Source organism: Xyrauchen texanus, chromosome 3 (genome assembly GCF_025860055.1).
Source record: "Xyrauchen texanus isolate HMW12.3.18 chromosome 3, RBS_HiC_50CHRs, whole genome shotgun sequence".
NCBI classification, from domain to species: domain Eukaryota; kingdom Metazoa; phylum Chordata; class Actinopteri; order Cypriniformes; family Catostomidae; genus Xyrauchen; species Xyrauchen texanus.
Window position 1 is genome coordinate 52,995,941 of NC_068278.1, and position 144,179 is coordinate 53,140,119.

At 37.2% G+C, this 144,179-nt stretch overlaps 4 protein-coding genes across 4 annotated transcripts in view; 1 reads left to right on the plus strand and 3 right to left on the minus strand.

Moving 5' to 3' along the window:
• Positions 1-18,140: 18,140 nt before the first annotated feature.
• Positions 18,141-77,347, minus strand: ppil2 (peptidylprolyl isomerase (cyclophilin)-like 2). The gene is given in 21 exon segments (XM_052100057.1): positions 18,141-18,240; positions 21,021-21,163; positions 21,282-21,338; positions 21,770-21,848; positions 26,402-26,458; positions 30,871-30,950; positions 39,545-39,634; positions 49,418-49,524; positions 51,732-51,819; positions 54,321-54,351; positions 54,353-54,476; positions 63,583-63,697; positions 65,231-65,322; positions 65,481-65,532; positions 71,837-71,888; positions 72,110-72,191; positions 72,266-72,304; positions 72,849-72,887; positions 73,245-73,471; positions 75,744-75,891; positions 77,284-77,347. Coding segments are annotated over 21 exon segments (1,866 nt in total).
• A 3,302-nt stretch (positions 77,348-80,649) lies between these two features.
• pes (pescadillo) lies at positions 80,650-110,045 on the minus strand. Its single transcript, XM_052097848.1, has 15 exons — positions 109,910-110,045; positions 108,851-108,930; positions 102,448-102,601; positions 98,513-98,622; positions 95,963-96,134; positions 93,382-93,471; positions 89,973-90,089; positions 88,862-88,939; positions 88,662-88,751; positions 85,557-85,687; positions 82,279-82,404; positions 81,880-82,064; positions 81,665-81,801; positions 81,327-81,494; positions 80,650-80,982 (listed from the first exon to the last, which is right to left on the minus strand). Exons 1-15 carry the CDS (start codon positions 109,931-109,933, stop codon positions 80,902-80,904), a joined length of 1,743 nt encoding a protein of 580 aa, XP_051953808.1. The 5' UTR covers positions 109,934-110,045; the 3' UTR covers positions 80,650-80,901.
• A 1,269-nt stretch (positions 110,046-111,314) lies between these two features.
• Positions 111,315-120,596, plus strand: p2rx2 (purinergic receptor P2X, ligand-gated ion channel, 2). Its single transcript, XM_052097859.1, has 11 exons — positions 111,315-111,454; positions 112,875-113,010; positions 113,232-113,303; positions 113,396-113,471; positions 113,590-113,686; positions 113,767-113,986; positions 114,087-114,217; positions 115,281-115,371; positions 115,464-115,529; positions 116,533-116,610; positions 120,501-120,596. The coding sequence occupies exons 1-11, from the start codon at positions 111,315-111,317 to the stop codon at positions 120,594-120,596; spliced, it is 1,203 nt and encodes a 400-aa protein (XP_051953819.1).
• Positions 120,597-125,368: 4,772 nt separating this feature from the next.
• Positions 125,369-144,179, minus strand: part of pole (polymerase (DNA directed), epsilon) — a 24,362-nt gene continuing 5,551 nt past the window's right edge. The window contains exons 14-49 of the mRNA XM_052097882.1: positions 143,877-143,990; positions 143,586-143,798; positions 143,372-143,479; positions 143,073-143,201; positions 142,838-142,940; positions 142,505-142,651; positions 142,156-142,301; positions 141,835-141,983; positions 141,467-141,559; positions 141,235-141,379; positions 140,896-141,053; positions 140,332-140,527; positions 139,943-140,157; positions 138,047-138,149; positions 137,821-137,901; positions 137,583-137,705; positions 136,673-136,882; positions 136,369-136,581; positions 136,078-136,221; positions 135,381-135,521; positions 135,059-135,212; positions 134,834-134,940; positions 134,259-134,435; positions 133,924-134,147; positions 133,476-133,696; positions 133,155-133,359; positions 132,857-133,030; positions 132,356-132,481; positions 130,901-131,033; positions 129,841-130,048; positions 129,202-129,333; positions 128,699-128,892; positions 128,366-128,566; positions 126,260-126,385; positions 125,735-125,824; positions 125,369-125,603 (exon numbers count right to left, since the gene is read on the minus strand). Coding sequence (XP_051953842.1) covers positions 125,502-125,603; positions 125,735-125,824; positions 126,260-126,385; positions 128,366-128,566; positions 128,699-128,892; positions 129,202-129,333; positions 129,841-130,048; positions 130,901-131,033; positions 132,356-132,481; positions 132,857-133,030; positions 133,155-133,359; positions 133,476-133,696; positions 133,924-134,147; positions 134,259-134,435; positions 134,834-134,940; positions 135,059-135,212; positions 135,381-135,521; positions 136,078-136,221; positions 136,369-136,581; positions 136,673-136,882; positions 137,583-137,705; positions 137,821-137,901; positions 138,047-138,149; positions 139,943-140,157; positions 140,332-140,527; positions 140,896-141,053; positions 141,235-141,379; positions 141,467-141,559; positions 141,835-141,983; positions 142,156-142,301; positions 142,505-142,651; positions 142,838-142,940; positions 143,073-143,201; positions 143,372-143,479; positions 143,586-143,798; positions 143,877-143,990 — 5,505 coding nt within the window. The 3' untranslated portion in view covers positions 125,369-125,501. The remainder of the gene's footprint in view (positions 125,604-125,734; positions 125,825-126,259; positions 126,386-128,365; positions 128,567-128,698; positions 128,893-129,201; positions 129,334-129,840; positions 130,049-130,900; positions 131,034-132,355; positions 132,482-132,856; positions 133,031-133,154; positions 133,360-133,475; positions 133,697-133,923; positions 134,148-134,258; positions 134,436-134,833; positions 134,941-135,058; positions 135,213-135,380; positions 135,522-136,077; positions 136,222-136,368; positions 136,582-136,672; positions 136,883-137,582; positions 137,706-137,820; positions 137,902-138,046; positions 138,150-139,942; positions 140,158-140,331; positions 140,528-140,895; positions 141,054-141,234; positions 141,380-141,466; positions 141,560-141,834; positions 141,984-142,155; positions 142,302-142,504; positions 142,652-142,837; positions 142,941-143,072; positions 143,202-143,371; positions 143,480-143,585; positions 143,799-143,876; positions 143,991-144,179) is intronic.

Below are 144,179 nucleotides of genomic sequence, written 5' to 3' on the forward strand. Positions count from 1 at the left end.
TATAACAACTAAACACTTTTAATACAGCGCATGACTTGTAAAGTGATACATTTTAATGTTTGTATTACATAACCAACTACATTTACGTGCTTGTTCTGGCCCAATTCAGGCATAGTATCTCAACTGACAGAGCGTTAAATTGATGCAAAGGTCTGGGGTATGAGTCCAGAACAGCACACGAGTTGACAGTCGAAAGAGTCATAGAAGCACCGCAAAATGACATTTTCTTCAGCAATTGCGTTTTTTTACCAAACATTTGCATTTATGACATTATTAGTTATGTTTAGAGTAAGGAGGTAGGGTTTGTTGATTTAAAATTCTGTTTAGGAGACATTTTTACTCGCTTTTAGTGCCACCTAGTGGACATCGCATCTGCAAACTGTAGTACAGCAACAACAGTAAAAAGTAAAGGGAAAAGTAAAAAAAAAAACTTAAAAGTGACTACAGAACCATCAAGGAAAATTGGAAGTGGTTCGACCCAATGGATGAGCTAAACCGGTGGGCAATGGGAGGGAGAGTGCCCTGGACGCAGCCACGATGGAGGATGGTACGTGTTGTTACGTTAACTCTATACTCTGCTTGAAAGCTTCACTTTATTTAGTTGACATCTACTGGAAGCTTGCTCCTAAAACAACCAGGCCAATTTAACTGTTACGCTTGTGTAAAATCACCATGCAACAACTGCTTTATGCAGCACAATGAGCTAGTAGCTAACAGCTAGCGGTTATGTTATTGTTTTTGTCTGTTTGTGTTGTGTTGTGTTTAAGATGATGTCACGGCAGTAGAGGCGGCACAACTATGACGATCAGCCTATAATCCCACCCACGTTGAGGTGGCACTAAACTGCAGTGGAAATGCAAGCTCAGAAAAGTAAAGCGAGTAGAGTTGAGGTGAGTCGAACCATAACGTGCAATGGAAAAGTGCCATAAGACTTTTCCTCCGCCACCCGGATTGAGGTGAACAACTGCGCCACCATGTGGACCTAATAAGTAGTGGGAATTGGGTATTCCGAATTGGGAGAAAAGGGGATAAAAAAGAACAAATAAACATAACCGTATAATGTACTTTAAAAGTAATTAAATTAATTGAAAGTCAATAACTTTAATATAATTTCAAGAATTTTAAATGTAATGAATTACACTACTATTTGACAAACAGTAACTACACCCAACACTGCTTGTAACCAATTCGCTTACTTTGACTATGTAAAAGTGTGAATGAGATTTGAAAGCCATGGCAGAGGGGAAGATTTTCAGTGAATAACAACTTAAATTCCAAATGGACCAGACTTTATGCCAATAGTCAAAAGTCCTTCTCTGTAAGACACCGAACATCATCATGCACTTATAATTGCAGAGCACATAATATAGAACAGAACGCAGGTGTTTTAACAGTTATTTTTAACTAGACACGGCCTCTAAACAAATTTGCACTCCTGTGCGAGACACTGATAAAACAGCGAGATATTGTGTAACGGTCAAAGATGGCCATTTGCATGTTTACATAGAAAATAACAGTGGCCCAGGGGTGCACAACAGAACAAAATTATCAAAGTAAACACAATGGACATAACCACCACATAACAAATCTAAGCCGCAATACAAGGAAACTCAGCAACATAACTTTGGAAATGTTGATAAAGTTATGTGCAATTAGAGTTCTGGTAAAAACTCAATCAGGTATGCATTTTCCAGAGCACTTCACATAAGTACAATACGTATTTGTTGATATTTATTTTCTAAAAATGTTGTTGTGTTGTGGCTTATTTCTGTTGTGGTTTATTTTCCTGTTGTGTTGCAACAAAATCTTGTTTTGCTGCGGTTTATTTCCATTGTGTTTTCAGCTTTTATTTGGTTTGCTAGTTGTGTTGTGTTGCGCCTTTAGTACCACTGCTATTCTGGGCTGCCCATGACATCATAAGGAGGCTCGGCAACAATGCCATGACTGGTAACCTGACAAACAAACACACATACTTTAAAACAATTAACAAGACTTTATTGCCCTGGCAACTCAACAAAACAAACACATTGGCTGATTCTTCAGTTAGTTCACCAAAAAATATAGATATAGTAATTTACTCACCCTCATATCATTCCAAACCATATGACTTTAAGGAGATGCTTTAAAGAATATTCAAGCTGCTCTTTTCCATACAATAAAAGCATGTGTTTCCTGGGAATCAAACCCACAATCTTAGGGCCAAGCATTAACAGTTGAGCTAAAGGAAGTCCAAAATAACAATGCTAAAATTTTTAAGAAAATCAGTAATTAGCACAAATTTCTCAGATATTACAAATGAATAGACATTAGTACAAGGATGTAGCTCCAAAACGTTTATATCATCTTACAACTTATATAACCCACAAGAGCTACAAAACTGTAATTAGATTTGTGTGTCATTGATTCTGACCTGTGTTTGGACAGAAAGTTGTCTTCCTCTAAGATGTCAGAGCACTTCAGCATCCTACGCACTTCAACATCTATTGTTACCATGGTGACAGTGCTGACACATGTCTCACATACTTTCTGTATCATTTAATACTTGATTCAGGCTTATGTCCTCAAGCCTTATTGTTAACTAAAAAACAGGGACAGAACTTTAATGCGGTTTGTGGAGTTATTGAATGAGAGAGAAGCAGGGCTGGTGTCAAAATTATGCTGGGAAAGTGAAAAGCTCTTTCATTCTGAAAGCAGCTGGTGGCATCGCTTCTCTTATCCATCCACCCACCCACAGACCCCCCCCCCCCCCCACACACACACACGAGATATATACACGGACAACACCTTCTACCATATCTGTTTTGTTAACTTTACTTGCTTACATTTAACCATATTGTTCTTTCTTTGCTTCTCTTTTTTATTTTTCATAATTAAAAGATTTGACTTCTGTTTTGATGTTTTTTGGAGGGACCATTAGCATTAACCATGCTAATACCATGTTTATTGGACATGTATCATGCTAGTGCCATGTTTATTAGACATGTTCTATGGTAGTATCGTGTTTTATTTTTTATTTTCACATGTTTTATGGTAATACTATATGTATTTTTTAGACTAGTACCATGATAAAACTATGGTTTTTGGACATGGCAATACCATGTTTTTGTTGTTGATGTTGTTTTTTTGGAAATGTTCCATGGTTATACTGTGTTTTTTTTGTTTCTTTCTTTTTTGGACATGTACCATGCTAATAATATGTTTGTTTGGACATGTATCATGATACTATCATGTTTATTGGACATGTTCCAAGGCAGTACCATGTCTTTTAGACATGTTTCATGATAATACTATCAATCAATGAATCAATCTCATTTATTTCTATAGCACATTTAAAAACAACACATGTCGACAATACAAATACCATGTTTGTTTGGACATGTTCCAAGATATTACCATGTTTTTGAGCATGTACCATGATAATACTATAGTTTTTTATACATGTTTTGAGGTAATACCATGTTTTTTTAACATGTGCCATGATATTACTCTGTTTCTGGAAATGTACCATGCTAATACAATGTTTGTTTGGACATGTACCATGATTTTACCATGATAATACTGTAGTTATGTTGGATATGTTTCATGGTAATACCATGTGTGTGTGGACATGTACCAAGATATTACCATGATTTTTGAACATCTACCATGCTAATACCATGTAATAGACATGAACCATGATATTACCATGTGTTTTGGACATGTACCTTTCTAATACCATGTTTAATGGTCATGGTATTACCATGTTTTTTTGTAATATATATATATAACTACCAAATCCAAAGAATAATCTATTGATAAACACTTCAACAGGTATCATTATTTTACAACAGTAACCATAGTTTAACCATGGCATTTGTAGTAAAATCATAGTAACCACAATATAAACATGGTTACTGTCATGGTTACAACACGTAGTAAAATCATGATTACTAAATAGAAATACTGTAGGTATTACTGTTATAAAACCATGGTTAATTGTATCAAAACCATGATTTCTGCTCAGAAAACCATGGTGACAGCAGTCATGGTTTCTACAATATTACTATAGTAAAACCATGGCAAATTTTTTTTAACCAAAAACCAAAACATTTTCTCTAATTACTAAATCAACATTTTAACTTAATACCTGCACTAATACGCTACATGCCTCAACATAAAGTGCACTTCAAACTCAACATAATATTCGGAAGCTGTATCACTATAAAAGGAATAACCTTGCTATTAGAATGCAAACAAGAAGGGATGTTGAGTATTTTAATCATACATGGAAATCCCACATGAACACCCCAAGTGCTTTAGTTATTGTTTCATGTCTGTCCTAATTAGCACTGAGTGCCTGATTAAAATTGGAAGGGAGTGTGTGCAGTTTCGGCTCATCTGTGTCTCTTTCCATGGGTGTTGTTGGCGTAAATGATAAATCGTATCAATGTATTACTATAACTGCATCTTAATGCCATTAATCAAAGCGCATAATTGACGCTTGTGATAGATTGCAGCCACGCAAAGAAACAGGAAGAACTTGTGTGCGCATTTTAAATAAACCCTAAACATGCATTATTGACATATATTACCAGTATATATCTGCAAATAGTAAATATAAAGGAGAAACGCAGGGGGCTTCTTTATCAGCATTTCATTTTCTACACTTGTCATTTTCAACTACACACAACGCTTGCAGAACAGTGATGTCATTAAGTTGACCCACGTGAAACACAGCTGGAGCGTATCCATTTACAGATCCGTACAGGTTCATTAGCGGAGGTTGTAACTGTGCCTGTCTGTTTGACGCTTTGTTTTCTTGACCAAAACTTGTGTTCCAGATGCGTCATTAAACGTGAAGTAAACCGACCGCGGTGTTGCCAATGCTTCCCAAACCAAGGGTGGCGAACCCTGCTTTTTTTTTTTTACCGAGAACTGTTACACCCCTAATGAATATATTCATCTTTCTGAACCATATATCAGTTGCTCAGTGTACATCAAAATATCACCATATTGCAATCAGATACCATAACTGTACCATGGTACCAACACAGAACGTTTTTGCTGGACCCACTCGGTGACATAAAGACAACAGTCATACACTCACATTACACCCCCATTTACCTTAGCTTCAGGAAAGAGGCCTTTGCTCCAGTCAAAACCAAGATACTGGAATTTTTCCAGCTACACACTCATACGCACACACTCACACGCACACACTTTCACTGCATTAGCTGATGGACCAGACTGAAAGAGAGAGATAGAAATGAAAGGGGGAGTTAAAACGAGTAGCTTAACAAACATCCAGCAACTCCCTCTGCTCTGCTCCACAGATCTGCATCACATGCAGTGCAGTCGGTGTGTCAATGCTGCATTAGTGATCCATTAGAAGTCACTGCCTCTTGGGTCAGCGCTAAGGCTAAATTTAGCAGAGTGTTTATTTCAGGAGCAGCATGCAGCCTGCACACACATGCACACACATAAAGAGACTTACTGTTGTATCTCTGCTGTAGCAGTAAAGAAAATATATAATTTGGCTGTGTAACCGAGCCTCTGCTATAACGCAGAGGGCCGTTGAGGGGCCTCCCACTCCTTGTGTAGATAAACAGAGGAAAAACAGTCCCAGTAGACTCTCAGGGACCTCTTGCCAGGACTCCAAACCCAACTTTAAGTCTTTTAGGCCTCATAGATTTAAATCATGTCCACACAGTGGACTGAACACTGAGAAATATCTTTTAAATGAAAGTAAAGAACCAAAACTGAATGGCCCATATATCTTTACATTGTAAGTGGTGCTTGCTAGGGCTCATTTGAGCAAACCCCTTACCCTAAGTTGCATTACTTGTCCCACACCATTTATTACTGGTCATAAATGGTAGCTCAGATTGTGCGGCATGTTGAGGAAAGGTGAGCTATTACTTTTCTAAGCAATCAGATAAAACAGGTAAAAAATCCAATAGACTTGCATTGAAAGAGGGACCCATGTGTAGAGACTTGGGGGTGTGGTCTTAGGACTTGAAAACAGTTAGCAATCACCTACCAACCACTTCAAACACCACAGCAATCACCTAACTACGAGCTTAAAACCATAAAAACATAGCAATGCCCTGACAACCACTCAAAACACCCCAGAATGGTGGTTGCGAGTTGTCCACTGGTAAGCAACACTTCAGAAACTGTAAAAAAAAATGTTTTTTTGTCAAGCCAACATACTACTGGCTTGTAGTTGTTTTTTCTCTCAAAAATCCCTTAACCAAGACCAAAAATATCAATTGAAACTCCAATTCTCAAGCTAAATTCACCAAACTCAGCACAGACCTTTTGGCTGTTCTGACTAAGTATGCAATATCTTGTCGAACTTATTGGATTTACAATTTTCATGTAGCTGAAAATCAAAAATTCCAAAAATCCAATAAAAGAATGTTTAAACAGGCCAATAGCCTGTCATAGTAGTCTTAAACAAACCAACAAACAAACCAACCAACCAACAAAACAACTAATCAACCAACAAACAATCCTACCACCTAGCAAACCAATCAACCAACCAACAAACCAACAAACAAACCAACCAACCAACAAAACAACTAATCAACCAACCAACAAACAAATCAACAGATCAACTCAAGCCTTGCTCACTTTACAACTAGGTGTGAAATTCTGAAGGATTGAATTCTCAACTCTTATTGGGTGAAACGCATGACAGAACGAGTCCCTCAACAATGATGCCATCGAGAGTATAAACCCCGGAGATTCCTCCAAAGCCTTGCTTCCAACGACAGTATTCGCCGCATATAGTTCCAGCCCTGCAGTTCCCAAGTGTAGCCTCGCTGCCCAAGGAACCTGAACTTTGGCCATACAATCCTGTGTTCTCTGTGTTCCACCAAGCACACTAACGGACCCAAAGGAGACCGCTGAGCAATCTGCGTCTCACCCATTTGAATGCAGAAGTGAATTTAGAAGTAGATTTCTCTTCCTTCCTCAACCAAGTCGACTTGACTTGGTTGAAGTGACATTGATTTCTCTGCCAACCCACCAAAAATCAGCCGCCATACCGCCCACCGACAGAATGAGGAAACCGCCTCCCGTCATCACCCGAGCTTCGAGGAACCGAGTCAGAGTCAAACGACAGACGAACACGCATTCTACCCGCATCCTCACGCGACTCAAGTAAGAGGTTTACATCTGGGAAGAGATAGATTATTATAGTGTGTAATTCTTGTATATCAAGGTTATTGCTTGTACAGTTTACGGACCACTGAGTCCGCTCATTGCTAATAACACTCATGGTATTACTGTACCATGAATGAGATTTGCTGTGTTGTTGTCCAGCCACGTTGGGCTGTTTGTGCATTTCCACCATTGGGGGTGAGTTTATCCATTAAAGAACCAACAACCGAGGCGGACGTATTATGAGCCATTCACCGTGTCTCTGAGTGTTAAAACTAATGGTTTCCGTCTCTCCCACGATCGCTAAACCGGCTTTGGGGCCATCACCCTGTTCTCTCTCTCGTATACACACGACTCCTCACAAACATATCCGCACACACATTTAGTGAACAGATAACTTGGCGATAGAGCCCAGCTTTGTTGTACCAGTGGAGACACCTGTTAAACGGGCAGACACCATTAACCAGTCTCTCCACCCACATTCGTTGCCACATTCTCTGGCCAGAAACCTCACATGACACACTCACCATGAGAGCCACACCCGCAATATTGTGCACTCATTCTCTCCTTACACACACACACACCTCTACCATCCTCTCATGTATTATAGGCTCATCTGTTACCATATCTAATCATGTTACGGTTTAGTTTGTAGTTGGCAGTTGGAAGTTTATCGACTGCATTTTATTGATTATTAATTGATATTGCTGCATCAATAAACTTTGTTATACTTTAATGAGATGTGTTTTGGTATTGTTCTGCATCCACCTGTGCCAAGGGCTTGCAGGGGATGTCAGTGCTCGGATTCAAGTCTTCATTGTTCCTCTTTTGAATGTCGATGTTCTCCAGATGTCGACTTTCCTAAGAGAACAGTCCTATATTGAGACTTCTACTGTCTGGTTATTAGTCCTTTATTCCAGGGTGGAGCCCCGACAACATTAATTCTTATTCACATTCTATTGATTTTTATATTTGATAGTTATCTTTGATGACAGTGGATTTGAAGGATTAATAAGCTAATGTTGATTCTAATCAATGTTCTATTGATTTTAATAATTATCTTTGATCATTATTAATTATTGTTAATAACCAAAGCAGCTCCTGAATGAAGCCCCAACACAATAAACAAACCAACCAACGAAACAACTAATCAACCAATCAAGAAACAAACCAACCAACAAACCAACTTACCAACCAACCATTCAACCAACAAGCAAACCAACAAACAAACCAACCAGCAAAGAAGCCAACTAACAAAGCAACCAGCATACCAACCAACAAACAAATTAATCCTGTTCAGTGACACAGGATTAATTCCACCTATGCTGCTAATTCAAACGGGATAATTGATTGATTCACTGCTCTTCCTCCTCTGTCCATGCATGGCCACATGGTTGGGAGGGCAGTTTGACCAGAATAGATACCCTACCGCCAAAACCAACAGATTACTTCAAATGTCTACTGTACGAGTCAATAAAATTATTAGATATTTGACAATTTCACAAAAGTGGTCCAGACTGTAATACAATTTAGAGGCCATTATACAAAAATATTTGACCAGATACAGCCACGTTTGAACAATCAGATTCAATGATTCAAGAGAGCTGTGTAATAGCTCAAGACAGTCACTGCACAACACTCAGATGGACTCATTGCAGTGACCTCAGTTCCTCCCTTAAGTCTTTGTATAAAGCAAGAGCTGCATGCTGGCAGTTGTGTGGTTGCGTTGCTGATGTTTATGGAGGGAAAGACACATAAACAGAAAGGGACGCAGACAGACAGATTGTGATAGCATCAGCGGTGAGTCATCCCTTCAGCAGGGTAATAACAGCTGAAGGAGGGGGACACTCAAAGAATCGAGTGGAAGTGGCCGATACCTTTACCAGCTCTAGTTTTATGGAACAGGATGTTCTATGTCTTTCTATTTTTTCAAAGTTCAATATCTGACTTATTTACGCTCATAACAACATCACACAGTTGAATGAACTTGTAATAGGTCTAAAGACTTCAGGGTTGGTAGCTTGGATTAATGGATAAGTTGATAAGTGTGTCTGAGCCAGGAATTGAGTCAACAAGATCATAGACCTTTACATATGTTGGGTTTTTGAGCAAGAGACTGAATCCAGGTTGCTTCAGACCAATCAAAAGTGCACCGTTAACCTATTATTACTTAATAACAACATGAAACAACGCATTTAACCTCCACAATGTGACATCTTACCAGGTGAAACGTATGGTGGGACTTGATTTTATCCATCAGGATTTGATTGCAACATAGAAAGTAAAACATAATTTTTCCCACCCACACGTCCTTGGTTCAGAACATCAACAGAAATAAAAAGTTGCTTCAGAGGGGGGCCTGGGTAGCTCAGCGAGTATTGACACTGACTACCACCCCTGGCGAGTTTGAATCCAGGGTGTGCTGAGTGACTCCAGCCAGGTCTGCTAAGCAACCAAATTGGCCTGGTTGCTAGGGAGGGTACAGTCACACGGGGTAACCTCCTTGTGGTCACGATTAGTGGTTCTCGCTCTCAATGGGGCGTGTAATAAGTTGTGTGTGGATTGCGGAGAGTAGCATGAGCCTCCGCATGCTGTGAGTCTCTGCGGTGTCATGCACAACGAGCCACGTGATAAGATACGTAAATTGACTATCTCAGAAGTGGAGGCAACTGAGACTTGTCCTCCACCACCCGGATTGAGGTGAGTAACCGCGCCACCACGAGGACCAAGTAAGTAGAGGGAATCGGGCATTCTAAATTGGGAAGAAAAGGGGAAGAGAAAAAAAAGAAGAAAAAAAAAGCTGCTTCAGAAGCAAAGAAACGCGTTTCATTTTTTCATTTAAAATAAACAACTGTTTCTTTATAATGATATGCACTAATGAATAATACCCTTAATGATGTTTCATTGACCAGGAATATTTACTGAAGTGAATAATGCAAATTTAGATTTTATGTTTTTTTTACTCATTGATATCTGAATAAAGAAGAGCAATTGGCAAATTATTTTTGCCAAATAAACTTTAAAGATGTGTTTAATAAATATTAATTTTGTTTAACTAATTGAAATAATACATTTTTACAGTAACTTAACTTAATATTAATTTAATAGAATTTCTTAGATTAGTTTATGAACTAAAAAATTACAATATTTTTTACAGCATTTAATTACAATCTTGGATACTATTAATTTTTAAATATACTAATACATTTTTAACATTCACATTTGTATACACTAACATTAGTTAATGCATTATGAAATAACATGAACAAAGAATAATGTAACAAAATGTACAAACCAAAATGAATAAATACTGTAACTAAATACTGTGTTTTTGGTAACACTTACAACAGGATTGTATTTGTTAACATTAATTAACAATAAGCAATACTTTTACAGCATTTATTAATCTTAGTTCATTTCAACATATAGGAAAACATTTTTAACAATAAAAGATGTATACATTAATATTAGTTAATGCATTATGAACTGATATGAACTACAGTGTACAATTGTACAAAGATTTATCCAAGATGAATAAATACTATACAAGGATATTGTTCATTGCTAGTTCATGATACCTAATGCATTTAATAATGATAACAAAGAACCTTAATTTATAGTGTTACCGTATTTTTTTTTACCATGAATTTGATATTATAATTTGAATTTGTTATGTAAGCTAATGCATAAGATAAGCCTTACTGTAAAGAGTTTTATTATTACACAACTTTTAATTGAATCATTTTGAATTATTAAAATTATTCTTGACATTTAAATGTATTTCATTTAAATTATTTAAACAAAAATTGTCATTTTGAAAAGGGTATTATTTAGATATAGTTGAATTAATGAAATTGATTGATTTTGCACTCTTCATCATAGTGTTTTTAATCAGTGTTGGTTTGGGGATGCAGATTTTTGCTGTTGATTTATGACCAAGTGATTCAAAATCAGATTGTTATAGATGATTGGACATATATTTCAGTCTAAGAGTGGCAGAGAGTCACAATAAATACACAATATGTTTAGGCTTTTTAATTTATTTATTTATTATACACCTGATCCCCAAACACCAGCTGAGCCTTCATAACCAATTCTACATCGCCTCCCTCTTTCCAATAGACACTCTCCCCTATTTAATTTACTGTGTACGTGAGAATAATCACTCACACGATCACTCAGGCCCCTCCCACCTCTGATTCATATTCTGTAAAATACAGTGGCTGTGTGTTGTCTACCTTGACAGCATTTTTGTGAATCATAAGAATGTCTGGATTTGAAAGTTCAAACATGCCTAGAATCTTTGGGCGTTATGCATATGTAGGCAGTTCACTAGATTTTGGAACACAGCCATTTAAATTCATTTTCATTTAGTGTGCTTTTTTGGAATGATAAAAACAGTTTATTTGTATTTCCAGCACAAATTAAGTACTGTAGAAGAAAGGTGAAATAAACTAGTGCAAATTGAGCAAACAATTAGAGAATGATAGAATGTGTAATTTACATGGCTCTAGTGTCATCAAATTGCTAAATAATTACTGTTTTGAAAACGGGCTTTCGGAACATTATCATTGTCTGCTATTGGTCACCAAAAAGAACCAAACTTATGCCATTGGTTAAGTCAGTGTTGCTGTGCAGGATTGGTTGGGCTGCTCAAACAGAGCAATGTTTTGATAGCGCCACAGTTTTTAAACTTTTCTGGGAAATCAACATAAGAGGGCTTACTTTAGCTGTCACCACATTTATAATAGGAAATGAGAAAGTATTTTAACAAATAAAACAAAAAGAAGACATTTTGTTTTATGACATTCTATCTTCTTTGTAACACAAAAGATGATGTTTAGCAGATTGTTCTGGGTGCTATTAAAAACAAATTTATGTGAATGGGGACTGAGACTGTCAAGCTGCAAAAAGGACAAATAAGTACCATAAAAATAATCTATATGATTTATGCACTATATTCAGAGGCAAAGATTGAGGTTTGGCCAAGATTTTTAGGGAATAACAACTTCAATTTTGTCCTGTTTTCTCTAGAAACTCATCAGTTAATCATTGTTTTGAGAAATGAAGGCTATACAGTGCTTGAAATTGCCAAAAAACTGAAGATTTCATACAAAGTTTACACTAAATTCAAAGGACAACTGGCTCTAAAAAGGACAGAAAGAGATGTGGAAGGCCAGATGTACAACTATACAAGAGGAGAAGTACATCAGAGTCTCTAGTTTGAGAAATAGACGCCTCACATGTCTTCAGCTGACAGCTTCATTGAATTCTACCCGCTCAACACCAGTTTCATGTACAACAGTATAGAGAAGACTCAGGCGTGCAGGCATTATGGGAAGAATTGCAAAGAAAAAGCCACATTTGAAACAGAAAAACAAAAAGAAAAGTTTAGAGTGGGCAAAGAAACACAGACATTGGACAACAGATAATTGGAAAAGAGTGTTATGGATCTTAACCCCATTGAGCTTTTGTGGGATCAGCTAGACTGTAAGGTGCGTGAGAAGTGACTGACAAGACAGTCACATCTATGGCAAGTGCTACAGGAAGTGTGGGGTGAAATGTCACCTGAGTATCTGGACAAACTGACAGCTAGAATGCCAAGGATCTGCAAAGCTCTCATTGATGCACGTGGATGTTTTTTTGATGAGAACCTTTTGTAGTTTTGTAGTCCTGAATATACATTGTGATCAGTTGAATGCCACTTTAGTGAATAAAAGTACCAATCTTTCCATAAGAGCAAAATCTGTATATTATTCCAAACTTTTGTCCACCAGTGTATATATATACATATATATATATATATATATATATATATATATATATATATATATATATATATATATATATTTATTTTGTTTAAAAACAACTAAAACATTTTTGAAATAACCTCATACTTGAGAAGACTTGAGAAGTTAACACCACCTTTAAAACTACAGTTCAACACATTAAGGATAATCTCAGTTTAACATAGGAGACTGTATAATTCAAAACACTGAAAAGCTGCTCAGGACTTAAAGAAAAAGCTACAAAAATGAAATAATAATAATGTTAAATGATAATTATTTGCCACCCTTTTAAATTTAAGCAAGATCATATATTTCAGAAACATGATCATCTTAATCCTCAAAGATTAATCAAAGATAAGGATTTATGTTCTGTGCTAGAAACATATTTATGATGGTCAGGTCTACTGCTTAAAGCTGCGACTGATCTGACTAAGAAAATGAAAAACTGTGCAGCCAGAGAGGATAAAGGTGAAGTTCTTTCCTCCCTCACTGACTCACCAGTTTAAAAGACAACAAAAAACTAATTAGACATGCTGAAAGGCACCTGAAAAAGAGCTGCAGAATCTCTGTAGCTGCCTCTCTGGAAACAGGGTGTTTTTATACAAAAGTTATTTGACTTCTTGGCAGTCTGTCTGTCTGTCTGTCTGTCTGTCTATCTATCTATCTATCTATATATCTATCTATCGTTCACTGATATGTTGGTTTTACAGATTAAGTGGTGACAAAAGTTGCTTTTTGGAATTATCGGTTATTGGAAAAAATCAATGCCTATAGTTGCTGATTTTTTTTATTCCTCCATGTTCCTATAAATATATATACATACAAAATCCTTTATCTGGTGAATATATAGGCTTTAAAGGGCTTAATTTGTTGAATACTTATAAAGCATTGTAACAGAGCAAGTCTCTATCACGTCACAGGACTTTCGACAATTGAGTAATGTACAATTATTAATGAGAGATGTTTCTAAAAACAACACATACACATTAATTGAGTGTTTATTATAAACATTTATTGATTGTTGAGCTCATGTTAAATTTGACTGACAGTGTCCTTGGAGGAAAGGTGGGAAAAAAATATTTTTTATATAGCAGATTACTGGAATGCCGGACAATTATGACAAGCAGTTTCTGCTATTGATTACTATTGATCTTCAGTTGAGAATTACATCTCATAAAGTAGTTATAAGCCTATATGACCATTTAAATTTACAGTTCATTATGTACTTTTGTAGTAAGAAAAGACTACAAAAATGTATTAACACTCAATAAATAAAATTAAAACAACATTTTTTCACCACATTGGTTATCATATAGGCAAAATCCACTATCGGTTGACATCTATAAACTAAACCAACAGATTATGAAAATAAGTCAGAGGAGCATGTGGAGGTCAGAACATTGAATTCTTTGAACAGGAATATGTTTGTAAATTGGACCATTTGGTACACAGTGACAGATTTTGGCAATTACTTTCTTCCTGCACTGTGACACTAAAGATATGAGTGCTGCCTAATTGCTGTGCAATGCAGTATTCTCACCATCTGTGCCATGTGAGACTGAGTTTGTGATACACACAACACATCAAACAGAGAAAATGTGTCTCTGATCGCTCCTAAATACTTCTGCCATCACTAGAGCAGGTCAGCCAATAGATAGACAGCGCTACTTAAGGGCTGGAGACATGGTTCTGAGCTACCCACAAGTTGTTTACCTAACAATGCTTACATCACCTGCCTGTATCACTTACACCAGAAACCTCATCTGCACTCCAGTACACACTGCTCTTCATATCAACTGACTTTCAGAAAGTTTATGGGCAGCAGATTGAGAGTGAGAAAGTGGCAAAAATAAGTGACAACATCTGTTAAAATGTGCAGTATAACACTGCAGGCCTAGCTGCCCATTCTACTGACTCTGAAATACACCAAATCAGAGGGTGAAAGCTAGGGTCATTCCCCCCAGAAATGTCTGGGAACTTGCAAGTGCCTTGGTGGAAGAGTGGGGTAACATCTCACAGCAAGAACTGGCAAATCTGGTGCAGTCCATGAGGAGGAGATGCACTGAAGTACTTAATGCAGCTGAGGCCACACCAGATACTGACTGTTACTTTTGATTTTGACACCAGACTGACTCTTTTGGATTAACTCGGTTGCGTCATGAACATGCCAGTTTTAGGTCACTGTGTCAAGTTAAATGAAGTTTCTTCTTGAAACATCTTGAGATCCCTGCCTTCGGATTTGCGATCCTTTTATGTCTATCAGGAGGACTTGCAGACTTGAGTGAAATTTAAGATGACATTTATTTGATGAATATAAAACAGAAAAGTAATGTCTCTCTTTGGCGTAGGCCCCGTCTGGCAGTCCGAAGAAGTTGTACTCAGAACCATCATATCCTGCCGGAGATAGGAGGCAGGGGCGAGGAGCCTACCCCTGTGCAGGACGGGACTCAACTGGTGGTGGTGGGGTGGTGGAGGTTGCCGTGTTAGCACACTGAAACAGCAATGTGATAGATTGTGAGCAGACAAAGCAACAGCTTACATGTGATTGGCTGGGAATTACCCAGCTAATGGTGCGATGATGTACAGCTGCTAGACTTCCCGCTAGAACTACACTGCGCTTACATATCTTTCATCGCATTCCAAGTGGGTCTGAAGTTTACATACAATTTGTTAGTATTTGGTAGCATTGCTTTTAAATTGTTTAACTTGATTGAAAAGTTTTGGGTTGCCTTCCACAAACTTCTCACAATAAGTTGCTTTAATTTTGGCCCATTCCTCCAGACAGAACTAGTGTAACTGAGTCAGGTTTGTAGGTCTCCTTGCTTGCACATGCTTTTTCATTTCTGCCCGCAAACTTTCTATCAAACTGAGGTCAGGGATTTGAGATGGCCACTCCGATACCTTGACTTTTTTGTCATTAAGCCATTTTGCCACAAATTTGGAGGTTGTTTTGGGGTCATTATCCATTTGGAAGAGCCATTTGCAATCAAGCTTTAACTTCCTGGCTGATGTCTTGAGATGTTGCTTCAATATATCCACATAATTTTCCTTCTCATGATGCCATCTATTTTGTGAAGTGCACCAGTCCCTCCTGCAGCAAAGTACCCCCACAACATGATGCTGCCATCGCCATGCTTCACAGTTGGGATGGTGTTCTTCGGCTTGCAAGCCACACCCTTTTTCCTCCAAACATAACAATGGTCATTATGGCCAAACACTTAAATTTTTGTTTCATTAGACCAGAGGACATACCTCCAAAAAGATATTTGTCCACACATGCACTTGCAAACTTTTTTATGGCAGTTTTGAAGCAGTGGCTTCTTCCTTGCTGAGCAACATTTCAGGTTATGTCGATATAGGACTTGTTTTACTGTGGATATAGATACTTGTCTACCTGTTTCCTCCAGCATCTTCACAAGGTCCTTAGCTGTTGTTCAGGGATTGATTGCACTTTTTGCACCAAACTACATTCATCTCTAGGAGACAGAATGTGTCTACTTCTTGAGCGGTATGAGGTCTTGGCTGATTTCTTTTGATTTTCCCAGTCAAGCAAAGGGGCACTGAGTTTGAAGGTAGGCCTTAAAATACATCCACAGGTACACCTCCAATTCAGTACACCTCCTATCAGAAGCTAATCGGCTAATAGTCTAAAGACTGGAATTGATATAGTCAATTAAATGTGAAACAATCTGTCTGTAAACAATTGTTGGGAAAATTACTTGTGTCATGCACTATAGTTTGCTAATATAAAATCTGTGTTAAAAGTGGTACTGAGTGGTTAAAAAATTTGTTTTAATGAATTCAAAATAAGTGTATGAAAAATTCTGACTTCAAATATATATAATATATATATTGTTAGATGTTTATTTTTTTATGTACATAATTTTATCTATTAACAAGCATTTAAACTGATTTGTGGAGCAAGTGCAAAATGGAAAGCTTGTCTAATCACAAAAAGTTCAGTTACATAGCATAAAATGTGGTCACATATGCTAGTCACGTACTTGCATTGTAGAGGGCTGCACGTAAAGATCTATCTTGTGATTTAAGACTCAATATCAAAATCATCCAAATGATTAATCAGATTAATTTGTATCGAACCCTGGTATATACTGCATACTATTCAGAAAGCCAGTAATCCATTCTGAACATAGCCAAAGTGAAAGAGAGTGATAATGATGCAAACTGGAGGAAGTGAATTAGGCAATAACTTTCAGAAACAGTGAGTGAGTGTAATTGGCCCTCAGCACAGAATGGACCATATTTGGTTCATATCTGTATAAAAATAAAACTACCCACTCAGCAAGAACAGCCAAGGACGAAGCTAGCAAGCACAGGAAAACCCCTAGGAAAAGGCATTGAAAACCACAGACACAATGACCACAAGCAGAGAAATATTGTCAAATACAAAGAATGGTGTTTTTTCAATGCAGCATACTGGACATTGTGCGATGAATCAGAGCGCAAAGGAAAAAATAACTGATTCAAAGGAAATAGCAAATTTTGCCTTTTTAGAAAATGTCAAATTTGTATTGCCTCAGTAAGGTCCCTTATTGAGTAAGACTGATATTTAAAAATGAGGGTTCACCCAAAAATGAAAATTATATTATATACTGACCCTCATGTACACCAAACCTGAAGTGTAAAAGTTGACATGGCTGAAGAAAAGAAAAAAACACTGAATCATGAACAAGCCAGACTTTTAGCAAAACCCGTTTATTACCGCATAGATGACATAATTTCATATGACCAAAAATAAAAAAATAATTATTAACAGGGCTTAGTTTTCACTGTAAAGAAACATGTAGAACTAAACTACATGTCAACTGAAGAATCTCTGCCACTAGTTCACCCAAAAATGCTGTCATCGTTTACTCACCCTCATGTTATTCCAAAACTGTGTGACTTTCCTTCTTCTGTGGAACACCTCAGTCATTCACTTTCATTGTATAGAATAAATTAATGAATGTGACTGGTGACTGAGACTAAAACTGTGTTCTACAAATGAAACTCATACAGGTTTGGAACAACATGAGGGTGAGTAAACAATGACAGAATTACAAATTTTTGGGTGAACTATACCATTAAAATACAAAAACGTTCATCATTCCTTTACAAAATAGCAAAATAAAAATAATTCAAACATGTACAGAGACAGAATCTGCCACTATTAAGCAGGACAGTACAGCACAGCATATCAAGCTTCTACCAGGAACTGAAGTCTCCAAATCCTATTCTACCATTGGGTTTCTTGGCAGGCGCTTCACTAGTGGAGGGTTTGTCACCATCTGGATGGGAATGTTTCCTTATAAAGCAGAGTGAATAAGACATTTCAAGTTAATTATGTTTGTGTAATTGATTCAATAGTGATGGTTTGAGTTTGACTTGAACCGTTTGTTTGGCACATTTCAGCGCAGTTATTGAATGATGGAGCAGCGCCAACTTCAGTGACCCCAAAACAAATTTGGACACTTAAGCAATGCTAGATAATGATTAACTTTTGCCCATTAATTATTTACTGATTCAACTGAGACCCTGTGCATCCTTAAAGGGTCTTTATTTCTTATCTTTTTTGAAGCAAAAAAATGTGTTAATTGCTTCTGTTTTTTACTATATTTTGACTGGGGTAAAATAAAATAGTTTGTATTCTAGATATATTAGTTTATATGTAGAGTACATGTATATGTTTAAGTTATTAATGCCACCCTAGTTGTTTGATGCTGTCCTAAATAAATATATAACTCTTAAATTATGTCATTTCATTTTGAAGTTAATTCAACCTGGAAGTATACGATACACAAAGAGGTTAGCCAATCATCACAGAGATCATGAAACCTTGAGTAACATTATAAGAGGACTTATGGGAAAAAATACAGTACAACATGGGCAACAAGTCAATAATTACCAGACTTGATTTATTGAATAAAACCCAAACACAGGCAGTTGTATGTGTGAGAGATGGAGCTGTGGTGAACTGTGGGTGTGTTTGTGATCCAGAACTCTGGTGTGAGCATTAGTCCTTCTCTTTCAGTCAGTGGGTTAAGGTGTGTGTGTGTGTGTGTGTGTGTAAGAGAGAGAGAGAAACAGTGGGGTTGTGAAGAATAAGAATGATCTCCTGCTGTTCTCAGTTATCTCTGCTCATATCCTGAGACCTACTGTGCCGTGGGACAAACCCATCACCACAGACACCCACAAACACCCTCAATTAACATGATTAGACCTTAAGCTTAAGTATATAACGATTCTGCGTATTTATGCATGTGCAGAGAAATACTTTTTTTGTTAATGAGAGCAGCTAAGACAAGATCAAATTTGCCCTTTATACATAAAGAGGAATATCCTCTATCATTAAAGGACATTTTTAATGGATATCGTAAACTAGAGTGCAAAGGATCAAATCAAGATATCCTACAATAAAGAAAACTTTATCCTCGTGCAACCCCACATACACATGCATGGACATTGTATTTTAGATTTGCTATACGAAAGGCACACTATTTGTTATTAACAGTTTTTATTGACTCCACAAGACAGAAAAACACAACATAAAATACAGAATCAATTATACTGTATATATTAAACGCCTCCCCTTGAACATCCCCCTCCCCACCAACCACAAACACGCACTACAGAGGTCATGTAAAATTAGAACATAAATATTACAAATATTTAATAGTTATGTCATTTACTAAATAAAGAGCAAGGGAGCATCCTACTTTAATCTGACCAAAAGTTCAGTTTCAGGGTGCAGATGATGTTTGGACCACTCAACATGTTTGGCAGACATGGGACAATGGTAATCAGTACATAGATTCAGAATTTAATAATGCTTAATTTTATTTGAACATGTTTGACAGTGATTGGATGATTCTGGCCATTACTTTGAATCAGAATTAATTATGCTAATTTATGATGTAATGTCGTTAACGTCTCAAAAACGTGAATAACTAACACTCCGGAAACATAATAAACAATTTGATTAAATAAATCTGAAATTCTATAGCTGGGAATTATTAAAAATTTCACAACTTATGCTGCGTTCAATTCAACTTGGAAAGTGGGATTTTCCAGCTTCCTATTAGGAAAAGTGCAATGGAACACCACCTGAAGTCGGAATTGCAACTTGGAAACTTGTGTGGAAATTTTGAACCACGATTTACCGAGGTACAGGTGCGTGATGTCACACAAACATGTCGGCACCGGGGGTGTATACAAAGTATATTGTAATTCAAAACTGTGGAGACTGTGAATGTAAGTGTAATTGAACAGGGGCGGCTGGGGCTCAGGAGGTAGTGCGGGTTGGCCACTCTACCACCGTGTTGGTGGTTCAATTCCTGGCCCACATGACTTGAAATGTCCTTGGGCAAGACACTGATCCCAATGTCAGGCTAGCACCTTGCATGGCAGCTCTGCCTTCATTGGTGTGTGAGTGTGTGTGTGAATGAGTAACAGTGTAAAGCGCTTTGAAAACCGCTAAGGTTAAAAAAAGCGCTATAAAAGTGCAGACCATTTACCATTTGAACAGAACTGCTCAGAACATGCAGAGAGCCACAGCATTACAATTTTAGGTGAAATCAACTAACAAATGGCTTACTTATACAGTAGTACAAATATTAAGCTGGAATATGATAAATAATTTCAACTGAAAACATTACACATATCAGCTTTAATTTCATTTCAAAATACTTCATACAGTCAACAGACTTAATGTATACAGTATGAATCACTTCGGTGTTAGAAGCAGAGGAAAAACCCTGAATAATCACTCAATTATGCAATATCCTGTAAACTAACAAGGTCTGTAAATTCTTGCCATATTTGAGACTGAATGCATTCTTGCATTAAGAAAAATAATAGATGCAGTGCAACAAACAGGATGCAGGACTCGAGACGCTTTTATACGTTTATTTTGACACAATGTCTTAAAAATGTGACGCTCCTGTGTAAAAACAGAGGAATGTGGCATAAAGGTCAAAGAAGTCAATCTAGCACATTTACAGCGCAGATAGGCGCAAAAACATGTTTAGTGTGAACGGCCTCCTATAAGGCTCTCATATTCAAAAACATGAATGAATGTGAACTCACTTGGCAGCCATGTTAATGTATTTGCCCACTCTTGGTCTGAAGGTTTTATGCTGCAATTCTGTTTTTGTCTTGGTAACTGAAGCAGAAGTTTGCACTGTCTCATCCTCTTGTTTCTGTATTTCCTTCTCATGCTCGGCTGCAATCTAAAAACACACAGTATCACACTGACATTAACCATGCATGTACTGGGCGCTATGAAAACAATATGAAGTATGACATTGACTGTGTGTGTGTGTGTGTACAAAAAACACAAATACTGACCAGTGCATCTGCTTCCTCATAAGGGTCCACAAATACTGTAGCGCTCAGCACCTTTATCTCTGACTGAGAATGTGAAAGAAACAGACTGAACGTTTGAGTGACAGCCCATGTGCCTGGTGCTACCTTTGCAATTTGAAATCTTTGAAAGCACAGGGAAAAATGGAAAGCACCAATCCTAGATGTCAAAAAATCTGCTGCACTAAGCTAAAATGCAGTTTTATTTGGGTAACAAGACATGAAGCATAGAAACATGCTTGATAACCCAAACAAATAAACAATAAAGGAAAGAGAACAAAGTGAAATAATTAAATCAATATTCTCAACACGGCTCTTTTAAATGGGAGTATTCTCAGAGGAAACATTCTCAAGCATTTGGGGATGACAGCAGATAAGCTGGAGTCAACGAAAAAACACTACGGTGCAGAAATGCGTTTGTCCCATAAGATTCTACATTTCTGATGTTACAGAGAAAGAAATTGCTTCAGCACCTTGGGTTTGGGTTTATCTGTCTTAGGATCACTTTCAACATTCTCCATCGCGGTGAGAGTCTCAAAACCACCAACCACCCTAAGAAAGAAAGATTAAATTCCCTGTTTAAATCCAGCCGCAAACAGTACATGAGATATTATGATAATATATCCAATGAGACTGAATCGAACTCTTTCACCCAAAAATGAAAATCCGGTTATCGTTTTCTTATCAACATCCATCTATTCATTCATTTATCATCCATATATGGTAAATGGTCTGCACTTATATAGCGCTTCTTTTATCCTTAGAGTTTACCAAAGCACTGTACACTGTGTCCCAATCACCCACTTCTAAATGAGATATGTTTACGGTGATGTACCAGTAGTCATGTGTACTCGCCGGTCATATATTTAAATGTCTGCGAAAGTCAAATTTGGCAATATTTGTGCTGACCTCAGACCTGAATATACCTTTCCTGTGACTTGGCATGGAAGTATTTTTTGAGTTTTATTCTTGATATCGTTTTATGAGTGTTTGTCCATTCACTGCCATTATTTAGTTCAGCTGATGGTCACAAATATGGTAGCTGCAAGGAAAAAGTGACATCACAGAAACAGGTCAATATCCATCCATCTATCAATCAATCACTCTTTTTCTATGATGTAAAAACATCCATCAATCCATCCATATCTCTGCCATCTATCTATCTATCTATCTATCTATCTATCTATCTATCTATCTATCTATCTATCTATCTATCTATCTATCTATCTATCTATCTATCTATCTATCTATCCTTTTATACATCCATATACCCAACTATCACTTTTTTCTATCCATCCTTCCATCTCTTTTTTCTTCCATCCATAACTAACTAAATCCATCTCATCTATCCATATACCACATATCCATCTATCACTCCTTTTCTATCTATCTATCTACACTACCGTTCAAAAGTTTGGGGTCACTTGGCTGAAATGTTTCTCACGATCTTAAAAACCTTTTGATATGAAGAGGTATGCTTAAATGTTTGAAATTAGTTTTGTTAAAAAAATATATAATTGTGACAACATATTCATTTATTTCATTAATTACAAAACTAAAATGTTATTATTTTTTTTATTTTTTTTAAATGGATGACTTGGACTGAATAATTATGAAAAGCATCCACTGTGCCCGGCATATAGATGGGAACTCCTTCAATACTGTTTAAAAAGTATCCCAGGGTGATACCTCAAGAATTTGGTTGAGAAAATACTCAATCTTTTTTCTATCCATCCATCACTCTTTTTAATATTTATCTAACCATATATCCATCCATCCATCTATCTGCCATCCATCCATTCATCATTCTTTTTTCTGTCTATCTATCCATCCATCCATCCATCTTTCCATGAATCTTCCTTCCATCCATCCATCATCACACTTTTTTCTATCCATCTATCATCCATATATCAATCTATCACACATTTTTCTATTTATCTATCATCTACCTATCTATCCATTTATCCATCCATATACCCAACTATCACTTTTTTCTTCATTCATCCATCTATCATCTAGATATCCATATATGATCTATCATTTGTTTCTATCTATCTATCTATCTATCTATCTATCTATGATGAATAGATGATCCCTCTATCCATCCATCAATCTCTCGATCATTTATCCATCCATCACATCTTCAAAATCGTTGGCTACAGTAAACAAAACAATGACAGGATTTTTATTTTGAGGTGAACTATTCCTTTATCACGATGCGCCGATTCTGAATATGCAGAAGCATGAATGAGATTTTCAGAGAATAATGACATCGGTTTTGCTCTGTTCCTCACACAAGGCTATTGTATGTCTTCAGAGGACATGGAAAACAGCGCCCAAGTTGTATGGACTACTTTTTGAAGCAGTCCCTGGTCACCATTTGTTTTAATTTTATGGAAAAGATCAGCATGACATATTCTTCTAAAATCATCCTTTTTTTGTCCCACCGAGCACATAAAATTATGAGTTTGGAAGAACATGAAGGTGAGTAAATAATGACAGAATTTTCTATTTTGAGTGAACCAATCCTCTAACTATGGAGGACTGCAACCAACTCTTTATTGTGCACATGGCCAGTAAATTATGGCCCATTTCTCGTCTGTTTTGTTAGATCTATATGCACACATACTGTGTACTTTCTTTCTTTATACAGCAGTTCCTGAGGGGCCTCTTGTTACCATGGGAGATTTGCTCTTTTAAGAGGTGCTCAGGTTTCTAGGTGCCCCATAGGCTGAGGGTCAAGGGGTGTGTGCATGTAGTTTCCCTACACGTGCTCAGTAAGTACACAGAGTTTCTGTTGATGTGGGGTGGATGTGAGTGTGTTTGATGAGTGTGAGTTTGTGAGTGTGTGTACACAAGAGTTTGGTTCAGGCTTATGTTGACAAGCCTCTGAATTCCACAGCTAGAGCCCAAGGATTTCAACTCAGTGCCAAATGGGCAAGACTTTTCCATAGATTGTGTGAGTTGAGTGTTCTGGAATGTTCTGATTCAACAGAAGACATGCTTTACCCCAGAAAGACATTTACACAGAAATGTTCAATTGAATTTATACATGAACTGTCCAAAATACACATCCTCTTAGGGTGCAGACTAAATACATAAACTTTGCACAAAATTACAATCATCACACCTGGCATGGTGAATAAATTAACTGGCCGTGAAATTATTTTCATGTATTTTGCATTATTTTTAAAATATATATAATCATTTGCACAATAGACAAGTATTTATGTGTAGAGTCATGAAAATTCCCACCACTGCGTAATTTCCACCACATCTCAACTTCATTACAGTGTAAAATAAAATGATGTGGTGGAAATAACAGTTTTGGAAATGACATTAACATTTTTAAATAAAAGCCTTTATAGCCTAATAATATTTTCACACTTTTTGCATAATTTGGCAAAATGACAGCTTGATTGGAAATGATGCCCCATAAAAATACTTTGCTCACAAGTGCTATTCATCTTCAATTTTCTTTGTTTTCTTTAAACATCACTTGTGTCATATTTCATCTCAACTTTTGAAAAACTTTGTTAGGGGCTAAATTGTTTGGTGTGATGGAAATGACACCAAAACTGTGGGACAGGCATCATTTTTGAAAAACTGATCGAATAATTTTCATGCAATAAATAATGAAATGGTTTGTTTATTTTACTTTCTGGTTAGATTATCATAGTTTAAAACATGTAATAATTTGTATTTTTAGCGTGGATTTCATAGTTTAATACATAAAGTCTTGGTCTGGGACAAGGCTAAAACAGTAAAATGTGTACATAAAAAGGCATATATTTAAATTTTATCTTCATATAACAAAAGAAAAAAGTTGAAATCTGTTATTTATTTATTTTTTAATTTGATCCCCTTTTTCTCCCAATTTGGAATGCCCAATTCCCACTACTTAGTAGGTCGGCGCGGTTACTCACCTCAATCCGGCTGGCGGTGGATAAGTCTTAGTTGTCTCCGCTTCTGAGACCATCAATCCACACATCTCATCACATGGCTCGTTGTGCATGACACCGCTGAGACTCACAGCATGGGAGGCTCATGTTACTCTCCGCGATCCACGCATAACTTACCAAGCGCCCCATTGAGAGCGAGAACCACAAATCACAACCACGAGGAAGTTACCCCATGTGACTGTACCCTCCCTAGCAACCGGGCCAATCTGGTTGCTTAGGAGACCTGGCTGGAGTCACTCAGCACACCCTGGATTCGAACTCGCAGCTCCAGGGGTGGTAGTCAGTGTCAATACTCGCTGAGCTACACAGGCTAGTCTTAATGAAAATTAATCAGTCTGACAGGAAATTGTTGAAAACGTTGAAAAAACACTCTATATGCTGCAGTTACCAGCCACTTATGATTAACAGATTTATTTTCTCATAAAAACCCATTTTATTTGCATTTGTTACTAAATGTTTATTTTTTAGAGTGTTAAAGGTTTGTACATTTATACAAATATAGACACACACACACACACAGACACACACACGCTGTATATTCTTTAAGAGGAATTCACATGCCGACCCTAATGCAAGCACACACATACAGATACACAAACACATTCAGAGCTCCAGCAGTGACACAGGTAAAGCTACTGTCTATGTTTACTGATCCATTGCTGACCTTTAGCAGAGAGCAGCTCATTTTAGAAACCAAATAAACTTCCTTTCAAACAAACACTATGTAACGACCTCCTCCGAGGGATGACACTTGACACAGCGGCTCAGAGGTGAGGTTCTTTATTCTTTTCAATCACAACGTGCACAGAGCACTTTTAAACAGTCAGCTTTTATCACACACAACCACAGTCATTCTTATGTCCCTCTCATGGAGGCCCTCTGGCTGCCTTTTATGCCGCTCTCCCCGTGCTCACTGAAATTAGAGACAGGTGTTAGACATAATCTAGCTCAGGTGTAAACGCCCTTACCGCTTTTCTCTCCCGGACGGGCGCTTGACCACGCCCCCGCTGCCACACACTATTATACACTTTACAAAGTCTTTCTATAGCCAAACCAACAGAGTACTCTTAAGCCTTAGCAATGGGAATGTAAATGACAAGTAGAGATGTCAAAAGGCACAAATAAACCTATAAATGATTTTACCTTCCAAATACAGTATGCTTCCTGTCCAGGTATGCGCATGAGCGAAACGTGATGAAGCTGAACAAAAAAGAAACAGCAAAGGAGTCAAAGACATGATTTTATTGTGTCTGGATCGATTAAGTTATTCAAAAATACATAAAAAGTCCAGTTCACAAAAGAATTACTTAAATACACCTCTTCTACAGTTGTGGCCAAAAATATTGGCACCCTTGGTAAATATGAGCGAAGAAGGCTGTGGAAAATATGTCTTAATTGTTTATCCTTTTGATTTTTCATTCAAAATATTAACAAAAATCGAACCTTTAATTGAAGTAAACTAATTGAAAGGGGGAAAATATCTAATTAATTAAATACATATTTTTCTCCAAAACACATTTGCCACAATTATTGGCACCCCTAGAAATTGTTATGAGTAAAATACATCTGAAGTATATTCAGATATATAGAGAGCTGTTATCTTGGCAAAGGGAGGTTGCACAAAGTAAGACAACTAGGTTGTCAAATATCCCAAATAGTATAACCCAAAGAAAACTTCAATATATGATTAAAAATAATTAATATGAAAAATACTTTTTACCTTTTACCCATATATAATTTTTATTTTGAAATAACGATCACATGCATTCAAGGCAAATATTTAAGTACTTTACCCTTCAGGGATGTACCATTTTCCATTGTTACAGTCATTAAATCAAAACTTTTGTTGAGGAATGGTGTTAAAGTTTCTAAAAACTTGGCACCTTTCATCATCTTTGACATTCTTGTGTTGTTTTGACATAAATATGGATAACCTAAATGCTGTCTTAAAATCTCTCGGTTCTTTTTGTAATTAACATTCACACAACAAACAAAGAAAAACAAAACAGAAAAATACATTTAACCCCTACTACCACCCCTACCTCTCCCAATCCCCTGTGGTCACACATGAGCACACACACACACACACACACACACACACACACACACACACACACACACACACAAACACATCTCTCTCCACTGCCCCACCCAGAGCCCACCAAGAACGCCAAATATTTCTAGTCTTCTAGATGACCCTTCTTCGAAAGCCGCCACCCTCCCCATCTCTGAGCACCACTCCTGAAATGGGGGCACTCCAGCCAACTTCCATCCCCTTAAAACAATTGTCTGGTGATCATGACACTGGTGATTATATAGGTCACAGAGTATATTAACCTCACTCACAATCCACTCTGTCTGTCAGAAAGGAGACTTATTAATACCTAATTTTGTGTTCAGCCATACACTCGAGGCAACATTTAAATAAATGTCTGAATTAAACACTCTGCACACTTTTGTCAATATTGAGTGCAAATGTGAGTTAACGGGGTGTAACTTAACTTCACCGATTAGTTTGATAGAAAGGCTTTGCAATGGCGAAATAGGGGCAAGGACTTCCTGTTCAATACAAAACCAGGAAGGGGCTCTCTCTCATTTGGAAGCAACAAATGAGCCAAATGTCTAGGACCGAATGCATAATAATAATAAAACAAAATCTCGTGTAGGCATAGCCAACCTTTGTCAATCAGCCTATGCAACTTACTGAAATGTTTACCATTCCAAATGAAGGACTTGTCTATGCTATCAAATTGCTAGGGACATCTACAGGGAGAGATTGTAGCAGGTAGTTGAATTTTGGAATACAATTAATTTTAATAACATTAAACTTCACAATCATAGACAGACGGGGTGTCAGCCAATTTTGCCGGGGCTTCAGCCCCGAATGTTTTGAGTGTAGCCCCGAATGTATTTTGAAATGTTGATTGACAAATATGAAACCGGACAATAGCCTATGTAAAACATAAGTTGCCTTATTTCATTGTGCTTTGGCATTGCACATACTGCATACAGCCTGTAAAAATAGACATAAGTCTTAAAAATAATCTAGCCTATAGAATAAGCTTCTTTGCTGTTGGTAGCCTATGGGCTACTCCGTTTCTTCCTCTCTGTTGAATATGCAGCAGGTAGGGGAGGAGTTGACATCAACTAACGTTACTTATTGGCGAGTTAACAGCAGTTAGCAGGAAAGACAGCAAAAATGAAGCAAATGAGGCTTTGGGGATTTTTCCGAAAGAAGTCAGTGGGTAGCCAGGAACACTATTTTTTTATTCCACTGCACTTGTAACGAGAGCCAGCAGGTAGATAACTGTGCAGTGTGTAAACCTCACTCTCCTGACCTTAAGAGGTGCACTAGCGACTGACGCTAAAGTCTGTACCCTCCTTGTTAACGCATACGTCTCTCACGCCGGAGACTTCGGTTCGAGTCCAGTTCGGAGCGTACTTTTCTTGTTTATCAGGTGTTGTTTTCTCTAAGGATAACCAATAAGCATTAACATAAAATGTATTTGTGACTTGTTTTGTGATATTAGTTTGTTGTAAATATACACTTTGATTTGATTAAATGGTTTTGTAGAGGGTAGCAAAGATTAGCAACAGACTGAGCAGCAGCTGTGCCAGAATCAGGCATGGAAACTGGTAACAATTCATCAGTCACTTTACTTTAGAGAAAGTTAAAAGTGAAACATTGTTTATCCCAATGATCCTAATGAAAGGTTTTTGACAGATGAACATGGAGAATTATATACAGTTTGATGCCATGGTGTGTCAATGAACTTAGACTAAAGTCATTCATGTATTGCTTTAACTTAGGATCTTATACATCATTTTAACTATTTATGTAAAAAAATATAAATAATTTATATTCACTATTTTTTTTTACCTCAATTTACTCACTATAATATAACTCTTTTGTGATGACATTATGGTAATGTACATGAAAATTCAAGAATCATGATAGATCGTTAGGGCAATCCCACTGATCTGCTCTTCCCAATACATTTACTTCAATGGTATTGGTCTACAATTTGACATATGTAGCACTTGATGAATTAGTTGTTTGAAGCTGATTTGCAATAAGTTATGTGCTGTATCTGTTCTTTTGCATCACAGATGATTCAGGGAGGAGAGAGGATGTTGAGGATAGAACTAGAGTGGAAGATTTAGGAACTGTAGAAACAGGCCCAGCCAGAGCAAAACTCAAAGAATACCCTCTCACCAGCTTTGGACTACAGGGAAGTGGTCGCTAGTGTGAAAATAAAATTGTCTGGGCTAAGCCCAGAATGTCCTTCAAGGCTGGAAAGGCCTCTGATCATAGATAAATGTCATGAAGCTCACCTGCCCACATTGCTCAAAAAACTTTTAATTAAAGGGTCGAAATGATCTAAAATCACACAAATTTGCTGGGAATAAAATACCAAAATACTTAATGCCCTTAATGAATAATTCTGTGGAGGCAAGGCATAGAACTAGTAGGGTTTGAGACGAATAATACAAAATCATCGGTGTAAAGCAAGATGCGCCACACCTCCCACCACCCCTGGAAAATCATCCTCCTTTCTTATCATGGCTGCTTAGGCAGAAGAATAATGGGGAAAGAGGGCAACCTTGCCGGGTGCCCCTATCCAGAGTAAAACAATCTCAAATTAACACTCATGGGAGTTTTAAAATCATTTGTATTTCAAATGACTAGATCACAGTTTTGCACAATTCTAGTTTTAGACCATTAAGGTGTTTAATGTCCAACCTCATCAGCTGGAGTCGTTGTGAAGCAATGGCTTTACTGCACACCAATCTGCCTTTTGAAATTAGCACACCATCATAAACATTCCCCAGGTGACATTTCTGCATAATTTATGACCTTGCTGATATTTCCTTCTACCGTGCCACTGAATTGATTAAAATGGAAGAAAAAAAAAAAGGTTATAGGAAGTGGAGGGAAATCAACCGGCAAGGCTATCAAGGTTAATAAGATTCAAAACAACAATGGTGACTAACACGATTTAGTTCATGAATAAAGAGATAAACAATAAATTATAAATGATTGCATAACTCTGTGGAATTTTCATAAGATCATGCAATATATCTAATTATTTTTAAACACTTTAGGCACTTTAATTTCAAGATAAAGACAAAAGGTTATAATTTAGCAATTTAGTTTAGCAATTATTTAGCCAGATATTTTAATAATATATTAAACATTTTCTCTATAGTCTGTGACTAGAGCTGGATGCAATTCTGGTATACCATCAGATTGTAGAAATACGTCAACCAGTAGAGATTTTGTCATAACGCTTACAACATGGTAGATATATTTACGAGACTATCAGTGGGCAGGACTGCTTTACATTATATAAATGTGAGTGAGAAAAACAAACATGACATATTATGTACCAAACAGGTTAAGATGATGTACTGTTGAACTTAAGGGATGTTGTTAGGCACTGATGCCAGACATAGGCCATGTCCACACTAATACGTTTTTGGTTGAACACTCTGCTTTCCATTTCCTAACACCATCGTTTTCCAAAGTATGCGGTACAAGAGAGTAGAGGTATAGTCAAGACCAGGCCCTCCCAGATCCAGACCAATACCAGATTCCCTAAGTCCCAGACCCATCGAGACCCAGATCCAGACCAAAACTAGACTCTTCAAGACCCAGATCAGGACCAAGAACTATCCCAAAGACCCAGACCTGCTGGTCCAAGAACCAGGCAGTAAATTTGAATGAATCAAGATGCTGAATTTATATTTGCAGAATCTTCTTCAAAGTTTTTAAATGCAAATGTTACCACTGGCTCTGACATTTTTCAGACAACTACAAATATAGTGGACAGCCTAGAAGATGTAGCTCCTAGGCTGTCCACCACAGTAGAGGTCTGAATGGCATTGGTATGATTTTCACTGCTTGTACACCCATTCCTTTTATTCCCCCACCACCCAACCTCCCAGGTGTCACAAAGCTGTTTATCCTTATACTGTAATGCAATCAAGATAAAAAAGTAGACATGTCTGTTGAGTGCATAAATAAAACAGCCAATCAGAGGCGTTGAAATGTAAAGGATTAGTTCACCCAAAAATGTAATTCTCTAATCCTCATGCCAGCCCAGATGTGAATGACTGTATTTTTTTCTGCAGAACACAAAGATTTTTGGAAGAATATAAAAAATGCAAGAGAATGGATACCAAATTTTTAAGGCTCCATCATAAAAGAAATCCATTCGACTCCATTGGATTAATGTCTTCTGAAGTGAAAAAAAAAAAATCAATATTTAACACTTTATTTTACAAAAAAGGGTCGAGTCACACAGCCTCGTGCATGACTTAAGCATGTTGGCAAGTACATGCAAGAACTGCAGCATGAAATATGAAGTCATGGCCTCTACATGGCAGTTGTAAGCCCGTTTATCGGTCCAATGGCGGTCTCCAATAATACAGGTGAAGGTCTCTGCGCGTTACTGTCTTTCTTGTTACGCAACACAACAATATTAAATGAAATACATTTTCTCTTATGTATTATCTCGTTATTTCATCTGACTCCATAAATGAAAAAGGTTTTTAATGATATCTGAGTATCATTAAAAGTGAGCGAATGTTTGATTATTCTTTTAACTCCTTTAATTATATTTTTACCCGTTTAGATTAAGAAACTATGTCGCTTTGAGGTCCTCGCGTGTTTTCTCTACACCGCGGGTCTCACGATCACAAGCGGCCAGTATTGGATCATCAAACAGAGGTAATTGCTATATACCTGAGATCAGTTACGTTCACGTATACACAATCAAAGATACTTCAGTATAGCCCCCATGGAATTGCATACACTTGAATGTAACTTAACGTTTTCTTCAGTAGAGGTCACGGCCACTATTACAGATGTAAGTTGACCAACATAACTTCTCTTATAATAGCTTTGGATTGGCCATGCATGGTTTCCCACGTACACTTATCTGGAGAAACATCAAATTAAAACAGAGGTTAGACACCCAGATTTAGATTGGTCAAGCAGCGTTTGCTCTTCTAAACGGAAATTCCATTTTTGTCTTTGCAAACCAAGTACACTTGAATCGATGCCAAATATTAGTCGTCACTAATCTGACGCAGACTTGCGGTAACATACGAATCGTTCAATCTGTTTGGGAAAAGCAATTTCAGAGTCAGTCAGAATAAATCAAATGTTGACAATTTATTGACCAGGTAACATAATCAATTCATCAATTACAATTAGACAGTGATAAGTCAAAGTTAGACATTTTATCAAAACATAAGAAATTGGAATTGCAATCGCTTGATATAAATTACAAACAGTAAACTGTTTGGGATAGTCTGATTACAGAGAGCCCTGAGCAATGTGTCGCCTTTCCTTAAATACCCAAACCATGGACAAAGGGGATTTTGGGGTGGTTAGGTTTGGAAGTCCTGGGGACATACTTCATTAACATACAAGCAGGGATGGAGACAGACCTCCAGAATTATAAAGCATTTGGCAAAGACCTTATAACTTTGTTGTCATTAAGTTTTACAAACCTGGGAATAAGAACACTATACCAGATGCACTGGGACATTTTAAATGATTCCAAACATGTTACACTAGTTACATTATTTGTATACATCAGATATAGACTTTTGTTACATACAGATCTTAGGTGATTCTGAGCTGAATGGGGAGAGAGGAGAGAATGGGACAGATGTGGAAGGGCAACAATGAGGTGTGAATTTGCAATCTTTGCTCAGTGGGGTGTGGTGCCTCAGGAAGAGTTGCTAATTGCGAGAAAGTTCGTTTGTTGATTTTCTAAAAGATCATACATTTGCTCTTTGCCTTTGAATGCAAACACATTGGCACCCTGCCTTACACAGTTATAACCATACCATAAATAACTAATGATTGCTTTGTGTTGTTAGACCATAGTTCTTGCACTTACAATTACTTTAAAGTAATGGTGAAGATGCCATGCTAACTAGTGGTTGAAATAATTATCACATTTAGAGCACTAGTAAATACACTGTTGGTCTTCAGTAAGATGATAAATCGAGACCCAGATCCAGACCAACACCATGTTTATATGGTCTCAAGACATCTTGAGAACAAGGCCACAACATCAAGACCCCAACTCTGCTAGAGCATGTAAACGTAGCAAAAATAATGTGTTTTCAAATGAAAACATATTAAGCCGGTGTCAAACTTAAAGCTGAAGTATGTAGCTTTTTTCTGTGTAAAAATACTTTCTTCTATCCCAGCTTAGTATAAAGAGACAAATATAAGTAAGCCATTCATTGGTTATGTTATGATGAGCAGGAAGGCAGACAAGGGGCGTGGATCTAAGTGCAGGGTTAGCTTTATTGGAAGGGTTGAAAACTAAACAAACAAAACCAAAACAAAGGAAACACCCGCAATGGGGAAACACAACAAAAACACGGAAAACATACAATGGGAAACTGGCAGGATAAACATAAAGAAATACGAAAACAAGCATCCATATACATCGACAATCGACAGGGGAATGGAGAAACAGCAGGGTTTAAATACACAGGAGACATGATGATGACAAACGATGATCAGGTGAGCACAATGACACAGGGCTGGCAGTGATGAGGGCCGGGAATCATGGGAAGTGTAGTTTTTTACAAAGGGAATAGGAGTTTGACTAGTGAAACACGGGGCAGACAACAAGGGAATCGTGACAGGTTAATTATCTCGAAATGAAATAATAAAATTCCTGTTTTGAGCCACCCAACAATGTTACTCAACCAATGGGTTTGAGTTGAGGGAGGGACTATGTCTTTGTTTGATCAAAGGCAGATGAGGGGCGGATTCAGAAAGCTGTTTCGAAAACAGTGTTTATTTTTGCAATTCCAATCAGTGTTCCGCAAGTGTTGCAGAAATTACATACTTCAGCTTTAAGCTTCATTTACATAATCGTACAGCTGAACCTCGCAGGATGCGTCTGCAAGTGGGAGGTTGTTAATCCCTTGACTGACAGGACTCCCTGCTGTGTTAATGGCTCCAACAACTGTGAAAGCACATCAAATTTGTTCGAAAAAAATCTTTCATTTTCTGGGCCGGACTTTTGTGGTATGATCAAGTGACCATTGAGCTTCTTTTACTGAATAACTGGCCGGATGCCATGCTGATCTTATTATTTTCTTTAGCGACTGCACTCAGCTGCATATAATCACAAACGCCGATTGTAATCCATGTTAATTGTCTCACTGTGCGGTTTTCTGGGGTTCTAGGCTTCAGCATTTACAGAATGGATATATACACAATCAAAAATTCACAGGGAATGCTGATGCATTACTCCTGTTATTACGGCAAGCAAGTGACAGGGAATCGGAGAGAGAGTTGGTATGTCTGTCACACTTCAACCATTCTGAATCAGCAAGTGTGTGACACACCTCCTATTGAAGAGTGTGAGATCTCAGCAAAACAGTCAGTAAATGTGACACCCTCTGTCAAAAATCACTTGTTTGGAGTCGGCTAGTATGACACTGTCTTTAGTGAAACAATGAGCTAAGTGCAAACATGTGCAGTTCAGAAATGCAAACTGTCAGTGGAAAGCAGCATGACGCAGTGCATAGGTCACATCAAGTTTAAACTGCAATGTTTGATTGTAAAGGGAGCGAATTGCTTTTTGTCGTGATGCGTTGCATTGCGCTGTTCGCGTCCGTGTGTTAACAGTGTGTTAGATCCTAACTGAAACTGCTTTGCTTACTTAACAGACAGGGTTCTAGATCTTGGATGTTTTTGCAATATGGCCCCAAATGCTTGTGTATGCTTTAAATGTTCTCTTTGGCTAATGGGAAAACTTTTCATGACTTCTTCTTTCACATAAAATTTTTAATACATAGAACTTTATATCCACACAAATTCATGCATAGAGTGTATCTGAAAACTTTGTCTGTGTTTGTGTCAATGTAGGGTGTGAATTTTTCAGATTGTTGCACTGATACCAAACACATTACATTTGCAAGAAAAACTATCTTGAATTATAATCATTTTGCATGTAGTCATAGCCAAAAAATGCACCATTATTACAGAACACAGTGTTTCTTCAAAGAAACATCATGCAATTTTTTATTCTCATGACTACTCTGCCTCCAAAACACATTTTGATGATTTGCTTTATACTGTATTATCTACTTTAAGAATCTGAACATAGAAACCCTTCAGGAAAATCTGTCTAAAAGCTATTTTGGCTTGGACAAGCCAATATTTATCAATGTGCATTTTATGATGCTTCATGATAAAAATAAATATCAAGTAATTTTAGTTAGTTTAACAGCAGGCAAAATAAGGCTACATTATTTTATCTGAAAACAAATCACACAAACTTGTAGCTGCAAAAACAGAACTATACAGTATTTTATCTATACTTTAACAGTTTAATTTCTATTGTAGAGACATATTCAAGAGGTTTGACTGGTGGTGAAGTATTTAATTTGGGTGTTTTGTCTTTCTGAAACACAAATTAGTTTTTTTTTAAAGCACATGCAAACACACCCTTGAGTGTAACATCTACAGAATGAATGAGGAATCTGCAAACTCCTTCCTTATGTAAACAATCGCTTACTCTCTCTGTCCCACTCAAATCACAAAAACACATCGGTGAGGCTGTCGATCTACCGTTTGCATTGATGCAAAATCTCTCCCTTTCTTTGCATCTTTTTAAGTCAAACGCAATTGCAATCCTCGTCTCAATGTGCATAACACAAGTGTGAGAATGAGTGGAAGACAAAAGTTGCTTGCAGCCTCAAAGTCTAAAACAAAGTGCAAGAAATGGCAAGCATAGGGTCTCAGGTAAGGCTACTGCAATGTTTATTTAGGATAACATTTTTCAGATGTACAGATCTCTATTCAAGGAGCTGTGGAGGAACATTTTATCCTGTTTTTATTGAATGCTGCATTTGTTTGTTGCTGGGGTTGAGGTCATGTTGTAAGAAACACTGACTCAAACCAGCAACAACAAATTTAATGTTAATCTAAATAACTGAAAACGAAAAAGACAGTACTGATTTCTTTTATATATAACCATTTTTTTTTCCATTTCACAAAGGGCCTTGTTCTAAACTTTCTGCAGTTTATTGGACAACTTACAACACTTCCTTTAATATTTCATAAGCTTTATTTTTTGTATAAACTGCGATTTTCTTTAAGTGGTACAATACTTGAAAAGGTAACTGATTGCAAAAGTCTGATTCTTGGACTTTCCTGGACAAGTGCATGTGAAATATTGCTAACACTTTCAACACACTTAACCAAACATAATATCAGAGGGTAACTAGGGTGGACAAATGCTGCTGTTATACACGAGTAACTATATACAATTCATTTTTTTACCTGCACCAGTTACTGTAGACCCCTTCATTTTTTTCACATTTTGTCATTTTTGTTAGCCTTATGCTAAAATGATTTAAATTATTATATTATTATATTATCAATCTACACTCAAAAACCATAATGACGAAGCAAAAAACAGATTTTTAATGACTTTGCAAATGTATCAAAGAGAACCAACTGAAATATCACATTGGCGTAAGTATTCTGACCCTTAACTCAGCATTTTGTTGAAGCACCTTTGGCAGCGATTACAGCCTCAAGTACTTTTGTGTATGATGAAACAATCTTTGCAGACCTGGATTTAGGGACTTTATACCATACCTCTCTGAAGATCATCTCAAGTGTGGTCAGGTTGGATGGGGACCATCAGTGGACAGCATTTTCAGGTCTCTCCAGAGATGTTCGATTGGGTTCAAGATTGGGCTCTGGCTGGGCAACTCAAGGACACTCACAGAGTTATCCCTAAGACACTCTTGCATTGTGTTGGCATTGTCTTGTCCTGTTGGAAGGTGAACCTTCAACCCAGACCAGTCCACCAATTCCTGCTGCTGAAAAACACCCCCACAGCATGATGCTACCACTACCAAGCTTCACCATTGGGATGGTATTGCACAGGTGATGCAAGTTTCTCACATCTCTTCACGTGATCTCTGGAGCTCAACCAGAATAACCATCGGGTTCTTGGTCACCTCTCTTACCAAGGCCCTTCACCCCTGATTGACCAGTTTGGCCAGGCAACCAGCTCTAGGAAGAGTCCTGGTTGCGCCAAACTTCTTCCATTTAAGAATTATGGAGGCCACTGTGCTCTTGGGAACCTTCAAATCAGCCTTATTTTTTTGTAGCCGTACCGAGATCTGTGCCGCGGCAATCCTGTCTCTGAGCTCTGCAAGCAGTTCCTTTGACATCATGGCTTGGTTTTTGTGCTGATATGCATTTTCAGGTGAGACCTTATATAGACAGGTGTGTGCCTTTCCAAATCATGTCTAATCGATTGAATTTGCCACAGGTGTACTCTAATCAAACTGTAGAAACATCTCAAAGATGATCCAGAGAAATGGAATGCACCTGAGCTAAATTTCAAGTGTCATAGCAAAGGGTCTGAATACTTATGTCAATGTCATATTTCAGTCACAAAAATCTGTATCAAAAATCTGTTTTTGCTTTGCCATTATGGGGTATGGAGTGTAGATTGAGCTCTGATATATATATATATATATATATATATATATATATATATATATATATATATATATATATATACATACACACACACACAGCACTGTGCCAAAGTCTTGGGCAGTTGTAAAAAAAGTTTTTAAAAATAACGCCATGAATAATTTTTGTTAATCAATTAACACAGAAAAAGCAGTAAACATAAAAAAAAAACTAAATAAGTGGTGTGACAACCCTATACCTTTAAAACAGCACCAATACTCCTAAGTACACTTGCGTGCAGGTTTTTATGGTTGTTGGCTGATAGGTTGCTCCAAGCATTTTGGAAAACTTGCCACATTTATATGTATTTAGGCTGTCTCATTTGCTTCTTTCTCTTCATGTAATCCCAAACTGACTCAATGATGTTGAGATCCAGGCTCTGAGGGGGCCATACCATCTGTTTCAGGACTCATTGTTCTACTTCTAATCATTTCTATTTGCAAAAGGAATGTTTGGAAATCTAAAGTTGTTACAGTTTTTTCCTACTGAAAGAGCAGAATACATAAAATAACCATCTTAGGACAAATGCTTTTAAGGAACATCAAATTCGCCAAAGACTTTTTTACAATACTGTATATATACTGTACACTCACCGTCCATTTAATCAGGCACACCTGAACATCTGAACACCTGAACTTATTCATGTGATTATCTAATCAGCAAATCATGTGGCAAAAGTGAAATGCATAAAATCATGCAGATACGGGTCAGGACCTTCAGTTAATGTTCACATCAACCATCAGAATGGGGAAAAAATTTTATCTTAGTGATTTTGACTGTGGCATGATTGTTGGTGCCAGATAGGCTGGTTTGAGAATTGTTGTAACTTCAGATCTCCTGGGATTTTCACGCACAATAGTCTCTAGAGTTTACTTAGAAACTAGGTGAGTGGCAGTTTGGTGGATGAAAAAGCCTTGTTCATGAGAGTGGTCAATGGAGAATGGCCGGACTGGTTCGAGCTGACAGAAAGGCTACATTAACTCACTGTTCACATTAACTCTGTACAATTGTAGTGAGCAGAATAGCATCTCGGAACGCACAACACGTCGAACCTCGAGGCGGATGGGCTACAACAGCAGAAGGCCACGTCGGGCACTTCAGTAGGACCATAGTGTTCCTAATAAAGTGTTCGGTGAGTGTATACTGTACAAATATAGAAGTACAGTAGTTTGAGAGTGTGGGGAGACCAACTTGATTGCGCCATTTGAAGTGCGTCATGGAAGTGGGCAGTCGCTTCAGAGCTGTTTTCCCACTGTTTGTTTGCTGTGTCTATCTGATTGGCAGATCTTTCTCTTCAGGTGTTTATGGGTATTGTAGTTCTTCGCCAGGAATTACAACTAAATGAAAGTTGAAATAACAAAAGAATATACCATTGATTAACAACCTCAAAGCTCACAATAGGTCTGTCTTTAAAAGTTTATAAGTTATTGTTAAAAATCAATTAATCTATGGAGAAAAAAAAACAATTTACTTCTGGAACTCAACACCTCTATAACAGGTTCTTCTTCATCTTGACTTTTGCCATGTCCTACTCACATTATTCCACATTTCTTTGTGACTTTAATGTGTAAATACTGTGGCTAAAAGCAGTCCTGCTCATTGACAGCAGCACAGATATTTAGCTATGCACAACTCATCGAACATTGATTGTCTGTAACTAGCAAATAAACAAATGTAGGTACAAACACACATACTTGTATATATACTCTAGGAAAAGGTTATGGTTTTAATTTATTTACCATAACATTTCGAATAGATCGGTGGAATACTGTGCTGTCATAATATCCTTTCTTACACAGTTTAATAAAGTTCTCTCCAGTCTTGGGTACCTGAAAAAGAGTCAAACAAATCTCACTCGTAAATGTCAGGGAATGTAATTTATGAAAACTATTTCTCAATATGATGTCACCTGTGCAGCAGTCTGCTTAACAGAGAGAAAGAGGGGGTGAATTGAACCATGAATAATGAGCATTTACAAATAAATATTTGTTGTTGTTCTTTTCTCTTTTCCTCAGAGACAGTGCAATCAAAAGCATGTAAAGTATCACAGGAGAGCCAATAACAAGACACTTTGTAACTCATTAGTGGTTTTTGCTAAGGCAAGCACCATTACTATTCCTTATTGTCATACTTCAGGTTTAGGGGGTTGTTTGTACTCTGGACATGATACCTCGAATTCTGCGGCTTGTTGAGGAGAGGTAAGCCATTACCTTTCTAAGCAATCAGACATGTGATTTTTACATGGTAGGTGATAAAACAGGCACACAAATCTCATAGATTCACAATGAAGATGGGACTTGGGCCATATTAAGGGAACAGAGTATCAGAGACATGGGGATGGGCTCTTCATCAAATCATCCAGAACATCGTAGCAACCACCATCAACACCCTAGCATTCTGTACCACTCAAAATTTGTTCAGAAAATATTACAATTCAATTTAAAGTAAAAAACTGACCGTCAAACTTACTGTTGTCTAGGAGTTGAATTACTGAATCTGCATTTTCAAAATAAAGTTAAAACTTTGGATGAATGTAACAAGAACTCTTTGAACTTAAATTCAGTGGATATTACTCTAAATGTGTTCAAGCCTGTAAGTGCTATGAAAAGCAACTTCTGTGTGCTATAGAGGTCAATAAACAATAAGGTTAAATCCAGCTGTTTGTGATACATCTGGCAGCTTCGAATGTACTTTGAACATGTTAAAGTCTGCTATCATTATTAAGTAAGTGAAAGATTCCCTTACATAAGATGTTTATAAAAACAAAAGCATCGAAAGTTAAAAAAAGTTGCTTCCTCTCTCGGCCTGTGCATGCTTATTTGCTTGTTTCTATGACGATTAGACATTCCTCTCCTAAAATAAAAACATCCAGAGTAAATAAACTGATTTTGTGCCCAGGATGGCATTGTGTGCCTTATTGTGAGATGCAGAAACAAATTCCACAAAGTTGTATAAGAAAATGAGAGCAAGCATGACACATGACACACACACACACACACACACACACACACACACACACACACACACACACACACACACACACACACACACACACACACAAACAACCTACAATAATAAAGTTGTCATGCTAGATCTCAATCAGTTTGTACATATACTGTAGATCTGACAGTATTTCATATCTGTCTACAATGACATTTCAATCCAAATGCTCCTTCAAGGAAAGGTAAAATGTGAAAATATTAAGAAAAAGGGCATTTGTTCACAGGGGAATCTTATGAACCCTGTAAAGAACATGCCAGGGTCATATTTCACTACAAAACCAAAACAAAAAAAAAGGAGTAATTATAATTTTCTTAAAGAAAATCAAGCCAATTATAAGGACGATTAGGTGACATTAGTTTCAGGGTAATTAAGCACACAAATTTGCATTACTGTAATGCAAAGAAAATAATATTATTTAAAATGTTAAAGTATTTGAACATGGTTATGTATAATATTACATATGGTAATAATATTTGTTATACTTTAGTTTGTGCTGATTTTAATAATAATAATAAAACAAACTTGTATTGTAGTCATTTCTCTGATATGTGGAAATATATGCAGTTTTAAAAATCTAAGTACAATGTTTTTTAACTTTTAGATTTATGCAGAACGGTACAAAATGTGTGTGTGTGTGTGTGTGTGTATATATATATATATATATATATTTTTTTTTTTTTTTTTTTGATGCCAGATGGGCTGGTTTGAGTATTTCTGTAACTGCTGATCTGCTGGGGTTTTCACACACAACAGTCTCTAGCCAAAAACAAAAAACATCCAATGAGCAGCAGTTCTGTGAATGGAAATACCTTGTTGATGAGAGAGGTCAAAGGAGAATGGCCAAAATGGTTCGAACTGACAGAGTCTACTGTAACTCAGATAACCGCTCTGTACAATTGTGGTGAGAAGAATGTTATACTGAGATGTGGGTTGGTGCTGTTTTGGCGGCACGAGGGGGACCTACACAATAATAGGCAGGTGGTTTTAATGTTGTGGCTGATGTGAATATATATATATATATATATATATATATATACACTCACCTACAGGATTATTAGGAACACCTGTTCAATTTCTCATTAATGCAATTATCTAATCAACCAATCACATGGCAGTTGCTTCAATGCATTTAGGGGTGTGGTCCTGGTCAAGACAATCTCCTGAACTCCAAACTGAATGTCAGAATGGGAAAGAAAGGTGATTTAAGCAATTTTGAGCTTGGCATGGTTGTTGGTGCCAGACGGGCCGGTCTGAGTATTTCACAATCTGCTCAGTTACTGGGATTTTCACGCACAACCATTTCAAGGGTTTACAAAGAATGGTGTGAAAAGGGAAAAACATCCAGTATGCAGCAGTCCTGTGGGCGAAAATGCCTTGTTGATGCTAGAGGTCAGAGGAGAATGGGACGACTGATTCAAGCTGATAGAAGAGCAACTTTGCCTGAAATAACCACTCGTTACAACCGAGGTATGCAGCAAAGCATTTGTGAAGCCACAACACGCACAACCTTGAGGTGGATGGGCTACAACAGCAGAAGACCCCACCGGCTACCACTCATCTCCACTACAAATAGGAAAAAGAGGCTACAATTTGCAAGAGCTCACCAAATTTGGACAGTTGAAGACTGGAAAAATGTTGCCTGGTCTGATGAGTCTCGATTTCTGTTGAGACATTCAGATGGTAGAGTCAGAATTTGGCGTAAATAGAATGAGAGCATGGATCCATCATGCCTTGTTACCACTGTGCAGGCTGGTGGTGGTGGTGTAATGGTGTGGGGGATGTTTTCTTGGCACACTTTAGGCCCCTTAGTGCCAATTGGGCATCGTTTAAATGCCACGGCCTACCTGAGCATTGTTTCTGACCATGTCCATCCCTTTATGGCCACCATGTACCCATCCTCTGATGGCTACTTCCAGCAGGATAATGCACCATGTCACAAAGCTCGAATCATTTCAAATTGGTTTCTTGAACATGACAATGAGTTCACTGTACTAAAATGGCCCCCACAGTCACCAGATCTCAACCCAATAGAGCATCTTGGATGTGGTGGAACGGGAGCTTCGTGCCCTGGATGTGCATCCAACAAATCTCCATCAACTGCAAGATGCTATACTATCAATATGGGCCAACATTTCTAAAGAATGCTTTCAGCACCTTGTTGAATCAATTCCACGTAGAATTAAGGCAGTTCTGAAGGCGAAAGGGGGTCAAACACAGTATTAGTATGGTGTTCCTAATAATCCTTTAGGTGAGTGTATATATATACACAGTATAAATACAACGTATATATTTGTATTTTAGTGGATGTTTTTGTTTTTTCTTCAATGTCTTTGATGTCCTCTACATTTTATATTGATGTTTTACACTTTTCATATGCACACCACATCATTTAGTTCATTATGAAAATAATAAAACTAAGATATAAAATGTAAGATATTTGTCAAACAAATCATTTTCCCTCATTTTTTTCTTTCTGTCTTTTATATTTTCATATCACATAGACACATTCTCCTATCCCATTATAAAGGCAAGCACATTCCCGTGTGTGTGTGTGTGCGCCAGAGTCATCAAGGTAAACACTGCCTATCGGACATAGAAACAACCCTAGTAACTAGCTGCTATTTTTGTTTCATTTCATTGGCTGTGTACTTGTCAAATCAGGACAAGGAGAAGAGGTCACATTGATAAGAAATTACCCTCCTCCTCTTTCCTCTCCTCTCCCTGAGGTTTGCTCAGATTTGGGATGATTCTATTTTTGGCACAGAAATCTGCTTACAAATTAGTTGTGACTTTTTACTGAAAAGGTGAATCTTATGAAGCATGTCAAGAGAACGCCCGGGTCATATTTCAACACAAAATCAAAAGAAAAATTCTGAAATTATTATTATCATATAAAAGATTAAACCTTCTTTTAGGATCCTAATTTATTTATTGGGACATTATTTTAATTAAAAATCATTGTATTTACAATAAAAATGACTGTAATACTGTGCCTGGCCAAAAAACAAGTCACATCCTCTAATATTTTGTTGCACCACCTTAAGCTTTGATTGATTACAGTTGTCGTGGCATTGTTTCGACAACCTTATGCAACGTCACAACATATATTTTCATCCAGAGCTGCATTATTTTTTGGCCGAGATCTCTTGTATTGATTACGGGACAGCCAAACTACTCCATAAAGTCTTCTCCAGCACATCCCAAAGACTTTCAATGAGGTTAAGTTCAGGACCCTGTGGTGGCCAATTCATGTGTGAAAATGATTCCTCATGCTCCCTGAACAATTCTTTCACAATTTGAGCCTGATGAATCTTGGCATTGTCGTCTTGGAATTTGCCCATGCCGCCAGGGAAGAAAAAAACATTGATGGGATAACCTGGTCATTCAGTACATTCAGGTAGTCAGCTGACTTTATTTCTGCATAACGTTGCTGAGCCTAGACCCGACCAACTGACGCAACCCCAGATCATAACACTGCCTCCAGAGGCTTGTACAGTGGCTATGCATGACTGGTTCATCACTTCATGTGCTTCTCTTCTTACCCTGACACGGCCGTCGCTTTGGACAGGATAAATCTGTACTCATCAGACCACATGATCTTTTTCCATTGCTCCACAGTCCAATCTTCAAAGCAAATTGAAGTCGTTTTTCCAATTAGCCTCACTAACAAGAGGCTTCCTTGTGGCCACATTTAAGTCCCAATCCTGTAAATTCTCATTGCATTTTGTGTGTGTGGAAATTCTCTTACTTTCACTATTAAACACAGTCATTTCAGCAATCTCCTTAGTTGTTTTCTTTACTTGATATGAGCCAATAATTTACCTCTTCTGTAACATCTTTTCCACTTCATCATTTAGGGTTAAAATAATTGTTGCCAGCTGAAACATCTTAATTATCACTGCAATAATGATCCAATCATAGGCTCTTAAGTGTCTGCTTATTTAAATCTAAACAGCAAGTTTTTTATTTGGCCAGGCAGTTTATGTTGTATTTACTTAGGGGATCTAAGGACTAACAAGATCCCGGCTTAATGTGCAATGTTCACAAAAGTGTGAAAAAGGAATAAACTACCAGTGATAAAACACAATAAATTTGAAGTCATTTAAGTGTACCTAAAGTGTATATTCAATTGATGTCAGTATAGACAACTTTGATTTGCCTGTATTGCATTGAAACACTAAATTATAGATATTATGCGATTCACGTGTGGCTTCAACTCAGGGGTGCAAGACTGACAGAACGTTCTCACATAAATAACATCAGGCACTCTGCATCACCGGTCGAGGGCAGAGAATTGAAGTTTTACTGCCAGCGCAAGGCCATAAGGAACACAATTGATCTGGAGAAGTGTTTTATGGTGGGGATGATTTTACAAGCTCTGTAGGATGCAGAAAATGCCAAGAAAAGAAATGAAAGGTGAGAAAAATCATCAGATCAGGACACAAAAATAGAGGAAGAAAAAAGAAAAAAGAAGTATTTAATGTAGTCTCTCATTTAATATGATGTCAACATAACAAACAGAAAGTTTTTTTGTTTTTTTAAACACATTTTATCATCAATTAGTCAGATCTTTGCACTGCAGAACCTTTTTCATTGATGCCATTTTGTGCTAGTTAAAATCATATTTCTATGGCAAAAAAACAAAAAAAGCTTTTGGAATGTGACAAGAGGCCTCCAAACGAGCTGCAGTGAATAAAAGTGTACAACACAAGTTGTTCAAATCTTGAGAGTGCATTATTTTTAAATTATTTTGAAAACATTTTGAAATGATTTTTTCATACAATGCTTAAAAATTGAAAATCTACAGATTGATCGATTAACAACAGTTTGTTGCAGCCTTAATTATAATTACAATTTAAAAAAATAAAATAAAAAATGCTGTTGAATGAGTTTTAACCCTTAAACACATGAGACATCATTCCACCCCCTGTACCACATCCAATTTTTGAGATGTGCCCACACAGACATAAAAGCCAAAATTGCATATACAGTGAGGAAAATAAGTATTTGAACACCCTGCTATTTTGCAAGTTCTCCCACTTGGAAATCATGGAGGGGTCTGAAATTGTCATCGTAGGTGCATGTCCACTGTGAGAGACATAATCTAAAAAAAAAAATCCAGAAATCACAATGTATGATTTTTTAACTATTTATTTGTATGATACAGCTGCAAATAAGTATTTGAACACCTGTCTATCAGCTAGAATTCTGACCCTCAAAGACCTGTTAGTCTGCCTTTAAAATGTCCACCTCCACTCCATTTATTATCCTAAATTAGATGCACCTGTTTGAGGTTGTTAGCTGCATAAAGACACCTGTCCACCCCATACAATCAGTAAGAATCCAACTACTAACATGGCCAAGACCAAAGAGCTGTCCAAAGACACTAGAGACAAAATTGTACACCTCCACAAGGCTGGAAAGGGCTACGGGGAAATTGCCAAGCAGCTTGGTGAAAAAAGGTCCACTGTTGGAGCAATCATTAGAAAATGGAAGAAGCTAAACATGACTGTCAATCTCCCTCGGACTGGGGCTCCATGCAAGATCTCACCTCGTGGGGTCTCAATGATCCTAAGAAAGGTGAGAAATCAGCCCAGAACTACACGGGAGGAGCTGGTCAATGACCTGAAAAGAGCTGGGACCACCGTTTCCAAGGTTACTGTTGGTAATACACTAAGACGTCATGGTTTGAAATCATGCATGGCACGGAAGGTACCCCTGCTTAAACCAGCACATGTCAAGGCCCGTCTTAAGTTTGCCAATGACCATTTGGATGATCCAGAGGAGTCATGGGAGAAAGTCATGTGGTCAGATGAGACCAAAATAGAACTTTTTGGTCATAATTCCACTAACCGTGTTTGGAGGAAGAAGAATGATGAGTACCATCCCAAGAACACCATCCCTACTGTGAAGTATGGGGGTGGTAGCATCATACTTTGGGGGTGTTTTTCTGCACATGGGACAGGGCAACTGCACTGTATTAAGGAGAGGATGACCGGGGCCATGTACTGCGAGATTTTGGGGAACAATCTCCTTCCCTCAGTTAGAGCATTGAAGATGGGTCGAGGCTGGGTCTTCCAACATGACAATGACCCGAAGCACACAGCCAGGATAACCAAGGAGTGGCTCTGTAAGAAGCATATCAAGGTTCTGGCGTGGCCTAGCCAGTCTCCAGACCTAAACCAATAGAGAATCTTTGGAGGGAGCTCAAACTCCGTGTTTCTCAGCGACAGCCCAGAAACCTGACTGATCTAGAGAAGATCTGTGTGGAGGAGTGGGCCAAAATCCCTCCTGCAGTGTGTGCAAACCTGGTGAAAAACTACAGGAAACGTTTAATTGCAAACAAAGGCTACTGTACCAAATATTAACATTGATTTTCTCAGGTGTTCAAATACTTATTTGCAGCTGTATCATACAAATAAATAGTTAAAAAATCATACATTGTGATTTCTGGATTTTTTTTTTAAAATTATGTCTCTCACAGTGGACATGCACCTACGATGACAATTTCAGACCCCTCCATGATTTCTAAGTGGGAGAACTTGCAAAATAGCAGGGTGTTCAAATACTTATTTTCCTCACTGTATATATAAATATATATATACAGTTTAAGTACCAAAAGTGTATAGGGCCATTAGAGACCCTAGATATGTAATAGTGTCATTGTTTTTTTGTTTGTTTTTTGCACTTCTATAAATTCTATTTATGATTATTTCATTTCTATGTAAGTTTACTATCACAGGATATCTATTTATTTGTTTATTACAAGATAAATTAATACTATATGCCTGAGAAATTACTTGTGTATTTTGAAGTATATTATTTATTATGTGTAGCTCAAAACATTTTTGACAGCCAGTTGGGTCTAAGGAAGGCGGCACAGTGGCTCAGTGGTTAGCACGGTCACCTCACAGCAAGATTCGAATCCCGGCTCAACTGGGCCTTTCTGTGTGGAGTTTGCATGTTCTCCCCATATTTGCGTGGGTTTCCTCCGGGTGCTCCGGTTTACCCACAAGTCCAAAAAACATGCAGGTTAAGTGAATTGGAGACTCTAAATTGTCCTGTAGTTCCTGAATACATTTCAGTGGGAAAGTAATGAATCCTGTTCTAGATTTGTCCTGATTTGTTGCATTTTCTCTTTGACATCTAAATATATATATAAAAAAAAATATTTTCTAATTGTCTTGAAAATTTTACACAATCTAGGCATTTTGTAGATCCATTTTTGATCGATATACGTGCCAGGTCTCTAAAGACCCAAATATGTAAGAGTGTTTGGTGAAATTCCCGTCCATTTAAGGGTTAAATGAAGTATAGCATCAGCATGTCACACCGCAGGACAGGTCAACTTTTCAGGCATTTTATGTCTACCCATATACAGTATAAAGTACAGAGTATAAAGACAAAAGACAAAAAATATAGCAAGAGATACATAGAGAGAGTCAATCTATGTAGGTCAGCAGTTGCAGGGTGTCAGAGAGGTTTCAAGGGCTCTGAATGGATGAATTATATATTATGTAAAGAGAAGACTGCCAGTTAGACCACTAGACATGAAACACAGAGAGAGAGAGAGAGAGAGAGAGAGAGAGACTCCTGCTCTAGCCATAAATATCATGGGCAGTCTGTTTTCATTAAAGTGTCTGAAGATACTCTAAATTGGAATGTAATTATGGTTATAAAATGTTATAAATAGTTTGAGACTCCCAAAACTGTATCCAGTCATTCTAACTCCCTTTCCTTGTTCCTTATCTGTAATTAGTTAGCACTGGCCTTGCTCTGATTAAGTGCGTGAAAGCAAACAATGTGTCAAATATAGTTGGTGTCAAGACAGAGAGAGACCGAGAGTGAGAGAGTGAGAGAGTGAGAGAGAGAGAGAGAGAGAGAGAGAGAGAGAGAGAGAGAGAGATCACATTTACATGATGAGCAAGCATGAAGACAAGAACAAAGACAGAAATAAAAAGAGATTAAAAAACTCAATGACTTGTGCAGGTTTTGATCTTCTTATATGTGGTGTGTATATGTATTTCATCAAGCTCAGAATCTGCTGACTGCAACATAGGCATCAAAGCACATGTTTATGTATAATGTTTATTAATGTTTTGGCAATGAAAACCCATTTTTATTATGCCAATATAGCTTTGAATATTAGAGAGTGGAACAGAAAAAGAGATGGAGGGAGGGCAGGTATGTTTATCACCTATGAGAGAGAAAGGTGTGAGTGCTTTCCACCTATGCAATCTCACATGTGAGATAGTGAGTGAGTGGGTGTAATCGCATGTTTATTGGTGAGTGTACAGTGCATCCGGAAAGTATTCACAGCTCTTCACTTTTTCCACACTTGATTGGAGTCCACCTGTGGTAAATTCAGTTGATTGGACATTATTTGGAAAGGCACACACCTGTCTATATAAGGTCCCATAGTTAAATGTTAATTATCACAACAAGTAAATGTTGTTGTGATAATCAAGAACAAGATATCGCAATAACTGCTTTTGAACAGGCATTACAAGTGGCTACCACTTGGGGTCAAAAGAGGACAGGACCTTGAATGACGCTGTTTCACTTCTGAGTTAGGTTTGTTATTGTATGAGTGTTTCATATTGTGTTACCTTATCACAGTGTAATTCCAAATTCAGGTCTCCTTAGTTTGTGCGCAGACGAATGTAGCCTTTCTTCTTAACATACTGGTAGCAAACAGAATCATCAACAATAGCATCTGAAAACACAAAGGAAACAATTATTCATTATGTCATTGATCATTCTTTACATTCAAGAATAAGTGCGGTAAGGACATTATTGACAACATTGTTAACATAACAGCCCTACACAAAAGAGATGGAAATGAACAGGTATGCAAGACTGCTTTGACAGCTGGATTCCTGGGGTATACAGTGCATTCAGAATGAATTCAGTCCACTTCATTTTTTTGTCTATAAATCCTTTTGGGTATGATAAAACAAGCTTTGCACATCTGGATTTGGGGATTTTCTGCCATTTGATCATGTCAAGCTGGATGGGGACCATCAGTTGAAAGCCATTTTCAGGTCTCTCCAGAGATGCTCGATTGGGTTCAAGTTCAGGCTCTGGCTGGACATTCACAGAGTTGACCATAAGCCACTCTTGAATTGTCTTGGCTGTGTGCTTAGGGTCAGTGACCTGCTGGAAGGTGAATCATTGCCCCAGTCTGAGGCGCTCTGTCCTGAGCGCTCTGGACCAGGTTTTCATTAAGGATGTCTCTGTATTTTGCTGCGTTTAGCTTTCCTTCAACTCTGACCAGTCCCCCAGTCCCTGCCGCTGAAAAACACACCCACAGCATGACACAACCACCACCATGCTTCACCATTGGGATGGTATTACACAGGTGGTGCCTGGTTTCCTCCAGACATAACGCTTGGAATTGAGGCAAAACGTTTCAAAACTTGTTTCTCACAGTCTGAGAGTCCTTTGTGCTTTTTATGTGTCTTGCACTGAGGAGAGGCTTCCGTGTGGCCTTCTGCAAGGTTCTCCCATCTCCACACATGATCTCTGGAGCTCAAACAGAGTGACCATTGGGTTCATGGTCACCTCTCTTACCAAGGCCCTTCACCCCCGATTGCTCAGTTTGGCCAGGCGAGCAGCTCAAGGAAGATTCCTGATTGTTCCAAACTTCTTCCATTTAAGAATTATGGAGGCCACTGTGCTCTTGGGATCCTTCAATGCAGCTGACATTTTTTTGTAGCCTTTCCCAGATCTGTGCCTCGACACAATCCTGTCTCTGAACTCTGGTTTAAAATACAAACTCACACTAATAGCTGACAGACACAAAAGTCTCCGGCACATACAAACAGTTCCAAGTATTGAAATGATGCAATAATATGAAATGCATGCAACTTCTTCCCAGCATAAACAAATAGGGAAATTGTGCCATTTGCTGTGTGTCACCAGTCATGCCCTGACACCATAATGTTATTAATGTAAAAATAAAATGTGTTTAGTTGTCCACAGGGAGGATAGGCAGGAGCAGTTTGTGACGCATACTGCACACAACAAATGGCAAATGCTAGCTGGAATTTGTCATTTCCAACCTGACTGACTGGCTTCTATGCATTTATTCTTATATAGAAATATTTGTAATAGTCCTTCAATTGGGAAAATTTTTGGGAAACAAACTTTCATTAACAAGCTGCCAGGCTTCTACAATGCTTATTTAAGAGCAAGAACTAGTCACTGGATTTGCCAAAGTTTGCAAGATTTATGACATTAAATCTTTGTAAGATACTGAAGTGGTTATTTTGAGACACCCGTTTGCATTTGTTCTCAACTTAATGTGCGATTTTAAATGTACTCACCTCTAAAAGTCACATAAAAACAACAAACTATGGGTGGTCATATTAAATGTCAGTTGGATGTGGGTAGTTCATGTACAGAAAAAGTTGTAATATTGACCATATTTTAAAGAAATAGTTCATCCTAAAATGTTTACTTCTTAATTCTTACTTTCTTCTGTGGAACACACAAGGTGAATCTTAAAATGTCTTCACAGGCTTAATTTGCCATAATGACAGTGAATAGTTCTGTTCTGAAACACCATAAAAGCACATTTTATCAGATTGATGCGATTCATTAACTATATTCCAAGTCTTCTGAAGCGATATGATCCCTTTATGGGATGAACAGAGTGAAATTTAAGTCGTTATTCACTTTTGAATGAAATAAAAACAAAGCGATTAAATCATTTATGGCGGCTACAGCAATAACATCAAACCTCTTTGGTTTTTATTGCGTCTCACAGCAAAATATCATGACATCATCTCGCACATTTGGTCACGGAACTGGAGACCCTGTTCACTTTCATTAAGGCAAATAAACACTGTTAGACCTTTTTGTGAGATCTGTCCCTTGAAGTTGATTGTCAGAAGTCTGGATAGGTGTCCAGCCACTGACTATCTCTATTATCTGCTTCATGGGTTGTGGCTGGAGCAATAGCTGTGGATGTAAAGGAGGCAGACACTCTTCCAGTAGAATAGTGAGCCTGGAGGTTTAGACTGCTATTTTAAATCTGTTTAAAATGTTTACAACTTGCTAAAGATCTGAACGTTGCATAAGAGCCAAGAAGAAATAATGGATGATCAAAACAGAAAGTATATAGTAAGTAAAGCCAAAAAAGTCAGCCATCCTCTGCCCAGATAAGACATATTTATCATGAACATCTCATAATGTCTCTTTTTCACACTTAAAAACAGTGTTTTATCACTCTTTTTGTAGCACTCTTTTTGCTGCCAATCGCAGGGTTGGCGGTTCGAATTCCTGGCCCACACGACTCCACATGCCTTGGGCAAGACACTGAACCCCAAGTTTCTCCCAATGGCAGGCTAGCGCCTTGATCGGCAGCTCTGCCGCCATTGGTGTATGAGTGTGAGTGTGAATGTGTGTGAATGGGTGATTGGGACACAGTGTAAAGTGCTTTGGTAACCTCTAAGGTTAAAAAAGCGCCATATAAGTGCAGACCATTTACCATATATACGTTCTTTAAACTTCGGGTTTGAGTACAACTAACTCAGTAGAAGAGTGGGCCTCGATACCAGTCTATTTCAGCATCACAATGCCAATGCAGCAAGGCAATGGCTGAAATAGACTGGCATTTGTTCCAAAAGTCGAGGCAACTAAATTCAACATTTATACACCGCACCATGAATAGGCTGAGTAAGCACAGCTAATACAGCTGATAGCATGGGGCAAACACACTTCAACCTGAGCTAAAACAAGACTTGAGACACGGCCAGAGATGCACTTAGAACCACTGCAGCAGAGCACGAATGGAGGAAAAAGTTACCATGTAGATTCAAGGTATTTGTGTTTTGGTTTCATTTCCTAGTAAGTGAATAATCAGTGTGCTATTTTTAAGTCACCTGAACATTAACAATTTGACGTGACATTCTGAAGAACTTGTAACATGGAGAGTGTGCTGTCGTTCTTTGAGTGTGTGCGTGTATGTGTGGTTGAGGATACTGCTAGGCGATTTCTTCTGCTCCAGTTGCTGTGTGATGGTGGAAGAGTCTGAGAGGCAAATCAACTCAAAATGCACAGACACATTTATAGAAAGAAACACACACACACACACACACACACACACACACACACACACACACACACACACACACACACACACACACACACACAGGAACACACTAACATGCACACACACACACACACACAAACACACCAAGATACTTCAATGTGATCCAAAGGGCACTGCAATTCACAAACTGCTTTATCTGTCATCAAACACCATGCTTAACCATGCAGGAGAGTCCTCATTTGCACCCAGATGTACATTAATCTAAAGATCAACACAAACCCAACAAAACAAACAGCCCACCTCAAAAAACAAACAAACAGCTGAAACCTTAAAGGGGCCTTTTTATCCTAGACATATGACCATTCGACTATTTTCCACAGTCTATTTATGGAAAATTTCACAGACCACAAGATCATGTAGATTTACATTCTACAATATTAGGAAGATAAGACCCTTCCTCTCTGAACATGCCACACATCTTCTTGTTCAGTCACTTTTCATAACTAGACTGGACTACTGTAACGCTCTCATTGCAGGCCTCCCTGCATGTGCGATTAGACCCCTGGTAATGATCCAGATTGCAGCAGCACGTCTGGTCTTTTATCAACCAAAGAGAGCACATGTTACACCTCTCCTTGTCTCTCTTCACTGGCTGCCGGTTGATGCACGCATCAAGTCCATAGCTCTGATGCTGGCATACAGAACAGTAACTGTATCTGCTCCAGCATACCTAAAATTATTTCTGCAGAGCTACGCACCCACTAGAAGCCTGCGGTCAGCTAAGGAACGTCACCTTGATGTACCAACACAAAGAGGCACCAAAACTCTTTCCCGGAGTTTTGGCTTCATCATACCACGTTGGTGGAATGACATTCCCAACTCCATCCGTGAATCTGACTCACTATCTGTCTTCAAAAAACATCTAAAAACACATCTTTTCCATGAGTACTTAACCAGACACTAAAAAAAAACTAAATAATTTCTTGCACTTTACTTCGTAATATGGCACTTTTCGTACCACTTATGATGATTCGCTTACGTTTTCCTCTTTTGTAAGTCTCTTTGGATAAATGTGTCTGCCAAATGAATAAATGTATCTTTTTTTGCTACTGCACCTTTGAAAATTCACACACTAGACAGCTGAAGGCACAGTGCGTCATTTGAGACACAGCTACAGTGTGTCGTGCATTCATTCAAGTACTTCAATTAAACCAATTAATTTCCGACTTTGGTCCTGACTCAAGCCACAGAGCCAATCATCTTATGAATGGCATACTTATACTTGTCTCAAATTAAACTGGGAGAAAAAGTATTTTAACATTGAAAAATGACATCACCTGAAAGACTTTCTATTTTACAAAAAGAAAGAAGAGGAAGAAATCAATGAAGACAAGAGTGCAGAGAGGAATGTACCATTGACGAGAGCTAAAAAGGAAATAGATTATGACACTCACAGCATTGAGTTTGTCTGTTTTTTTGGTTTCCTTTTATAGTGGAGGCTAACAGCTTGTCTCCTTTACAGTCTCTATAGAGCTCTGCCAGTGTTTCACGCGTCTCCAGGTTGGTGCTTTTCAGATGGTAAGCTGGATCCTGTTTGGCTTTCTCTTCATCTGTAGAGAAAGAAAAAAATGCAAATAAAGAGTCATATTTCAACTATTAATTGATCATTACAGCAGTCTGTAACATTTTACTATAAGTCTGTTTATACAGTGGCAAGAAAAAGTATGTGAACCCTTCGGAATTAAGTGCATTTATGTATAAATTTGTCTTAAAATGTGGTTTGAGCTTCATCTAAGTTACAATAATAAACAAACACAGTCTTTTTTAACTAATAACAGACACATTTTTGTATTGTTCTTGTACATATTGAATACATTATTCAAAAATTCACAGTGTTGGTTGGAAAAACCATGTGAACCCCTAGGCTAATGAGGTCAACTAAAGCTAATTAGAGTCAGGAGTTGGCAAACCTGGCATCCAATTAATGAATCTATATTCAAGGTGTGGGTTAGAGCTACTTTGACTAATAAAAAGCACTCAAACATTTTGAGTTTGCTATTCACAAGAAACATCTCATGGACCGTGCCACAAAAAAAAAAGAAAAAAGAGAGATATCTCAGAGGACCAAATATAAATTGTTTTTGCTTTGCATAAAGCTGGAAAGGGTTACAAAGTTATTTTGAAGTGCTTAAATATTCATCTGTCTACAGCTAAACAAAATTTCTATAAATGGAGACGATTTAGTACTGTGACTACTCTCGCTATAAGTGGCCATCCAGCCAAGACGACTCAAAGGGCACACCGCAGAATGCTTAATGAGGTAAAAAGAACCCTAAAGTGACAGCTAAAGACTTGAAGGAATCATTGGAACTGTTTAAAATCTCTGTTTATGAGTCTACTATACGGAAAACAATAAAAAGCTACAGTGTCCATGGCAAGAAACCACAAAGGAAGCTGCTGCTTTCTAACAAAAACATTGTTGTGCACCTGAAGTTTTCCAAAGACCACCTTGACACTAGACGACACTTCTGGAAAAAACTTTTGTGCACTTATAAAACTAAGCTTGAATTGTTTGGGAAGAACACGCAACACTACGCGTGGTGTAAATATGGCACAGCATACCAACATAAATTACATCTTCAAATACGGTGGAGGGAGCATCATGATTTGGGGTTGCTTTGCTGCTTCGGGGCCTGGACTGCTTGACATCATTGAGGCAAAAATGAATTCCCAAGTTTAACAAGAGATCCTTCAGGATAATGTCAGTGCACAAGCTGAAACTCAATAGAAGTTGGGTGATGGAGCAGGACAATGACCCTAAACATCAAAGTAAATCCACTACAAAATGGCTTCAAAAAACAAATCCAGCTTTTGGAGTGGCCCAGTCAGAGCCCAGACCATAACCCAATAGAGATCCTGTGGAATGACCTCAAGAGACCAGACATGCTAAAAATATGGTGAGATGAAGCTGTTCTGTAAGGAAGAATGATCCAAAATTTCTTCTGAACCTTGTGCAGGTCTAATATACAGCTACCGGAAACACTTGTTTGAGGTTTTTGCTGCCAAAGGATGATCGACCAATTAAATCCAAGGGTTACTCATTCCACAGCACTGTAAATGTTTAATGGGATGTGTAAAGACATGAAAGATTATAATTGTTTGTGTGCTGTTAGCTTATTCACATGAAGTTTTCTATACTTGTGACTTTGAAGAAGATGATATCATATTTTATGACCAATTAATGCAGAAAAGGAGCTAATTCCAAAAGGTTCACATACATTTTCTTGCCACTGTATCATGCATTATAAAAGTGATCTTATTGCACTAAAATACATTCATAATGCCATAATTAAGCAATATAAATATAAGCAAGACTGATATTACAACAGTAAGATTGAGAGTTTGATATTGTGACTTTAATATAAATGTTCTATAAAAAAAAAGTTCATACCCAGTAACTTACATATTAGGCACAATATGACCTGCACAATATTATTTTGTCTAATTTTGCTCTGCAAATGCAAACAGTCCCAAAGTATTACAATGTGTTATTATTGTGGCTTCACGAATGATATGAAAAATATAGTGGATTACAATGTGTACTGTAAGGTATTACTTTTATAATGCATTCTATAAACAGGCTTCAAGTGTTACCAAAAATATCTGAGGATGTTTCATAACCATAAATGGACAGAAGAAAATTCAATAACTAAATATTTAGACAAAAAAAAAAAAAAAAAATCAGCCATATAACATACAATCATCTACAACAGCATTGCAGAAAATGTTGTGGTGCTGTCAGCAATATGGAGCTTTCTAACTAATTTAAGACTGACTGGTCAGGGGCCTGGGTAGCTCAGTGAGTATTGACGCTGACTACCACCCCTGGAGTCATGAGTTCGAATCTAGGGTGTGACTCCAGCCAGGTCTCCAAAGCAACCAAATTGGCCTGGCTGCTAGGGAGAATAGAGTCACATGGGGTAACATCCTCGTGGTCGCAATTAGTGGTTCTCGCTCTCAATGGGGCGCGTGGTAATTTGTGCGTGGATCACGGAGAATAGCATGAGTCTCCACATGCTGGGAGTCTCTGCGGTGTCGTGCACAGCGAGCCACATGATAAAATGCGTGGATTGGCTGTCTCAGAAGCGGAGGTAACTGAGACTTGTCCTCCGCCACCCGGATTGAGGAGAGAAACCGCTCCACCACGAGGACCTACTAAGTAGTGGGAACTGGGCATTCCAAATTTGGAGAAAATGTGATAAAAAGAAAAAGAAAAGACTGACTGACTGGTCAGCGAGTTCTGTCTGTGGTGAAATACACACAGCTATTCCTGCCATGATGGTTCATTTTAAACACAAATAGCCCTTCGTGAATTCACATAATTTGCCCTTCACACATTCATTAATTCATTACGCTCAGTGAATCCTTAGTGAATTACATTGGCTTCTACCTCATTAACCAATGAATTTCCTAAAATCATCATGGTTGGACTAATGCAAGTAACATGGTTACGTAATAAAAATGTAAAGCATAGTGACAGTAATGTGAAAATAGCACACCTATGCTTGCAGCTAAATTGGTCTACTCTCACATGTAAAGTCTGTCTGATTGGCAGGGAATAATGGGGAAATGTGAGCTTCTCTGAATTTTGAACCAAACTCCTCTCCATCAGAGCCTGATTGAATCAATACTTTTTATTCACTCCTCCCAATTTGGAATGCCTAATTTAGTAGGTCCTTGTGCGGCATGGTTATTCACCTTAATCTGGGTGGCAGAGGACAAGTCTCAGTTGCCTCCGCTTCTGAGATGTCAATCCGCACATCTGATCACATGGCTTCTTGTGCATGACAGCGCGGAGTCTCCACACGTGGAGGCTCATGCTACTCACCGTGAACCACGCACAACTTACCACGCACCCCATTGAGAGCAAGAACCACTAATCGTGACCACAAGGAGGTTACCCCATGTGACCATACCCTTCCTAGCAACTTGGCCAATTTGGTTGCTTAGGAGACCTTGCTGGAGTCACTCGGCACACTATGGATTCGAACTCACGACTCCAGGGGTAGTAGTATGCGTCAATACTTGCTAAGCCTAGGCCTTATAGGTCTTATAAAACTTATAAAGGACTTATAAAATAAATAATATATTAACACATATTTAATTGAAAATCCAGTACATCTTTGCCATGGTAAAGATTAATATGGTCTTTTGCCTATGAAGGTGCTGTAATCGTGTAAATGTTTTTATATTATCACACAAAAAATGTCCCTACGACATGACATCACAGAACAGAACATATAATATGTTATTAATATTTTAATAAAATCTATAAATCTCCTTGGGATAATTTTTTTAAATATTACCTACCATGCTGTGGCCATTTACACAACTGTAATTTTTATCATTTGAACTAATTTCTACAGTTATTTTTTTTTCAATGGATATATCACCAATGACTAATGTAGACAATATAATTTAACATTGTAATAAAACTGAAACAGAAAGTCAAGCAAACGCATTCTAATGTAATTGTTTTGGCACCATTTTATCAGTTTAGTAGAAATGTTGCTGGCTGGACAGTTTTGGGGGCTTGCCCACTGAAATGCACACTCAAAGAGGACAGTTCAGCACCTTGTTCCCATCTCTCTCTCTCTACCACACACTTTTACTTAAGTGTGTGGTACTTTTGTTGTTTTCATATAAAGCTAATCATAAATACTACAGTAAATAATAAGCTAATCATATAATTTTTTTTCTTTTATTAATCATTTTTTACATTTTCAATGTTCACAAAGGGAGGTCAAATTTAGCTAAAGTTTTGGGGACAATTTTGTACCCAATCTATAGGGAAGTACAAACACACAACCACATACACACTTTTATTTTGCATATACTACAACCACCAGTCTTATTTTTATAAAACACTTCTTACTCACTGCATCTCTGTTTCTCTCTTTAAAACAAAATCATGTGTCCTAGTACGCAGATCCTAACACGCTAGCGTCAGGCATAGATTTCTTCACAGAAATCTGACCCTTGTTACATAAGTTTCTTTCTAACACTCTGTTCAAATGGATTTACTGCCAGGCTTAACATAATTTTAGACAATTGCCAAATGCAGCTGGAATATTTAATCCCATCAGTTTAGAAGCAGGCTGTTTGTGTTTATTCATGGTTCCTCAATCAGTTTTTCATTGTTAAGTCATGTTTGAAAAGATGTAATGTTTTATCAAATGAATATTATGGATTCAGTAAGCTGCCTCGACAGGAAATTATTTTATCGCACTAAAGATTTTAGTAAATTTTAGAAAGTAATTTTTTTGTATTTTTTTTAAAATCCTTTCTTCTTAAGGGGCCTGGTTAGTTCAGAGAGTATTGACGCTGACTGCCACCTCTGGAGTCGCAAGTTGGAATCCAGGGCATGCTGACTGACTCCAGCCAGGTCTCCTAAGCAACCAAATTGGCCCGGTTGCTAGGGAGGGTAGAATCACATGGGGTAACCTCCTTGTGGTCGCTATAATGTAGTTCTTGCTCTCGGTGGGTGCGTGGCAAGTTTCGGATGGAGGCCACAGAGAATAGCATGAAGCATCCACAGGCGCTATGTCTCCGCGGAAACGCTCTCAACAAGCCACGTGATAAGATGCGCGGATTGACGGCCTCAGATGTGGAGGCAGCTGAGATTTGTCTTCTGCCACCTGGATTGAGGCGAGTTACTGCGCCACCACGAGGATTTAGAGCACACTGAGAAATGGGCATTCCAAATTGGGGAGAAAAAAGAAAATGTAGAGACTATACAGTAACTAGAAGTCATTTGTAAGTTAGTCACTATAAGCAATTGATATGTTAATTCTATAAGTAAGCCATTAATAAGTTAGTAACTACAGTATACATAAGCCATTAATAAGTTAATAACTACAGTATACGTGAGCCATTCGTAAGCTAGTAACTATAAGTAAGCCATTCATAAGTTAGTAACTACAGTATACATAAGCCATTCGTAAGCTAGTAACTATAAGTAAGCCATTCATAAGTTAGTAACTACAGTATACATAAGCCATTAATAAGTTAGTAACTACAGTATACGTGAGCCATTCGTAAGCTAGTAACTATAAGTAAGCCATTCATAAGTTAGTAACTACAGTATACATAAGCCATTCGTAAGTTAGTAACTATAAGTAAGCCATTCATAAGTTAGTAACTACAGTATACATAAGCCATTAATAAGTTAGTAACTACAGTATACGTGAGCCATTCGTAAGTTAGTAACTACAAGTAAGCCATTCATAAGTTAGTAACTACAGTATACATAAGCCATTCGTAAGTTAGTAACTATAAGTAAGCCATTCATAAGTTAGTAACTACAGTATACATAAGCCATTAATAAGTTAGTAACTACAGTATACATAAGCTATTCGTAAGTTAGTATCTATAAGTAAGCTGTTCATAAGTTAGTAACTACAGTATACATAAGCCATTCAGTAAGTTAGTAACTATAAGTAAGCCGTTCATAAGTTAGTAACTACAGTATACATGAGCCATTCGTAAGTTAGTAACTATAAGTAAGCCATTCATAAGTTAGTAACTACAGTATACATAAGCCATTCGTAAGTTAGTATCTATAAGTAAGCTGTTCATAAGTTAGTAACTACAGTATACATAAGCCATTCGTAAGTTAGTAACTATAAGTAAGCCGTTCATAAGTTAGTAACTACAGTATAAGTGAGCCATTCGTAAGTTAGTAACTATAAGCCGTTCATAAGTTAGTAACTACAGTATACGTAAGCCATTCATAAGTTATTAATTATAAGTAAGCCGTTCATAGGTTAGTAACTACAGAATACGTGAGCCATTCGTATGTTATTAATTATGAGTAAGCCATTCATAAATTTGTAACTACAAGTAAATATTTTTTAAGTTAGTAACTATAAGCAAGCCATTCGTAACCTATTATCTGTAAGTCATTCATATGATAGTAACAAGTAATTCATAAGTTATTAACTATAAGTCATTTGTAAGTTAATATATGTAATTTGTGAGTTAATAACAAAGTATGCCATTCATAAGTTGATTTCCCCGAAAAGTAAACACTTTCAAAACATTGCGCTCTGTTTTTTAAGAATCCAGAAAAGCTAGCTTCTGAAAAAATAGATTTAACCACTGGAGTCGAATGGATTACTTTTAAGCTGCCTTTATGTTATTTTTGGAGCTTCCAAGGTCTGTATATCATTTGTAAGTTAGTCACTATAAGCAATTGATATGTTAATTCTATAAGTAAGCCATTAATAAGTTAGTAACTACAGTATACATAAGCCATTAATAAGTTAATAACTACAGTATACATAAGCCATTCGTAAGCTAGTAACTATAAGTAAGCCATTCATAAGTTAGTAACTACAGTATACATAAGCCATTAATAAGTTAGTAACTACAGTATACGTGAGCCATTCGTAAGCTAGTAACTATAAGTAAGCCATTCATAAGTTAGTAACTACAGTATACATGAGCCATTCGTAAGTTAGTAACTATAAGTAAGCCGTTCATAAGTTAGTAACTACAGTATACGTGAGCCATTCGTAAGCTAGTAACTATAAGTAAGCCGTTCATAAGTTAGTAACTACAGTATACATAAGCTATTTGTAAGTTAGTAACTATAAGAAAGCCGTTCATAAGTTAGTAACTACAGTATACGTGAGCCATTCGTAAGCTAGTAACTATAAGTAAGCCGTTCATAAGTTAGTAACTACAGTATACATAAGCCATTCGTAAGTTAGTAACTATAAGAAAGCCGTTCATAAGTTAGTAACTACAGTATACATAAGCCATTCGTAAGTTAGTAACTATAAGAAAGCCGTTCATAAGTTAGTAACTACAGTATACATAAGCCATTCGTAAGTTAGTAACTATAAGAAAGCCGTTCATAAGTTAGTAACTACAGTATACATAAGCTATTTGTAAGTTAGTAACTATAAGCCGTTCATAAGTTAGTAACTACAGTATACGTGAGCCATTCGTAAGCTAGTAACTATAAGTAAGCCGTTCATAAGTTAGTAACTACAGTATACATAAGCCATTCGTAAGTTAGTAACTATAAGAAAGCCGTTCATAAGTTAGTAACTACAGTATACATAAGCCATTCGTAAGTTAGTAACTATAAGTAAGCCGTTCATAAGTTAGTAACTACAGTATACGTAAGCCATTCATAAGTTATTAATTATAAGTAAGCCGTTCATAGGTTAGTAACTACAGAATACGTGAGCCATTCGTATGTTATTAATTATGAGTAAGCCATTCGTAAATTTGTAACTACAAGTAAATATTTTTTAAGTTAGTAACTATAAGCAAGCCATTCGTAACCTATTATCTATAAGTCATTCATATGATAGTAACAAGTAATTCATAAGTTATTAACTATAAGTCATTTGTAAGTTAATATATGTAATTTGTGAGTTAATAACAAAGTATGCCATTCATAAGTTGATTTCCCCGAAAAGTAAACACTTTCAAAACATTGCGCTCTGTTTTTTAAGAATCCAGAAAAGCTAGCTTCTGAAAAAATAGATTTAACCACTGGAGTCGAATGGATTACTTTTAAGCTGCTTTTATGTTATTTTTGGAGCTTCCAAGGTCTGGTCAGCATTCACTTGCATTGTATGGAGCTACAGAGCTGAGATATTATAAAAATCTTTGTTTGTGTTTAACAGAAGAAAGAAATTCATACACATCTGGGATGACATGAGGATGAATAAATGATTTAAGGTTTGACCTTTAAGGTTTTAAGTGAAATAACCATATTAATGTATGTGATGACTATATAAAAAAAAATCCATTAACTATTGAAAAAACTGAGCTCATCATTTTGATGATTGTGGCCTGTGTATTATTCCCTCTCAGGAGAGCCTGTCAATCAACAAGCACTTTAAAATGACCAAGGATCAGCCTGACTGACTCTCTTACTATCTGTAATCACTCCATTGCATGGAAACAGGCTGTACATTTAAAATGACATTTCAAAACACCCAAATCATACAAAAAACACAGTATGTTCTGAGTCCTATATCATGTCCTATCAACATGCAGGCACAACTGTACAAGTGACCATTCATGTACAGTGGCCTCAAAATGTATTTAGACACTTAAAGGGATAATACGTTTCCAAATACTTTGCAGGGTCACTGTATATACTGTATATAGGCTGTATTTCAAAACCTAGTTAGCTGCCTACCTAGACAGCTTTTTTTTAACAATAAAGTGTTTGAATGAGCTTATGATGCCATAAAATGCTGTCTAGATAGGTAACTGATAAGGTTTTGAGATGCAGCCATTAATGAAACAAGAAGAGAATGGCACACAGCTTAACTGCTATTATGTTAATGTAGAAAAGACAAAGTTTCGACCACTTGAGTCTTCATCAGGCAGTAAAAAACATCAGGTATTGAGGGACTATATATAAATACTCAAACCTGGCAGTGGGTGTGGACAGCAGACAAGCAAACAATTATCCAATGAGTACATGCACAAAGTCAATTATCACATCTAAAACAATAAACAGTGACCTGTAATAGAGATCATACAACACCACCACCACTACAAATCCTAAAAAGCAAATATCTCAGCATCAACAATGCATTACATGCAGCCATTAATGAGCATATTAATATTCCCTTATAAATAAACATTAGCATATCACCCTCTCCTCATTTATAGAAAACACACATTCTGTAATCATCACCTGTATTGTGATATGCTATGATATATCCTGACGAGTGAAGGGCTCATCCGTCAACAAAACTTTATAATTCTTTGTCTTGATGTTCAGCTGTTACACTGCCTAGACAAAACACACATTCGCAGGATAATAACTGTTCATGTACTAGTTTGAGTTTGCTTGTTTGTATGGCTCAAAAAAGCACAAAGCTAATCCGTCTATTATAAATTATGGTTGTGTTATATTCTTCAGGATTTCAGCATGGTGTTAAAGATTTCGTGATGTGGAAAACTGGATTTGTCTTGCAATTTTGCAATTAAATAGTTGTATGTATTATATAGACATACTCTTAACTTTCAAAAATGTCCACCCAGACCATATAGCGAAACTAAATGGTAAAAACAGGTAATTCAGAAATCATGGTTTTGTGTGATTGTGACTAAATAAAAATTTAAATTTTTGGTTGAAAGGTACATTAAAAAAAACGGCTGTTTAATTCTAATTATCAGAGAGAGGGTAGAAAATGGTCATGAAAAGTACATTTAGATACAAGATCTTAACTAACATTATAAGTAAACTTCAAAGGAAAAACTAAATGCTCAAACACATGACCTCTTTATGTTGAGCATAGGTAACTTGGCATGTACTGTATGTATAAACAGTCATGCAGGCCCTTGAAAACATCTTGGACAGCGCTACTCAACACGCAGCACGTGGGACCCATGTGGCCCTTGAGTGCTCATTTGCAGCCTGCGTTATGATATTGTAACGAGTAAAGGATGGGCAAGGAGGAGGCGGGAAACTGCAGAACAGTCATCATAACTTTAATTACATAAATTAAGTTAAACAAACATACAGACACACACACACACACACAGTGATTGCGTGTGTCGCTCTCTCCCTCTATTGATCTAGTGCTCCCGGCTCATCTTTATCCCCCTCCCAGCTGATTACGACAATTCAGCACCAGGCGTAAGTCGTCACAACCTGGCCAAGCCCTCCTCCTCCTCGTCACACTCCTCTGCCGCCCGATTCAGGCCGAGGAGACCTCCGGCATGACGTACTCCCCTCCCTTTCTGGACAGGAGGTGAAAAAGTGGCTCGCCGGTCCCTAGACCCACTGTTGCCTGGTCCTCGGCCAGCAGGGCAGCGGTTCACCACGACGCCAGACGATGGCACTAGACATTGCCTCCTAGCAGACCGCAGCCATCTTTGCTGCTGGTTTGAGTATTTCTGTAACTGCTGATCTCCTGGGATTTTCACGCACAACAGTCTGTAGAATTTACTCCGAATGGTGCCAAAAACATCCAGTGGAGGGCAGTTCTGTTGACGGAAATGCCTTGTTGATGAGAGAGGTCAAAAGAGAATGGCCAGACTGTTTTGAACTGACAAAGTCTACTGTAACTCAGATAATCACTCTGTACAATTGTGGTGAGAAGGATATCATCTCAGAATGCTATTCTGAGATGCAGGTTGGTGCTGTTTTGGCAGCACGAGGGGGACCTACCCAATATTAGGCAGGTGGATTTAATGTAGTGGCTGATCGGTGTATATATAATCATAAACATTAAGACTGCGACCCTCGAAGGCTCTCGCTTTGCATCCCCTGACCTTTCCTAAGTTGAGTAGCTCTGATCTAGAATGTGGTGTATTTTACCTCATTTGAGAAAACATTGCCTGTGACTTTGTTGGCAACAATGTCAGAGTTGTTTGTGAACACTGTGTAGAGCACAGGATAATGGTAATTTCCTAAAGTACAGGAGAGAAAGAGACAGTGAACATGACCTGCAGACCACCTCAATCCATTATCTGTTTTCATTGACACATATTGCTGTAGACACAGGCCAGGTAAGAGGATCAAGAGTGTATGCGCGTGCACACACACACACACACACAAACATATTTACCTTCATTGTTTTTGCTGAAGTTAAGCTTGATGAGGGATTTGGCCTCAAGCTTCTAGAGAGAGAGAGAGAGAGAGAGAGAGAGAAACAGGAAGTTATTAGAGGTTTTCGCCTGAGCTTAGCTCTCAGACAGACCTACATTTTCAATGACAATATAAATACACTGTGTGTATGACTTTTTACAAAAATAATTAATAAATTATTTAGTATAAATTGGCTGATTCATACAGAACCTGTCTAGGCAGTGATGTGACAAGACACTAACTGAGTAGCACTAATTTTAAATGACATCTAGCAAATCCAACATGCTGTGGGGCTAGTATGGTTATTATGGAATGAAAAGGTAAATTCCTGTATCTAATGATTCGTTCTTGAGATAAGAGCAGAAAAAGACTTGTTAAAAGTATATTTCACCCAAAACTGAAAATTCTCTCATCATTTACTCACCCTCATCCCATTCCAGATGTGTATGACTTTCTTTCTTCTGCTGAACACAAACTAAGATTTTTTGAAAAATATCTCAACTTTGTAGGTCCATACAATGCAAATGAATGGTGGCCAGAACTTTGAAGGCCAAAAAGCAGATAAAGGAAACATAAAAGTAATCCATATGACTTCAGTTGTTAAATCCATGTCTTCAGAAGTGATATGATAGGTTTGGTTGGGATTCAGATACATTTCTCCTTTCAGATAAAAGTCCTTTCAATCATGCATTAAACCACTGGAGTCATTTGTATGGATTACATTTGCGCTGCCTTTAAATGCTTTTTAGACCACCATTCACTTGAATTGTGTTGACCTACAGAGGAGAGATATTTTACTAAAAATCTTTGTGTTCAGAAGAAGAAAGTCATACACATCTGGGATGGCATGAGGGTGAGTAAATGATGATAGCATTTTTATTTTGGGGTGAACTATCCTTTAAAAGTGCTGTTATAGTGCATGGTGGTTGGTTTTTTTAACATACAGGGTTCCCATTATTTTCTGACAATTAATTTCCATGACTTTTTCTGTAATTTGTTATTCATTTTATAGAGATTGCACTATTAAAGAGCAATTTATAGCCGTTTAATAATATAGAGTTAAGCCTAACTAGAAAGAACAAAGTTTTCACACACACAATAACCTATATAAACACATTGGTAAATCATAGCACATAAGGGGACATTCAGTCTGCATGCGAGAACAAGTCCTGACATGTTCTAAAGATCTCAGAAACAATCACTCTAACACACACTTAGTCTTTCCTATCACCCCTCGTCAACATCCTACTTAAACTCCTCTCCATCCAGCGAAACAAATCGAACATGCATAGTTCCAACAACAAACTTAACACACAAACAAAGAGGCATGTCAAGATATGAACTCACTCGGATGAAGAACTATGAAGATTAATGGGTGAATAACAGATGACAGCCATGTGTTTAGACAGACAATGAATCTGACCATCAATTCAAAATATTTTTTTAAGCTATTACACAGGAAATGCAAAGCAGTAACATGTTCTAGCAATGGTGTGAAGTAAAACCAAACCTTTTACGACTTTAAGTAAAATGTAAATATGATGGAAAATGAAATCAAAATTATTCTATTAAAGGAATATTCTAGGTTCAATACAGGTTAAGTTCAATCGACAGTATTTGTGCCATAATATTGATTACTACAAAAAATATTCTCTTAAAAAATAAATACAAATCTGTTACAGTGAGGGACTTACAATGGAAGTGAAATGGGGCCAATCAGTAAATGTTAAAATACTCACCTTTTCAAAAGTATAGCCACAAGATGTCAACAATGTTTGTTAACATGATTTTAGTGTGATACATTTGCATAATAACCTTTTCTGTGTAAAGTAACATCCAATTTTTACAACTATGTTGCCATGATAACATAATGCCATAAACCCTAAAGCGAGCATAAAAATGAAAATTTAAACAACTTCACTGCTACTAAAAATACTGTAATACACCAGTTTTAACAGAATAATTCATGTAAGTGCTTTTATAAAATTATAACTTCACATTTCTGACTTTAAAGCCTACCAAAAATTCATCATTATGCCATAAAAACTCTAAATATTCCTTGATTCTGTTAATACAGTTAATGACACCTATTAAAACACCACTGTGATGGCACTATAATTATATAAGGGATCTACAATAAGAATTTTTGTCCAAAATGTAATGAATGGTACAGTAGTCATTTGAAGTGTTCACAATAAGAAGTCCGTGTATCAAATAAGTAACCATTATAAAACGGACTGCTACAACTCTAAATTCTGATTGGATGAGTTGTGGTCAATACTGTTTTAAAATGATTTTAAAATGCACACCTGTGACTGCATATTCTAGATTTATGCATTAATTCATTACATTGCTGGTCAATGGCAAACAGATAATAAACTATATTAATTGGCAGAAGCACTGTTTATTCCAATACATTGGTGTCTTTTATCATAATGCTGTTACTGCCACTTTAGAAAAGTAATAAATAATGTTTCATTACATAACACATTTTGCTTTATTTAATAACAATACAGTTATTAATATTAATGCAGGACAACAAACAAAACAGCCTTGATATGAATATGTGGTGTATACTGTATATGAAACCTACAACACCACTGTACACTATAAATAAATAACCTCACACCAAAGAAACACCCTCACTGTAAACGGTCACACAACTTTCGCTGATGCAAACTGATTATGCATGCAGCATGCACACTCAGAGACCCTATAACTCAAATCCATAAATTCAGAGAGAAGCAGTGTGTGTCCAGTAAACTGATTATACTGCGATTTACACCCTCATCCAGCTCTGGCATACAAATCAACAGAGTTGTACAATGTCTTCATATAGAGCTTCAATAATGACTTCTAGATTAGTGCAGTAATACAGTATTTTCCCTCTATAAGCAACAAATCTATTTTTGCAGCTTCACTACTAATGAAACTCATAACAGCATATGGAAACTGTTTGTCATTGATCCAATAAAATGATAATAAAAAGGCACGCTAGATTTTAGGGTTATTCTAGTTTGAAGAAATGCTATCTCGTGCTATGAAAATCGAAAGAAAAAAATAAGAGCTTATATTTTGCATAACAAACATTATGCCTTTATTAGTTCTATTAGGATTTTTTGCATTGTGACATTATCTTCATGACAATTAAGCATAACAAATACTGTCATGTTTGTATACCTATAATTATACTTTAACAAAACATTAAAAATATATGAGTTACATTTTAAATAACATTTGTAAAGTAATTTGTAGATTTTCTCGCATTATATTAGGCTACTGATCACTGGGAAACAGGATCCCAAAATTGTATACGGTTATAATGTAACATCACAATGCAAAAACTTACTTAGTTTCCTTTATGTTAAATATACTATAAAAACACACTTTTCTTTTGATTTTGGAGTGCAATATGATCTAGCCCTTTCTCAAAAGTTTAATGTCCCTTTAAGGTACATGTTAAAACATCATCTGCATGGGGCTGAGAGACCTTCTAATAGCCACTTATAGAATTTAGTTTCTTCTAAAATTCACAGCAGGGCTCTTTACAGCACGAGAGTAACCAGACATACCAGTTTGTAGCTTTGGATACAGATACCATCGCAGTTCATGATGTTGCGGTTTACTTTGTATCAATGTTTGCCTTTCCGGGAGCACTGACCTTCTCCTCAAGTGGAGTCTGATGCCCTCTAGTGGCCAAAAAGAACGTTCCATGTTCAATTTCCAACACTTGCAGCTTTGTTGATTTTCACACAAAAAATGTTTTGACCCATCCCACCTTTAGCAAAAAAATAAAATAAAAGCAGCAAAAATTGCGGTTATAGTAAGGCACTTACAATGGAAGTGAATGGGGCCAGTCTATAAACACAAATAGTCATCAAATACATATAGTTTCAAAAGTATAGCCACAAGATGTAAACATTATATGTGCTAACATGATTTTAGTGTAAAAACATGTATAATGTTTGTCTAGTGGCTATACCTTTAATATATGGATGGGCCCCATTCACTTCCATTGCTAGAACCTCATTGTAAACATTTTTTTATAAATGGGTGCAAGTCCAAATAATTTGTGGTAATCAAAATAATGCCACAAATGCTGCTGATTGAGTTCGGCACTGAATCAGCGGCAGAGCAAGATAAAAGGCAGCCGGAGACGTTGGTTCGGGAGAGAGAGGCGCGCACGCAGATGCACACATTTGTGTCTGTGTTTGTTTGTTTTATGTTGAGTTTTATCTTTAAACTTTATGTTTACTGTTCAACCAGTTCCCACCTCCTCCTTGCCGGTCCCTTACCTGTTACACTGGTGCCAAATCCCAGGAAGGAGGATGGACGTGCTGTTGTGTAATGTCCTCACCTCTGCCATCCGCCAGGGGAGCAGCCGTGGCCATCAACTTGGGGTCAGAGGGGTCACTGACAGAACAGCCTGAAGGACAGCGTCTCCTCTCCAGAGATGAGGGGGGAGTTAGACAGACCAGTGGCGCCCCGGACTGAATCGGGCAGGGGAGGAGTGTGACGAGGAGGAAAACATGGCCGGGCGCTGAATCAGCGGGAGAACGAGATAAAGGGCATCCGGAGATGCCAGTTTGAGAGATGCACGCGGCCGCGCTGCATGTTTGTTTATGTTGGTTTTAAGTTGAGTTTGGCATTAAAACTTTGTTTACTGTTCAGCAGGTTTCAGCCTCCCCGTTGTCCGTCCCTTACCTGTTACACTTGTATTTAAACCAGAACAATCCTTTAATTCATGCTTTGTGGTTTTATTAGGAGAGACACAGAACTTCAAGGTGATGTGTGTAGTTTTTTATATGTTAAAAATCTTTCTTGTGTCCTTCTTTAATATGCAACTATTAGTACGCCAAAAGTAGGATGATTTCATCTAAACGTTAAACACTTTGTCACTTTTGATAATTTGAACAGCTTGTCCAGCTCAACACTGCAATATTGGCTCAACCAATGGTGCGTTTGGAGCAGGACAATCTGTTGTACTACCAATGGAAGATGGGGAGTTTTCTGGAATCTGTTTTATTCCAGTGATTATTATTTCCATTACGTTTAGGTGACACAAGTGGTGCAGAAATTACACTCTTCAGCTTTAACCTCAAAGACTTTACAAAGTCTAATAAAGGCTGGGTGATATGGCAAAACATTATTATAATTTTTTTTTCAAACTTAAGGACGAATCATGATTTGATTTTTCAACTTTTAAATGTACTCAACTTAAAATCTCCAACATGATGCAAATAACATTTACTTTATTAGAATGCAAGGCAATCTGGTTAGAGAAATCAAAGTTCTTTTCATTATAGTTGTGCAGGAAAAATGCACAAAAGAACTGCACCACACAAGAAACTGTCAACATAGTGTAAATGTAAAATAAATTAAAACCTAAAAATAAATCCAGATGTTGAGAAATTATATTTTAAAATAAGAAAACTGCTAAATACTTCTTAGCCAATGTAGGTATTAATTTTTATCTAAACCAAGTCTATCTGGAATTTTATTTAGAAAATACTCATTGTAAGTAAAACAATTTGTATGTATAATCATAAACCGCTGCCGATAGAGTTAAGAGCACGTGGCGCCCTCTAACGGTACACACTGAGTAGAGAAGCAATATGAAATTATTTATCATTACAATGCAACTCGCAACATTTGTCAAAATGATTGCTGGTCAAACATTGGCTATAGATGCAGTACACTTGAAACACGTAACAGAACAAAGCAATACTTCATGATCTATCTTAATCATAATGGTAAAAAAAAAAATTTTATTAATTAAAGAGCGGTGGATGTTTTATTCTCCCATTTATAGCCTATCCATATTATTTTATATGAATTACCAGTTACTGTCACATAACTAACGCTTTATTTTGGGTATTTAAAAAAAATTAAATAAATTGAAATATCCAAAACGCTGAGGCTAGTTATGGTCTGATTGAGCCGGTGTATACATGCATGATGGACAAGGTTGAGCTACAATCACAATCTACAATCGCACTGGAAATGTTGCCAGCTTTTATTATCAGTCTTTATGTTGTTAACATGTTGCTTTCATTTGGAGCGCCCACACATGCACAGCTGATCAGATTGGTTGAAGCATCGAGTCAAGCAATATGAAAATGTTTTCTCTTCCTTATTCAGCCTTTGGTGGACCTATGGTGTTACTATAGCGTTGGCTAATATTTTTATGCAAAACCTTGATTCCTCAATTAAAAAAATAAATAAATAAGTGTCAAAACGTAAATTCTACTTAATCGAAAAAATAAATCACCCAGCCTTAAGTTTAATTGTCACTGTCAATTGGAAATAAGTTGCATGCTAGAATAAATTAAATACCTCTCCAGTTATGGGGTTGGTACCAAACTTCTTAATCCAAGGCACTATGCTCCTAAAAAGAGAAATGAAAAGTGTGCATAGTTTCTCTGGTGTCTTTTGTGCCACATCATATACAGCAATAATGAACACCAGCTACTACTGCATCACTGATGCACCACCGTACTGTGATGAACAGCTTAACAAAAAAAGCATATTTTGCCATAGTTTTGTTATATTAGTAGTTTTGTTTTGTAGTTTGCCACACTCTATTAATGGTAAATGTGATATACCTACATTAAGTCAAAAACCACTCCATCAACTGTGCACATAGGATACTCAAATGACTGAAGTGACAAACTATGAAAGGGACAAAAGACTACATTAAAAGACAAAAGACTACATAAAAAACAACACCCACACTGTCCAATCTATAGAAACTCATACAGATACGATCAAAGTGCTGTTGTCTAAAATTGGCTTGAGGGATTTCTAAAAGCAAGATGGATAGAGGAATAGATAAATACATACTTGATTGATGCCAGGGGGATTCAGGTGCACAAATAAATGTAAGATTATTCATACAAAGGGCAATAAATTATATAATACAAGACAGAACCGGAGATCCAATATCATTATACAGTAATAAAGTTGTTTGGTCAGGGAAAGATCTCGACATTTGTGAAATTTGGAACAAGTGCCAATTTTAGATGTATAATAGATATACAGTGGCCCCCCAAAAATGTGGTCACTTGAGCATAAAAATGAATGTCATTGCTGCATCCGATAACAAAATATCAAACCAAATGGCATCTGCAAATAAACAATGCAAGTCATTTTTCTAAGAACTAACTTTTCTAACTGGTCCCACTCCAAAAGTCACTTTTAGTGCATTTATGAAGTCAGTTCCTCTAAAGTTCACACAGATGTCCTAGCATCACATTACCTATGTAGACATTACACAATTGAAATGTTTCATATTCAAATACTTTTTGGGGGTCACTGTAGTTTAATGCATCTAAACCGATGTAAATACTTGATTTCTTCCCTCCATAAAACTGAGTGTATTCTGCACAAGAAATGTACATGAAACAGACAGATAAAATGAAAATAGTTAAAGATACAGTTAGTTTGAATCTATTGAAGGATCAAGCTGACATTAAATTATATATTAAATACGTAGAACCCGAGATTAATCAAACGGAAACGTACCGAATTCCACAAATACATAATACAACATATAATATTGGTATAATTGCAGGTTACAAATTAAAAGCCTCAAAAATGCAATAAAACTGGTATTTAGCTAAGACAAAACTACTATCAACCTCTGATAATTAAAAACATAATATAATTTTTTATCTCGCTTGTAGTCAGTAAACATAATAAAACATAATGCTCGGAACTGAAAACATAGTCGCGTGATATTCCATTTCAACATACATCTTATCCTATTGATGCTGCATTTTCACAATTGTTGTGGACGATACGGTAGTAACAATATAAACGAAAAAAGTTTTTAAATGTATAAACAAAAACAAAACTACTGCGACTAATAAAACACACTTCCGGTCCGTATACGGCACAACAGAGAAATGTGTCCGGTGAGAAACGACGGTAAGACTTTTTGACCTCTTCGCATTCGTCTTGTAGTGGTGCCTGAAATGTACAACTTTGGAAGCACAAATTAAATTATGATGTCTATTTCGAGTGATGGATTTGAAATAACAATTGCATTTTTGGTCTGAACAGTGCTTCAGTTTCAAGTTAATACTAAATATAAATATATTTTTAATAATAAGTAATATACAGTTACAGTATGTATAAATTAATGATACCAGTCTTTCAACACAGTACCGATAATACCAAATAACTTCTCAAATCAGTACCCATGCATTGTCTTGGTGTCAATAGAGTGAATGGTCAAAATGTGAGATATTAGTAACTGTGTTGAGAGTTGGTCCATCCTGATTCAGTAAATAAAAAATATTAAGATATACAACCCTGAAAACAATAAGTAATATATACAAATGTGCCAGAGATTTGCAAACTTTGTCACGAGCCAGGTCATTTGCGTTTTTTGCTAAACCTTGCAAATTTCGGCAAATCTAGCAATAATTATAAGCACCCATTTTAGCCTGTTTACAGCCTACTATCTTCTAAACTAACTAAGCTGGCCTAGGGACAAAAATAGTCTTTTTCAAATCACGTTTTTAAGAACTTGCGTGCAACTTCTGATCTTTGGGCCTCATTCATGAAACTTTTGTAAGTATATATGAGTAAATTGGGAGTAATTTGCATTAAAAATAATTATCAAAAACTTTCCTCCAGATTCACTCAGGAATTGTTAGTAAAACGCGTTTATATTAGTAGGTGTGTCCCAAAAATGCAACAAAAAGAAGTGTATTATTATTATTATTATTATTTAATTATGTTTTTTTTTTCTGGTTTTTTTATTTATTTATTTTTCTTCAATTGTTATTGCCTTTTTGTATATGCAATTCTAAATGTACAATAATTGTACCGTAATATGTATGGCCCAAACCTCGTTATATAAATAATCACATCAATATATTATTCCAAGGTTGTCCAGTTGCCAGATCTTGTATGAAATGCATCCTACTCACACAATCGACACATACAAATTTTAACCAATTTGTGACCTCAACCTGGCAACCTACAACCCAGTTGCGCTGTTGATATCTGCGCAGGTAGTAGACGCGGGAAGTTGAATCAAGCATCATTGGTAGAAAAATTACGTTACATTAAATCACAACGGCACAAGCCGTTTTTAGCCTGCCTCTATCAGGCAAACCGCCATGACTATATTTTGCTAAATTAAATGAAATAATGAAGAAATTAGTAACTTTTAACTTTAACATAAATTTGTAAAGAAAAAAAAGCGTTTTGTTGTTTTCCTTTCTTAAAAACATACTTAATTATACTTATAATAATATTTAAAAAATGTTTCTTTAATGCCCGTGTTAATCATGCTTTCACGCTATGATGTTCGGGGAATGCCTGCAAACCGTGTGTCAGCAAGTACAGTGTTCATCGAAGCAACACTTGCAGACATTGCTGATTGGGCTGCCCTGATCAACCTTCAAATGCCAAAGAAAACTACTTTATATGCACTGCAGTCATTTTACATCATTAATACTACATAAAAAGAACAACAGACAACCATGCTTGATCAATTGCGTATGCAAAATGTACTCCAGAAGTGAGTGCCTTTGGGATGGAAGATCAGACAGGTAATTACATATGTAATCATATTGTAGATATCACAAAACGGAAAAACAAAAAGGGTTCTAACAGTAGTGGTTTACTCCTTACAGTCCAAGATTCTGTGCCAAATATAACATGCAGTTTGCTTGATGATACGACCAATAAAATAGTCCACTTTGAGTTGGTGCAGGTCAGTGTGCATGCAAATAATGTAATAATGTTATGGGTGTGCATATTTGAAATACTGTTTTTTTTATTTTCTCTTTTAACAATAAACAGAGTAAAGTCTTGTAGTAGCTGAGAATGTAATGTACATAATCGTTTATGCTACACATTATAGCATGTTACTAAAGAGGTAACTAGAGTCTTTTTAATTCATTCACTAAAAAGATTCAGTTTTGTTAAATGATTTTTCAGTGACTATTTTTGTGAATCACACCTTAGCCAGTATATAGTTTTTAGTAAGTTATTAAACCATTAACTAAACACAGAGTTGCTCACGACCGAAACTAATTTAAATAGACTTCTTTAAAATTTGCGTGTCTATAAATCTACTGGAAAAGATACAATGAAAGTGAAAGGTGAATGAGGCTGACGATCATTTTTAATTTCTGGGTTAACTTTAAGGCAAAAACTCCATGTTACCACTGTGTACAGTGTAGTGTACATAGTCCCTCTTAAAAATACATGATATAGGACTCACTCTTGTAAGCAGAAGTGGACTTCTGGGGCAGACAGGATGTACAGTAGAATCATACAGGTGGTCAAGAGTGCTCCCAGGATTAGTCCATTACAGATGGACTGCCATTGCCTAACTTGCTTTCCAACCATCATCGCTGCTTGGTTGGAACCTGAAAGAAAATCCTGAAACAAAAAGAAATAACCTTAAATAAAGAGTTAATAATATTGAATATTTTTTTAATATTGATTTTGAATTATATAAAATTTGTCATTCCATTTGAGTTCAGTTTTCATTAGTTTTCACACTTTTTTTTAAGTTTCATTTTAATAAGTTTTTATTTTAGTTGTAGTATTTAATTTTTGCCAAAGCTAAAGTGAATACTGGTATCATTTAATGTCATTTAATTTCTCAGGGCAGTCTTTTGTTACCTTTTATCTTAATATTGAATGGCATTTTAATGTTTAAGGTGGATTTGTGTTTAATTGAATAATATATGTGTATAACAAACCTAAACTAAAATTAATTCAAGGTCATTTTTATTTTATTTTGGAGTTATGAAAAGGTGTTTTAGTTTAATTTCAGTTTTTCCAATCGTGTCAGTTATTATTATAATTTCAGTTAACGAAAATGTTTCCACTTAGTTTTCGTTTCAGTTTTTGTTAACAATAATAACATTGATCCACACTGCTTTTCACAATGATATAAAAAATTATAATTTTTTGTTCCACGGAAGAAAGGTTGGAGAAAGCACATATTACGGTGAGTAAATAATTACAGAATTTTCATTTTCAAATGTTTCTTTAAAATGAATGTATTTTTACCGATGTGTGGCCCACAATCACTTTAAAAAAAAAAAAAAAAAAATGTTTCTTGTATTTAATTGCATTCAAAATGTGCTGTGCTCTGCATTGTGCTTATGTATGCAGTCCTTTAGAGCTTTTAGCATTTGATTATCTGCCAAAAATTATTTGATATGTGGCATTTCTTGCATGTTGAGAGATTTGTCACCATTTTCTCCAGTGCCCAATTATTTACAGTATAACACTGCAGCACACTCAATTTCTTTTCTCCCATGAGTTCAGCCATGCAATCTACATCTGCTCAAAGCATTATGTAGAGATTTGCAGTGACATTCCAGGTAATGAAGCTATGAAACTTGTGACTTAATTTTAAATCTCATATTATTAGTGATGATGGTGCATATGTTCATAAATACTGGATCATCAGTTCTGCTCTATTTTATTTCTGACCTTCGAAGTTTGTTTTTACTGTTCAATAAAGTTCTATATGTTAACTTTAGTTAATGCATTAGATGTCCTGAATTTACAATGAAAAACAGTATTTATTAATCTTGCTTAGTGTTCATTTGTAGACTCGCGGGCCAATTTGTTTCAGTACATCTACTTATACATGCGATTATCTGTTCAGCCAATCATATGGCAGCAGTGTAATGTATAAAATCATGCAAATACGGGTCAGGAGCTTCAGTTAAAGTTCACATAAACTATCAGAATGGAAACAATCATTCACCCTATGCCCACAGACTCCTCTCTCTCTGTACACCTGATGATTTTGAAGTTCCCGCCTCTTTTCACCTCAATGGCGGATTTAGGCATGGGCGACATGGGCAGCCACCCAGGGTGGCATCTTGCTGGGGCGTTACAAGGTGCTTGGCGGGAAAGCACGGACCCCCCTTCAGCACCCCCTGGAGAGAGCTATTGAGAATAGATTGCTGGTTTGAAGGAAAGTTGATAGAGGAAGCTCAATGGAGTTCATAGCAGGAGAGAGAACAACATTTCTGGTGGCTGTTCACAAAGTTCCAAACGTGGCAAACTTGCTTAGATTTCCATATCCAAGTATAAAAATTCAGGCTTGGGGTTAGGTTTGAATCAGAGTTGTGCATCGTTCAGAATTGAAATGAGAACAACTTTTAAATCCTGATTTAATCTTTGAATTTGGGTGGCTGTTATAAGCTCAAATTGGCCCTACATGACAAAGTACATCTCAAAAGACACAATTGCCCCTAAACAAAAAGATCTTATATAAATAAACAACCCTGTTACTAATTTTCAACTGTAACATTTAGCCAATCATGTATGGTATTTTTTTTTTTTTTAGAATGTTTGGGGATGAAAGGTTGACATTAATTTGCAGTAAACCTGTGTTAAAGGTATCATGAAATGCCTTGAAGTTCACTTATAATATTAGTCATGTATTTGTAAAGCATTCTCACCCTCTGTCAGAAAAGCTCTGTTTTGGTGCTGCTTCTCCTTTAAGTCTTGACAGTACACGCCCACTGTTATGATTGCCTCTCTGTTCTCTACCATTGCTATCTCACTGCTCACCACTACTGGGCAGACTACGGAAGTGATTACAGGTAAATTAGGCATTGATGTGTTGGTGGCTGTGGCTCAGTTGGTAGAGCGGGTCGGCTGCCAATCGCAGGGTTGGTGATTCGATTCCCGGCCCACACGACTCCACATGCCGAAGTGTCCTTGGGCAAGACACTGAACCCCAAGTTGCTCCCAATGGCAGGCTAGTGCCTTGCATGGCAGCTCAGCTGCTATTGGTGTATGAATGTGTGATTGGGACAGTGTCAAGCACTTTGATAACCTCTAAGGTTATCCCGCTATATAAGTGCAGACAATTTACCATTTTTGCAGTGAGGAGGAAGTTTTAAGTTCTGAAACTTACAGTATGTTTTTATAGTACAATGACATCTTATATGTCAAAAGATCAAGGAAATTTGATTCCTCATATCAAGACCACTTACAAGTATTAAAGGGGTCAAATGACCCTCAGAAAGCTATTATTAAAATACAATGAATAACAAAACTACTGAAAGTTTACTATTTTATATTTTTCAGTATGAATTAAACGTCAACTTGTTATCGTACATTGAACAAATGGTGTCTTTCTAGAAACATTAGATACATAAAATTAATCAATGCTTGAAATGAATTGCACTTTAATTCATACAGTGCATCCAGAAAGTATACACAGGGCTTCACTTTTTCCACATTTTGTTATGTCACAGCCTTATTCCAAAATGGATTAAATTAATTATTTTCCCTCAAAATTCTACAAGAACCCAATGGTCACTCTGACAGAGCTCCAACATTTCTCCGTGGAGAGAGAACCTTCCAGAAGAACAACCATCTCTGCAGCACTCCACCAATCAGGCCTGTATGGTAGATTGGCCAGACAGAAGACACTCATTAGTAAAAGGCACATTACAGCCCACCTGGAGTTTGCCAGAAGGCATCTGAAGGACTCTCAGACCATCAGAAAGAAAATGATCTGGTCTGATGAAACAAAGATTGAACTCTTTGGCCTGAATGGCAAGCGTCATGTCTGGAGGAAACCAGGCACCGCTCATCACCTGGCCAATAGCATCCCTACAGTGAAGCATGGAGGTGGGAGCATCATGCTGTGGGGATGTTTTTCAGCAGCAGGAACTGGGAGACTAGTCAGGATCGAGGGAAAGATGAATGCAGCAATGTACAGAGACATCCTTGATGAAAACCTGCTCCAGAGTGCTCTGACCTCAGACTGGGGCAAAGGTTCATCTTCCAACAGGACAAAGACCCGAAGCACACAGCAAAGATAACAAAGGAGTGGCTATGGGACAACTCTGTGAATGTCCTTGAGTGGCCCAGCCAGAGCCCAGACTTGAACATCTCTGGAGAGATCTTAAAATGGCTGTGCACCAACTCTCCCCCATCCAACCTGATGGAGCTTGAGAGGTCCTGCAAAGACGAATGGGAGAAACTGCCCAAAAATAAGTGTGCCAAGCTTGTAGCATCATACACAAAAATACTTGAGGCTGTAATTGGTGCCAAAGGTGCTTGTACATAAGTATTCACAGCCTTTGCTCAATACTTTGTTGAGCAAAGGCTGTGAACACTTATGTACATGTGATTTTTTTCAATTTTTATTTTTAATAAATTTGCAAAGATTTAAATAAAAATTTTCACGTTGTCATTATGGGGTATTGTTTGTAGAATTTTTAGTAAAATAATGAATCTAATCTATTTTAGAATAAGGCAGTAACATAAAATGTAGAAAAAGTGAAGCGCTGTGAGTACTTTCCGGATGCACTGTATTAATCCAATTCCAGTTCAACATCCTTTGGGGAGTGGTAAATTCTATTAAAATTACCCATGAATCAAATTATCATAACACGTGTTTTGGGTTCAATACAAGTAAAGCTCAATCGATAGCATTTGTGGCATAATATTGATTACCACAAAAATCTATTTTGAATTGCCCCTCCTTTTCATATATGTATATATATATAAAAAGGCTAAATTCTGGATTACAGTTAAACCACTAATAATGGAAGTGAATGGGGCCAATTTTTGAATGCAAAAATACTTTTTTAAAAGTATAGGCACAAGACAAACAATTTGCATGTAATCATGATTTTAGTGTGATAAAATCACTTAAGAGTGTTGACGATGTAGTATCAGCAAAACCTAACCTCTAAAATGACTGTAAGAATGTAAATTTAAACAACTTACTGCTATGAATTTTAACTCATAAGCTTCACATTTCTGCCTTTAAACCCATGCTACAAATGCTATCAACTTGTATTGAACCTAGAATACATTTAACCCTAAAATGGTTGTCTGGTTTCAGCTGGTCTGTTTACTGGTTTTTAGAGGGGTTTTGGTACTTTTCAGCTGGTCAGGCTGGGATACTGGCTGCTCGACTAGCTAAACTATAGACTAGATAAACATATATATGGAGCACCAGTTTGCCCAGGATGGCAGACCAGCAAAAAAGCTTAAGCAGCAGGTGTGACAGCTTAAATTCAACTTTAAAAGTGCATTTTCATAATCTGTGGACTCCTTTTCCTCACTCAAACTCCATGGCAAATTCACACAGAAAAAACAACAACAAAATGAACAATATTTTAGTTATCTTCCTCTGTTTATTAGAAATATGTCAAAGTTTAGATTTTTTTTTAACATAGACAAGAAATGCAGAGTGAAATGTTCGTAAGTTTATGAAAGCTAGTTTTTCATAAGTAAAATTACGTGTTGAGAGAATCATGTACAATCCTCTTTAAATGAGTTTGAGCTGAAATATGAGGAAACACTCCTGAATGGTTATTAACAGAGTCTCTTGACAGAACAAAAGCCATTTCAATACATATAAAAACCAGTCCGGTCCTTCAAGACTTCGTCTTTTTCTTCTTTTTGTCCACTTTGCTGGCTTCATCATGAGCTTTCCTCTTAGCTGCTAGTTTGTTCGCCTGTTGGAAGGTGTGAAGGTGCATTAGATTAATGAACAATGAAGTCTATCAAGGTTAATGGAGCTTAAATAATGAGCCAAACGTGGGTCAAGTACCCTTAAAAGGGCATTGATAGCCGTTAAATAAGTACAGTGTTAATTCAATGCACCAGGTTAGACACTACGGGCAGCATAGGGGGTCCATGTTTTAATGATGTATTCAATATGTACAAAGACAATAAAATCACTTTTATTGTTGATGAAACCAGATTTTAAAACAACTTTATACATAAATGCAGGTCATTCAAAAGGATTCACATGATATTTCTTATTTCTTCAGAAAGCCGTTTTTAAAAAGGTACCTACCTCTCTGATGTTTCTTTTCTTGCCAAACATGATCTTGTCATACAGGTATTTCTCTTTTTTCTTCATCATCATAATGGCAAGTCTCTTCTCCTCTGCTTTCTCCTCTTCTGCTACTCTCATGCGGTTCTCTGATTTAACTTTACCAGGGGTCACCTTTACTGGCAAGCTCTGAGGGAGAACCAGCACATGACATCATTGTACACAAATCTACATTTTTCTCTTCATGCAAGATCAAAAACACTTATATAAACACTCAAAACTCATAGTCCTCCAAACAAGTTTTTTCATTTTCCATATGAATCATTTCTTTAACCAATGCCTTAGAGTTTTAACTTTACCTTTCCTTGAGATCTCTTCTGCTCCATTTTGGCAAGATTTGCCTCTTCTTCAGCTTCCTCTTCCTCAGCTTCTTCATCATCATCATCTTCATCATCATCATCCTCTTCTTCCTCCTCCTCCTCCTCTTCTTCTGTATCTGTGAAGAGGTTGTTTGTCAAGTAAATAATCAAACAACAAACACACATAATAAACAAACAAGATTTTAAAAACTCACTTGGTTTCTCTCCTCTCTGCAGGGCCATGAGTTTGAGTTTCTCAGGTGGTACGTAATCTCCCTCGGTCTCGTGCACAAACGGTGACAGATGGGGGGGCAGTGTAACACCCAGGAAGTATTCCTCTACGGGTAAAACTATCTTGGCATTTACCGAGTCATACACCCACTGGGGCTGAATGTAGTATCTGCAAAGTAATGACAATAATTCCATGTCTACTTGAGTGCAAGAACATACATCCGTTAGACTCTAATTTGCTTCAGAATATTTCTGGGAAAGATTTCTGTAATGACTGCATAAGACTTAGATGAAAAAATGGCATTACATTGTAATACATAATTTAAAAATGCTTTTAAAATATAAACTGTATACAAATAGAGACAAAGAAGTTTGTTTCTGACCTGTTGATATACTGTTTGTCAATGTTGGGTCTGTCCACAATGTGATGTGTAATCGTTTCGTCTGTGACATCATATGTGCTGCCGATGCACAGTGATTTGTCCCAGGACACCTGTCCACCAAAACACCTGCACACATACAATACATTAATTACATTCTGATAAAACAGAACTTCTAAAACCAATACCACAAATAAAGCCCAAGTATACATACCTAAAACAAAACTATGGCCATACACAAACTAAAAAGACACACATCCTGTGTGCGTGCGAGTATGTATGCATGTATGTATGCATCCAGAACTTTCCAAACAGCTTCAGGTGATATAGATCACAAAGTATGAGGAAATTATAATGCAAAAATACAAAAGCACTCTCATTGTGGAGCTGGAGATCTTTTAAGAAAACATGGTATTACATCTTAAATGCAGTTATATTAAAGCATTATAGCTTTATTAAAGTTCAAACAATATGGAAGCAAATCATGTAAATAACTTAAAACTCCGAAAATGGCATTTCTCTGTGCGGTCAGCACCTCTTCTATGAATTGCGCAAATGTCCCGTTCGGGGGAGAGACTGAAACTGCACCCGGCTGCGGCACATTCTGTCACGGGGACGCTTGTCCCTCGAGTGCGCACGCTAAATGCAGCTAGATTATAACGTGATGTCTCATGACTTATTGAATCATAATATATGTGTCACAGTGCATTTCTTATCGTTAAGAAAATTGGCAATATGCAGCTTTATTAATAAGATGGAGTTTGTTTTTTAGTTAAAGATTGATTGAAGTGAACAGAAAGGTGAGAGAAGGAAGTCTTCGCCCATTATTCAACAAAATATGTTTTAGATTTGTTGTTGCTATGTCTTGTTTTCCAATATAAATATCTAAAACTCCTTTAAAACAATGTACATTTTCTTTAGCAGCTGTACTGCAGAAGAAAAAAATTGTTATCTGAGAATGTTGAATACAATATAATAAATGCAAATATTTTAAAATATCTAAAAATCCTTTAAAAAAAAGATGCATTCACCTGAGAACCAGCATAGATGATATTTAGACTTGCTTTTAGAGAATAAATCTTGAATACAAGTATATTTAGTCTTTACTGCACTCGCAGAACTATAACCATGTGAAAAAAAACACACTTGAATACAAAATACACTTAATGTATAGTTAAGATTCATTCTCTTAAAGCAAGTCTATAATATTATAATAAATAAAATAGTCTTGAATAAATAAATAGTATTTTAGACAATTTTAAATGGAAAAAAGACAAAAACACTTGATAACAGGATATTTGCAGTGAATTTCTTTACTGAATTAAACTTAAAAGTATTTATTTTCCTGTTAATTCAGTGAATGTCTTTTAGAGGTATTTTTAAAAGATGATTTTGTCCTCTTTATTGTTAGTAAGCATGATTAAACCAACCATTTATGTCGGGATACAAGCTGAATTATCGGTTAAGAGCTAATGATTAATCTTTACAATAATCAGCGAATAGTGGGTCTAATAATCGTTAGATTAATCGATTATCAAAATAATCGTTAGTTGCAGCCCTAATCTTGTTTAAGGATTTTTAGACCATTTTAAATGGAAAACAAGACAAAAACACTTGATCATAACAGGATTTTTTTGCAGTAAATAAAAAGTATTTTTCCCTTTAATTCAGTGAATGTCATTTAGAGGTATTTTTAAAGATTTTGTCCTCCATTGTTAGTAAGCATGTTTCATCCAACCTTTTATGTCTAGGCACAAGCTGAATAATTTGTTAAGAGCTAATGATTAATTGTTGCTGAATAATCATTCTAATTGTTAGATTAATCCATTATCAAAATAATCATTAGTTGCAGCCCTAGTTAAATGAAAATAATTAAATATACACTACCGGTCAAAAGATTTGAAACACTTATTATAATTTTTTTCCTTCACATTTTATAATAATATTAAAGTCATCAAAACTATGGAATAACATAAATGTTACTATGGGAATTATGTAGTGACTAAACTAAATGCTATATAACTGTGCTATATTTTAACACCTTAAAAGTAGTCACTCTTTGCATAGAATTTGCAGACATGAACTCTTGACATTTTCTCAAAAACAACTTCTTGAGGCATCACCCTGGGATGCTTTTTAAACCGTATTGAAGGAGTTCCTATCCATGTTAGGCACTTACTGGCTACTTTTCTTTATTATTTGGTCTGTCATCAATTTCAAAAACTTTTCTTTTAATAAAATTTTAGTTTTGTAATGAAATAAATTAATATGGTGGCACAATTATATTTTTGTCTACAAAACTAATTTCAAATATTTAAGCATATGTCTTCAGATCAAAAGATTTTTAAGATCATGAGAAACATTTAATTCAAGTGTTTCAAAAGTTTTGAACAGTAGTGTATATTTTTAACAACTGACCATTGGCTAAGCCCCACCTTAAAAACGTTTCTGACCAATCCTGTTTTAGAAACATGACAATTGCTTACTTTTTCCAACTAGAATATATGGGAGTAAAGTTTGAGTAGTTTTAAGCTAAATTTTATATAAATTTTCCCAAAAATTTAAAACGCTGCTGCTGGGACACTTGTAACAGTGACACACGGTACGTACAGAATATACATGCAGTGTTTAATAACTTAACGTTAATTAATTTATGTATTGATCTTCGTAAAGGCGATGGTAAATAAAGAGTTCACGTCATCTAGTGAGTGTGTTATGAGATGTTATGAGCAGTTCTGTTCACCTACACTAAATGTTATCAGGTGTGTTATCACCATCAAATAATTCAGAAATGTAGTCATTTCTTCTTCAAAAAACATCAGATAAATATGCTTTACAATGTCACTCTTCATTCCAGCACACGTAAGAATATTATCAATTGTGTTTCTGAGAATAATTTGCCAAAAACGTGTCCCCCATTCATTCTTAAGGGAGTTTAGAGAAAGGGTCAGTTAATCAATTGTAAAACACTTTTTTTCCCCATTTTAAATGTTAAATTTAATACAGTCAAAAAGGCAAATACCTCTGAGGTGGGGCAGGCCAAAATCCCTTTTTGAGGAGGGAGAGTACAGACTTTGGCATGAATCTATCAAGCTACATTCCATGCAAAGTTCATTTTATGATAGATAATAGTTTACAGTGTCTAATTGTTCTGTCTCTAAAGAGCATAGGACTTGGGAGTCTTTATTAAAAAAGTAATGGGCCACCAATTTGTACCCATTAATAGAGGGTCCCTGAGAACCCATTAGACATAAAAGGGTTGGTATGTCACATTCATTCACCTGAGCAGAAAAGCCAGTGATTCCCTGGGAACTTCTCTGTTGAGGAAAAACTTGAGGCCTTCAAAGAGCTTCTTCTGATTGTCTAGCTCCAGCTCTGCCTTCTCCCTCGTCTCCATCTTCTCCAGGTCCTCCTGAAATCACAAGTGTATATGAGGATAATGAGGACAAAAGGTCACCTGGAGTTGCACATGGGTTTCAATATGATGGTTTTTTTTAACACCTTCATTGTGCAACCATAGTAACAGGCTCCCTCAGTGAACATGAAACATGAGAATGTAAGTCCAAAGAAACAATCACAGTATAAACAACTCTGAGTTAAACGCTTCATTGGGTCTCGGCTAGTGATATGTAACTAAAGCATTATAACAATGTGACACTCTCGTGACACGTTATGCGTAACTTGATTTGTGGAAAGTCTTTGTGAATTAATGCAGCTATGCAACTTACGGAGGGTATGCATGCTTTAGCAAACTAAGAGGAATTTAAAGTTTGCACCAAAACAGCACAACAAAAACACCACTGTTTGTTTAGTTTAAGCCTGCTTTAAGAAAAAAAATACAGCTTTGATTACATTTATTAGTAATGTATTAAAGTCACAATATTTAGTCATTGTATTTAATTAGATTTTTTTTCCTCATTTCCTCTTTTTTAATATTACACTTTTATTGTTATTCTAGTTTATAATTTTATTGTAATGTTATTTTTTCATGCTTGTTTTAAATATTTTCTGACTACTTCCTGCATTTTGTGTGCTACACAAATAAAATGTATTTTTGTGTATTTATTTTTAATAATAATTATTATTTTTGGGGGGATTTTCTCCCCTTTTCTCCCCAATTTCGAATGCCCAATTCCCAATGTGCTCCAAGTCCTCGTAGTGGTGTAGCGACGAATCTCAGTTGCCTCCACGTTTGAGATAATCAATCTGAATATCTTATAATGTGGCTTGTTGATTGCGTTACTGCTGAGACATAGCGTGTGTGGAGGCTCACGCTATTCTACACAGCATCCACGCACAACTCACCTCGTGCCCCACCGAGAGCGAAAACCACATTATAGTGACCACGTGTAGGTTAACATGACACTACCAACCGGGCCAATTGGTTGCTTAGGAAGCCTGACTGGAGTCACTCAGCACACCCTGGATTCAAACTTGCGACTCCAGGTGTGGTAGTCAGTGTCTTTTCTTGCTGAGCTACCCAGGCCCCCTAATAATAATAAATACATTTAAATGATTCTCTCACAAAAGTATAAAAGTCTTCTATTTTTATTTAGTTTTTTTAGCACAATTTCATTAAGTACATTTAATTTTCTTTACTTAAAGCCCTACAAAAACTCTTAAGATGGTTATACCATGGTACTGAATGATTACCATCTAAAAATATACAATATTATTTACATGGTGTTCCAAGATACATCAAATAATACCCTAGTATTACCATGGTAAAGTAAAATAAATAACTAAATATATTTAGTACTTCTCTCAGTTCCTCTTGTTTTATTATTATTATTTTTTCATTGTAGTATATTTGTGTGTATTTTTTCATGGTAAATGTACTATGAACTACTCTGAATTATGTAAATAAAGTGTGCTATACAAATAAAATGTTTTTGTTATTACAATTATTAAATTAACTGAAATAGTATTATGTGTTGGTTTTAAAGTCCTATTTTTGTCTATATTCTTAGATCAGTTTTATTAAGTAAATAACATTCTGATATCCCTACAAAAAAGTACTAATAAGTTAAAACCACGCTACTTTGTTATTTATCATGGCACTGAATGATTGGTATATTCATATACCATAATATTTACATCAGAGGTGTAAAAACTATTGTATGTTACAAAAATACATAAATGTAATTAAAACCACGAAATGCAACATTGAGAACTTCGAAACAGTTTCCTCCCTGGAGAGGCGGCGCCGAGCGCTCGCAGGAAAACAGAGCAACTAGTCTACATAAACGAGTTGAGCTAGAAGTCCGATGGCAAAGGTCAAGTAAATTGTAGGATGACAGCTTGTCGAATTTGCATCCTGGTGCTACAGTACATTAAACGTGTTTTATTTACGCAGACATCGCGCAAATCTGTGGATTTGTGAGGCAGAAATAGCAGCAGCAAGTTGCAATTATCAGCTAGCCTCTCCCAGCTGACAATTAGCATGATCACATGCAGCAAGACGCTCATAACGATAAAAAAAAAACAGCTTCTTAAAAACAACAAAAGAAACCCGCGATTACAATTTTGACGTTGAAATATAAATGGCTATGAGCACAACACATGCGCGCACAGATTGAGCTGGTAAGACCGCTAAAGTTTAAACTCAAAGTGAAACCGTAAAGCGGGCAAAAAAAACTTGTCGCTCGTTTTTTGCATATACCGCCAAACAATATTGTATTTATGTACATATAATATAAAGCCAGAGGTCAAGTTCCTCTGAAGTCCCCCCCCCCCACACTTAACTATTGAAAGGAGTTGAATTATTTTACCAGTCACCTTTAGCTTGCCCACTGGGGGGCTTTAAGACTTCAAGGCATGATTTTATAAATGCTGCTTTGAAACTATGTGCAGTGTGAAAACTGCTATTCAAATGACTAGAATGAAGACACTAATTATTCTCAAGAAAAACATGAAAATTGTGAGTTTTTCTTATAACAATCTGCTGATAAATGCAGTGTTGTTGATTAAGTTACTTTATTATAGAGCTCTGCTTTATGTTGCCAATGTCAGACACTATTGTGTCACTTAAGATTTAAAATACATGTCAAAACCTTGAATACGTTTAAGCGAAAAATATTTTGTGTGCCGTTTTTGTTTTTTTAAATAATCTAATCGTATCGCGAGGCTTCTGTATCGCTTCAGGAAATTATGTATCATGCCTAATTTACAAAGTTCCAAGAAACCAAAGCATACCATGGTTAATGATACCTAGCCTCAAAAAACATGGTACTACTAATGCACCATGTCCAAAAAACATGGTACTAACGTAATACTGTTGGTACTTTGTTTTGCAAGTGTACTGCCTTGTAGTGCAGAACGTCCAGAGATTATTTTTATCAGGTACAGTAAGTGTTCACAGTAATAAAGACAGCAGTAATTCTCACCCCTTCAGCAGGAAAATGATCCAGCGCTGTCTCCTCTTCCTCCACTAATGGGACCATACGTGCCAAACTAGCACTCAACGCAGACAGTTTCTGGAGGGAGAGTTAGGGAAAAGACACGTCATTGAGCACACCGATATCAACATTAACTTGTGCCAAATGTTATAAAGGAGGAAAAGAGAACATAATTAATTAATCTGTACCTCTGTATAGCTCTCAGAATCCAGGGCATAATCTTCATCCGACTCTGATTTGAGATTCATCTCGCCTTGACCATCAAGCTAACATGAAACATAAAATAAAACACCAGATTCAATGAAACCAAACCAATTCTGCTCGGCATCCAAATAGCAACATTGGCTTAAGCAATGGAGTAAGTTTAGGGCTGGACTAACTGTTTTTAAAGAAAGTACATCCTTGACCTTTAATCAGAGCAAATACTCTACCTGGCCAATAAAAAATAAAAATATACAGTTTGGATTTAAATAATGGTTATGATCTGGAGTTGCTTCAATTGGTCACCTCTAGGCTCAGCAACGTTATGCAACAGTAAAATGAAGTCAGCTCAGTATCTGAATGTACTGAATGGCCAGGTAATTTTGTTTTCCTGATGACATGGGCATATTCCAGGATGACAATGCCAAGATTCATCGGGCTTAAATTGTGAAAGAGTGGTTTAGGGAGCGTGAGGAATCATTTTCACACATGAATTGGCCACCACAGGGTCCTGACCCTAATCCCATTGAAAGTCTTTGGGATGTGCTGGAGAAGACTTTACAGAGTGGTTGAACTCTGTCATCAATACAAGACCTCGACCAAAAATGTATGTAACTCTGGGTGGAAATAATTGTTGTGAGGTTGCATAAGGTTGTCGAAACAGTGCCATGACAAATGTGCGCCATAATCAAAGCTAAAGGCAGTATTGACGACGGGAGAGTCAAACCACTCCGTAAAGTCTTCTCCAGCACATCCCAAAGACTTTCAAGGGAGTTAAATTAAGGACTCTTTGGTGGCCAATTCACATTTGAAAATGATTCCTCATGCTCCCTGAATCACTCTTTCACAATTTAAACCCAATGAAAATTGCCATTGTAGTCCAGGAATATTTCAGGGAAGAAAAAATCCATTGATGGGATAACCTGGTTATTCAGAACATTCAGATACTCAGCTGAATTTATTTTATTGACGCATAACATTGATGAGTTTAGACCCGACCAACTGAAGCAACCCCAGACCACAACTATCATTTAAAATCCAAATGGCAACTTTTTGTTTGGCCAGGCAGTATGTAGATATTTCTTTAGTGTGCGGTACCTTGGGTGGGTAGACAAGGTTGAGAGTCTGGTAAAGGCGGAAGTTGACAAAGCCGAAAAGAGTTGTGTAGAGTTCTGTAAATGTGGCCATCACTCTGTAGTCCACATCTGTAGGGTGCTGAGGAGAGCAGAGATAGGGACATGTTAATACATTTAATTTATTCATCATATTTTGAACAACCTTTAATAAGACAGACTTTATATCTGGCATGTTCTTGCACACAAAACTTACATTTAGTTCAGAGGCCTAACACACAACCTATAAAAATCAATCAATAACGTAGCAAACAAAAACTATGATACAAATCAATGTTGATATTGAGTTTGTCGCCCACCTCAAATATTTATCGTTCTTTCACAGTCACTCCCATATACATCCTCTTAACTAAGATAACATTCCTATTGTGACACGTGTGAAAATGTTAAAGGGATAGTTCACCAAAAACATTATTCCATGAGACTCATGATTATTGTGGAAGCATACAATAATGTTTGGTGAGAAACAAACCAAAATGTAATGTACATTTAGTGAAAATGTTCACTGATCATTGATCTCGTGGTGCCTTCACACAGCTCCCTCGCAACATTGGGGCTTTCAAGCAAAAGCTTGTTTTATCTAAAAACAGGACCGCCACAGGGATAGCGACAACATAACACAACTGCACACAAAACAGAGAACAGAACTTACTAAACATGTTTAAAGAGATTGTAGTTGAAGAATTGATGCATTTCTATGCCCATCTTTATTTTTTTTTATGATTTTGGATCGGTGCCAGTTTACAGTGGACAGAGTTACGCACGCTCGATGCCAAAAACAGAAAACAAGCGAACGACAGAACGTACCATTGCTCATCACTGGAGGCTAGTACAAAAACTCTGATTAACAAAGAAAATATACATTTTATTGCATGTCTTTTGCAGTCAGGTTAGGACACATATGACTGCGGCTGCCTGTAGCCTCCTGTGTGTTTCTGTATGATTTTCAAGTGCTCCGTTCCAAAAAATAATGCTGGGCATAGAAATGCATCAATTCTTCAACTTCAACTTTAGTAAGTTCTGTTCTCTGTTTTATTAGACTTCTGAATTATACATTTGCATTCTTTTGCAGATTGAAGAGGTAGACACCATAAATTGTATGACATGCACAATTTCTCCCTGTGTGTTAAGAAAAGTCATAGGGTTATAACAACACAGGTGTGAGAAAACAATGACTGAATTTTAGGGAATCAAATTCCCCATGATAGTCGACTAACCATTAGTCGATGAGAAGAGTCTTGGCCGACCAAGTTTTGATTGGTTGGTGGAGAGAGAAAAAAAAAAAAAAAAAACACACTGCAGGAAACTGACATGCAGGTGAAAATAATCACCGCTGGTTGGACGCTAGTACATTTTAAGTGTACAATAAAGTGAACTGAACTCAAAGCACCTCCTGAGCTGAGGTGTCTGAGGTCATTTGAAGCACTCCAAAAAAAAATATATATATAAATAATTTTTTTTTTAATTCAGAAGGCAGAAACAAAGAGTGAGATCCTTGGAGGTGCGTGTTCAATTTATCATCCAAATATTATCTTGACGTGGTCAAAGGCATCAGCTATTGGGGATTACTCCGATCATCGTCGATCCCAGAGATCATAGTCTGTCGGCATAACCCAAATATGCATTTCTCTCAATAAATTAACTAAATGTTCAGACAGTCTCTTGCTGGTTTTCCCGACACATTCAGAATCATTACAACTTTTTCCAGTGTCGCTTGTACGTGCGCTTGTAAAAAATTATATTTTAAAGTCTCATTATTATGGTTTAGTATTTCTGTGTTATGTAAAACAGTGTTAGCAATGTTACTTATACTTTCTCAGACCTGGAACTAAAACCATTTTCTGATGCTCCCCAAAATATAAGTAATTAAATTAAATTAATATCACAAATGTGCGACAACTAGTTGACTAATGGCTTATATTAATGACTACTAGTCGACTAGGAAAATCTTTTGTCGGGGGCAACACTTCTGAATTTTCATTTTTGGGTGAACAAATCTTTTAAAAGGTGCTGTAAGTGATGTTAGTCATTTTGGAACTTCTGCCACAATTGGCCACTGACATGCCCCCTTCTTCCCAAAACCCCACCCTCCAAAGACTCTGTTGTACAATTGAGGCCTTAGTAATCTGAGATGGAGAGCAGAAGCATGTTAACTCAGTTTTTTCAAACTTGTCAAAAGCAGCAGTGGTGTGATTTTGTATGACAAACTTTTATGTATGACAAAATTTTATGATCTACTTAAAACACACTCTCAGCTTCCTGCTGCCTGTATAAGGGCTGTCTGAATGATTGATAGGCAGAAAGCACATCAGGGTTTTATGATTTGCTAAACAAACGTTGTAACACACAAGTCATAATTTAGTTTGCTGTTTACTGAGTCTAGGGGACCATTCAGAACAAAAGCATTCTTGTGCTATAAAGCTGGATGCAGAATAGAACGTAGGTTTTTGAAAATATGTTTGTTGTTCTTTTCAAATTGAAACAGCTCTCCTGCAAGAGATGTAGAAAAAAACAGTCAAAGACATCCATCTAAGGCATGTTTACAAAGAAAAACAATTGAAAAACAGTGCAGATGATGTAATATGCATTGAGTAAACGCCGCACAAAGCAACTTATTCTACATGTAATTCCACTACAATAAATAAATAAAAATAAAGACTTGACACAAGGAATACCATGAGCCAATTTACATGCGCACCAATATGCAGATAACTTTCAAAAATCAGCTCATTTCAAAAATCGGACACAGTAGGGAAAAAGCGTTTATATAAGATTTGAAACAATCGAGATCCTCTCTGCTTTTGACATGAAAACATGAAGAGGAATGCACACAACACGTGCACGCATTGGATAAGCTGGTAAGAACGCTGGTTAAGGCGATTTCGAGCAACGTGATATCTGGGTAATGGGCAAAAATCTACCCGCGTCGATCAGTTTACTCTTAAGCAGTTTATGATCTACCTTACACAGATAAAAGGAAAGCTGTTTAATGCAATTGCATAAACACCACACACTTTTTCAACTTATTAGGCATAATTGGTGTAAGAACGTGCATGTAAAAGGGGTACATGACTAGTGATATAGGTGTGATATCTATATGTAAACACCCATCACCTATCATTCAGGAGACTAACAGAACACCAATTATAGGGATCCCCTGAAGTCACTTAAGGTTGAACACCTTACTCAAGGTCACAATGGTGACCAATTATCTTGCTAACTGTTCAGTTCACAGGTTGAGTCAAACTGGGATGAAACCAGCTTCCTTTGGGCTTTTCATGTAGCATTTCAATAGATCAGGGAAAAAAATAAAAATACACAATTGTTTACAAATCTAGCCAATCAAAAGCTCTAAAAATATATTTTATACTCACATCATGGGCAAACTGATATGGTGCAATCCATGTGATGGTTTGTCCCAGGACCTCTGCTTGATAGTAAATCCCCTTAATGGAAAGAAAAACCTGAGAAAAAATAAATAAAATGGAATTGATTGAATTTTAATGTTTAATTTAAAAGACAATGCAGCATTAATTCTCAAGAATACGAAATGTTAAACACTTTCTGAATTGTAGCAATTCACCTTCCAGTACAAATTATGATCAACATTGTGTTATTCACACCCATCAGCCACAACGTTAAAACCACATACTTAATATTGTGTAGGTCCCCCTTGTGCCACCAAAACAGTGCCAACCCGCAACTCAGAATGGCATTCTGAGTTGCTATTCTTCTCACGATAATTGTACAAAGCGGTTATCTGAGTTACCAGAGACTTCAAAGTCAAACCAGTCTGGTCATTCTCTGTTGATCTCTCTCATCAACAAGGCATTTCCATCTGCAGAACTGCAGCTCACTGGATGTTTTTTATTTTGGCACCATTCTGAATAAATTCTAGAGACTACTGTACATGAGTTCCAGGATATCAGCAGTTACAGAAATACTCAAACCAGCCCGTCTGGCACCAACAAACATCCATGCGATTATATTATCAGCCAATCGTGTGGCAGCAGTTCAGTGCATAAAATCATGCAGATACGGGTCAGGAGCTTTAGTTAATGTTCACATCAACCATCAGAATGGGGAAATTTTTTTAAATCAGTGGTTTGGACCGTGGAATGATTGTTGGTGCCAGATGGGTGGGATGAGTATTTCTGTAACTGATGGCAAAGTGTGGCCACTTTGAAGATGCATATAACAGTTTATTTATTTTGGTGATGACTTTACTATTATTCTAAAATGTGAAAAAATAAAAAAATAAAAATAAAGAATGAGTAAGTGACCCTAAACTTTTGAATGGTAGTGTACATTACATAATATTGTGGCAATAGACAAGCATTTAGACAAAACAAAGTGTCTTTAAAAGTGAAAATATTGTTTGTTTTATTTCCATCTCATTGAACTACTTGATTTTTAATTGTTGGTCAATGTACTCATGTGTCAGACGGACACTTTTGGAGCATCTCACTTCAGTTGCATCACGTCACTAGTTTTAAGCGCGGTGATTTAAGGATGCTATGTCAAGTTAAACATAGTTTCAAACTCTGAAAAAAATTATATTGTGCTCAGTCCAGCTGTCAAGCGCATGAGCGAGTCATCTGTGAAAGGTTGTGCTACCTGCTCGTTGATTTGACGAGGAGTGTTGCCTGTCCAGCTGGAGCACTGACTGCCCCCTACTGCATCAAGGTAGTACAACAAGCTTAAATTGCTTTGATGGTAGGACCATTCATTATTATGGATTTTACATACAGGTCGAAGGGGCATGATTAATTGCGCTACTTCCTTTTTTTTTTATAATAATAAAGTATTAAATAGTACTCTTATAAAAAATTTATTATAATTAAAATGAATATAAAGAATAAGATATTATATACAACCATCTGGTCATAATTGCTTAATGAACTCAGATCTGAACCACTACTCATAGCTTAATACAAAGCTAATTACCAAATAAACAAATAATTGTACATTAAAAGAGAAAAGACTAGTGTTCTACAAAGGTATCAAATAAGTATAGCCACTGATGCTCATTTAAAAAAAAAAAAAAAAGGGTAACAAATTCTTGAAAAAAGAAAAATCCAAGGTTAAAATAAAAGTACAAAATGGGAGTGGCCGAACACAAATATATCATTCGTACTTCCAATTTAGTATATCCAATGGCAAAACGTTATAAGGTAGCTGGCCATTACAGTGATAGCTCCCTTCGAGTAACAGGAATATAATCAATCCCATGTTCAATAAGAGGTGGTAATATATTAAAACATCTACTTCAACCAAAAACTATTTGGATATATACACCCACCGTGCTACTACGTTACCTGGTGTTAATGAAAAAAATATATTTGACCTATTTTTTTGTAGGTTCTTACAAATATTGATACGAACATATAGGAATGTATTTTTTTGGCAACCTTGCAACTAGTTTGTGATCCACTCCTTCTTGATCAGCTGATGATGTTTTGTACTCGGGAATTGTACCCTGATGAAGGCTTCTTTGGATGAAACAGAACATTTTAGATTTTTTTTAATTTTAATTTTGAATTTTTAATTCATATCACGTGAGTGCCTTGGATTTTTCTTTTTCCAAGTACATTAAATACTGATTTGAGTTGAAATAATTTAATTACCGGTGTGTGAGAAGAGACATGAAACTGGCACAGTGTAGGAAATGGCCAATGGTCATTATACAGTTTAGTGGTCACTATACAAAAATATTTGACTGTAGAAAGCTGCTATTGACCAATAAAAATGTTGTATTATTATTTGTAATAACATTAAGTTGTTGTGAATTTCATTATAGCTATTTATTGGAAAGCTAAACCTAGTTAAAATCTCAGAGGGGATTTCAAGTAAAATATTTTAAGGTTTGGTTGTACTACAGAACTAGCAAAGCTTAGACAGCATGCAAATCATTTTAGAAGTGTCTTTTTCATAGCATATTCCCGTTCATATTACCTTTCTAAGGGAGCGTGAGTAGATGATGTAATTCATCCACTCCACAGTGAGTCTCCGGCAGAGTTGAATTGTCTGAACATGGCATTTTCCCGTGCGGGCAAACGTAGAGAACAGGAAACACATAGAGAGGGCATCATCCACATCACGGAGGGCATCAATGAATGTCGGATATCTGGCAAAAACAAACTTATTTCAGAAACAGTATAGGAAGAGGAGATAGTTTACTCGTAGACCAATGGATTTGAAAAATACTAAACATGGCAGCTACAGCGAAGGATTCAGTGACTTAATCACATCAAAAATTCAAAAATATATAAAAAAATGTTGGTTGTTTTTTTACATAAGAGCTAAAGCAGCTGAAACAATGATACCATTGTTGTCTAACTTTGGTGATTTCATGTTATTGAAACATCAGCATAGCCAACAGTTTGAGATTTGTTCAAGAAGATAGGAACTGCACTTGCATGTCTAGAAAATAGCTGCCCAATATGGCTGCTAAGTGAGTCGACTTGCTCCAATGAGGACTTTGCATATTTAAATCTTCGATTCGAATTCAATTCACAAGCTCTTGATTTGATTCGATTCAAATTTACAGTACATATTTCAGTTATAATGACCATTTGCAATAAATTATTTTCCATCTAATACTGTTAATTATACAGGGGACCTTCTAACTAGGTACATTACGAAATTTTACTATATTGTATTTGCTTTTCATCATTTTGCTCATATTTAAGCTTTCAAAATGTACAAATCCATTGTATTCAATCAATAAATATGATTATTATATTGCATATATTTTGTTACACGTTTATTGTTTAATGCATAATTTAAACTTTAGACTTGTTTACATTGTTTTGTAGAAAATGCGTAAAAACTTGGTACTCTCTCTTTAAGAAAACCGGCAATTCTGTAAAGAGCATCTGTAGATGGACACGAATGGCATCTTAACCTCATTCGTGCTATTCATGATTAGAATTAAATGTTTATGTTTTTTATCAATAATTGACTAAAGAATAGAAAGGGTATTAAAAGACATTATTTGATTAAATTGATTGCGTGGATCTCATCTTCGGACGGGCAGAATGAGTCAAATCAAACTTTAACTCGCAACACGCAGTGAAAGGATGCTACCAGCAGATTACTCAATCACTGGTGAGTAAAACCTAAGTTTACCAGCCAATAGCTAATCACAGACATTTTTAGTCACGGAACACAAAATTTGGTCTCATATGCAATTGATTTGTAGAGAGTTGTGCATATAGTAAAAGATCGATCTTGGGATTTAAGAACTGATATAGAGATCATTTAAATGAAGATCATGATGCATCTGAAAATCAATATTTTACTCAGTCCTATTTTCATCAAAGTCTTTTTCATAATCCACCTTGCCAGAATCACCTCATGGCCAAACTTTTAGCACATGCTTCAAATGTACATGCAGTAGTAAAATAATTGCGAAATTATTAAATCCGGAACACATACCTATTATTTAACAAAATCCAAGTTAAGTCTGATGCTGCTAGGAATGTGGTAGTATAATCGACAAGTCTTTCAACAACTGACTAGACGATTTGTGGGGTCAACTGCTAACATTAATATTTTTAGTGGTGGTGGTTTTAATGGGAGAAGCAATTCTCAAATAAATTGAAATACGCAAGTTGGAGAGCGTTTTTGCATGATGATAGCTTGCTGTGCTTTTTTCTCACTGTTGCGCTTTAATATCATGAAGTAACACACTGACAAGAATTGATGTGTCGTCATGAAACAGAAAACCTCCCCTCAGAACCCGAACACAAGTGGTCAAGGGAGAGACATTTAAGTGACCAGGTGTAAACAGAAGTCCAAACATCCCACCGACTAGGTGATTATGAAAATTTGTAGATATGCACATACCTAAATGTAGTATTGTAATTTTTAGTCAAATCAATATCTCTGATAATCACAGTAAATTAATTTATAAAAAAAAAAATATGGAATCACATTCCAATGCCAAATTTGAAGAAAAAAAAATCTTTGCTGCTTGCTAAAGTAACTGCTGGACAGATGGGGGACAGTCAGTCTGTGTTTTGAAACAAAATCATCTACCAAGGCAATTAAAGTATCATAATCTTTCATCTGATTATTAGAATTCATCTGTCTCTACCCACACTCATAACTGTGTCTGGACACAAATAAATAATTGCTTATCACAAAGTCTAGACACACAATAAACACGGTAAATGATTACTTCGTCCAAAAATGAATTATCATTTACTTAACCTCATATCAACGCGCCGTATTCAGTGGAACACAAGAGGTGACATTTTGAAGAATAGTTATGCCGTTCTCTTTTACACTAAATGAAAGCGATCAGACTGTCAGTCCCAAACATTCTGCCTAATTTCCTTTGGTATTCCACAGAAGAAATAAAGTCATACAGGTTTGGGACAACATGATGGTGAGTAAATTACAAAACAAATATTTTTGGGTGAAGTACACCCATTTGCTGGGTCAGAAAGATGAAGGGTGCTCTCTGCTGTTCACAGACAGCACAAAGACAGGTCTTACCTCTCTTTAATGATGTGGTCCAATTTGTATCCAGGCTTGTTCTCTTTGAGTCTCTGCACTCCACTCCACTCAGCCTTGCCATATGCTTTCCGCAGTTTACGCACAAAAATCTATATATAAAAAAAAATATATACAGTGAACTCGCATATAGATTATTGGTCATTCAAGAGTCAAATTGACTCAAGGCTTTTAATCCATGTCTATTAGTTTTGAGGCCATCTATATATGGGTGTATGCCTGAAAGTTCACAATTTTTAGCAGATAAAATTACTAAAAATTCACAAACTTTCTCTTCAAAATATAATGATATTTATATCTTCATATCACTTGTTAATATTTATATCGTTGTGCCTCTTTCACACAGGGGCACGTGTGAACGTATATATCGGATGCCAATAGCGGACTAAATTGAAACCATCGGTTATAAGTTTGAGAACGCTGAAATGAAAAAACAGTGGTTGACAATTAATTCATAATTAGTGCGGACATAAATTGTTATTCATATAGGCACTAACGATGTCCAGCTTCGCCAGTCTGAGATCACTAGAGATAATGTAAAAGAGGTGTGTGAACTTGCAAAAACATGTCAGACACTGTAATATGCTCTTGGTCCCTCTCATCATGCTCTTCGTTGTGATCAGGTTTATAGTAGATCAGTGTCACTGCATGGCTAGATGTCAGAAGTGTCCAGAGAATAGCATGGGATTTATAGACAACTGTACAGAGATTTTGGAATTTACCTTCTTGCTAAAGAGAGACGGACTCCATCTCTCCAGGAAAGGTGCTGCTCTCCTCTCTAGTAATTTGGCTCATAGTCTTAGTGATAGTATTTGACTAACTGGGGCCCAGGTCAGGAAGCAGACAAACTGGTTAATCCGAACGTCTGCTAGCTGTCTTGCAACGTCACACAGATCACATAAACTGCATCACCTAGATATCATATAGAGACTGTGTCTGTTCCCCGAACCACCAAATAAAAACCCCTAACTAAATAATTTAGATTTTTTTTTTTTAAGATAAAACTTGAAAATAAAATTAGAAATTAAGATAAACATCAAATGAAGTTAGGGCTACTAAACATTATATCTCCAATTGTAAATGAAATGATTACACATCATAATTCGGATGCGCTCTGTGAGACTGAAGCCTGACTTAAACCGGATGAATATATTAGTTTAAATGAGTCTACTCCCCCAGGTTATGGTAAATGCTATAGTGTTGCTACAATTTACAGTGAGGTTTTTGGTGTTACTCAGAGGAAAGGATATAAGTTTAAGTCTTTTGAACTAATAATGCTTAGTGTGATCAGATATAATTAAAACATCTCTTTTGTCCTTGCTACAGTGTATAATCACCCGGGCCTTATTCTGATTTCCTCTGTGAATTTGCTAATTTTCTATGAGCTCTATTAGTTTCTGTGGATAGAGCTTTAATTGTTGGTGACTTCAACATTCAAATAGATAATGAAAAAAGACACATTGAGATTAGCATTTATCGATATTCTCAACTCTCTTGGAGTAAGACAAGTAAAACTTTTCGCAATAATCATATGCTAGATTAAATTGTCATATGGATTTGATGTTGATTCTATAGAAATTCTGTCAAAGTGTGATGACATCTCAAATCATCTTGTATGCTGCGATCAGCTAATGTCAATCAATCTACACCATGCCATCGTTCAGGTAGAACTATTATTTCGACCACTAAATATAGCTTCACTAATAATTTTCCAGATTTGTCTCATACACCCAGTAAGCCAAAAAGTCTAGAAGACCTTGATGTAATAACAGAAAACAAAAGGCCTCTAAGCCCTCTTGATAGTGTTGCCCAATTCGATTAAAGAAAAAAGACCTATACCATGGTAAAATTAACACACTCATGCTCTCAAGAGAGCAGCTCGGAAAATGGAGCAAAAGTGGAAGAATACAAAAGAGGTATTTTGCATTGCATGGAAGGATAGTGTCTGTAGCTACAGACAGGCACTAATAGCTGCCAGGTCAGCATATTTCAACAAAATCAGAAAATAACCCCAACAATCCAAGGTGTTTATTCAGTACTGTGGTTAAATTGGTTAGGAATAAAGCCTCGACTGAACCTGATATTCTGTTGCAGCACAAGATTGGCCCATTCTTCCATATAGATCTGGTGTTACGGAGTCAAGTTTGTAGGCCTCCTTTCTCACACATGCTTTTTCAGTTCTGCCCACAAATTTTCACAACTGCAATACCTTGACTTTGTTATCCTTAAGCCATTTTGCCACAACTTGGTGTAATTGTCCATTTGGAAGACCCATCTTCGACTGAGCTTTAACTTAATGGCCAATGTCTTGAGATGTTGTTTCAATGAATCCACATCATTTTCCTTCCTTATGATGCAATCTATTTTGTGAAGTGCAACAGTGCCTCACATCATGCTGCCACCCCCATTCTTCACGCTTGGGATGGTGTTCTTCGGCTTGCTAACTTCACCCTTTTTCCTCAAAATATGGACATTATGGACAAAAAGTTCAATATTTGTTTCATCAGACCAAAGTAAATTTCTCCAAGTAGTAAGATCTTGGTCCCCATGTGCACTTGCAAACTGTAGTCTGGCTTTTTTATGGCAGTTTTGGAACAGTGGCTTCATACTTGCTGAGCAGCCTTTCAGGTTATGTCGATATGGGACTCGTTTTACTGTGGATAAAGATACGTCTACCCATTTCCACAAGCATCTTCACAAGGTCCTTTGCTGTTGTTCTGGGATTGATTTGCATGTTTTACACCAAATTAAGTTCATCTCTAGGAGACAGAATGTGTCTCCTTCCTGAGCAGTATGATGGCTGCGTGGTCCCATAGTGTCTATACTTGCATACTCTTGTTTGTGAACAGATGAACAAACCTTCAGGCATTTGGAAATTGCTCCCAAGGATGAACCAGACTTTTGTAGAGGTCCACAATTTTTGTGGAGGTCTTGGCTGATTTCTTCTTGATGATGTCAAGCAAAGAGGCAGGTACAGGTACACCTCAAATTGACTCAAAATAGCCTATCAGAAGCTAATTGCCAAAAGGCTTGACATAATTTTTGGGAATTTTCCAAGCTGCTTAAAAGCAGTTAACTTAGTGAATGTAAACTTCTGACCCACTGAAATTGTGATATATTCAATTAAAAGTAAAACTACCTGTCTGAAAAAATTGTTGGAAAGATTACTCATGTCATGCATAAATTAGATGCTCTAATTGTCCCAAGAAACTTTAAAATGGTTTTAGGGCCTCTGCTTTTCTCCTTATATATGCTTCCCCTGGTAGATATTATCAGTAATCGTGGAATAAGTTTCTACTGTTATGCCGACAATACCCAGATTTATATTTCACAACTAATGATTATTCGTGATTCTTGCTACGATTAATCATTAGCTCTTAACAGATTATTCTGTTTGTGTGCCGACTTAAAAGGTTGTATTAAATGTGCTTACCAACAATAGAGGGGGAAAAAATTATCTTTTAAAAATACCTCTAAATGACATTCACTGAATTAAAGGTGATTGTCACTGTGATTCACTGCAAAAAAATCCTATTGTTATGAAGTGTTTTTGTCTTGTTTTCCATTCAAAAATTGTATTTAGTTGAGAAGCAACATATAAGATATTTAGACTTGCTATAATAGAATGTATTTTAAATATAAATCAAGTGTATTTTGTCACTTGGTTATACTTCTGCAAGTGCAGTAAAGACAAAATATACTTGTATTCAAGATCTATTCTCGAAAAGCAAGTCTAAATATCTTATATGCTGCTTCTCAGGTGAATGCATATATTTATGAAAGGATTTTTTGATATTTTAACATTTTTAATATTATATTCAACATTCTCAGATAAACAAAATTTACGTAGTTTTAAGAGTTTTACATATTTATATTGGAAAACAAGCCAAAAAAAAAAACAGGGGCACATTGCTTACCTTGTACTCTCTAAACTTGCCAACAATGGGTTCATGCAGGAGGAAGCGGATGTCTTTCAGCAGGTAGAAGGTCCTTGGGGCTGTTGATCCCTTGTTGACCTTCTTCTTGTGCTTGGGTTCATGTGGATAGATTCCTTTCAATATGCATAACCGCCTGTAAAGTGAGATGCAAGTCTTCATTAAAAACAATTGCATTTTACTAATGGGCACATTCTAAACATAATCCAAGTTATATACATCTGTGGTTCTCAATTGGTGGGTCACTTCTGATAGGGTCGCAAACAGTACGGGAAAATAATGCCAAATGCAAACAATAAAATTAAATGTACTATATTGTGTACAGTTTGCATAGCAAAATGAAAAACAATCCTCAAAAATCATTAACAAAGTTCTGTTTCACTCCTCATGAGACGGTGCGAAGCACTAGAGGATAATCGCAGCGCCAGCCAGATAGGTAGAGAAAACAAAGTAAAGTCGTGATGCAGAACGAGCTGCAAGGATATAAACCACAGCAGCTTAGTGCCCAGCCTCTTTCGCCTTTTTGCTAAATGATAGGTAGTTGTCTTCTCCGTGCTGTCCAGTGCAGCTTAATGGAGTAGAGAGGATTCGCCCGCTCAAGCTGTGACCGCAGTCTACACCATTATCTGGATGGATTTTTCATCATACGTGAGTGTATATTAATATATTTTTTGTTATTGTTGGCGATACCTTGTCCTATTTAGTGACTGGTGTCTCACCGCACTTAGGTTTTCCCCAAAAGCATACAATTATTTTATTTATCTTCTGTAACATTGTTACTACCGTGCAGAGCTTTATCGCAGTACCATCACTGCCCATCATGTTGAGGAATCCAGCATTTAAGAGACTTTGATGGATCAGTGTTTGCACTATAGTATGCTGCCGATGTCAAAAAGGAAGTTTCACCTCCCTGAGTTTGATCCTTGTTTGTCTGTTAGCCTTGCAAAACATGATTCAGTCCCGCGGTGCGCTCAAAAGTGGCATGCAGCGGCTGGCGCTCCACTGCCGAAAAGAAACCTGTGCCGCGAACGGATACACCCGAGCATTTGCTGTTGAAGACTGTCGCTAATCTCTCATCAGAAATAGTGGAGATGAAGCATCTTCAAGCTCTCCAACCCCCAATACCAACCATGGTAAACAGATACAAATGTGTTTACCATGCCACCGTGTAGGACTTTTGTCAGAGTTTTCGAATGCTCTTACAGGTTCCAATGTTACTAAAAGGAGATCGAAGACAGCCCCTGCCCTAGATTCAATGGTTGAGACCGATTCCTTGGGGGTGGGTCAGGCTCCAGAGGCTGAACAGCCGGTGCCAGCCTTGGTGGTATCACCCAATGAAGCATTAAGAGGCAATGAATGATGTCCAAGCGCACAGTGTGGACTTACTGACATGCTATTAGAGGCATACGAATCAGCGCTCTATATAACTCAAGCAGAGAATACTATCTGCCAGCTGCTTCTAGCCTGAAACACCACGTTGTGGTCAAATGTAGACCTTTCTGTGGCTCAGTTTCTACAGATGGCTTTGTTGGCCATAGGTCAAGTGATTCGTGAGCTGGGTACACTCTCAAAATCCTTCTAACAGTCCGATGCCAGGTATGGCTTGCTCAGGCAAAGCTGCCTGAAAATTTTAAAAGATTCTGAGGAAACTGCCAATTGTACCAGAACATCTGTTTGGCCCCAATGTTTCTGAGGTATTGGAGTATGAAGCTGTCAGAAGCTTCCCGTCAGCTAACTCAGGTCCCACAGGCAGGTACTTTTAGGATGCAACCAGCTCATTATCGCTACCTAATACCAGAGCAGCGATTTCATCACCACACTGCTTCCAACCTCAAGCCCCACAGGATCCTCGAGGTGTTGAAGAGGCCAGGGCCATTTCACCATTAGCCTCGGGGGACCACGTCAGCATTCCCACGCAGGTGCTAAAGGCAGAAGCCACAAAGCAGTCGGTTGTTTATAAACTACTGGAGAACTTCGGTGTCAGACCCCTGGGTTCTGGCAACTTTGAGAAGGAGATATACTCTGCAGTTCCGAAACCGGCCCTACAAGTTTTCAGGAATTCTTCTGACAATTGCCGAGGATATAACCCGTTCAATGGGACTTTCTCTGGAAATTTGTTCACTGTTTAAGGGAGATATAGAAAAAGTTCTTCCCCTTAGGTAGAGGGACAGTTTTTACTCAACATACTTCCTCATTCCAAAGGAATGAAGGCAGTTTTCATCCAGTTCTGGACTGTGTCCCTGAAGTCACATCCTTTTCGCATGTCGCACACTGCCGATGATTCAGCTTTAAGGATCAAGTTCAAAGTCCTACCATTCGGTCCGTTTCTGGCTACTCTGTTTTTATAAGATGCATGAGGGCAGCCCCGTTTCCTCTTTGGTCCAAGGGCATGAGGGTTCTGCCCTATTTAGGCAATTGGTTGCTTTGTGCCCCAATGAGACTGCATGCTCTACGCAACACCAGGATATTTGCAAGAGCACATTCAGAAGCTTGGACTCACTGTGAAAGAAACAAACAGTTGTTCGGTTCCACTGCAGTCCATAAATTTAATCAGAATGACACTGGATTCTCTCACGATGTCTGCCACATTGTCACATGCTCGGACAGACAGAATCCATCATCTACTCACTTGATTCAGACTAGGGGCAAAACTTCCTTATGGTGTCCATCTTCAGCTAATAGGGATGCTGCCGGCTGCCTCAGTGGTTCCATTAGGTTTGCTCCACCTCAGGCCCCTACAGAGGTGGAACAACCTGAACCCGGCAAGATATAGTCATCGTGTGATTGTGGTCTCTCCTTCTTGTGTCCGTGTGCTGGAACCTTGGAATCGGTTGGCATTTTTGATAGCCGGATGTCCCTGGGGGTTGTTCCTTATCGTTGGTATGTAATCTCAACTGATGTTTAGCTTGCGGGATGGGGGGCAACATGGAACAAGAGGGGAAATGATGGTCATTGGTTGCCAATAGTGGCCTTGGAGCACATCAACATTCTTGAACTATAGACAGTTTATCTAGTGCTACAACATTTCTTACCAGTCCTCACAGGCTGCCATGTGCTTGTCCGATCCAACAACACATTGACAGTTTTACATCTGAATCATCAGGGTGGCACCAGGCCTCTCGAGTCTTTACAGCTAACTCGCTGGATCATCATATGTTGTCAAAACCGAATGGTTGCATTGAGAGCAGTTCATCTCCCAGGATCAAACAATCAGGCAGCGGATGCTCCATCCAGGGATCTGCTGCAGCCAGGGGAATGGAGGCTTCACCCACATGATGTGCAAGTCCTGATCCTTTCGACTGTACTGTGCAGAAGGTCTTGAGCTTCTTGCAATATCTATTGGATGACAACAAAGCTGTGTCTACTATAAAGTGTATGTCGCTTCCATATCTGCACATCATACCCCAGTTGGTGGTTCCTCTTTGGGGTCTCATAGATTTGTTTGCATTTTTCTGAAAGGAGCAAGGCATTTAAAGCCAGTTTGTGTGAACCCTTTTCCTATGTGAGACTTGCCACTTGTGTTAGAATTCTTTGGTGCACCACCATTCTAACCATTGGGTGGTGCAGATCTTAGTGAATATCTATGAAGCCAGCATTTCTGCTGGCTTTTGCTTCCACTAAATGTGTTGGTGAGCTCCATGCACTGTCTGTGAGTGAGTTCTGCTTGAGCTGGTAGCCAGAGGATTCAGGGGTCATTCTTCATCGTAATCCGACCTTTCTTCCAAAAGTCCTTTTGCCGCAATTTGTGAACCAGTCAATTAATCTGGCTGCTTTTCAGCTGCCCTCATCTCAATTTGATATGGACGTGAGGCTCATCTGTGTCCTGTACGCAATTCTACAGCTTCATTCAGGTAGACGGATCAGTTATTTGTCTGTCACGAAAGGGTGTGCTTTTGTCAAAACAAAGACTATCGCGGTGGATTGTGGAGGTGATAAAACTGGCAACAACCCTTACCAGAGCATGTTACTTGCCATTCTACCAGGGCTGTCTCTTCTCTTGTGCTGCCTTTTGGGAAGTTTCTTTGGCAGATGTCTGTGCGGCTGTTACCTGGTCCTCTACATGCACATTTGCATGGTTCTACAAGGTTAACATGGCTGCTTTCCATGCTTTGAGCTCTGCAGTTCCTCTGGAGTGACCTTGATGATTTCAGGTGAGTAACATTTCTCATAACTGTGTTGGTATGTGTCATCCACTAGTGCTTAGCATTAGTGCTCTGGCAGTCAGGAGGAAGGAAACGGAACACTAGTTACGTTTTTAACTGTGGTTCTGCGAATTCCGGATGACCGCCAGGGCTCCTTATCATTTGGAATGCGCGAGAAAGCACTCCTAAGCTGGGCACTGAGCTGCTGTGGTTTCAATCCTTGCAGCTCGGTCTGTGTGACAACGTGATTTTGTTGTTATATTATCTCGCCCTATCTGACTGGTGCTGCGACTATCCACTAGTGTTAGCCTTGCCTCTGGTGGTCATCCAGAATTCACAGAACCAGTTACATACTAACTAGCATTATGCAACATTAAAGAAACTTCAATCCCCTTGACTACATTAAAACGGAATCACTTGCAATTAGGATAAAGTTTGTGCAAAGCACAATGTGTTTTGTGTGGTAAATTATTGGCTGCCTATATAGCCATGCCAATTTTAGACATTTTTGAGTACTTTTGTGTAATAAACAACTCTGGCAATGGACATTAAAGGAATAGTTCACCCAAATGCCATTACGAAGATATTTTCAAGCAAAAATGACCAAAATTTGATTTCATATTCACTACAAATCATGACATGATCAGTCTCATTTGTGCATTCAGGAGAAAAGCTCAATCACACGTTCTTGCACTTGACGCATGCGAAGAGCGCAGTACCTGTACATTTTGGTTTCTCTATCATAGTGCTTCAGAAGACCACTTGAGTTGTATGGATTACCTTTATGCTGCCTAAATTTCCTTTTTGGAGCTTCAAAGTTTTGGAACACACTGACTTGCATTGTATGGATATAGTATCCATATATACATCATGCATCCTTGTTTCGCAGAAGACAGTAAGTCACAAGTTTGCGACGGCATATGGGTTAGTAAATTATGAGAGAAATATAATTTTTGGATGAACTATTGCTTTAAGTGGCAACTCAACAAAATGTAAACTCTGGGTCCTAAACATTATAAATATACACTCACCTAAAGGATTATTAGGAACACCATACTAATACTGTGTTTGACCCCCTTTCGCCTTCAGAACTGCCTTAATTCTACGTGGCATTGATTCAACAAGGTGCTGAAAGCATTCTTTAGAAATGTTGGCCCATATTGATAGGATAGCATCTTGCAGTTGATGGAGATTTGTGGGATGCACATCCAGGGCATGAAGCTCCCGTTCCACCACATCCCAAAGATGCTCTATTGGGTTGAGATCTGGTGACTGTGGGGGCCATTTTAGTACAGTGAACTCATTGTCATGTTCAAGTAACCAATTTGAAATGATTCGAGCTTTGTGACATGGTGCATTATCCTGCTAGAAGTAGCCATCAGAGGATGGGTACATGGTGGCCATAAAGGGATGGACATGGTCAGAAACAATGCTCAGGTAGGCCGTGGCATTTAAACGATGCCCAGTTGGCACTAAGGGGCCTAAAGTGTGCCAAGAAATCATCCCCCACACCATTACACCACCACCACCAGCCTGCACAGTGGTAACAAGGCATGATGGATCCATGTTCTCATTCTGTTTACGCCAAATTCTGACTCTACCATCTGAATGTCTCAACAGAAATCGAGACTCATTTTTCCAGTCTTCAACTGTCCAATTTTGGTGAGCTCTTGCAAATTGTAGCCTCTTTTTCCTATTTGTAGTGGAGATGAGTGGTACCCGGTGGGGTCTTCTGCTGTTGTAGCCCATCCGCCTCAAGGTTGTGCGTGTTGTGGCTTCACAAATGCTTTGCTGCATACCTCGGTTGTAACGAGTGGTTATTTCAGGCAAAGTTGCTCTTCTATCAGCTTGAATCAGTCGGCCCATTCTCCTCTGACCTCTAGCATCAACAAGGCATTTTCGCCCACAGGACTGCCGCATACTGGATGTTTTTCCCTTTTCACACCATTCTTTGTAAACCCTAGAAATGGTTGTGCGTGAAAATCCCAGTAACTGAGCAGATTGTGAAATACTCAGACCGGCCCGTCTGTCACCAACAACCATGCCACGCTCAAAATTGCTTAAAATCACCTTTCTTTCCCATTCTGACATTCAGTTTGGAGTTCAGGAGATTAATGAGAAATTGAACAGGTGTTCCTAATAATCCTTTAGGTGGGTGTATATAGTACATAGCCTAGTAAACACAACATACTAAAAACCAAAAAGTTAACGTGGAAAGTTATTAATTTGTTTTGTTAACCAACCTGAAATCAGCAAGACTCAGACTCAGCTTCTTTCGTGCTTTGTTCCTAGTGATGTAGTTAGTGGCTGATCCACTCTCATACTACACGAGAAGAAATAACATGAGAAGAAATGACAGGTTACCAAAAGCTCCAACATATGGATATACACATAAACCAACATTTAGGAGTGCTTATTTTAATTGTACTGATGTTGTAAAGCAAAGGTAAAAAAAATAATAATAATTACATAAGCAACTGGAAATAGAGCTGGAAATGTAATGGTCTAGCCCAGTGATTCTCAACTCTTTTTTTTATTTTTATGAACGCCCCCATACTTCATTCCCTTACCCCAGCACATTTAATAGAGCTGAAGTAGTGGCATGCTAATATTTATTATCAATCTATTTCTAAAGTACAGTTACTGATACTATAGTAAATTCAAGGGTGGTGATGTAGAATTCTGTGCCGAATGCAAATGTTTCAGCTTCTCGCTGATTCTCGAAAAAGTTGCGCTTTAAGAGTTTGCGCTCGCGCTGCTCCGTCCATTGAAACGTATCAAATCATAAGAGCCATACAGGTGCATTAGCTGAGGTTGTGCCTCGACATGTGTATTTGACGCTGGTAAACCAGCTACTTCAGTTGCGTCACTTCAGATGAGCCGTGGTAGAAATGCGTACCAACCCGTATAATTGAGAACCAGCTGCTATACTCCAAGTCTTGATAAACATTTTAATCCAAAGAGGAAATTGACGATAGATTTGATTATGACTGATAAACGCCCCCCATTTGTAACCTAACGTCCTCTCAACTAATTTGCTCTCAGCAGCCCCTGGCACTATTTAAACCCCGTTGAGATCCCCTGGTCTAGCCATTTAACGATGGTCAAAATAACACAGAAGACACAACGTGCTTACATACTATCAAGCAATCTACTCCACAATAATTTCAATGTGTAGAAATACGCATTTAATTAGCAATTACACGTATAACGTACATACAAGCCGCATGTTTAAATAACTAATGCACAGGGCCTTCACTGATCAAACTATATGTTGACGTAAAAGTCTTGCTGTGTCTTACCTTCTTCTTTTGTAGACCACCCATTGCAAGGGAAAATGCTTTTCAAATCTTTCAAAAAATGTTGTATAGTTACATATATATCGCAGCTAGATTTCAGCACACACAGTACTAACGTGCTCCTTCCGAGCACACGTGTTTTGTGTGACGTCACGCAGTCGAGACAATAGGACCCTTGTACCAGGCTGCCGGAGCGAATGCCTGTATAGATATATAAATGTGTACTGTAATTCAGTCCCATCCATCTACTGTATATTCTCATTATTAAATGTATTTTGCCTATTTATTGTTGTACAATGTGATGTTGTTTCACAATTATGATATCTCTCTCTCTTGTTGGATTTGTGAGCCTATATAGAGTTGCCACCTCGTCCCGTATTTAAAGATAAAATCATGCGTCCCGAAGCTGGTCAGATTATGTCGCAATGAAATCGTTCAAGATCGAACCCGGTTAAGGGATCGTCTGAAAAGTCCACACAATGTGCTAAAATGTGCTAATACTGTGGAGGGTGTGGTAAGGACCTTCTGAAAAGTCCACAAATAGTGGAAAAACTGTCGTGTATTTTATATATAAATGTTCAATAAGATCAAACAATGTATGAATACAATCATAAAGACAAGTACAGTTGAAGGGAAAAAATAGAAACAACTAAAAATAAATTAAAATGATAAATATATATATATATATATATATTGGATAGTTCACCCTGAAATTAAAATTCTCATCATTTGCTCACTCTCATGCCATCCCAGATGTATATGACTTCCTTTCTTTTTTAGACATATATATATATATATATATATATATATATATATATATATATATATATATATATATATATATATATGTATAAAGTATCCAAAATGTATACATAAATAAGATAAAGGAGACAAATGATCGATTTTCTTTTTGATTTTTTTTTTACATAGAAATTATGTATTTTATTTTTTTCATGGGTCAGGAAAGTTCTCATTTTAGCATGTAAGAAAAGATATACAATTTTTATTAATAATGCATATTAACTCAATGCATTTATTGCTAAAACTTTGGAGGATATGGTTAGGGACCAGCTATTTCTTGTTACTATTTGTTGCTATTTAATGATTTGTGGCTAAAATGATTTAAAAAAAAACAAAAAACAATCTGTTTTAAATCTGTTTAATAATTTATATGATTCTGTTTACAGAGATATTTCTCAAAGACATTTCTCATCAATTTACAATCACAGCCAGACAATAAGCCTTGGAAAATCATCCCAGAGAGAGAGAGAGAGAGAGAGAGAGAGAGAGAGAGAGAGAGAGAGAGATAATAGAGAGTACACTAAGTGTGTGTCACCATACAGCATCAGTTCAGTGGTGAAGTTAAAGACATACAATCTTTGGAGAAAAGTTACAAAATTTCATCAAAATGGGCTGCCTGAAGTTCCTCAAAGACTTTTTCTGGGGGTTTTGGGACTATGAGACTCCTAAGGTGATGGTAGTTAAGGACATGAAACTAGGAGTCATTTACCGAACCGTGCAGTTCCTAGTGATCACATACTTCATTTGGTAAGAATGTGCTTTTTTAACTTTTCTCTTATGTGGTGTTTTTAAATATTCAGAGTTTATCTGAATAACATACATTTAAGACAATTACAATACATTTGATAGTTGTCATGTATCATAATCATTTATAATATTGGCCTCAGATGCAATAATCATTTCCCTTTTGGAGGTAAGTACACATTAGAACTGTAATACATCACTGAGAAATGTTTGGCGGTTTTGGTCACTACAGAATAACCACATCGACATACCACATACATTCATTTTATAGTCTCTGTTTACTGTAAAAATTGAGTTAGAAAACTTCTACTCTAGCAGTGTCTTGCAAAGCTGTAGCAGAAATTGCAATATAACCTGCAATAATGATAAAGCAATGATGATGACTAATGTAGCTCTAAATATTTATATTATACAATGTATTATAGAACTCTTTGAGTGTTGAAATGGCTATCCATATGTGCTCCCAATATGTTTGACTTGTTTCTAATATATAAAATGGGTATTACTACAAAAATGTTCTGTATGTTAACAGTAGTTAATTCATTAGGTATTATGAACTAACAATGAACAACTGTTTTTTACAGCATTAATTAACTTTGTTTTAATTATTTTAAAACTATTTTAATTACTTTTACCAATTTTTGTTTTTAAGATTCACACATTTCAAATTCATAACAAAATTCCATTTAACTGAATTTAGAAATCTATAATGAAAATAAAATAAAAGCGAAATAATTAAAGTTTAGTTCATTTAATTTCTTTAAATATTTCACAATTCTTTTTTGTTATAAAATTGAAACGCATAAATGTTAAAAATAGGCCTTTTTTTTAGTATATTTTAATAATTTTTCAGTTTAAGATATTAAAAATATTACAGTGTGATGAGGATGAGGGCATGGCCGGGCCATAAGGGTGCGAGATAAAGGGGAGCCAGAGACACCAGTTCAAGAGAGAGAGACGCACGTCTCCGAGTTTGTTTAAGTTGAGTTTTGCATTAAAACTTTATGTTGACTGTTCAGCTGGTTCCCGCCTCCTCCATTCCTGTCCTTATACTGTTACATACATACATTCAATAATTTTAATATAGAATAAAATATAAATATACTATTGTTCATTGTTAGTTCAGAATACATTAACATATGTTATTGTATACAATCTGTAATGTTAAAAATGAATTAGTGTACATAGAAATGACATTAACCCAAATAAGTGCACTTTATTGTAAAGTGATCCCTTAAAAGGCAATCAAATACCATAATGATGCCATCTTCGTGGCAATTTGGCTCTGAATTCATGGTTTTGGTTTTATATCTTTTATCTATGGATATATATTTGGTTTCCATTTTTAAGTTGTTATTGAGCTGTTTCACTATTCTGTCCATATAAAGGTGCGTTCTGTAAATTAAGTCTTTTATGGATGCAGGTATGTATTTATCAGTCAGAAAGCATATCAGGAGACAGAGACCCGTCCTGACAGCTCAGTTTACACTGAGATGAGAGGTGTGGCCATGCTGGGAGACAGCATTCTGGACACAACAGAATATGTTCAACCATCTGAGGTGAGGAAGGATAAAACTGCAAATTACATAATGCCTGTTCTAATGGATTCAGGGCAGGCTAGATCATTACAATGTAATTTCTGTATGGACAAAAGTGATTCTTTTAAAAATACTAAACATATTAAATACAAATTTCCCTACTAGATCAACATACTATCAATTGATCACTCACACACACACACAAATTGCATACATCATTGCTTGGTTTTCTTGACGCACAGGGTGGTGATGTCATCAGCACCATACTTAGAAGAGAGGTGACACATGATCAGACGCAGGGCACATGTGCTGAGGTGAACAAAAATCACACAAAAGACTGTACATGTTCACACAATCATTAGCCAAAAAGAATATGATAAATTGTTGTTGTTGTTGTTGTTTTCAGCATTACAATGTGGCCAATGCAAACTGCACAAAAGATTCTGACTGCACTAAAGGGGAAATTGACTTTGATGGTCATGGTAGAGTTTTCATTACTAATATATCATTGGAATACCTTGTATTTATCAAGTTTGTACACTCAAACACAAAAATGACATGGCCTGTGATTATATCAACACTAAACCCTGTTTTGAACAGGCCAAAGAACAGGGCGATGTATACCTTACTACAATTATACATTCAAGACCTGTGAGATCAAATCCTGGTGTCCCATTGAGGAATATGCTGTTGTTAGGTACTGAAGTTTTATTGATTTATCAACTGTCAAAAATTGAACTTAAGGACTGCACTAAAATACCTTTCCTCCCACCATAGGGAACTAGCTTTGGAACAGGCAGTTAATTTCACTGTATTCATAAAGAATGCCATCCATTTCCCAAAGTTTAAAGTTCTTCGGGGAAACATCAAACCGAACAAGCCAAAGAAGTTGGCACGGTGCCACTACCACCCAGAAACCAACCAATATTGTCCCGTATTCAGCCTCGGCTTCATCGCAACGCAGGCCAGAGAAAAATTCAGCGAACTTTGCAGAACTGTACGTACAGGGCTTGTCGTCTAAGAGCAAATCATATTTTCCCCACAATTCTAATATGCAGTGTGTTTTAACATAAGAACGTTTCAAATACTTTTTTTAGGGTGGAATAATTGGAGTGTTTATTAACTGGAAGTGTGATTTTGATGTGGATCCCTCGGAGTGCACTCCAACATATTCATTTAGAAGGCTGGACATGAGAAAAGATCTGCCCAGCTCAGGCTACTACTACAGGTATGGATTTTTCAAGAATTTCAATTTCAATAATCAATTTAAAATGACAATCAATCATCAATTAATCTTTAATATTTAAGAGATAGTTCAGCCAAAGATTAAAATGATCTCATCAATTACTCACCCTCATACCATTCCAGACATGTATGACTTTCTATCTTCTGCTTAAAACAAACAAAGATTTTTTTGTAGAATATTTCAGCTCTGTAGGTCCAAACATTGCAAGTAAATGTTGGCCAGAACTTTGAAGCTACAAAGAGCATATAAAGGCAGCATAAAAGTAATCCATATGACTCCAGTGGTTAAAAATTGTCAATTTTTATTCTACAAAACTAATTTCAAACATTTAAGCATACACCTTCAGATCAAAAGCTTTTTAAGATCATGAGTCAAGTGTTTCACAAGTAGTGTACATATTTTTGTCTTATTGTGTATTTCTATATATACTTATATTTTCTATTGTCTTTTTATTTTATTTTATTATTATTATCTCTGTATTGTTGCACTGGAAGATAAAACTCATTCAAATTGTCAATTGTTAGCTCATGATACCTATGCGTTACAATCTTATTATGAAGTGTTACCACCTATTTTTTAAACCACAATTTAAATTAAAACACCTAAGAAGTGTTTTTCACTCATATCTTTAACTAAAATGAATCCTTTTTTAATCATTAACACCCCTAATTACAGCCAATCATTATTAGAGAATAGCAATAATATAATTCCAATACCGACATTTAATGTTGGTATAGTCCAAATGTGAAAAGTTGCAATTCACTTTTGTTCATCCATAAGAAAGGGATTTTTAGGCCGAGATATCCAATATATCGTATTTCTTTTTTGTTCACAAGTGCAAATAAAGTGCTTCAGTTCATGCATATTATAAATACAGTATTATATATATTTGCATATATATATATATATATATAAATATATATACATTTGCATACCCATACAAATAGATGCTCTAGAGTTGTTTTGCCCATCACCATTACTCCTGATAAATGAATATCAGCTCATCAGAATTATTTCCTTTTTTTTTTTCTTCTAAACATCTCAGATTTGCGAAGTACTACCATAAGGATGGTGTTGAGTACAGAACACTTATAAAAGCATATGGGATTCGGTTGGATGTCATCGTACATGGACATGTAAGACCATACAGGAAGTACTTTAAACCTTGTTTGACATGCAGACTGCACATACAGTAAGTATTTTACTGAATCAGTCCATGTCTTTGCAGGCAGGAAGATTCAGTCTTATTCCAACCATCATCAACACAGTGACGGCCATGACGTCAGTAGGAATTGTACGTTTTGACTAAATGTGTATTAGGAATATGGTTATTTTGGGTCATTTAAAGTGAAAGTTAATGATGTCATATGAAGATGGAAGACATAAACCCTTCACAAATTACATTAGGTGAATGATTCTCAAGTTTCCCTTGGACTGAGGCTGAACTAGATAACCCTTGATGGAATAAGGCATTTGAGGACACAAAATCTCCTTTTCATCCTGAGTTTTGTCCCGATTGTGACTTTGAAACATGTCTTGGCTATTGTTTTATGAAGACATGTTCCTTGTTTGAACTCTTTTCCCTATTTACCCTATTTACTTTCTTAAAGCTGTGTAATTTCTGCACCAAAATAGTCAGTTTTCGGTCCCACTTTATATTAGGTGTCTTTAACACATTTGCATTTGGCAGATGCTTTTATCAAAAGCGACTTACAGTGCACTTATTACAGGGACAATCCCCTGGAGCAACCTGGAGTTAAGTGCCTTGCTCAAGGACACAATGGTGGTGGCTGTGGGGATCGAACTGACAACCTTCTGCTTAACAGTTGTGTGCTTTAGCCCACTACGCCACCACCACTCCACTCCAACTACACGTTGTTCTGCAAAATTATCACAAGATTCACATTTGTTGCTCCTACGGGTAGGTTTACAAGTAGAGAGGTAGGGGTTAGGTTTTAGGCTAAGGGTTGGTTTATGTTTAGGGGTAAAGTTAACAGATGTAATTAAATGCAGGAACTTTAAATGTAAGTACAATGCAACAACATGTACAGTATGTACATAATAAATACATTGTACATAGTAAAAGACACCTAATATAAAGTGGGTTCCAGTATTCAAACAGATTCCAGAAAACTCCAACTCAACTGTTGTTCAGAAGAAAAAAAGGATTGTTTTGTAATCTTCCATCTAAAAAATGGACCGAAACATCGTTTTGGGTCAGTTTTTCAAGTATGACTTTGGGTTTGTAATGTTTGAAAAACTAAATAGGCTAACGTAACTTGCTTTCTTGCATCTAGTGCTCAGTCATCTGTGATTGGATCATGCTGACGTTCATCGATAAGAATGAAGTCTTCAGTGACAAGAAGTTTGATGATGTAAGTAGAGCAGGACATAAATGATTATATGTGGTTATTCTTAAAGAGATATTTGAAAGATGTATGTTTCAAGTATCCACTACTGCAGTTTGAGGTTATTCACTACCAGTCAAAAGTTTGGACAAACCTTTTCATTCCTTATTTTTACTATATTATCTTTAACTAGATAGGTAATGCTTGTCAAGACAAACTTCACTGTTGTTGCTGAAAGTTGAAACAAATTTTTTAAAGTGTGAAGACTGATTGTTATACATACTTTACAGTAAGATAAACCACCAGCTTGCTAGTTAGTCAGACAGAATGTCACATAGATGGATGGATGGATGGATGGATGGATGGATGGATAGATAGATAGATAGATAGATAGATAGATAGATAGATAGATAGATAGATAGATAGATAGATAGATAGATAGATAGATAGATAGATAGATAGATAGATAGATAGATAGATAGATAGATAGAGCAAATTAAAGCATATCAAATGTCATTTGTGGGTGTTGACATTTGACATTGTTACTTTCTTGACAGTTGGAGTTTAAAATGAATGAGCATTCCATTGGCCTGTTTGAACATTCTATCAATGTACTGTAAATTTATAGGATTTATCAGATTTGAAATGGTCTGCTGTGCGAAAACCCGTAAGCCTGATCAGATAGAAAAGACATAGAACACTATTCCAGCCAGGTTCGATGTAGCTTGAAAGCTCTAGGAGGAGTTAGTGTAATAGTATGTTGGTTTCGTCAAGACAACATATTAGTAAAGTCATTAAAACCATGAAATAACACAAATGGAAGTCTGAGAATTATGTAGTGAAAATGTAGTCTTGTAGTCTTATGTAGTCTTTTATGTAGCATAAAAGAATGATTTATTCTGCGCTCAGTCATTTTTGGAATTTGTCATCTTGGACTTACACTGACACCTAGTGGTGTGGATGCAGTACAAACGCAATAGTTTTCAGTTACCAACGCCATTATAGAAATTCACTACTCACAGTCAGCCATAATGAACTTAATTCATAAGTAAAGGAACCAATAACAGGGCGTTTACTGAAATTAAGTGAGTGGTATTCAGCTGGTCATGTGATTCTAACATGACATCCCCCATGAGGGGACCCTCTCCATGTAGAATAAAACAGCTTTTATAAGGTTACTGATATGACTGGAGACTTAATCTCATGTGAGAGCTCGTAATTTTATACAAATAAAATGACTGAGTGCACCTTTAAGACCAAAGTTCAAGTTCAAGTTCAAGTTCAAGTCTTTATTTGCCAAAACGATGCAAATCGCCTGGAATTCATTTTAGTGATTTGGCTCACTCAGGACAGTACAAGACAGTCCATCCATCCATCCATCCATCGTCAACCGCTTATCCTGTGTACAGGGTCATGGGGGGCTGGAGCCTATCCCAGCTAACATTGGGCGAAAGGCAGGGGACACCCTGGACAGGTCGCCAGTCCATCGCAGGGCCACACATAGACAGACATACACTCACACTCACCTCCACATCCACATCCACATCCACACCTAGGGCAATTTTTTTGGAGACACCAATTAACCTAGCCTGCATGTCTTTTGGATGGTGGGAGGAAGCCGGAGTACCCGGAGAGAACCCACACAGACACGGGGAGAACATGCAAACTCCACACAGAAAGGCCAGGGCAACCAGGGTTTGAACCCACGACCTTCTTGCTGTGAGGCGACAGTGCTAACCGCTGCACCACCGTGCCAATCAAAAGACAAATACTTGGGTTGCTACCAATGGATAAGTATAATAAATGATCAAATAAATAAATAAATCAGATAAAATGCTAATGCATTTAGTGATACTGAGGAGAAGGACATAATTGTGTAAGCAGAGCAGATAACGATTGTTGGTGTAAATTGAGGGACCTCACAGCTTGTGGATAAGTGCTATTTGAAAAACGGGTGGTTCGGGATCTGATGCTTCTTAGCCTTCTACCTGATGGTAGAGGGATTAAAAGGGAATTAGCGGGGTGCAAATAATCTTTAAGTATTTTCAGTCCAGTTTTAAGTATACGGGTGTTGTAAATGTCACAGATCTTAGGGAGGTCCAACCCAATTATCCTTGACGCTGTCCTAACTACCCTATTCAGCGCATATTTATCCTCTGCTGAGCAATTACCCCACCATACAGTGATGGAGAAAGTAAGTGTGCTCTCTATCACAGCTCTGTAGAAGTGGAGCATTCCCACCTTGGACACCTTAAATTTCTTAAGTTGTCTTAAAAAGAAAAGTCGCTGGTGAGCTTTTTTAACAATCTTGCTGACATTGGTCTCCCATTTAAGGTTGGAAGATATGATGGTCCCAAGGAACCTAAAACTTTCCACCCAATCCACAGTTTTGTCCTTGATGGCCAGGGGCTGGAGCGACATACTATTTTTATTCCTAAAATCAACAACCATCTCCTTGGTTTTGGAGATGTTAAGGGACAAGTTGTTAATTAAGCACCACTCAGCCAGCATGGACACTTCTTTTCTGTAAGCCGTTTCATCATCATTGTGATGAGGCCCACCACAGTGGTATCATCAGCAAATTTAAAAATCCTGACTGAATCATGGTGAGAAAAACAGTCATTGGTATAAAATGAATACAAAAGGGGAGACAGAACACACCCTTGGGGGGCGCCAATGCTGGTGGACATTGATTTTGACAAGAGGTTATTAACTTTAACCACTTGTGATCTGTCAGTTAAAAAATCAAGGATCCACCTACATAAGGACTCTTTAACACCCAACCCTAGGAGTTTGTCACACAGTCTCTTTGGTATAATATTATTAAAAGCAGAACTAAAATCAATAAATAGTACCCGTGCATATGTGGCTGTCCCTTCCAAATGTTGAAGAATGTTATGGGTGCAAAGAGAAACAGCATCTTCAACAGACCTGTTCTCCCTATATGCAAATTGGAAAGTATCAAGAGATGTAGTTGTGAGATGATTGGCCACTATTCGCTCAAAAATGTTCATGATAACAGAGGTTAGAGCCGCTGGTCTATAGTCATTCAAGCAACTTACATTCGATTTCTTAGGCACAGGAATGACTATAGCTGATTTAAAACACGCTGGGACTTTACATAGTCTAAGAGACCAATTAAAAATGTCAGTGAAGACATACGACAGCTCATTGGCACACCATTTAATAGTGGCAGCAGAGACCTGGTCGGGGCCTGCTGCCTTCCTGCTGTTTTGTTTTCTCAACAGATGCCTGACCTCATTTTCTTCTATCAGAAAAGGTGGTTTAGGGGGAGCTATATCATTAAGGGGATTAAAACTGACTGTACATTCAGAATTACCTTCAAATCTACAATAAAATAAATTTAGTTTATTGGGTAGCAAAGGATCATCATCAAGAACTGCATGACTGTTTTTATAGTTTGTAATCTGTTGAAGGCTTTGCCAAGCACCCCTACTATCATGGACACCAAGCTTAGCTTCAAGCTTGGCCCTGTAGTTAGCTTTAGCCTTTTTAACAGCCCGTTCAAATGCATATTTAGCAATAGTGTACTGACAAATATCTCCACTCTGAAAAGCATTTTTCCTCTCCAAGTACAAATTTTTAATATCAGTTACTAAACCATGGCTTGTTATTGCTAAAAACAATCACGGTTTTAGAGGGAAACATACACCTTCAGCAAAGTGAATATAAGAAGTAACAGCATCACAGTATTCATCCAAGGTGGTGAACTCATCCCTGAATACAGACCAATCTGTAGTATGAAGGCATTCTTTTAATTCATTTTGTGCTTGAGAAACATTCAACCATTTAGTAAAGTGTGTCCAAACTATTTACTGGTAGTGTATATATATATATATCTTATATTATGTTCCCTAATTTAGGTTCATCAACTTTTTTTTTATTTCTTTGATCAGGTCTCTAAAGAACCCAGCCAGCCAATTACAACAGACCTCACTCTTACAAGCTATGGCTCCACCCACTCTGACCTCTCAGAAGGTGTGCCATTATGAACAAAGGTCACCAAATGCCTTATGGCTCCACAATTGCTCCAGTGATAATATGCAACGCCAAGATGAGTAGAGTATAAAGAATATTTTTACATAAAGGACTGGATGTTAACCTGTGCGATAAAAGAGTGTGAAATACAGTCATATGCAGACCAAAATACCATATCGAGTCCAGTAAAGCTTCTGGTTGTGACCTGCAACATCCCAAACATTTCTCTTATGCTTAGCTTCAATAACTATTGGACACTAATGGACAATGTGCATGTTTATTGCTTAATTCAACTAGACTCCAGGTTTGCTTCTCAAAGCATTTATATCGCACCCATCTGGAATTGGCTGGATCGTGAAAAGTGGGCATTCCATATCACAAGTTGATTTTTGTTGATCGATGTGCACTGACAAATCGTGCACAAAAAGGCCAGGAAATATGTATTAAAGGGATAGTTCAACCCAAAATGAAAATTCTCTCATCATTTATACACCCTCATGCCATCCCAGATGTGTATGACTTTCTTTCTTCTGCTGAACACAAATGAAGGTTTTTAAAGGAATATTTCAGCTCTTTAGGTCCATACAATGCCAGTGAATGGTGATCAGACATTTCATCTTTACATCACCTGAGGGAGGGTAAATAATGAGAGAATTTTCATTTTTGGGTGAACTATCCTATTAAAGTAATATTCTTGGTTCAATATAAGCTCAATTGACAGAATTTGTGGCATTTGATTACCACAAAAACGAATTTCGAGTTATCTGTCCTTTTCTTTATAAAAAAGTTAAAATTGTGTTACATTGAGGCACTTAAAATGAAAGTGAATAGGGCCAATTCGTAAACAATAATTAAAGCCACAAGATGTAAACGATATGCATTTTAACATGATTGCTTACTAACCTTTTGTGAACATTGTGTCAACTTATATCTAATTTTACAACTTTTTTGCCACGACGATTTAAACAACTTTACAGCACAAATAATACATCATTTTAACAGTAGAATTAATGTATGTGCTTTTATGCAATTAAAAGCTTTACATTTCTGCATTAAAAGGTGCACTCAGCAATTTGTTCCTCATTAAAAAAAATAACTCCTAAAGAAATGAATTGTAATTTTGCAATATATGTAGCCACTCACATAAAAAGGAAGACTCCAGTCATATCAGTAACCTTATAAAAGCTGTTTTATTCTATATGGAGAGGGTCCACACATGGGGGCTGCCACATTAGAATCACATGACCAGCTGAATACTTAATCTCAGTAACCATCCTGTTATTTGACACTTTCACTCATTGATTAAAGTAATCATGACTGACTGAATACTACATTTGTACAATGGCATCTGAAACTGAAAACTATTGATTTAAATGATGCTGCATCCAAGCCACTAGGTGTCAGTGTAAGTCCAAGATGACACAAAGACAGAAGTTACTGAGTGCACCTTTAAACCGCCCAGAAATTGCCCCATTCACTTCCATTGTGCCTCACTGTTACCACGAATGTAGCTTTTTTTTTTAAAGAAAAGAAGGAATGAGTCAAAATGTTTTTGTTTTTTTTTGGTAATCAACATTATGCTGTATATTGAGCTTTACTTGTATTGAACTCAGAATATTCCTTTAAGAAAATAAAAAGGGTCCACTTTGATTTCAACGCTGAATGTGATGACAACTAATAATAAAATATTAAAAGATCAATCCTTTTTCCAATGTTGTCTCTTTTCTGGGAAAACATTCTAACATAAAACAACTGAAGCCCTTGAGAGAAGAAGATGAGGAGAGGGCTTCTTCAAAGAACCACTCACAGTGCTAACCTGATAACAACTCTTCCTATGAAATTGGTTACAGTAATGAGATTTAGGGGGAAAGAGACTGTGTCTGCCCAGCTCTGCCCTAAGTGTTATGAATAGAAACGTATCGATTTATGCTGCTCACACTTTTGAGGTTTATGGATCATTCTCTTAAGTAATGATAGAGGGTACATATAAAACCTCATCTCCCCAGACAGGAAAAGAGACTGAAACCAGATGCTGCAGAAATGGACAGACAATGAATGCACTCTGCCGAAGTAGTCTGTGTAGCCGTTTATCAACGCAGCACAACATACTCTCATCTGAATGCCTTAGAACAGCTCTTTATATTCAAAAATAATATTTGGCTCCTGTTAACATTAAGACTTTACTGGCAAATGATACACACAGTGAGCGCATTTACATGCACAATCTTACACTTTTGCACCATTATGTTTAATAAGCCAATGTGTGTGTGTGGTCATGTAATTGTAAGGTCATAAACAGTTCAAGCAAAAACAGAATGTTTTGCAAATGACAATTTACGTCAAGGAATAACCCAAATTTCAAATCACATGTAAACATGATTTACTTGCACTTTTGATATTTTAAATGATTTTTTTCTAGTTCTCAGTGTATTTGGGTGCATGTAAATACTCATTATTTTTAATTAACAAACTACATGACAGGAATATACAGTGGCAAGAAAAAGTATGTGAACCCTTTGGAATTAGCTGGTTTTCTGCATTAATTGTTCATAAAATGTGATCTCTTTATTAGTCACAAGTATAGACAAACACAATGTGCATAGTTTTAGCTAACAGCACACAAACAATTCTAATCTTTCATGCCTTTATTGTACACATCCAATGAAACATCCAATGTGCTGTGGATTTAATAACTGGTCGATCCTGCTTCGGCAGCAATAACCTTAACCAAGCGTTTCCGGTAGCTGCGGATTAGACCCGCACAACGCTCTGAAGGAATTTTGGACCATTCTTCATTACAGAACTGTTAAAGCTCAGCCATATTATTAGGATATCTGTTGTGAACGCCTCTCTTGAGGTCATTCCACAGCTTCTCTATTGAGTTAAGGTCTGGGCTCTGACTTGGCCACTTCAAAAGGTGGAATTTCATATTTGAAGCTATTCTGTATTGGATATACTTCATTGTTTAGGGTCATTGTCCTGCTGCATCACCCAACATCTACTGAGCTTCAGCTGGTGCACAGCCACCCTGACATTGTCCTGTAGGATATCTTGATAAATTGGCAATTCATTTTCCCTCAATGATGGCAAGCGGTCCAGTCCCCAAAGCACTGTTTGCTGTCTTTATCGCGGCGATGTTCTGTGGTCCGCTCTGCATAACGTGGCGGCTCATTTTTGCTTAGCACGGCCCGTTCGGTACGTTTGTGGCCGACCCACCGGCCCACTCAGTTCTCCCGATGGACAGTCCACCCCTGATCGGCCCCAAAGTGCGTCGGCCCACCGGGAAAATGCCCTGATAGCCAGATTACCAGTCAAGCCCTAGTCATTGGCAAACTTCAGGCATGCTGCAATGTTTTTGTTGGAAACCCGCAGATTCCTTCGAGTTGTCCTGCCATTGACACCATGCCGGTTTAATATTTTCTGTTTAGTAGACTCATGAATAGAGATGTTAACCAGTTCCAATGGTTCCTCGAAGTCTTTAGCAGTCACTCTAGGGTTCTTTTTTTACCTCATTGAGGATTCTGCAGTGTGCCCGGTCATGTTGGCTGGACGGCCACTTCTAGGGAGAGCAGCCACAGTATTAAATCTTCTCCATTTATAGAAAATCTGTCTAACTGTTGACAGATGAATATCCATCTTCGAGAACTTTGTAACCCTTTCCAGTTTCAGGCAAAGCAATAACTCTTGATTGTAGGTCTTATGAGATGCAAGGCATGGTCCACGTCAGGAGATGCTTCTTGTGAATAGCAAACATCAAAATGTTAAAGGGACTCTAATTAGCTTTTGTTGGCGTTATTAGCCTAGGGGTTCACATACTTTTCCCCAACATACTCTGTGAATGTTTGATGTGTTCAATGTATATATATATATAAAGAAAAAGTGTTTGTTCATTATTGTAATATAGATGAAGACCAAACCAGATTTTAAAACATTCCAAAGGGTTCACATACTTTTCTTGCCACTGTATTTATTGCACTTTCCATGAAGAGAGTATATTTTGGTGTCATGTAATTATTTTTGCTACAATCAAAAAAAAAAAAATAGGACATTCCATAAAATTGTGACACCCAATAAGTAACATATTAAATCCTTTCCACACCATGCGTGATCAAATTAAATTATCTAATGTCACAGAATTTCAAAAAGCCAAGACGTCCCTTCTAAACGCAGATTAAGTCCACTAATTTGTGGAAAGTGCTTTTTTTTTTAAAGAAAAGAACATTTTCTGTTATGTATTGAGGGAGTACAGCAATTTAAATTCACAACAGTAGTTGGATTTTAAATTGCACACCGCACAGTATGTCTTATATGGGCTCTAGTTCTTTCTCAGAGAGAAGAAATCAAATTATAATGTGGTAATAGGTAGAGTGGGAAGGCTGAGCAGCCAGGCAGTGATGTGGATGTCTCATTGGTGGTTATTGCACCCTGAAATAGCCCTATATGCGGTTTCTAAAACTAAAAGCCATATTCTTTACAGTATTAATGTCATAAATGTCAAAATTAATCAATATCCAAATGGACAATTACCTCAGGGACAGATTACTTACATGCCACAATGAGGAAAAAGCTCTCTTCCACCCATGTGTACGTATCATATCTCACATAGTCATTCAATTAGTAACCATGAAGATCAAAATCAAAAATTATTTCCATTCTGTTACTTTATATGTAATGAAGGAAAACCACTTGCAATAGTGATTTTTTTCTGAATATAGAAATATTTATTGACAGATATAAAAAGCACCACATTCAATATCATTTGAGATATCTCTGTGATATTCCAGCATCAAAACATTTCTACATAGCCACATATTTAATCAATAATGTAAAAGAAATTAAGATGAATTCGGATCTATACAGAAAGGCATAAACACTCACAGTTTGGCACAAACTGACTGAGTGTATAATATGAAAAAGATCTATGTGTTCATATTGAGGACCCAGTCAATGGTCTCCAGCAGGAAGCTCATATTATAGTGGGCGGCGATGTTCCGGAACACTTCCACCTGCTCAGAAAAACTCTGTAACCAAACCAAACCAAACAAGTGGAAATTAGTAGTTACAAGACACCACATTTCTGAACAAGAGCATTTAGACTGGGGTTTATTAGCTTTAAAACACAGGTATGAAATGCTAAGTGCAGCTCAAGTACCTTTGTGGTGAAGCTGAGGTTGAAGTCTCCTGCACAGCTACAATACAGCGGCATGTTTGCTTCCTTCACCCCTTTGCATTTGGAACATTCCTATAATATGATAAAGATAAATGCTTTCCAATCAAATTACTGATACCATATGACAGAAGTCACTAGGACATGTGCCCTTTGGGTGTGTTGGGTGTAAGCTGACTACAAATGAATTAGTTACTGTAATCCAATTACTTTAAAAGTCAAAAAGCAGTGTAGCACATTACAATTATAATTTTAGTAAACAGATTATAGTTACAGACGTTCAATTAAAGTTGCTGTAAGCTTTCATTAAAATACACAAGTCCTTTGAACTACTTCAGTGGTACCTTTATGTTTCTTTTATGTCATTTTTGGAGCTTGACATGAAAGAACATGACTAACATACAGTATCGGATATGGATCGGGCTCGCCGGACCAATACCTGTTCCATCTAGAAACGGCAGTATCGGATCGGTGCATCCCTAGAATAAACAGTGTTGGGGTCTCCCTTACCAGGTCTTGTAGAGTGTAACTCATGAGTTTCTTCTGCAGTGCCTCCACCAGTGCTATTTCTATTGACTCTGTGTCATACTGGGCCTGGCAGTTAGAACAGAACCACTGAGGAAGAACTGAACCATCCTAAACAGGGAAAGAGAAAAAGTTTTATATAACTTGATTACATAAACATAAATGCTTGAAATAAACTCTGTAGTTTAAATGACATAATTTGGTATCTCTGAATAAATCTAAAATCCTTAATGGGGCATTCACATAAGGTGTTTTTGAGTTACAAAGGTTTTTCTATGTAAATGAGCTAGACGGATATATTTGATGGTTGGGCCACGTTTGAATGTGTTTACAGTGTCTTGCGCCGGAGCAACAAGTCAAGTTAAAACAAAGGAACGTACATTTTTAAAAACCCATCACGAGACACCAGCATTGTTATATATGTTGCGGTGCATCTAGTTGTTTTTTTTTAAACAAAGAGCAATTTCTTACATAGCCTGAACGGCCCCTAAAACACACTTAACATACAGTTGTGTTAAAAAAAATGTCAGTACAACATCAGAACCCTGATGAACCAATGTTATTAGTAGTAGTGAGATTTCTGTATTGCAAATCATTTATTTGTAGATGTAGTAGTGTAATAGAAAAACAACAGACCCAACTGTCATGACATGCACGCTGCTTGTTCTTGAGTAATTGACTCATTCGTTGAAAGAGGTGTGTTCAAAATAATAGCAGTGTGGAGTTTAATTAGAGAATTCATTAATTCTGTGAAAAAACAGGCGTCATAAATTGTCCTTTATCAAGGAAGAAAGGAAGCAAATGTTTCACACATTGTTATAAAATATATTTCCTTCTGAATAGCTAAGTAAAATGGGCCGTTCCAAACACTGTTCGGAGGAACAATGTAATTTGATTCTAAAGTTGATTGGAGAGGGGTAAACGTATAAACCTATAGGAAGCTCAGCTAAAATTATCTAAAATGCTTTAAGATGGCAAAAAAAACAGAAACACATGGAATAAATGAGCAACTACTGTTAAAATGGATAGAAGTCAGACCGGCAAAGATTCAGCCAATCATCACCTCCAGAAAGATCAAAGATGATCTAAAATTACCTGTAAATACTGTTACAGTCAGAAGATGTTTGATTGAAGCTAAGCTATCAGCAAGAAGCCCCCGTAAAGCACCATAATTGAAAAAAAAATGGCAAGTGCAGAATCTGTTAAAATTTGCCAAGGTACACATCGATTGGTCCAAAGAGCAAAATTGTTCTTTTCGGGTCTAGTGGTCATCGACAGTATGTCAGGCGACACCCTGGGTACTGAATTCAAGCCACAGTACAGTGTGAAGACAGTGAAGCATGGCGGTGCAAAAATCATGGTATGGGGATCTTTTTAATACTACGGTGTCGGGCCTATTTATCGTATACCAGGGATCATGGATCAGTTTGAATACATCAAAATACTCGAAGAGATTATGTTGCCCTATACTGAAGAGGAAATGCCCCTGAAATTGGTGTTTCAACAAGACAACGACACCAAACACATGAGTAAGCAGGAAACATCTTGGTTCCATACAAAAAGGACTGAGGTAATTAAATGACCCCATTTAAAACTTGCGGGGTGACAGTAAAAATGCAGTTTCTGAAGCAAAACTTAAAAATTCACAGGAACCGTGGAATGTAGCTGTTCATCCTGGGCTGAAATACCTGTTTCTAAGTGCCAGAAGTTGGTTGACTCTATGCAATGCAGATGCACAGCAGTTATCAAAAACAATGGTTATGCAAATAAATATAGAGTTTGAAGAGAAAAATGTTAACATTGCTATGTTTTTGAACAGATTAATATTCCTTTGCTTTCTGTAAAAGAATAACGCAGACTTGATAAAATGTGTTTTGATTTGGAATTGAATGTGTAATGTTTCCACTACATTTGAAATATGGAAATAAAATCTATTAAACAATATATGCACTTTATTCACTTTTATTAACGCACTGCTATTTAATTGAACACAACTGCAAAATAGTGGCAAGTAATTAATCAAATACTAAACTTCTGCAGGATTAAACAAGAGATAAATTGTATTATTGAAATTAAGAGTTATGCCCTTACCTGGGCAACTGCGGGGTCTTTGCAGAGGTCAAGGTCACGGCAGAAGTTACAATGGTGGCAGATGACCTCGGGCAGGACGTAAGACTTGCAAGGGTCACAGAACTGGGCGTCCTCTGAGAATTCTCCGACATCAACCAATCGTAAAAGATCACGCTTCAGTTTGTTCACCTGATTGACAATGTTGGCATCTAGAGAAAGCACCTGCGATGGACGTTAGATACAATGTCAGACAGGTGTGTACTGTTACTGTATCCAATAGAGATGTATTGTTACAACTACAGTTTAAATACAAAAAATTGCTGTGATACCAGATTGAGGGGTGAATGCTCTTACCTGGCAGACATATTTAATAAACTCCAAAGCAGGGTTGTTGAGGGGCAGGTGAGAGCCGGGAAGAACAGGAAACATCTCAGATGGTAGTGTCACACTGCGAGTGCTCGACACTTTCTTCTGAATCTTCTGAGTGATGGTGAAGAAGTTCTGTGTCAGTTCATTGGCCACATACTCCTGCGAGAATGTAATCAAACCTGGAATAACAAGCAAAAACACAAAAACACACAAGTAAATATTAACTTCCATCTGCATCAAAAACTGTGTTTTCATACAAAATGATTTACATTTTAAGACTTTAAATATTCCAAAAACAAATACAGTGGAGGGTCTTTCAATTTTCTTCTTTTAACTTTTGACAATGAAAGGGCTGTCATTAGAATCAAGAATGTATCACAATAAATCTCGAGGTTTTGACATCACACGTGGTAATAAACAAGTTACCCATAAGAAAATCAGTCAATATATTTTGGCGCAAACAAAGGCTGGACTATTTCATGACTTACCAGGAAGTGCACTGACATCTCCGGAGGGCTGTTGGGATGCTTGACTCCCACCCCGCCTCTTAATGGGTGTGGCACCTGGAGCATTCCTTCGAAGCTCCTGTCTCATGCTGTGATAGACAGCAGCAATATAGGCTGCAAGAAAACAATTATGAGAGAAAAATTCACTTATATTGAAAAACGTATGTCGTAAAATAAAAAAAAGCTACTACATCTAGATTATAAAGTTCTATTAAGATACTTCACTTAGACTTATAAAGAATATATAAAGAATAACAAGGTCAAATGAATTAGTAACACTTTACAATAAGGTTCCATTTGTTAACATTGGTAAATGCATTATGCATCATGAACAAACAATTATCAATATATTTGTTACATCCTTTAATAATCTATGTTAATGTTAGTTAGTAATAAAACAGTTGTTCATTGTTAGTTCATAGCGCATTAACTAATGTTAACTAATACAACCTTTGATTTTAAATATATATTAGTAGGTTCAAAGTAAAATTAACTAAGATTAATAAATGCTTAATAAGTATTGTTCATTGTTAGTTCATGTTAAATAATGTTAACAAATGGAACCTTATTGTAAAGTGTTGCCAATTAATTTAGAATATGTATAAGGAGACCTGACGTCACCTGAGACAATCACGAGGAAGTATTTCTGACAGGAAGTAGATTGAGGCAGGTATTGCATGATGTTCCAGCTACTCTCGATCAGGTCTTCCACATCATCTTCATCACCGTCCTGTTCTTCATCATCACCTCTGTTTTCTACATCATCTTCCTCATCCTCACTACCAACATCCTCTGCTCCATCCTTCTTTTTCTTCTTATCATTGCCATGCTAGTTTGGGTGAAAACCAAAGACAAGTTTTGGTGAAACTCACCTTGAACTGTTCAAATGAAGCCACAAGTTAACTGCAAATATGCCAGAAATGTATCAACGGTCATTTTCATTTTTAATAAAGACATTCTAGAACAGGCCCTCCACATGGCTTAATGTGGCCCATGGCTCATTTATCCTAAAAGCATTTTTCTTTTTTATTGGACATTTCTGTTATCTTTGATTGTGACCAAAACCCTCACAAGCATTTAACATGCACAGGGTTGCCAGATAAGAGACAGAACACCATCAATTTGAGATTTATACTTGTGCAAATTGGAAATATTAAAGCCTAATTTTATACATATTTTGTGCAATCAGGCAACCATGCACGCAAGCACATTCTTTCTAGCTCTCACTTTGCCCTTTGATCAAACATAGCGACCTCTAGTGCAATAATCTGCACAAGGAAAATTGTTTTTTTATTAAAACAATCCCCTGATGTAGAGAGTGTAAAATTGAATATTAAATTAACAGGGAAGTAGAGATGGTAAAATAAATAAAGTATAATAGATAATGCCTGATAGCAAATATCTACCTTTTGTAGAGCAATACAATATTTTAGGCAATTGCAGAATAGTCCCATTAGTCACATATATACTTCAGAAAATTGAGTACACAACTATTTCTGGGCTTAAAAGTTACAAAAACAAAATCAATGCGGAACATTGTATCTCAAAAGGAATACAATGTGGCCCCCTATGCACTACTTAAAGCCCGATGTGGCTCCTTTACCAAAATAGTTGCCCACCCATGTTCTAGAAATTCATAACATATCAAGAAGAACAATCTTTCTTAGCCATATTATTTTACCTCTCCATAGAGAAGGCTGGAGGGCAGCTTCCCCTTCACTCCTCCAAAGTTAGCAGGATCCATCCACAGCAGAAACTCCCAACAACGTGAGAATGTGATGGACAAAGAGTGAAAGATCTCTCGAGAATGGATGCTACAGCCAAGGAGAAGAGAGCAAACAGAAAAATAAATCATAACTAATGGTCGAGCAATATATAGCAGAGGCCGATATATCGGCCGATATTCAGACTTTTACTTAAATTTCCCCTTTGGCCGATATGTTTCTTGAGGGCACCGAGAATTGGCTGCTTGCATGTGAAGTGACTGAAACATGTAAACGACCAGTCAAGGTTTTTGTTGTTGTTACGTGCCATCGTGTTACTACAATAATAGATTGGTGTGCAACACAGTGACATTTAAACGATCCGCATATAAGAGCCACGGCAGATGCATTTGAACTTATAATGATGAAGTTCTTGCCCGTTTCATTCTCCCTCTCTCTCCTCAACAGTTCCCTGTCACTTTTCTAATGATAAAAGGCAAAGATCAATAAAATTCTATTATATACAGTCTGCAAATATGAAGATATATTGTTTAAACAGATGTAATTCACAAACCTCATGGAAATCTAGAATTTTCTTCCCGTTGAGAGCTCATCTAATATCTTCCTCTGAAGCATGTATTCTATTAGCCGGAATCAAAACTTCAGGATCAGGATCAAAAGTTCCTCTGATTCACAAATCATAATGACAACCTAAGCAGGCGATCAAGGCTGTTTAAACTGTCAGGAGATTGAGATCTCTCAATTGCACCGGATATACACGCATCTTTCTAGCAAGTCAGTCCACTGTCGGCCATAGTCTCTCGGGAGACTATTTCCAGTCATGAAAGTGCGGCTCCCATCTACTTGAATGGAGAAAGACCAGCAAATCAGCAGTAAAATCCGGCAACACAGGTATAATAAAATGGTGCTTCTTTACCTCAGATTATGCAAAAAAAAAGCTTTCATAGGTAATGCGCATGCACATTCTCGAGTTGACTGACAGGTGATGTCTGCATCTAAAAGGTGATTGGCTCTTTTTACCTGTAAGGCGGGACTTCCTATCTACATCCGTTGACTGTTGGCTGCAGTTGGGTGTTCAAATTTATCCCATTCATTTTAACAGAATGTTTGAACAAGTTTGCTAAATATTCGCTGGTGCAACTTCAAGATAAAAGCACTTAACATATGCTGTGAGTAAATGTTTTATTCTCTATGCACTGTATGTACAATTTATATGATTTTGTATTTTGTTTTGAGAAAATATGATTGCCATATCCATGCATCGGCCATTAAAAACCCATATCGGTCGACCACTACTCTAAACAATCTAATTCTAAAGAGGAACTTTCAGAGAACACTGAATGATCTTCAATTTAAATTAAGTTTAGAGTCTAGAATAGAATCAAAGATGGAATTTCTGAGAAAGCACTGACCTGTTAGTGATGTACTCCACGTATGCAATGGCATCATCAATGCGTCGTTTCTTGGTGCAGAGGATCAGGCGGTTGAAGTTTCCATAGATCACTGAGGATCCAAGACGCTTAAACTCTGCCACAAGCCTGGAAGGTTTCAAATATTAAGTATCAATTAGATCATTAAGATTAACTATTCTTATAATAATGAAAGCAGTACCACAAACATCTATTTATTGTCATCTTAAAATATTTATTCTTTAAGTAAAATGCAGTCAAAATATATATTATAATGTATATTTGTATTTTATCTATGAATACTTAATTTAACAACTTGACAATAAATCCTTAATTCTGATGGCAGAAACAAAGATGGCAATTCTGCATTATTATTATTATTATTATTATTATTATTTCAATGGATTTTTACATTTAAATTGCAATTTGGCAACTTTAACAAATTATCTTTAATAAACTATTCACCATCATTAGAGAAACAAAAGTTAACTGAGTTGCACTCACTGTAGAAAGATCTTCTTCATCATGTTGAGAAGTGTGCGCTGCAGGGCCGGGTCATACAGGAGTGAACTGGGTGAGCGCAGCCACCGGTAAAAATGCATCACCTGATTATCAGCATAGACATTGTGATACTGCGTGATCTCTCGAACCCAACCAACAACCATACTCTTCAGGATCCTGGACAAGGACAGAAAAAACTAAGGAAACTTTGCACCATTGAGAGTTTTAAAGAAATAAAGGAAATTTAAGGGAAAACATGTTTTATTATTTTTATGAATCTTTCTCTCTTATTTACTCATACCTGAATGTATTGGAACAGAGGGCAGTCTCATCATAGCTGGCCACTGCGTTTACCCCCTGATTCCCTGACATCATTTCCTCCAGTGACGCATGCTGAATGACATCAAAGCTGACACCCATGCTGGCCCCGCCCTCCATGTCGTTAACATGTTGGGACTGCAGAATGGTGTTAACTGCCAAGCTCTGAATATCCAACTCCACACAAACTGAAACACAGTCAAAAAAGTTCATATGGATTCTCTACTGCATGGATGGAGAAAAATCAAAACACAGTTTTCAAAAGTTCTGATGGAAAACAAGTACACACAGTCATTGTGGTTACCTGTGGAGTAGCAACCCTGACTGTTGATCTCCATGGAGCCCCTCTCATCACTCTCCATCACCAGTCTGCTGTCGTCAGCCTCTTTCCCCCCAAGATCCGGCCGTGCCGTTGGTGACAGCCACAACAGGTGGTTGTGCTTTCTTAGATGACGTGCAAGAAATAGATCTGATCCAAAAATAGAAATGTCCTGAGGCAGGTTTCCCACGGGCAGGTGATAATACCTGGAGAGAGTAAGGGTATTTTAGGAGTAGGATTTCTGATGTCACTAAAATCTATCTGTCGAGTAATTAAACAATCCTAGGGCGATTCACACGGACCAAACCACAGACAGCCATTATAAACAGACTGGAGTGTGTTTCTTTGTTGCACACTTAAGTTCAGAAGAGTGCTATCATACTAATCAAACAAACTGCACTAGTGTTAAAGGAGACATAAGTGTTTTGTGTACCTGGCCATATCAAAAGCCTGCGAGAGGCAGCTGTCAAGGTTAAGGTAGTGTTTGATCATTCGGCGTGCCCCATGCCGTTGCCAGTCCAGTACATTGTAGCTTATCTCGTCTATTACATGAACAGGTACAACCGGGAACTCCTCCAGTATCGTCATGCCGGCTGCCAGTCGCCGCAGCTCCCAGTTAGACTGAACAGCAATCAGGGTTGGACCACGACGCTCATCCTGTAAAGAGGTTCAGATGTTACTGTTGCACTGCCACCACATCTCCTTAAATTGACTGTGCTGTTGGGTTTGTGGTGCCTTAAATGATACAAAGACATTTTGAGATGGTACCTTGTAGTTGAGGAGTATGCGTTGTAATGCACGGTAGATGGCTTTGATGTCATTTTCAGCACGCACTTCAAACAGATGTTTCTCAGGTGGTAAAAGCTCTTCTGTGGTCTTCTCTAGTAGTGCCTTGCGCTCTGCTCCATACAATGTGCTCAGGTTTGGCATTTGATTACTGCGAACCTACAGATTTGATGCATAGTATAAGACTGAATGGGGTTTTAAGAAATGTTATATAGAATGTGTTATATAGTTGACACATTGTAAAGTCCTACTCAGATGGTAATTGTTAAATGGCAAATGCCAGTGTTTTTCTCCCACCAACCAGGAAAAAAAAATCCTAGACGAATTACAGAAAGAGAGCTGATTTTTTTTACATATAGTGAATGAGAGCTCATTGTAATAAGAGGAAAAAAAAGCTAATTGTTTAACTGATTAAATGGGCCATTTTAATAGCAACAGGTAGGCTACGCATACTGGTTTTAACATCTTCAAATACGGTAATGTGACTGACCACGTGTGATTCATGCAATTGTGGTTGAAATATAATGACATGTTTGGAGCTGAACCATGGGCCTTACCGTGTCAAGGACAAAGACATTGGCTTTGCGTTGGGATGGTATGAAGAGACCAAACAGAGCTTTATGGCCCTGACTGTGATGGTACAGGTAGATGTGCCTTACACTGCCTGTAACACATAAAAACTATTCATTTAAAATACCTTGAAGCATACCAATAAACTACTGACAAAGCTGAACAAAATGCTTAAGCATCGAGTGCATTTATAAATTATATTTTCATCTGACCTGGCTCAAGGTAGCTGAACTGGGCAAGCGATCTCATCTCCAGGTGCTCCAGGTCAAAGGTATCAGCCTCTCTGCCAGCCAGATCTCTGACCACCTGTTTATTGACCATACACATGCAGCCTAGCTGGACAAGAGCCCGGAACAGCAGGGGAACCTACAGGTTGCATGTCACAAAGTCAGTTAAATGACCTCTCTTGATGTGGCAAAATAAGGTCATTGCACCTTAGATCAGCAACCCTCTCTAGAAATCAAGATAAATTCATATACGTCACCACATTCATTAAAAATTACCAAAGGCTTTGATAATGGCCCAAATCCTTACCTGTGTCTCATAGACTCCCTCAATATCAGGAGCAGAGAGTTCTGCATTGATCTCGTTGATATGTTCCAGGTACATGTCCTCAGGTACTGAATACTGGTACAGGTAATACACCACACCTGAGCGTGGCAGCATCCTGTTCACCTGCCATTTAAATAGATTTCAGTGCATTAATATAATATTATTTTAAAACTAAGTTATGAGAACAGCTTTAAGGAATGAGTGGAGAGATAGATCCGGAAATATTGGCTCTTTAATGAGCTGAAGTGATCGAAGGCCCCATAAAGATTGGAATTATTTGTTCTAGGTGAACCTATCCCTTTTAATCAGTGCCAAATACAGCATTAGTAGTATATAACACTGCATTTATCTTGAAAGATCACGTGACAAGATAAAAATGTAAGTATTTTGGAGCAACAGTGTGCAGACAAAATGATGCAACTCTCCCCTTTAAGTAAACCAATCACAATTCACGAGTGGTAAATGGAGTTACATTCGAGATGCATGTCAATACTAGGTGTATAGGCAACCTGTCTCAGCTGTCCACTTGTGATTTGATCAACTGAGACAGATGTTAATACCAGGTGTAAACAGGGCCTAAATGTACATGTCAGATCCATAGTACCCCAGCCTGTAGTTAAGAACAATTTTGGGAAATACTGCCTGGTAAGACAAGGCACAAACTCTCCAAGTATCAAACCTTTTTGCAGGTAGCTCCCTCGTCTTGCTTGGGAACTCTTTGATTGACATAGAAGACTCGTGGGATATTGAGTTTCATGCAATGCAGGTCACTGCCAATCACAGCCCACAGCTTATAAAGGCCAGGGTGATTGGTCTCTGCAATCTAGAGGCAGTGGTTAAAGAAACAGAAAATGCATTTTTATAGTGCCAACAACTGTAGTCATGTTTCATAGTTCAAAAATGACTGATTGGGAATGTTCATGGCAAATCTGTGTTCACAGTAAAGTTCTGAGTTGCTGGTCCATCTTACCTGGACAATCTGCCATGGCATGTCGAGGATACTGCGGGCAGTTCGACGCAGGAAACTGCCTAGTCCAGTAGTTGGTCCATCACGTATTACACCACCACTGGTTTGCTGAGACTCTCCATCAATCAAACGTCGCCGCTTTCTGCGTTCCTTCCTCTGCCGAAGTTGCAGCTCCCATTTTTTCTTGTGATAGCGCAACCAGAGAAGAAGTTCTTCCTACACAAATGCATAAAAAGGAATTTGCCATATCCGAATGAAGCCTCAACACACCTCTTAAGATTCAAACTTTGACTAGCCTGTGCATTACCCGAGAGGCACCAATAGGTGGCGGTGGTCCCAGAATTTCTCTCCAAGACTGAGTGAGCTCCTGATCTTGTGACTCAACTTGGCTGTCCTCTCCCTGAGATATTCTCTTCCTCTTAGTGCTAATGAGAATAGCAGGCTGCAGGGGGCGCTGTGGAACACCAAAGTCCTCCATATCAGGAGTCTCACCGGCTGCTTCAGTTTGATGGGCCACCTGAGAGACAAAAGATTGAAAAAATAACTAACAAATAAGTACCATGGTATTCTTTGGAACAGCAAAAAAAGAACCTTGAAGTACCATGTAAAATGATGGTACATGAATATGCATTTTCCACTACATTATTAATAATGGCAGGAATGGCTCCATAAAGTAATACATTCCTCTCTCCAGAAGTCTTTAAAACTAATGTGCAGTTTATGACATGTACCTATGAAATCAGCTCTTTAATATGAGTTCTTAGACATTTACAAATTGATACAGATGAATACACACACAGCTACTAATGTTAAACTCTTCATTAGCGTCACTTAGGGTTGTTCTATTGTTTAAATAAAACATTCACGGTATATTGTTTAATAAAGCAGATCATTGTTATTATCATTTTATTATTATTATTATTATTATGTGTAAATTATATTTAATAGTATACATGTTTGATGTGAAATACAATCTGAGGGTTTGGGGCATGCTCCCCATGAGACATTTTTTCAAAAACACGACCAAAACGTTAAATTCTAATGACTCCGAGAAGCATTTTTTAATTTCTGTAAGTTTGCGAAGCATTCATGTAACTATTAGCTAAAGTATTTCTAAAAACTTAAGAGACCCTTTTGACAAAATGTGTTCTTGAGCTATGGTTTTGTGTTCTTCTTAAAACATGTTCTTTTGTTTTTGTAAATGTGTGTATTAGCACCTGTCTCTTTCCCTCACTGGTGAAGAGTTCACTGATCTTCTTTTGTTTGTAGATGTCATTCTTTTCCAGAAGCTTCTTATGCAACCAGTCTGGATGGCGCACTCTGGGTACTGGATTTTTCACCTGAAAAGAAATCTTTACTGTCATGACAGGGAACTGAAAACAAGGTAAAATATTATAACGCAAACATACAGCTGGCTGAGAGGACTGACAAGAGGTTCCAATTCATAATTTGTACCTGTTGTAGAGCTGCAGGGATAGTGATGATCTTCTGTATGGCACTGCCCATACGCTCAATGTAGTAACTCCAGTCCAGAATCTAAGGGATGAATCAGAGATGAACAATAGAAATAAAAAAAATAAAAAATAACACAACATTTCATCAAGTAATGGCTATTATTACGGTATTGTGGTCAAAGATGATACAGGTTAAACTCAGGTAAACAGCATATATCTGAACTTACAGATCTGATGTCAAGATCATGGAGGCTGGGCATCTTTAACCACTTGCGAAGGAAATGCTTTTTCACACTTTCCTCTGCCTGAAATATGGCGAGAGGGATCGCCCTGCATGAGAAAGAAAAGATTAAGCTTATATGTTTTTTTTGGCATTAATTTCAAAGAAAGAAGTGCAAACATGAAAGCAGGGGTGAAAGAGGGGATGAAAGACATGACACACATCAGACTTAGGGGTTGGGCGATGTCCCCTAAATTTGACATTAAAATATCGCGATGGATCGTCGGGGCGTGGTGGGGAGGGGTTTGTATATAATTTCATATAATTTTCAAAAATTATATGAAAAATTATAATTTTGTTATTTTACCAACCCAACTAATGACTCGTCGGCGCTTTATCAGTAGGTTGCACCGACACGTGAAGCATTTTTTTTTTAGCTTTCACTTAAGAAGAGTTGTGCACTATTTATTTGAATATATCTCTTTACATAAATACTATTTTCCACTTAAAAACTATAATTTCGTTATTTTAACTCACTGATGAGCAAAAGGTCGAGGCAGAAATGACCATGTACCTGCAGGAAATGGCCATTGATGGGGAAGAGGACCCGCTGACTTGGTGGAAAACGAACGACAAAAGGTTTCCGTTCATGGCAAGATTAGCACGGAAATATCTGTGCATATGTGCTACCAGTACTCCATCAGAGCGGGTCTTCAGCACAGCGGGTAGTGTAGTTACTCCAATCCGCAGCTTATTAAAACCAGATAAAGTGAATATGGTCTATGGTGAAAGATATTAGACTTCTTTACGCATTTTTCGCCATCCGTTGCGGAGCTATTCGATTTTGCATAGGCTATTATTTTTTAAACGTTCATTTGTGTAGTTCATATGACCACTTTACAATATTTCAATAACATAATTTATTTTGTAGCCTGTGCTGAAGTTAATTGTGCTGCTAATTATAAGTGAAATGTTAATGCCGAGTTTCGGTCTGAGTGTTGTTCCGTTTTCTTGTTCTTTATTTGTTGTTCTTCTATGTTTTAATAAATGTGTGTTATTCATATTCACCTTGTTTCTTTCATTTGATTTGACATTATGGATTTATGGCCAAGGAAATTTTTCTTTAAAAGTATTAACCAGACAAAAAGTTATTTGACGTTCGCTGGTCTGGGTTTATCTTAAACTGCCGCTTCAGTGTATACAAGAGCTATGTGACAATGAGCAAGATTTTCTGAGACACTACAACTACTAATAATTAATTAATAAAGGCTATTTTCTTGTAGCCTACAACATAAAATATTTTAATCTAAATGTATATTGTAAGACATGTAAAAAAAAGACAAGAAGCTAACAATGTCAAGATCAATATTTGTGTAGCCTGCCTGACACGGTATTTTCACAGACTAACACGTCACGTCTCTGGCATATACCACAGTATTTAAAATAGCATATATGCATTAGTTATATTCTCAATTTAATTTACAGAGCAATCCCTGCAAAGTTTTTAGGTTAACTATAGAAGAGACTAGGATTAGTGAGTCACACTAGCAAGACTCGCAAAAGGGGGCGTGGCATCACGATGGTGGCTCTACATCGTGATGTTGGTCAGCCATCACGATGGACGATGATATCGTCCATCGGCACAACCCTAATCAGACTCGAACCTTGGTCCCCATGAGCCAAATAGTTTTTACATTTGAAAATGTGCACAGCCCACTGCACCCCAGCTCTAACAGAATAAGCACTTCTGAGAAAAAAGCTTTAAGTGTGATGTAAAAACAGATGAGAGAAGCTCTCTCCACAGTTCTGCAAACCATTCTTACACTGGTCGTTTTCATTTTTGCATAAAAAAAAAATTAAAAAAAAGAAATAAGAAAAAAAAGTCAGTTTAAGGTCCATTCACCTCTCAGTGACGGGTGAGCCCTCCGGCTTACGCGAGATGACATATCGACAGCTGAGGCCAGCGTCCTTCACCATTTGATCTCCAAGGAACTCAGCGAGACGCTTGGCTGTGCTGATGGATGTGGATTTCTGTTCTCCGTAATCTTCCAGTTTACGCGACATTGATCGGTTTTCCGAAATCAGCTCAAATAGTTCTGCATCAGGCATATTTGCAGCCTTGAAGAAAAAAGATAAAAATAACTTGTTTGTAGCCTTTTACCATGACACAATTAAAGATTTTTAGATCTCATATAGAAAAGGATATTTAAAAAAACATAAAACCCCATTATTATACATTCAATTATTCCCCCTCACACCTGTATAAGATTTTGACTACTCATTTGTGGTTACCTTGCTGTAAAGCACATCAAGCCAATAGTCTGCCACTTTAGCCACAGAGGAATAAACCTCCTCTAGAGTCGTGCCTTTCAGAAAGGCTTCGAACACAGATGACTGGAAGATCTTAATGAGCTGGAGTTCTCCTCTCCTCTTCACCTCAAAACCCTTCAGCTCAGCCAGAGATCCATCCTCATTAAACACAGCATACCTGAGGAAAGACAGGATATTAAGCATATAATGACCTAAAGTCTGTATATATATTAGTACAGAATTCAACATCACTAATTAATACTTTAACCTGAGCATTTTATAAAATAAATTTACCAATTTCATGGGATTATGTGCCTTGCAGGATCAGAACCTGCAACCTTAGTTAGCAGCCCAGATCTTTAACAACTAAATGATACCAAAAATATTTTCTTCATATTAAAATAGTCTCTCTTATTACAGGTCAACAGATATGATGTGGTCCACACACACTAGGAACATATGAGTCATTATAGGTGTGTTGTTCAGGAAGTTTTAATAATGTGATAAATTACAATGCAGATTTCAATGCCGGCCAATGCTTCTCACCTCTTCTTTAGCTTTTTTCCCTCTTCTTTGGAGGCAGGTAAAATCATAGCCAGGTATGGCCCATCAACCTCAAAGAAGATGCTGTTCTCAGCTCTAGTCTCATATGTTAGAGATGCAGGATCCACAAGTTCCTGATACTGATGATTGGTGAAGCCCTCCTATACATTCAAACAATTAAAAAAAAAAACAAAGGTTCATTGGGATTCCTCTTTTTAAGAGTCTTTAGAGCTCACTGACTAGAAAGATTGAAAATGTAAAATCTTTTGCAAAAAAACAACAACTCAGCTGACACTGAATACAATTTGGTTTATTGGCTAAAAGTGGAGCAAGATAAATTACCTTGACCATGATATTGAGCATGGCTCCTGGATAACTGATGGTCACTTTGGATTTCTTCTCATTGGTAGACTTTATGACAAAGTTCTCAGGGAACGTGTTGGGAAGGACACACCAGATACCATCAGTGTCCAACTCCAGAGGCCTCCTATTGACACAAAGGATACATTCAATCATAAACGATGAACTAAAGTGTTAATTACTCAAGTATCCACAACAATGGAAATAGCCTGACCCGATCTGCTCGATGAGTTCTCTGGCTTGTGTGATGATGTTGGCACCAGTGAAACACACAATCCCTGCCATCTCCATTGAGTACCAGCGTGCTCTGAGGAACACAAAAGGAGCAAAAAATAAAATCAAGTTCTGACTTACAGTACATATCAAATCATATTAAACATGAAGAACACAAGGTGAAGCTGAATGATATAATGGAGTGGATGATGACAAAAAAGACAAAGAAATTAGAGGTTTTAATGCAGTGGGCACTTGCAAACCTCAACAAGACTCAAACCAGACTGGAAGCAACTACTGAAGAAAAATAAAGTGCAGTATATTTGATAAATTTAAAATGGATTTATCTAAGAGCTGATGTTTCAGTACCCTTTCCTCATGACGTATCCATAAAAGGAGTTGAGGATGCATTTGTGCGCCAGCTGCAGAGACTCGTAGAGAATCTCCATGTTCTTACAGCGCTTCACTTCCGCTGCGTCCCCGTTGTCCTGTGCTGAAGACAGCTTCTTCTTCCACACCTGGACACATAATAGAAAAGATTTAAAGAAACAAAGCCCCCTTCACCAGTTCACTTCATCCATCACCATATATCTAAACTCAAAGGCAAAATGGATCATTCCCAAATTGTGAAAGTATTGTTGTCAGAACTACTGAGCACATTAACATACTGTATTAGCCTCAGTCCAGTACCTTGTGAAGTCCTTTGAACTCATATCGACGGTCTCTGAAAGCTCGAACCGTGTCAACATAAAAAGAATTCTCTCTCTGGCAAATAGTTGTGACTCTCTCCTCCAGTCTGGTCAGATGAACCTTCTTATAAGCTTTCCTACAGTAGTCTAGAAAAACAGATGAACATTGTTTTACTCTGTTACATTTTCTCAAGATCCAGACCGAACAGCCATTCTGTCGATTTCTATTTGCATGTATATTAATAATAGATGCCGACTAAGACCCCTTTCTATGATAACATTCAGATATGTTTAATGTTAACAAAACCAAATGCCTTGCAGGTGGGTATGAAGAACAAGAATTTACTGACCTCCCAAGCGTTTCTTCTCATGTCGAGCCTGTTCCTCTCGATTGAGCTCATGGAAAGCACGAGGTCGACCATTAGGAAAGAAAGGTGGAAACTTTTCTGACTCCAATTGCTGCTGAATACGATGAAACTCACTCCTACTGGCCGGCACTATCAGGGAGAATATAAGAGCACACAGCGCTCAGACACCAAAAGTACTTACTCTAATTTAGCTATAAAGTTACTTACTCTGTTCAATATGAATACCAAATATATGCCCATAATTCTGACATATCAATGTGAAAACAACAATGGACTTTATCTTAACCAAGATGACAAGAAGTTCAAATCACTCACTGATCTCTCCTCTCCACTGCCAAGCCATCCTGCGCTGACAGTTTGCACCAGGCTTATTGAAATCACAGGCAGCACATGTAGCTTCATCCACCATGGCAGAGGGCTTGAAAGGAGAAAAATTAAGTAAAATATGGATAATTGTTCATTTAATTGATTTCCCCAACATTTAAATGTCATTAGAAGGAAATTATTACCTAAAGAACCTATCTGAAAAATAAACTCAACTGTGGCATACCTGCAATCTGTTGGTGAGGATGATGTTAGGGTACATAGCCCCCACATCCAGATGGTAAATAAGAGGACATTCGATTCTATTGGGCACTTCCTTCAGAGAGATCAGCTTCCTCTTGATTTCATCACACACCTGAGACACAATTAAAAGTCAAATCACACATGGCATATGGGGAATTAATCTGAAAATCAAATGCATGTACATGTTTATGTTAATCTATAAAACAGGCATCATGTCACATCTGTAGATGCTCAAACAGATTAAGGCAACATGTAAACATTAAACATATGGTTCCAACTGACCTCATTGAAGTTGGTGACCTGTTCGAGTGGAATGTTCTCCTCTTCCTCAATGGCATGACGAAGAGTTCGCTCCACCCTCTGAAGCAGGGAATCAAATGCTGCTGGATTCTGCCAGAACAACAACCATTATTAATAATTAGGCAGCAACGGCACTCTAAAAATCTTTTTCAAAAACATTTGCACTCATTAAAGAAAATCAAAACTTCCTAGTTACCATTTTAAAGCGGCACGGGATATCACTCCGGAACACTCCAGATTCCAAAGCTTCTACATGGCCACCTACGTAAGTCTCAGAATCGAGGACATGACCATCCTCTGTGAGTTTATTAAACACCTGCTCCTGCTTGTTTGGGAAGACGATGTTGGCGTGGAATGCCTGGACCATCAGCAAGGCTTCACACAGGGTACCGGAGCCTTTTCGCAAAACCTGTTTACAAATTGCATGTTTAAACACATATAGTACAAAGCAAAACCAAGATGTAGTAGATTTAGTGAGGATACAGACCTCATCGGGTTCCATAGGGATAATGGTGCAAAGGGCAAAAATGAAGGGATGAACATACTTCATGTAAAGGTAATATGTGGCCACAGCGTCAGACACTGAATAGGTGGCCAGAGTCTGAAAAACAAACACAGGTGAATTTATTCAGAAGCACTGACTCCACCAATCCCAACAAAACTTGAAATAAAAATATCAACATTTCTTTAAGACAAAATGGTATTCAAATCACATTTAAGTTGCATAATGAGAACATTGAATGGAAAATAATGTCAGGTGGGACTTGACTTTATCCATCAAGATTTGATT

Excerpts from the sequence above, each read along its gene's own strand:
- pes (XM_052097848.1), bottom strand. The coding sequence starts at position 109,933 with ATGGGTGGTCTACAAAAGAAGAAG. Across the intron at positions 88,940-89,972 it reads ACCTTGTCTACCCACCCAAG|CTTGATGGTCAAGGCGAGAT; the intron begins GTACCGCACACT and ends GTTTCATGTTAG. Across the intron at positions 80,983-81,326 it reads AGAAAAGAAACATCAGAGAG|GCGAACAAACTAGCAGCTAA; the intron begins GTAGGTACCTTT and ends ACCTTCCAACAG.
- p2rx2 (XM_052097859.1), top strand. The coding sequence starts at position 111,315 with ATGGGCTGCCTGAAGTTCCTCAAAGACTTTTTCTGGGGGTTTTGGGAC. Across the intron at positions 113,304-113,395 it reads CGCAGGGCACATGTGCTGAG|CATTACAATGTGGCCAATGC; the intron begins GTGAACAAAAAT and ends TGTTGTTTTCAG. Across the intron at positions 113,987-114,086 it reads TCAGCGAACTTTGCAGAACT|GGTGGAATAATTGGAGTGTT; the intron begins GTACGTACAGGG and ends TACTTTTTTTAG.